At 44.1% G+C, this 139,940-nt stretch overlaps 3 protein-coding genes and 2 long non-coding RNA genes across 6 annotated transcripts; 4 read left to right on the forward strand and 1 right to left on the reverse strand.

Moving 5' to 3' along the window:
- The first annotated feature begins 7,573 nt into the window (after positions 1–7,573).
- Positions 7,574–9,273, forward strand: B3GALT5 (beta-1,3-galactosyltransferase 5). The gene is made up of 2 exons (XM_053935749.1): positions 7,574–7,654; positions 8,162–9,273. Exons 1-2 carry the CDS (start codon positions 7,574–7,576, stop codon positions 9,113–9,115), a joined length of 1,035 nt encoding a protein of 344 aa, XP_053791724.1. The 3' UTR covers positions 9,116–9,273.
- A 15,550-nt stretch (positions 9,274–24,823) lies between these two features.
- Positions 24,824–53,218, forward strand: IGSF5 (immunoglobulin superfamily member 5). 2 transcript variants are annotated; one of them, XM_053934970.1, is made up of 9 exons: positions 24,824–25,015; positions 26,914–27,115; positions 32,457–32,777; positions 33,929–34,237; positions 38,356–38,484; positions 38,976–39,000; positions 42,381–42,493; positions 43,733–43,809; positions 52,196–53,218. In XM_053934970.1, the coding sequence occupies exons 2-9, from the start codon at positions 27,058–27,060 to the stop codon at positions 52,262–52,264; spliced, it is 1,101 nt and encodes a 366-aa protein (XP_053790945.1). In that variant the 5' UTR covers positions 24,824–25,015; positions 26,914–27,057; the 3' UTR covers positions 52,265–53,218. The 2 variants fall into 2 exon arrangements, with proteins under 2 accessions (XP_053790945.1, XP_053790946.1); XM_053934971.1 differs by lacking the exon at positions 38,356–38,484.
- LOC128783843 (uncharacterized) lies at positions 29,035–30,181 on the reverse strand. Its single transcript, XR_008429249.1, has 3 exons — positions 30,120–30,181; positions 29,437–29,965; positions 29,035–29,353 (listed from the first exon to the last, which is right to left on the reverse strand). It is a non-coding gene; the product is annotated as an uncharacterized LOC128783843 (long non-coding RNA).
- Positions 53,219–73,213: 19,995 nt separating the features above from the next.
- PCP4 (Purkinje cell protein 4) lies at positions 73,214–121,661 on the forward strand. The gene is made up of 3 exons (XM_053936512.1): positions 73,214–73,317; positions 91,362–91,413; positions 120,859–121,661. The coding sequence occupies exons 1-3, from the start codon at positions 73,309–73,311 to the stop codon at positions 120,984–120,986; spliced, it is 189 nt and encodes a 62-aa protein (XP_053792487.1). The 5' UTR covers positions 73,214–73,308; the 3' UTR covers positions 120,987–121,661.
- LOC128784691 (uncharacterized) lies at positions 77,029–78,655 on the forward strand. Its single transcript, XR_008429580.1, has 2 exons — positions 77,029–77,876; positions 77,985–78,655. It is a non-coding gene; the product is annotated as an uncharacterized LOC128784691 (long non-coding RNA).
- Positions 121,662–139,940: the final 18,279 nt, after the last annotated feature.

The raw sequence follows: 139,940 nt of genomic DNA on the forward strand, positions 1-139,940 counted from the left end.
TTAGCAGCTTTTGCTAGTCCTTATACCAGGGCATGTGCTGCATTCAGTGATTAGGAAAGGCAAAAGGGAATGACACTGCTGACTTCAACTGTGCAGGACCTGAGCTTGGAGCTCCTGGTCCCACTCTTAAGTCATGCCTCTGATTTTGGGGCTGCAGCTGCTTGAGTCTTGTTACAAAGCAAGGATTTTGCAGGTGTCTCGGGGTCTGGAGATTGAGGTGACCCCGAGAATGTAAAAGTCCTCGCTTGCCAGCCCGCGCAGCCAAAGAAGTCTGAATGCGTAGGGTCGGCTTCTCAAGGCTGTTTATTTTCTCTTATCCATGACATTCTTTCTCTGACCTGCTGAGCTCTGTCTAGCAAGTCAGCCATGGCATTCTGTCTGCCCTCTAGGGCGGTGTTCACATTTTATACCAAAAACTCCGTGTACTGTGTTTACAACAACGTGCCAATATCGATCATTTCTGTTGGACAGTGTGTCTCTACCTTAAACCAATAGAAAAGTGTCACCATCACACCAGGACATGGAGGGCAAGAAGAAGGATAAGAAGGCTAGGATGCATCCAAATTCCTCCATCATGTCCCCTTGGACCCCATTCTAAAAAGCCCCAAAATTTTACTTTTTCACCCTGTGTTAATTCAACCACCACACTACTCAAACCCTTGTGGCAGTTGGCAGTTTTCTCCATGGGCTAAAATGGAAGCCACAGGTGTTTTTGACTTCGTGCCAACGTCTCTGAGCCCTCTGCCAGGGTCTGGATACAGCCAGGGCAGCCAGAGTGATGTCCTGGGCTCCCACACAGGTGGTCCAAAGCACTTTGATCATTTGTGGTTTGGGTTTTTCCCTGGCTGATGTGTGTGTGACCGACCTCGGTGCGAAACATCAGCAACCACCCGCCGAACCTGCCAGCAGCTTTGCCCCAGAAAAGGTAAGGAAAGTTACTTCTTTAAATTGATATTTCCAACCTGCTCCTCAGGGGGACTCCAGACCTACTTCCCTGTCTCTGCCTCAGGCCAGGCTGCTTTCCCTGAACTGTATGGCACACAGCCCTCATCTCTTGGCGCTGTTCAGATAATTCCACTCATTAAAGGAGATGCCAGGTTAATCTTGATGCAGTAATTAGGCTTTGGCACAGGAGTTACCAGGGCTTGATCTCTGGGAAACACAAAGGAGTTCCAGCAGGGTCAGAGGTGTGAACAGAGAGACCCTAAAGCCAGCCCATGGCAGGGTGTAGGAGGGAGTCTGTGCCACTGGTGGAAATAGGGACTTGCAAAGCAGAGAGTGCTGCTGTTTGGGATTTGGATCCCAGACCTCGGCCACCTTCTTCGGAGGGTCCCAATGACAAATAGCATAGAGAACAAACACTTCCACCTCCCCTGAAGCTGCTGAATAGAGCTTAAAGACCAACTGGCAAACAAAAAGATAAAATGATGTCGAGGCATGCCCAGAGGATGCTAAACGTGTCTGGGACCAGTGGAGAAATAGATAAAGAGGCCTCCAGTTTGGCAAATTATGTAAAAATTATCAATTTTGGCAAATTATGTAAAAAGAAGCAACAGAAAGAAAGTTGGAAAAGTTTATTCCCACCAATTTTGGTGCCATTTCTGGTGAACCCACACAGGACAACTGCCTGGTCTCCCCTGAGGCTCGGGGATTTTCCATGCTGGCAAATTTTCCTGGAGAAAATCACAGATTCCCCCAGATTCATCTGGGACACAGGTAGGATCCCTCTGTGACATCGAGGCATTCTCTTGAGTTTGGGAATCCTGCCCACATAAGACACCTGAAAATTTGTATTTTGGAATTGGGTACTTTAGAATTTGGTATCTTGAATATCTTGGGTTACTTTGATATTTTGAAGATTGATATTCTGGCATTTTGAAGCAGAATTATTTTAGTGTTTTGGAACTTGGTATTCTAATATTTTGAAACTGGGTTACTTTGGTATTTTGGAACTTAGTATTTGAATACTTTAAATATGCGCTACTTTGGTATTTTAAAACTCGGCATTCTGGTACTTTAAAACAGAGATTTTGAAACCTGTTTTTCTAATATTTTGGTGGAACAGCTACCAGCATTCAGATTGTCAATGGAAAAAGGAAGTTTAAGACTTAGCTGTAAAGTCCTGTGCATAGAGAACTGAAAAGGCCAGCTGCAGGCATAGATGAGAGAGAAATAAAGATAAGAAAACATTTGGGAGGAAGGTAGAAGTTGCCTGGCTCCTATTTTCATAGGACAATCCTCAGATGATATTAGAATAAAGCTACTGAAAATCCAAGAAATGGCTGGTTTTAATACAGGTAAATTACTTGATGTTGCATGGGCAGTGTAGCAAAATGTGCAAATCAAAAAAAAAAAAAAAAAAGAAAAGAAAAGAAACAACAGGAAAAAACTAAACAGAAAATGATATCAATTATAAAAGAAAACACAAAAAATTCTTACCCCCAGTGAGGAGTCTTGTAACAGGGGAAGGTGTTCAGTTCCACGATCTCCATTAGGAAGATTGGGAAATAATCAATACAAAAATTACAAAATAAATATAAATATTGGAAGCAGGAGTATGCTCAAGTAAAATCCAGGACCCCTCCAAAACTTCTCATGGCAACAGCAGAGTCTCTGGCAACAGCCATACCAAGAAATGAAAACCTGGAATTTTCAGGAGGCAAAGGAAGCAATTATTCCATTTTAAATACCAATTATTCAGTATTAAATGCAAGAGAAGTTTAGGGATGCCTCCATCACAATTGTTGGTGCCACTGGAACTTGTGAACTGTGCCCCTTGTTCAAACCAGTTAAGTTCAAATTAGAAAAATTATAAATAACCCATCAATTTTTGTACCTGCCTAACTCTCCAAAACTGTTATTAAGGAAAAAAAACTTACTGGGAAAATTGAGTGCAAAAATCAAGTTTCAGGAAGGAGACATTCAAATTAAAATCTCTGAGGCTAAATACATGTAAAATTCAATTTTTATATTACACTGACTTCCCAATCTGAACCTATCCTAAAGAGAATTAAGGATGCAGTAATCCCCATTGTGTGGGCCAGGGAGATTCCTGGAAAATCAAAAAGAGCAGAATCTGTGAGAACCAAATTAAATCAGACACAGACCTGGTAAGACAAAACTAATATCCTTTAAAATTAAAACATTGAAAAGGTTCATTACCTAAGATTAAGAAAATTTTAAGGTACAGGTTGTTGTTGAACTCCAATTTTGCCAGACAAAAATATGAACTGTAAAGATTATCAGTTAGTACAAGACTCAAGAGCAATTAATAAAATTGCTAACTAACCCAAAAATTGCTAAGTTACCCAAAACACTCATAACCGCACACAAAAAAAACCAAAAAAACAAAAACAAAAACCACCAACCAAACAAACAAAAAACCAAAACAAAAACCCAAACAAATAAATAATAAATTTGGAAAGGCTCACTGTAACAGATTTTAAGGAATTTTGGATTATTGGTCCACCCTTTGTATGGACTTTAAAATATTTTCTATAGTAATAGCCATATATAGTTTATAGCCATGAATACTTTTAAACACATAAATAGTTTTAAACACAGAAATACTTTATTATATGATGATGATACTCAGGTTGCTTTCAAATGATTTAAAAAGCCTTAATGAGGTCTCCAGCTTTGGGCTTCCTAGATCCTGTGAAATCTTTTGAATTATTCCCTTATGCCAAGGATGACCCAGCTGTTTGTGAGCAGTCACAGCCACGGAGCTGCAGAGTCAGATATTAAACCAGAATATAGCACAAAAATCTGTCAGTTAATCAGAGCATTAAATTCTAAATTTCACCCTGGTGGATGGGCAGTCAGCCCTGCTGGACAAGTAATAGTTTCTGAGAGAATAAAGTAGTGATGGAGGCTGTCAAATGTAGAAACTCTCCTGGAGATTATTGGCAAATTGACTTTACAGAACTTCCATGCAAAGGCAGCTGTAAATTTCTTGTGGTGGATCCCTGTTCTGCGTGGCCTGAAGCATTTCCCTGTTGCACCAACACGGCAAAAGAAGTAGTGAAAATATTTCTGAATCAATTATTTCCATGCTTTGGAGCTCCTCTAGGAATGTCATCAGACAGAGGGCCTGGTTTTACAGCAGGAACAGTGGGACAGGTTTGTAAGGCCTTGGGAATCCAGTGGGATTTACACACTCCATGATGGTCACAAGCCAGTGGAAAGACAGAAAGAATGAATTACAGTATTAAACTAAAATTATTATCCCCAGGCAGAATAAAATGGAGGAAAAAGAATGAATAATGTCACGACTGAAGTATTGCTCGTGTCTGTAAGATGTATCTCAATAGTTCACCAAAATCTTTGCCAAAAACACCTTTGGAGTTTCACGGGGGGATTAGTCATGAAAATTTGTATGAAAATTTCAAGTAGCTAAAATGTATATTATTAATATATATAATTAATATATATAATATAATATAATATATAATATATTAATATAGATTATTAATATATTATATATAATATATTATATATATTATATTATATTATATTATATTATATTATATTATATTATATTATATTATATATTATTTTGCTATTATTATTAATATATATTTATATATATATTAAATTTAACTAATTGCTGGATATGTTCTCAAGGCATGTTGGTAGGAATGAGGCTCCACAGAACCACATGGCCTTAAGGAAAAATTTGCTCTAGGATAAGAATGTTGCACTTACATCAGGGATGAGTTTGAAGCTCAGCAGACAAAAATCGATAGAAAAAGCAACAGAAGAGTGGCAGAAAGAACAAAACTCTTTGATGAGGTTGGCTTAACTCGTGGCTACCAAAATGGGGACTGCTACAAAATGCATTTGTGGCAGTCATTTGTAACCATTGCAGAGTGTTTACTTGTTTGTGTTCAATATCAGAGTTGTTGTGATACTTTGTGCTGAAAAAATGAAGTGTTGTGACTTGCCTAAAAGAGACAGTCTCAAGACAAAGGAGGGATTTGATAAACAACAAAGAGAACAAAACATTTCAGCTCCCCTTAAGCTGCTGGGAGGGAGCAGAGTCTTTTTCTATGTGTTCATTTCAGGTGAGTGTGAGAAGAGGCTGCAGCTCCCACATGGTTTGGTGCCAGGATTCCATGCAAGCCACAGCTGCAGAGACCGATGAAGTGCCAGTCAGTTTAAGAAAAGGCTCTAGGATATGAAACAGGCAATTTTTTGGCAATGCCCTTTATCAAATATTTTGCAGTCAGAACAACAAGAGATGGAAACAGCGTTGAGATAATTAAAAACTGTGATTTCTGACTGAGATCACAGAGAAAAATCAAATATTTCATCATGCAAAAGGACTTTATATAAAACCAGAAATATTTGTTTTGATGCCAAATGGGGATTGGAGGGGGGCTCAGCATCTCAGGGGTAAGGAGACAATACCAGGGTGATTTAATGCCCTGATACAGAAACTTCAGTGCTCCAAGGAACTGCCCTGCCTGCATTAATATAAAACGGTTTTAGTGTTCAGAATTCTCCCTGCTCATCTGAAAACAAGGATTGAATGGATGGTTTTTGAAGAAAAATGGCCTTGGCAAGAGGAAGCAGCTTGTGTGTCTGTCACCCCTTTCCCTTGGAGTTCTCTCAGTGAACTCCAGGTTGGACACTGGGGCTGGAGCAGCCTGGGACAGTGGGAGGTGTCCCTGCCATGGCAGGGGTGGCACTGGATGGGATTTGAGGTCCTTTTCAACCCAAACCATCCCATGGTTCCTCTTCTCAAGGCCACTGCCCACCCCTTGGTCCCTACACAGGGACCTGCTGGGAGAGGATCCATGGACGCGTGTGCCACCTGCAAAACCTCTAAAATGCTGTTTAAAACTTGCATGCATTTGCAAGCATTTGCATTGCCCAGCTGTGTGTGTTTGTGTGTTTGTGTGTGTGTGTACAAGCAGTGCTCCTTCACACATGGGCTGAAAGGAGAAGGAATCTGGTTCTGGAAAGAAAAAAAATGGTAAAGGTGGGAGGCTGCTCACCCAGCTGTCCAAAACAAGGACATTTAAAAGGTTTTTTTTTTTTTTTATATCTGTTACCTATGCTGGAAACAAAAGTAAATAATGGTCACGTTACATTGGTCTGATTCTACAGAAATCTTGTAAAATGGTTGTTGTGTGTTATGGCACCTTGCACTTGGCTATTTGGGGAAAGGTTTTAATGGGTTTTAACAGAATGTTGCTCTCCATTGTTTTCTTAGTTCAGTGTTTGGTTTGTTGGTGTTCTGGAATTTCTGTAACAGAGAAATATCAGACTCTCAAACAGTCTTCTGTGAGCTGGCGACAGGAAAAAACCTCTGTACATCTCCATTGTCAACCTCAAAACACCTTCCTGTCCTGAAAACACAATTCAGGTTATTCGTGTGCTTCCTCCCAGGCCACTGAAGAATGTGAGAACAGATGCAGAGCAGATTTTTGTTTAATATTTTGTGTATACATATAATATAACTGCATAGGTATAATCTCACACAACTTTACATACCTATTTAACTAAAGCAGTTGTAAAGTTAATTACAAGAATACTATGAGCTATAAATACAAGGAAAAATCAGATCTTAGGAATATTCTATTTAAGGATAAAGTGAATTTAAATATAAGTGCCGGAAGAAATGCAAACTTCAGAAATATTTTCAAAATTCACTAGTGAATCATTGCAAAAATGCACTTCACTATGGGAGCAATTCCAGTAAACCAAGACTCCAGTTCTACTTCTTTCATGCTTTTGACAATTCCCACTGAAGTCAGTGGGACTATTCTTGGGAGTAAAATGAGCTGGATTTGGTTCCAGGGACACCTGGCTGGACTTTCAAATGAGCTTAAATCCTGCAATGCAAAACCTCTGATTGCCTGGAAAGGGGAAATTGAGCAGAAGAAGGAAGGCACTAAAGTGATTTGGGGGAGTCTGCACAGAACATTCCTGGTCAGAAGGCAGAGATCAGATTTCCATGAAATCTGCAGCTCTGGGCATGGTTAACTTGGTTTGCTGTGTTGTCAGCTGGGGAGCCAGACACAATTCTTTGTTAAGAAAGGGGAAGGTGGAATGGCTGCCCTTCCCCTGGTAAAAATTGTCCCACCCTAGTGCTGTAAAATAGCAGTAGGAGAGCCTGTGGCTTACTGGAATGAGCAACTCAAGCCTTAAATTCCTCTCACCAGGTTAATTTATGGAGATGTTAATACTTTTGGCACTGTAAAGATTTGGGGTTTGATTTGATAGCTTTTTTCTCACTCAGAGTTTCTATTAGATTTATAACCAGATGCCCAGCTCATTAATCTCTTACGAGGTTAAATGAGTGAGCATTGTTGTTTGGATCTTTCTCACTTAAAAAGGGGAGGGGAATAGGAGAAGCCCCTTCTCGCCTCAGCATGTCCTGGTGAGTCACTCAAACTCTGCACAAGGTGAAACATCCAGATAATGTGACCCACTGCTGTTTTGGTTCTTTTCTTTTTTTCAGAGCAGCTGACCCAACTTCAAAAATGTGACTCATGGCCCCTCCAGCAAAAGGATCAGGAGCAGTTCCTGGGCTGGTGCAAGAGCCCCACAGGACACAAAGGTGATGAAGATGAGAGGAACCTGGCTGGGTGTGCCCCTGGGACACCTGCTGGCTCTGGGACACAGACACAAATGGAGAAACATGGTATTTAAGCAAAAAAACAAAAACAAAAACCACAAACAAACAAAAACCAACCAGCCAACCAAAAACAACCAACCAAAACCAAACAAACAAAAAAAAAACCCAAAAAGATTATAATTGTTATTCTCTGCCCTCTGAAATGGACACATAAATCTGCTCCTTCTCTGGCCCTGGTGGGTCTAAACTTGGTTTGTAGGATGCTGAAAATGGGGAGGAGGCTTGAAGCATCAGCCTGGGTAACGTGGAGTCAGTGGACACGCTTGTGTGGATTTCTGAGGGCACACTGGCTTGGAGGGCAGATTCAATTTAAGCCCAAGAGTGAATCTGCCAGCAGAACATCTCGTGGGGGTGACAGGAGGAGAAATGCACGTGGCTGAGTGCCCTCAAACCGGCAGCTTCCTATTAGAGCTGACCTGGCTTTAAATCCCTGCACAGGGAGTTGGCAGCGGAGCGCTGAGAGGAACCAGGGATTATTTTTATGGATGTGCTGCTCCTTCTTGTTCCTTTCAGATGGATTCCAGAAAGTTCAGGCTGTTTGTCTGCCTGGTGGGGCTCAGCAGTGCCAGCCTCTGGGTTTTCCACACCTGGACCGAATTCTGCATGTTCTGTGAGAGCAGCCAGGGTTACCTATTCCCCACGGAGACTTTCAGGAGGATGGAAGGGAACTTCTCCCAGCTCCCAGACGTTGAGTGCCACAAGAACCCTCCTTTCCTTGTCCTGCTCGTGGCGTGTTCATTCCAGCAGCTGGACGCCAGGATGGCCATCCGGCACACCTGGGGCAAGGAGAGGACAGTGGCTGGGAAGCGCCTGGTGACCTTGTTCCTCCTGGGGAGCCCTGTGGACGCCAGCCAGCAGGCCGACATCGCTGCTGAGAGCCAGAGCTACAGAGACATCATCCAGAAGAACTTTACAGACACCTATTACAACCTGACCCTGAAGACCATGATGGGAATTGAGTGGATTCACAGGTTTTGTTCCCAGTCCAGCTTTGCGATGAAAACCGACACGGACGTGTTTGTCAACGTTTTTTACCTCACTGAGCTGCTCCTGAGGAAAAAGAAGAGCACTGGATTATTCACAGGCTTTTTAAAACTGCACGAGTACCCCATCAGGACAAGAGGGAGTAAGTGGTATGTGAGTAGGGAAGAGTACCCAGGAGCCACCTACCCACCCTTTTGTTCCGGGACTGGATATGTTTTATCCAGCGACGTAGCCAGCCAGATCTATAACATTTCTGAGAGTGTTCCATTCATTAAGCTGGAGGATGTGTTCATAGGGCTGTGCCTCGACAAATTAAAAATTCGGCTGGAGGAGCTTCACTCGGAGCAGACGTTTTTCCCAGAAAGGATCAGGTTCTCTGTTCCTCGCTTTAGGAAAATCGTGACGTGCCATGGAGTAAAACCATCTGAGCAGCTCAGCTACTGGAACCACTTAGTGGCAGCAACTCAAGGAGGAGTGCTCTAGCACCTACCCTGCTCCACTTCACAGACTGAAATTCTCTGCTTTTACAGGGCTGCTCCCCACTCCGGCAAAATCCCAATTAACTCCAGCTCCATCACGTTAAAGACTGTAGAAATGGTTATTTTAATCACAGAATCAGAGAAGTGTTAAGGTTGGAAAAGACCTCCGAGATCATTGAGTCAAACCTTTGTCTAAACACCACCTTGCCAACTAAACCAGAGCACTGAGTGCCACATCCAGTCATTCCTTGAACACCTCCCTGGGCGGCTCCTTCCAGTGCTTAACCACCCTTTCTGTGAAAAAATTCCCTATTTCTGCCCAAGAACATGCAAACTTCCTTCTCTCCCATTCACTCCCACCTCTGTGCATCCCTTCTCTACAAACATTACAATTATTTTTTGGTTTTTTTTTTTTCCTGAAACATCCAGGCCTGCTAACCCACCCTCCCAATCTTGCTGCCAGAGGCCTGGGAACATTTCTACTGTGCCAAACAAAAAAAGTCGAAGCACTTTTGTCCAGAGAATAAAATCTGCACCATCTTCCTGGTCGCCCTTGATAAATTACTGCACCCATCTGTGCAGGCACTTAAGGGATGATGTTTGTAGCTGTCAGGATGCTCCCTCCTGGCATGGGAAGCTGCAGCCCTGCCCTTGCAGCCAGCTCTGAGTGGGCTGAGCTGCAGCCTGGCACAGATCCCTCCTTCAGTCTACACCAATTTTTTTTTTTGGCAGAGATGGTTGAATTTGCCCATGCAATGCTCTCGAGATGACCTTGGGCACTGCAGGTCACCTGGTGGAGGTGTAAAAGCTGCTGCAGCTGTTTCCTTGCGTGTGCTTCCTGCTGAAAATAATCCGTGGTGGAGCCAGTGCAGGGTGTCCTGCTCTTCCTATTAAAACAGACCCTGGAGACATCTTTTACATTTGTGTCTCACTTTGATTGCCTGAGAGCTGCTGTGAATGGTTTGCCAAGGCTAAACTAGAGTCACTTATAGTGATTTAGACATTTTTTTTTTCCAAAGAGAAACTGGGTGTGTGAGGGAGAAGACAGGAGGATTTTTCTCTTTTGAACAAGACCTAATAGGAAAATGTGCTCAAGTAATCATTCAGGCTGGGAGCCCTATTTTTTATTTCATTCCCAAGCAAAGACTCATGAAATCTCTGGGATGATTATAAGTTTCAGAGATAAGGAGAGGGGTCTTTACAGCAGATGCTGAAAAATCCTGCAGGGCTCTGAGGAGGGAGAAAGAAGCTCAGAAATCCTCCCTTGTGCAATGGTCCTGTTTGGTTTTCCTGCAGGCACAGGCAAGGTCAGTGTTATCACCATGGAATGCCTGTAATTTCTGTGTGAAGTGTTTTTTCCAAAAAGCAGTGAAAGTGGAGCTGTTCCCAAGGGGAGCTGAGGGGATCCAACACCCAGCATGGTAATAGCATGGAAGAGAGACAGGAAAACAAATTTTATTGGTGTTATTTATTGTTTCTTTTCTTTTCACTGAAAAGAGGGATTCGTTTTCTTTCTTTCTTTCTTTCTTTCTTTCTTTCTTTCTTTCTTTCTTTCTTTCTTTCTTTCTTTCTTTCTTTCTTTCTTTCTTTCTTTCTTTCTTTCTTTCTTTCTTTCTTTCTTTCTTTCTTTCTTTCTTTCTTTCTTTCTTTCTTTCTTTCTTTCTTTCTTTCTTTCTTTCTTTCTTTCTTTCTTTCTTTCTTTCTTTCTTTCTTTCTTTCTCCCTTCCCTTCCCTTCCCTTCCCTTCCCTTCCCTTCCCTTCCCTTCCCTTCCCTTCCCTTCCCTTCCCTTCCTTCCCTTCCCTTCCCTTCCCTTCCCTTCCCTTCCCTTCCCTTCCCTTCCCTTCCCTTCCCTTCCCTTCCCTTCCTTCCCTTCCCTTCCCTTCCCTTCCCTTCCCTTCCCTTCCCTTCCCTTCCCTTCCCTTCCCTTCCCTTCCCTTCCCTTCCCTTCCCTTCCCTTCCCTTCCCTTCCCTTCCCTTCCCTTCCCTTCCCTTCCCTTCCCTTCCCTTCCCTTCCCTTCCCTTCCCTTCCCTTCCCTTCCCTTCCCTTCCCTTCCCTTCCCTCCCTTCCCTTCCCTTCCCTTCCCTTCCCTTCCCTTCCCTTCCCTTCCCTTCCCCCTTCCCTTCCCTTCCCTTCCCTTCCCTTCCCTTCCCTTCCCTTCCCTTCCCTTCCCTTCCCTTCCCTTTTTTCAAATCCTTCTTGGCAAGGACCTCCCAAGTGTCTCATTTTACTTGCCTGTGTGTGAAAAGCAGGGTAAATATTTTCAGCAGGAAGATCCTGAGAAGTGTTTAATAATGCCCATAATATATTATTTATTTTCCGCTGGTGTAACGTGAGATCATGAACTTTTGACCACTGGTGATGAAAGAAACAATGTTTATTTGTTTGTCAGAAGAACCGTCTTTTTCATTTTAAGCTTCTTTAATAAACTTTTAATATTTTATTTTAAAGAATTAAAATATTTAAACAGCTGAATTTTGCTTAAAATTCAGCTACTTTTGAATACTCTTGCTGCCTTCAGAAGGCATGGTGGGTCAGACTGATAAAGCCAAGCCAACATCTTTTTAATCACTATTCTTTCCATATAATATGCAGAAATACCTTGTGTCTTTCATTGCTGTTGTGCCCAAGGTGCAAGCTGGTTATTCCTTTAATTTATGGAAAAATGGTGAGCAGAAAGGAATGTGTCGTGGTCATTCCTAGCTCCTTGTCTTGAGGGGCAGAACTCTGTGAGCTGGGACAGCATCATCAGAAAAGAGCCTGATGCTCTTTTCTTGTTCTCAGAGGTAATAATACAATCATAAAAAAAATAAAAATAAAGAAATAATCCTGCAGGCAGTTGTAGGTCTCACGTCCACCTCTGTGCCTGGTCCCAGCTTTGGCTTTGCATCAGCATAAAAGAAGTCACCCTTGAGGGTGACCCAAGTCCTGCTGGACCTCTTGGCTGGGGCTTTTATTTGAGTCCAGGAATGCTCCAAATTACTTGAATCCAGCTGCTGACTGTTCTCAGTCAGTCCCTTCTGCAGACTCAACCTCTGTATTTCTGGGGTTAAATTCCAGAGGAAGATGTCCCTGCCTGTGGCAAGGGAGTGGAAATGGATGTTCTTTAAGGCCCCCTCCAACCCAAACCCAACCATTCTGTGGCTCCATGAAACCCATCTCTGCTGGATTGGGAACGGGGACCTGACACAGGGTCCTGAAACCATCCTGGGAGATGGATTTGTCCTTTCTAGTGACCTGTACAAGATGTCTCTGTTGCTGCCTTCAGAATGTTTTGTCCCCACATCAGTCTCCAATGGCCTGACTGCCCATGAGTATTTAATTTGTCACTGCTGAAGCTCTGCTGAGGAGCAGATGAGTTCGGGTTGAAATGTCATGAATTCGGATTTTCAGGGATTGTTCTGCTCCTCTCCTCTCTGCAAAGGGGTTTCCCAAGTGGATGCTTTTAGCTGCTGCACAGAATTTTCCTCGACGTAATGATTTTCTTTGTGTAAATGAGAAACTGATCTTGTATTTCACAGAATCGTAGAATTGTTCAGGTTGGAAAAGAACTGCAAGTTCCCTGAGTCCAACCATTAACCCCAAAAGGTGGTGGAATCACTGTCCCTGAAAGTGTTAAAAAATGTGTAGATGTGGTCCCTAAGCACAAAAAAAATGTGTAAATGTGGTGCTTAGGGACCACATCTACACATTTTTTTAACACTTTCAGGGACAGTGATTCCACCACTTCCTTGGGCTGCCTGTTCCTGTGCTTTACCACCCTTTCTGTGAAAAAATTTTTCATAAATGCAATCTATGATTTCTTAAATGCAATCTAGACCTCCCCTGGTGCAACTTGAAGCCATTTCTTCTTGTCCTGTTGCTTTTCACTTGGGAGAAGGGACCAAGCCCCATCTCACCACACCCTCCTGTCAGGGAGTTTTGGAGGGCAGTGAAATCCCCCCTGAGCCTCTTTTTTCCAGATTAAACCCCTCCCCTGCTCCCTAGGCTGCTTTGAATAAGGATATATTAATTGAGTAATTAATTACTTAAAGCATAAACTTACCCTGCTGGAAAATGTGATTTAAAAAAAAAAAGCAGATGATTGCATGTAAGGCAAATCCATTTGTTTAAACAAAACCACAGTGCTAGTGAGTTTATATGTATCAGCTAAATTATATTAGCTTTTGCAGCTGAGGCCTCAGCTCATGAATTTTAAAACCATCAAAACAGTATTAGTGGCCTTTTGCAAAATTAGATTCATTTTCCTACGAAAGACCATCACAAAACAATCAGAACTAGAACTGCAAACACAATACTGTAGTGTACATATACTTATTTTTAAAATTTTGTATAGGCTAACAAAAGAATTTAGGCAATTTGGGGGCAGTTTGTCTGCAGAAGTTGAGCACTACCCCAATGTTTTTATGCATTCTGGGTTAGAAGTTCATTAAATCTTTTTTTTTTTTTTTTTTAATGAATAGCTTTGAAAAGGTCATCTAGAAGTTATTCCACTGCTTCTAAGTAGGGAGAAGTACAAAAATCAGCAGAGCTGACAGTGTCTTAGAGTTGGTTGCACTTCAGCACACTCTATTTCTTCCAAGATCAGTTTTTAGATGCATAAAAATTAATACTTTTTTTTTTCCCACAACCCTAATTCATCAACTTTTTCAGTTTAAATTAGGATTTTCAAATCTGTGCATGAAGGATTCGGTCTCACAGCTTCTCTGACTCAGACTTATTGAGGAGGCACAACCCTCCCAGGCACTTCTGAAAATACAGAAGTGGATTTTTGCCATGGAAGTTTTGCCTTAGTTCAGAGTGGGACAAAAGGGCCCCTGGTGTGTGCTGGATGTGACAGGAACGCTGCTGCTCGTGGATGTGTGCAGGTGACAATGCAATGTTAATTTAAAAGGCGTGACAATGGTTGTATTATTTATACAGAATGTGAGAGTGTTGAGCCAACAGTTCCATGTTTGATATTTTATTAGTAAAGAATTTTGCTACCACAGTTTTGTGTGCTTGCTTGTCTTTCTGGCTGTGAATGTATCAACATTTTGGGGTGTAGTCATGTCCTTTTCCAGTTAATATCAGTAGAATCACAGAATCATTTAGGAAATGACATTTAAGGTCATCGAGTCCAACCTTTAACCCAGCACTGCTGAGTCCAGCACTGACCCATGTCCCCAAGTGCCACATCTACACAGCTCTCAAATCCCTCCAGGGATGGGGACTCCAGCTCTTCCCTGGGCAGCTGTGCCAGGGTTTGAGCACCTTTCTGGGAGAAATTTTCCCAAATATCCAGTCTAAACCTCCCCTGGCCCAGCCTGACACCGTTCCATCCTGTAACTTGTTACCTGCAGGGAGGGTCTGACCATCTCACCACCCTCCTGGCAGGAGCTGTGCAGAGCCACAAGGTCCCCCCTGGGCCTCCTTTGCTCCAGGCTCAGCCCCTTCCCAGCTCCCTCAGGAATTCTCCAGCCCCTTCCCAGCTCCCTTCCCTGCCCTGGACACGCTCCAGCCCCTCCAGGTCTCTCCTGCAGGACCAGAACTGGGCACAGCCCTCGAGGGGCCTCTCGGAGCCAGCCCAGAGGGACAATCCCTGCCCTGCTCCTGCTGGACACACAATTCCTCACCCAGCCCTGCTGCCAGTGGCCTCTTGCCCCCCTGGGCACCCCTGGGCTCGTGTCCAGCCCCTGGCACCAGCACCCCCAGGGCCTTTCCCAGCTTTCCAGCCCCTCTGTCCAGCCTGGAGCTCCTGGGGTTGTTGTGACCCAGCACTTGGTCTTGTTAAATCTGAATTTGAAACTGTTGAATTTTCTCCCCTTCTCAAAAATGACTTAGGAAATAGTGAGGGAATTGAAAGAAAAAGATAAATGTAACCACAGCTGACAGTTTTGGGAAAAGCAGGAGCCAAACTGAAATGATTTCTGCCCCACTGTGTGTCTGGGGATGGCTGTCATGGTCCTTCTGGAACCTGGAAGTACAAGGCTATTCTCTTCTCTTCTTCAAAGAGAAATGTGAAATAACTGAAGACTGCCAGATTGATTTTCAAACACAAGCAGTTATGAACAAAAAAAAAAAAAAAAAGAAAAGTCTTCCCTTACTGCCTTTATATTTTATTTTATTTTCCTTACATTTTTGATGTACCTTGCTTGAGGTTTTTTTTTTACAGCTGGACTTCAATTCATTAGTTCATGACAGCAATATATTCCCAGGAATACCTACAAATATTGTCACAGGACTTAGACATATGCAGCACATAGGAGATCCAGCCTGAAAAAGCAGACTTGAATTTGCACATGTTCTGGCTGAGCAAATAGAGACTTTTTTCAAAGCTTTGTAATACAGTGGATTTGAGAGAATTTAAGTACATTTAAGTACATTTTCACTGAAAAATGTAATTGGGTGATTTCAATTGCTGAGAAATAATGCTTCACATATTCAAAAATGCATTATTTTTTCAGGAAAAAAGAAATAAATCCACATCCCTTCTTAGAATCTCCCCAAGTGAACCATGTACACAACATTCCTTGCGTTCAGCTACTGACCTGACCCGACCTCGTTTAATTTATGACTTTGGCTGCAGGGACAGAGGCCTGCAATCATCTTCCTGCTCCTCAGGAATCCCAGTTCCATTTCCAATTCCACAATTCCACTCCACAAACTCCCGTGTGGAGCCGGAGGAACGCGGAATGCCATAAATGAGTGACGTGCTGTGATTTGCACCTCCAGCTCGTGGATCTCCGGAGCAGCTCTAATCCCTTCGTGTTTAATTGAATTATTCCTGCTGGAACAGCAGTTGTAAGTAAATGTTTGACTCGGGTACACAAAGGGACCTGCAGATTTTACACATGCTGCTGCTTCTAAAGGTCCAGCGGGGGAATCAGAGAGCAGAGAGAGCTGGGCTGGGAGCAGGGGCAGGACGTGGAGTGGGAGTGATGCTGCTGGGTGCTGCTGGGTGCTGCTGGGTGCTGACAGGGTGAGGAGGGGTGGAGCAGCTCAGGGTGAGGGGCTGTGAGGCACCTTGTCACACTGCGACACGAAATAACCCACAGGAGCAGGCTAGATGTAAAAGGAAAGAAAAAGAACCCCAAAAAGCCAAGTTTATTTTCTGACTCCACTATATTTACAATAGCCAAAGTGACAGTGGATTGGAGGGTGAAACTGCCACCTCTCCAACCACACTGGGCAAACCAACAGTCCATCAATTCTCTCCACCCACAAAGAAGAATGCAAAACAATCATTATTTACATAAGCATGTGTGAGAAAACTCAGTTGAAATATGTAAATATCAGCAGGCATAGGAACTTTTAGAAGAACTTTAAAACTCTCTAAAGAACAGGGCGACAGCACCTCAACCCATTTTGGGGATGTCAGCCCCTTATCCTGAGGGTGGGACTCTGGCAGGAGGTTTCCTGAGCCAAACCACCTTCAGGTGCATGGGAGATGGAAGAGGAAAGGACTGGAAGATTCAGCCTTTAAAATGTCAGTCTTTACTGTATTCTTGAGATCTTCTAGTACTCACCAGTTCACTCAGCTTTTAGGAGATCTCATTTTTGTCTACAAGTGTTTCAAAGGAAATGACCAAACAGAATCATGAAATCAGAGTGGCTGGGTTGAAAGGTCCCATCCAGTCCCACCCCCTCTGCCATGGGCAGTGACATTTTCAACTCATTTTCAACTCACTCATAGCCCTGTCCAGCCTGGCCTTGAAGATTTCCAAGGATTGGGGATCCACCACCTCTCTGGACAACCTGTTGTGGTTTTCCTCACTCTCAGTGTAAAAAAATTCTCTCTCATATCTAGTTCAAGCTGACCCTCCTTCAGTTTAAAGCCATTACCCCTTGTCCTGTCAGTACAAGGCCTTGTAAAAAATCCCTCTCCAGCTCTCTTGTAACCCCTTCAGATAATGGAAAAGTGCAGTAAGGTCTCCCTGGAGATTTCTCTGGTGTGAACAGCCCCAACTCTCTCAGCCTGAATATCAAAATAAATTCACTGCTCCTCTACAGGAGAAAGCCAAAATACAGCAGAGATTGTGGCACACAAGGAGAAATTGAATATCTGAAACCATCTCTCCAGAGCCTTACAGTGTCGTACTGCAAAAGGGCAGCTTTCAGTCACAGACCTGGTACCACAAACAGTGCAGAGGAAACATTGATTTCCAAAAAAAAACCCCAAAAAACCCTGCCATTTCTACTTGGTGATCTTAACTGAATGCCCAAAGGGAGCAGCAAGATGTCTGTCACAGGGATGTACTTTATGAAAATGCAAAAGGAAGACAACTCTCCCAATATCACACCTGCTGTGCTGGTGACACTCTGCTCTCTCATCATGGCAGTGCCACTCTGGATCATGCCTGTGGGGCACTGGGGGAATATTAATATTAATTAATATTCTATTTTCAGAGCTCTGAGTATGAACGTTTCTCATAACTGGCAGCCCTTGCAAAATCAGAAAAATAAGAAAGGTCTTGGGGGTGTTGGACAAGATGAACTTCAGAGGTCCCTTCCAGTCCTAACAATTCTGTGGGATTCTGTGTGAAAAGGGGTTTCATTCCATGGGGCCATGGTAGGTTTCCTGGGAAGTCCTGTGGGATTTGGAGCCCTGGGCTCAGTGTCTGTGTGTGCATTCCTCTGACAAAGCTGCCCATTTGTCCATCTGCTGTGCCCAGAGCTGGACTCACTGTGCTTGCTAGAGAGAGGTGTTGAGCACCAGTTTTAAAGGAGCTCTGGATAGATTTGCACTTTGTTTGAAGAATCTGGTTTTCCATGTAAGCCTCAGGAAGAGTCTAAAAAGCATGACCTTAAGCAATAATGAAAAATGCAATCATGATTATGAGTGTAGAGAATGATGTTTCCCTTTTCTTGGCATGTTACCACGCATTGAAAAGTTCTTTAGAATAAACTGAAGGATAAACCAGAGCAATTAAAGCTGTTTGAACCAGAGACAAAGCATTTCTAAAGCTAAAGGAAATGTTTCCAGGGGAACTGATGTAGTAAAAAATCTTCTTCTCAGATTTACACTGACAGCAGCAAAGCTGCATCTTCTGTCATTGTGTGATAAACTTTCTTACTTCATCTTGCCTGAATTCCACGATAAATGTCTTCATCTACCTGCCCTGAATGATGACATCTTCATCTTTCCAGCTACAACTCACTGGTTTCAGTGCTGGAGAGGAGAAATGCACCTGGCAAAGGGGAAGCATGGAATGTGGTTCCCAAGGAGTGCTGGCAGGAGAGGACTGGAGAACAGCATTCCAGTTGTGCAGATTTATTCAGGCCAAATAAAAAAATGTGAGGATATTTGTGCCAAAAAAAAAGTGTTTAATCCTGAGGCCTCCTGGTTGTGAAAGTCTGGAAGAAGATTATGTCCACAGCTTTTCTCATTTAGGACCCACAGCAATTCTGCAGAGCTGTGGCTTTATTATAGTCAGCAAGGAAAAAAAAAAAAAAAAAAAAAAAAGAAATGAAAGAAAAAAAAAAATCAGATTAGTTAAATTGGTGTTACAAGGTTTTTGAGAATTTATCCTGGCCTAGATTCATGGTAGCATAATTTCATGAATCTTTACATCAAGGCAAAGATTACCTGACTTCCTTGGAAAGAGATAAAGCAGGATTCCTCAGACCAGTGAGAAGCAACCTGGTGGGATTTGTCTCAGCTGGTTTTGCAGTCTAAACCAGAAAGTCCAGTCCAGCCTTTCAGACTCCTCTGGAGTAAAAACAAGGAAAGAGGCAATGGGGGGAAAATGCATCTCAGTGTTTACAAAGGTGACACAAAGAGGAAATGGCCCAGCCCTGTTATTTCCAGAGCTTTTCCTCTAAGCTTCTGATTAAAGAAAAATGTGACTACACTAACAGACTAATGAAAAGATTTAAAAAAACTCATTAGAGACAGAGAGGGATCTGTGTGTCTCACTTAGACTTCTAAAATCTGTTTTGAATGAGAAACACCTTGCAGAGCACCAGATATTTTGGAGAACAGTAGAGGAAAGGAGGAAGAGCATAGAAAGAGAGGAAAAAAACAGAGGCAGAGATGGAAAAGTTATGGCTTAGCATCTCTTTGGCCTGATTTGCTCTAGTGGAGAGCAGCATTCTGTAGGCAGCAAGATAGAGACAACTATTTCAGTCCCATGGGCAGCTTTTTTCCTGCCTTTGTCTTTTCTAGGACTTTCAATTCCCTTGCTCTTTATGATAGAAAACAACATTTATTTCTTTGATGGGGAGGCATTTCTCAAAATCCTTGTAATGGTCCAACCTCCTTTCAAGCCCATTTTCATGAAGAAATGAAGAATCTTATTTTTGTTTCTAGCACTGACCTCAAATGAGCTTTAATCAGAAAGAGTGGCTCTTCTCTGCTGTTTTAGTGCTCACACAATCTGATCATATTTTCTTTGACTCAGCTAAATAAGCCAAAGTACAGCATGGAACTGCAGGGTCTGGTGATTTTACAGATGAAATGCTGTTCATTTTCTATCACAGAATCATAGAATGGTTTGGGCTGGAAGGGACCTTAAAATTCACCAATTTCCACCCCTGCCATGGCAGGGACACCTTCCACTGTCCCAGGCTGCTCCAAGCCCCAGTGTCCAACCTGGCCTTGGGCACTGCCAGGGATCCAGGGGTGTTGGACGAAGTCTTTTTCTGACTTAGAGATTGGGTAACTGAGAGGCATTTTAAAAACTTTTATTTTATTTCCAATCTCATGTGAAGGATGAGACAATACAGAGGTTATAATTTACACTATTACAATCAGAAGTTAACTATTTCCTAATTACAATACACTATAAGCATTTCTTGGCCTATCAGCTTTAGCCACACTATGTTGTAAATGCCTTAAAGCCAAAAATTTAAAATTACCCCTCGTGGGTCCCACCACAATGCATCTTTCATAGTTCTGTTTCTCCAAAGGATCCAGTCTTATTTGTAAGGCTATTCTTTGAAACTTGTTTCTAGTTCTAGTTCTCTCTCAACAATGCCTGTCTTATTCTATGGTATTTTTAAGCCAGTATTTCTTATCTTAGAGTTTGCATACAGATACATACTATGTGAGCCTTCTGTGTTTGAGAATTTTCTACAAATCCATTTCCCACACAGGGGCAGCCACAGCTTCTTTGGGCACCCTGTCCCCACCCTCACAGGGAAGAATTTCTTCCCAATACCCAATCTAAACCAACTCTCTCTCAGTTTGAAGCCATTCCCATCGTGACAATTTGTCCCATTCTCCTGCAGGGGAAGCAGAAATGACACTTGTGGCCCCAGTGGCAGTGACAGAAGGTTTCACTGAGTGAATCCCAGGAAGTTCATTTCCCTCGGAGCTCCTTGCGTGGGATTGCACAGCAAGCTGTGCACACGTATGTTCCAGCCTCACACAGCCCAGAACAAAAAATGTGGGGGGTTGCTTAGGATTTCACAGTGTTCACACCATCCAGAAATGGGTTTGGAAGGGCTGGAGATCGAGGTGACCCCAAGAAAGTAAAAGTCCTCGCTTGCCAGCCCGCACAACCAAAGGAGTCTGAATGCATAGGATCAGCTACTCAAGGCTGTTTATTTTCTCTTATCTATGACATTCTTTCTCTGACCTGCTGAGCTCTGTCCAGCAAGTCAGCCATGGCATTCTGTCTGCCCTCTGAGGCAGTGTTTACCTTTTATACCAAAAACTACATGCGCCATGTTTACAATAACATGCCAATATCTATCATTTATGTTGGACAGTGTGTCTCTACTTTAAACCAATAGAAAAGTGTCACCAGCACAGCAAGACATGGAGGGCAAGAAGAAGGAGAAGAAGGTCAGGACACGCCCAAATCCCTCCATCTTGTCCCCTTGAACCCTTTTCTAAAAACCCCAAAATTCTACTTTTTCACCCTGTGCTAATTCAACCACCACACTACTCAAACCCTTGTGGCTTGTAATTCCTCATACAGAGTTGGCAGTTTTTCCCACGGGCTAAAATGGAAGCCACAGGTGTTTTTGACTTCATGCCAAGGTCTCTGAGCCCCCTGCCAGGGTCTCGAGACAGCCAGGGCAGCCAGAGGGATGTCCTGGGTTCCCACATGGAAGGGCTGGGGGGGAAGGGAAGAAAGGGTGAAAATCCTCCCACTCACCAGCAGAAGAAAAAGGAAAAATTGGAAAGAAGCATCTAAGGGAAGTGGAGTGGGAGGTAGGACTTGCCTGGTGATTCACAAAGTGACCGAGATGCTTCTCCATTTAAATCAAACTTAGGAGCTGGTCTGTTGAACATCGTGGGCGTGGGTGACCTTGTGCATGCACACACTGGGGACTCAGACACTTCACCACATCTTATCCCAGCCATCCTCACCCAAGGTTTCACTCATCCCAACACCGTGGTGTTGGTATTGGACACGAAATGAGTACACAGAAGCTTGGTGAGTTTAAGAGAGAAAAAGAGTTAATTTTATTTTTGACTTTGTAATATATAGAATTTTAAAAGTGACAGTGGATTGGAGGATGAAATTGTTACCTCTCTAACCACACTGGTCAAACCAACAGTTTATTAATTTTCTTTTTTTCACAAAGAAGAATGTAAAACAATTATTGTTTACCTGAACAGTGTGTGAGAACTAGCAGAAATACGTAAACATTATTAGAGGGTTAAAGAAGTTTTATGAGAACTTTAAAACTTTCAAAATAACTAGAAAAGAAAACTTAACACTTTTAAAAATCAGGGCAACACCGTGGCTCATTAGGAAGGCCAAAGGAAGGAAGGAGCTGACCAGGGCAGTAATTAATAATTAATAAAATGTCAATGCACATGCTGGTCTTTTCTAACACAACTGATTTTGGCTCTGTCATCTCTCTAATTGCTCCTCAGGTAGGCTTAAGCTGCTCTGAGGTTCGTGCCCATCCCCTCAGTGTAGAGAGGACAATCTCAGCAGTGCCAAGTGACAGCTTTGTAAAAATTCTAAAAGCAGCAATTATCCTTTCCAAAGCATTTTTATGAAGCGTTATCTTGATTAATTCAAGTTGAAAATTCATTTTAACCTTCTGCACCTCTCCTGCTTGGGCAACCAGAGATGGAATGTGCTCATTAGATGTTGTTTACCCCTTTTCTTGCTCCAGCTTTATTCAGACACACCTGTGTGGAAGGCATTTCAAGAATACTGTCATTGAAGTCAGTGGAACAAGAGTGCAACATTTTAGACTTTAAAAAAGAAGGTCTGTAAAGTCAAGGGAATAGTAACAAAAATTTATAACTGGTCAAAAAAAAACCCTTCCTGCAGCTTTCTTGGCTATTTCTTTTAACAAGTCTGGGCAATACTTTTTCTAATAAAGCAAAGTTTTTAAAATTTATTTTCAGAAATTTCTCACAATTCCCCAAACTGAATGATTCATTCCCCTTTGCTGAACCTTTCCATTTTGAGCCACTGTGGCATTAATTTCTACTTGCTACTGTTACTGTGCTTAGTAGGAAACACAGTTCTGGGAAGTTTTATGTCCCTTTTTTACAATTTAAGCTCATCATAAAAATCCCCTGACGTGTCAGATCAGTTCAACTCACTGACCAGCAATGGCATAAAGTGAGGATGCAGTTCTTGGAGGAAGACAAAGGCTGTAAGAACATCTCACACACACAATCCCCTCAGTCTCCCCGGACCTTCAGGAGGAATTTCATCACTGAAAGGGTGATTAAGCACTGGAAAACACTCCCAGGGAGGTGGCGTTACTGTCCCTGGAGGCGTTTAAGGAAAGACTGGGTGTGGCACTCAGTGCTTGGGTTGGGTTGACAAGGTGATGTTTGGTCAAAGGTTGTACATGATGATCTCAGAGGTCTTTTCCAACCTAATTGATCCTGTGACTCTGTGATGCTCCCCAGTGGTGCCACAGCCTGATCCATCCCTGCCCTCGTCCTTGGATGGGCACCTTGGTTTTACATGCAAAAGATTCACCTGAGAAGTTTCACACCACAGCTCTGACAAAGCCTTACCTCCAGCCCTGCCCCATCTCCTTCAGCTGCAATCTGGGCCCCCTGGATGCTGCCTGGCCCTGGCTCAGCCCCTCACCCCACCGAGGGCTGCTGGTGGACCTCAGCACCCCCAGCTGGGGGTGACAGTGACCACTGGCAGGGCCATGGCTGGCACAGGGACTTCTACTCTCTGCCACGCTGCCTGAGGCACTTTAACAGCGGGATGTGCTCCAGCCTCATCACACTCACCTGTGCCATTGTAACAGGGGACACCAGTGCCCATGGCACTCACCTGTGCCATTGTAACAGGGGACACCAGTGCCAGGCACCATCACACTCACCTGTGCCACTGTAACAGGGGACACCAGTGCCAGGCACCATCACACTCACCTGTGCCACTGTAACAGGGGACACCAGTGCCAGGCACCATCACACTCACCTGTGCCATTGTAACAGGGGACACCAGTGCCCATGGCACTCACCTGTGCCATTGTAACAGGGGACACCAGTGCCAATGGCACTCACCTGTGCCACTGTAACAGGGGACACCAGTGTCAATGGCACTCACCTGTGCCATTGTAACAGGGGACACCAGTGCCCATGGCACTCACCTGTGCCACTGTAACAGGGGACACCAGTGCCAGCCACCATCACACTCACCTGTGCCATTGTAACAGGGGACACCAGTGCCAATGGCACTCACCTGTGCCACTGTAACAGGGGACACCAGTGCCAGGCACCATCACACTCACCTGTGCCACTGTAACAGGGGACACCAGTGCCAGCCACCATCACACTCACCTGTGCCATTGTAACAGGGGACACCAGTGCCAGGCACCATCACACTCACCTGTGCTATTGTAACAGGGGACACCAGTGCCAGGCACCATCGCACTCACCTGTGTTATATAACAGGGGAAATTGGCACCATTGCACTCACCTGTGTCATTGTAAAGGAGGGGCATTGGTGCCAGCACATCACATTCACCTGTGTCATTAAAACAGGGGACGTCCATTCCAGGCACATCACACTCACCTGTGTCAGTGTAACAGAGATATGGCACCACTGCACTCACCTGTGTCATTATAACGGGGGAATTGGCACCATGGCTCTCACCCGTGTCACTGTGATGGGGGAAATTGGAACTATGGCTCTCATTTGTGTCACTGTGACAGGGCACACCCCTCGCAGGCACCATCCCACTCACCTGTGCCACTGTGACAAGGGACACCCATCCCAGGCACCATGGCTCTCACCCGTGTCACTGTGACAGGGCAAATTTGCACCATGGCTCTCACCTGTGCCGCTGTGACGGGGGACACCATTCCCTCTCCCCTGCTGGTTGCACACCTGGCCGCACCGAGCCCGCTCCGCCCGCCGTGCCCGTGTCCCCAGCCCGGCGCTCCGGGGCGCTGCGCTGGCTCCCTGTGTCACCGGCTCCGTGTGTCGCCGGCTCCCTGTGTCACCGGCTCCGTGTGTCACTGGCACCGTGTGTCGCCGGCTCCGTGTGTCACTGGCACCGTGCGGAGCTGGCTCCGTGTGTCACCGGCTCCGTGTGTCGCTGGCTCCCTGTGTCACCGGCTCCGTGTGTCACCGGCACCGTGTGTCACCGGCTCCGTGTGTCGCTGGCTCCCTGTGTCACCGGCTCCGTGTGTCACCGGCACCGTGTGTCACCGGCTCCCTGTGTCACCGGCCGTGCCTCACTTCCTCCGGGCCGGTTAAACATTGACAGGCACAGGGCGGAGGAAGGCAGAGGCCATCCCTGCGTGTCACAGTGCCAGGCACGGCCTGCGGCGGAAGGACAGCTCGGAGCAACCTCCCTTCTCTCAGGGACAGTGTCCCCAACACCTGAGGGACATTTCCTTGCAACAGCAGGTGAGGGCTGGCCCGGGATCCTCGCCTGGATCACCTCCAGCCTCCTGCGTGGGCAGCGTGAGCCGGAGCTGTCGTCAGAGGGAAAGCGGTGGGAGAGATCTCAGCGCCAGGGATGTGATCCAGGTAACCCCCTCGGCAGCCTGGATTTGCCTCCAGCCAGGGGCTGGAAGACAATTCAGCCCTTTTGGCCCTTTTCCCTGCTCCTGCCTCAGCAGGGAGCCTGCCCTGGGCTGGCAGGAGTGGTTTGTGGCTCTGTCTCCTGTTCTGCTTCCTGGCATTTGCGGTCGGTGTCCATCGTGGGGAGCCCAAAGCATCTGAGCCTCTCTCTGGGTCCAGCTGCCATTCCTTGAGTGCCATATTATTGTTGTTATTCCCTGTCTGTGTCGTGGATGAGGGAGGGAGCAGGCTCAGAGCAGCACTGGCAACCTGAGTCCCCCCGTGCACCGGCAGAGGAGGAGAAAAGCAGCCCAAAACAAACCCAGGCATTTAATTCATCATCAGCCAAAATATCCTGTTTCATCTGGGGATCAGAAAATATTTCCCAGCCCTTTGAAAGTCCATTTTGAAACAAAGAAAAACAAAATATTATAGATCCCTCCCTTTCCTGCCTTGATCTACTTCACCCCAGGCTGATTTACTTGTTTACTGATTTTTGTCCTGGATTTGGCACAATGTTCTTGCCAGTTTATTCTTCACCATGTAAAACTTTGCCCAGCTCAGATTGCTTTGGTGCAGCTGGATCTGTCAGGGGAGGTACGAAGGCTGCTGTTCTGGCTGCAAATCCTGCTTGGTGTCACAGCTGCCTGGATAAAGGACCCAGCCCTGTGTTTTGGATTTGTTTCCTGGTGCTTTCCTCGGGCTGTTTCACTTGGTATGACAGATGATACCAGCTCCTGTAGTCCTGACTGGTTTGTGTGTGACAGCCAAGAGCTGTCACAGTGACAGAGCACAGAGAAATCCCTCCAGGCTGTGCACAGTGACCGTCCCTCCCCACTGCCTGCTGGGGACTCCTCCACACATAAAATATGCAGGTAAAAAGACCCAAAACCTTTCAAAATGCGCTAGGAAAACCCAAGCCAGCCTTTGAATGAGCAGGTGAAGAAACCAGCCCACAGGTTTGGCTGAAAACATTGATAAGTTGACAGGGCTGTCGTGTAGGTTCCCAAGGTAAACTGAAAGCTTGAAAAATTGGAAAATGTGGATGAAAATGCCAGCTGAGCCTGCCAGATTCCAGGCGGGGAACAGAGCTCTGGTACCTCCTGGTGCTGCAGCTGAGCAGAAACCCCAGGGTGTCTCTGTGGTGACACTTAATTTTTATGCACTGCACAGTGCTGCCACAAAGAGCAGCCCCGGAGTCAGAAACACTTTCCTGACAAGAAATTTGGTCTGACCACAAAACCACATCCTCTGGCCCGGGTCCCTTTCACAAAGGCAAGCTCCAGTGACCCAGAGGAGGAATTTGTAAACCAAGCACAGTCAAAGCCTCTCCCACATATTTTGAGGGGGAGGAGGATAATTGCTCACAAGTGAATCACAAACACTGAAAAAGCAGAAAATGTGGAAGTAAGGTGGTGCCTCACACCAGGAATCTGTGTATTATTTCTGACCACAGTGGAGAGCTGCTGGTGGTTTATTGTGGGATACAGGAGGCACTCTCAGGTTCTGAGGAATAAATCTGGGGACCTTTTTGCACTATCAGCCTTTCTGGGGGCTCAGTCTGGGCAGCTGGGAGGAGATTTGATGTTTCTCATCCTCACAAGTGCAGCAGCTCAGAGAATTATTTTTCCCTGTTGCTCAGGAGTAACTTGAAGGATGCAGCTGGAGCTGCCCTGGCCCTGTCAGTGCTGAAGCAGGAGGGTTGTAACAGCCAGGAGGGGCTGAGGAATGGGAGATCTGCAGGAGGAGGCTTCTCTGCTGAAAAAAAGTTCCTCTGTGTCTTTTGAAACAGTTATTTGAGGAAAGGTTCTGCTCTGCGTCCAAAGCCTCCCTCATTTAATCCTTTCCCCTTGTTGGTGGTACAGGTCACACAAAGTCACCCTTGTCACAGGACCCAAAGCAGTGGCTCATTCCCGAGTTTCTCCAGAAGTTCTGTCCTTCAGCTTCTTCTCAAGCATGCAGTGACCACTGGTGGCTTCCTGCCTCGGGGACCAGGAGAGAATGCTCCAATGGAGAGCTTCCAGAAATCCATTTTACTTGCCCTCATCCTGACTGCCTCGCTGCCAGGTAGGACACGTTCAGAACCCGTGCAGGGAAGCAGCACGGACAAAATATGGGCTCTCATTTCAGTGTGGTGTAAATGGCCTTTGCTGATGAGCTCAGACTGAGCACTCAGCCACAGAGTGGGATTATTTCAGCTGTTTGAAAGGGGGGATGTTTGTATTTCAAGCCTGCACAATCTGATGATTTCAAGTATGCTCCAGTGGGAAGGACTGAGACTGCTCAGTGTGGGGTGGGGAGGAGGTGGGAGAGCTGCCCTCTTTCAGTTTCTCCCTCTCCTTGTTCTTCTTTTCCTCCGGTTTGGGACTGCTTTTGAGGGTGCATCTGTGGAAAACTCAGTATCAGCAGCTGGCTTTTACTTCCAGAAGTAAATGCAAATTATCACGTTGCTGGTTTACCCCCAATTCACACTTCACATGTCTGAGCCTCAAAGTCAGTTCAGATTAAAAGTGTCTTGGTGGCAAAGCTTTAGAGGAAAAGTGAATATTAAGTGACTAGTTGGGTAATGGAGACAAGGCTGTTTTTTTTTTTTTTTAATTATAGTCTAGCTGGGGTTTTAACAGGCTCTGACAGGAACGAGCTGCAGTGGGATGAGGGGAAAGGTGTTGTCATGGATTAATAGTGAAAGGAAACACAATGCAGGAATAAACACTTGAGTTTTCTGAGCAGTGGAGCTGCACAGGGATGTGTGGTATTCAAGAAGCTCTTAAACAACCTGGTGAAGAGGAGGGAGCTGTGGGGTGGCAGACTTTGCAAGCAGTGCAGAATTACTTAGGGCAGCCAAATCCAAAAAGAGATGAGGAAGATTTGCCAGAAAATGTCGTGATGTCAGATGAGTGAGTAAGAAAGGCACAGAAAGCATTTAATGCAAAGCATCTCTTAAATGCAATGTCTAGTGGAGAAAAGAATAGATGTCTTGGAAAGAGAGAAAATTTCACCATTTAATGTCTTCAGCAAGGCAGATAAAATGAAACCTGGCATGATGTAAATCCACAGAAAGGTTTAATCTCAGATATTGGCTATTTTGTTAGCCCTTCCATGACAGGTTAGATTTGAGAAAGCTACAAAGTGTGACTGAGCTGTTCAAAGGTAGAGAATCAAAGAATCATAGGAGGGTTTGGCTTGGAAAGGACCTTAAAAATCTTCCAGTTCCAACCAAAAATCTTCCAGTTCCAACCTCCCTGCCATGGGCAGGGACACCTTTCACTAGATCAGGTTCCTTAATGCTCCATCCAGCCCTGAACACTTCCAGGATGGGGCATCCAAAGCCCCTCTTGTCTAGGAGGGAAGGATGAGGAGGCTTCATTAGACTGGGATATCTTTTTCCTGCTTGTGGAGAAGAATAAATAGTAAAAGTGTATTAAAATGATTAATTATATGGAAGTGAATGGTGAAATGATTATTCACAATTTCTCATGACCAAAAGAATTCGTGGCAACCACAAAAAGTATCAGATTTAAGGCTAACCAAAGCCTGTTCTTTTCTCAGAGCATGTAATTAAATAGTAAAGCTCATGGTCACTGGCTGTGGGGGATATCAAATTATAAAGAGGCTGAAAAAGCCTAGAAACAAATATCATAAAGGGTAGATCCATAGCTGCAGAAGCAATTTTTGGCTCAGGAAGTCCCTGGATCTCTTTTTTTTTTGGGCACTGGGAAGTTCTACCACGGATTGCTGTCATCAGTGAGTGAGAGGAGAGAGGAAGACATGCCTGGGGGCTGTGGAGATGTTTGTGTGCAGGTGGGAGGAAATTAGAGTTGCTGAGCATCAGGAGTCTGGTATTACTCGACAGAAACATCCTTGTAAGCATTTAAAAATTCTTGTTAACATAAGTGAACAAGCCAGTCCCTCGCTGCAGGCTTTGACAAGCTCTAACCTACTTTGGTTTTCAAAAAGCTCAGCTGCAGGGCTGTTGGGTTCTGAAACAAACTTGAGCTGTTTATTTCTTTCTTTCTTGTTGTGTATTTAACAGTTGGTAGCAGAGCTGTGGCTGGAGCAGTGGGCCGGTGGTGAGGAAGGGGAGGTAGAAGGCAAGGTGGAGTGAGCAGGAGACTGAAGAAAAAATGAAGAGAAAAAGGAATTTCAAAGGGACTGGAAGGAAAAAAAAGACTTAGAAATTCGAACAGAAAGAGCAGAGAGGGAAGGGGGAAAGACAGATACAAAAACTGAAGGATGAAAAGCAGCGTTTGTGGAAGGGCAATATGGGTAGAGAGGGGGAGATTATTTTGAAATACGATAAAGAGGCTGAAAAAAAGAGAGGAATCATTATGGCAAAAGGATAAGCCCATCCTGTCCTTCCCTGTGCTGCATCCAAATAGGTCACTTACAAAAGAGGAAAGAGAGCCAGCAGAGGGCAGGAGGCAAGGAAGAGGAGGTAGCCACGTCTCAATGCCCTTGTTGTTGAAAACTCCAGCGTGGAAGAGCAGTCCTTTGGGGTTCATTCAGGCGTGGAAGAAAAAAACATTTGTTGATGAAGAGCAAGGGTGGTTCTGTGGCAAATGAGGTTCCCTCAGTGCAGGCATCATCCTGCACAAGATGCATTTTCATTCCTTCACAACCTGCAGCAGCGTGGCAGTGAATTTGTGTGGCAGAGGAGGGGAAAGCACCAGCTCATAAAGGAGTTGGTTTGTGCTCTGCGTGCTGCTGGGAGGCACTGAGCACCTGGGACACCATAAACACTTAATTTCAGCAGATTTTCACCCCTGGTGACTGCTCTGTAAACATTTAGTGATGTGCCTCCAAGCAGGTGTCCTCACTCAGCTCTGATTTTCAAAAGCCCAGGGGTGATCAGGGAGCCAGCCCAACATTTCCCTGCTGCAAGGATGGTCTTTGCCTGGGTGGGATGTCTCCCTGCTGCTGTGTGGGGAAGCAGATGTTAAAACAGCTGTTAAGAGCTGAACACGTAATTCTGTAAAGTGCAATGAAAATCTAGCTCGAGGCCTTAATTTGTTTAAAAGCAACCATCTGCAAGGTATTTTTGAAGCAGGATGCAAATGAAAGCAGCACTAACATTTTTGTCCCCAGTGCACGAGGCAAGGTCCAGCAATGGGAGTCCCAGCACTGGTTTGAGGCATTGGTGGCTGGGTTTAGATCCCATTTGTGCCATGAATGTCCTCTGTGACCTCACACAGGTGACTTTGTCAGTGTTTGTGCACGGGTTGGACAATGGAACATGCTGTTGGTTCAGGACTCCACGTGCAGAACAAACAATAAAAGCAAGAAGATAAAGAGGCAAAGGTAAAATCACCAAAACCATTCAGGCCACAGGTGGAGAAAGCTGGTGAAACTCCTTTATTGGTTGTGCTGGGATCTAAATGGGGGAGAGGTTATGTCCCATTCCTCAGTCCTTCTGCCTCCCAGAGGATCCCCATGCAGGGCTCAGGGACCTGTTCCCTGTGGGGCAGCAATCAGGGATAGAACATTTATTGCTCCAGCAGACGTGGTTGGTGGAAGAAGATGTAGATCCTGCCTTACCTATGGACTGATAAAAAATTATTATCATAGATAAATGATTAACTCATACCTACCTGCCTATACTGCCCTGAATGTCTGAAGAAAGCAAAAGCAACATAGCCAATTATTTTTACAGCAAATGATCACTGATTATTCCTGTTTAGGGATAAATTTCATGGATTAATTAACAGCAAGCACTGTCCTGAAAGTTGCATCATTTATTCAGAGCCCTGGCAGACCACAGCTCCTTGAAAAAGTAGAGTGTTTGCACAGGCATGGAAATAAATTCCAAGTGCACAGAGAACAGTTTGCATTAAGAGGGGTAGAGTGGATGCATTTTAATTTTAACAGAATCATGATTTACTTAATCTTATCTGGCTTTATTAATTATCAGAGTAGGTAAAGTTTGCTTTTCATTTAATGTTTTGTTGCTCACACACAGATATACTTTGCAGACTGAGGTGCATGGCAGAGGTAACATAACCCAGGAAGGTGGAACATTTTTGTGAAGGTTTTTGTAAACATGACAGAAGTCAGAGTCAGCCATACACAGAGCCAGGGAGAGCGAGGTTTGCACAATCCTGCAAAACAAAGAAGTCTGTAAATGCTTGCAGCGGGTGGGAGGAAAGAGAGGAGCTATTTATATTAAAGAACAATTCCTGGTTGGATGTACAGTGGTTAAATGTGGGCTGGGAACTGCAGAAGGCTCTGGGCAATGGAGCAATGAGGTTCCAGACCCTAGTCCTGGGAGCAGCTCACTGAGGCATTGGTTGCAACGTCCTCACTGAGACTGGGCTCTGGTTCCATTTATACAGACACCAAACACCCCTGTTTGTGTGAAAAATACAGCGTGTCCTCACATCAGCTGCGGACTGGAAGAAAATTTTTTTTTCAATAATTCATAGCTAATTCATTAATGAATAAACTACCTAAAAAAAAAAAACCAAACTTGGTGTGAACAAAACCCTTAAAAATGACTTCATTGTCCTGAATGCTCTTAGCAAGGGAGTGATGACCATTTCAGGCTTCCTTTCTCCTGGAACATAATTGAACAACTTATTCTCAGGCCAAATTTGCTGGCACGGGGTTTTAATTAGACTGCCATGGACTGCAGGGTCTAATTGCTGTCATGGTGCAGAGCTCAGCTGAAAGCATTGGGGCACCACTGGCAGTCCTGGTGCTCCCTCAGCAGGATTGTTCCCTGGGGAGGGAGGGAACATTCAGGCAGATCCCCCTGGCAGGACTGTTGAGCCTGCAGGGAGGGAAATGTCCATGCTTGGACTCAAAATATTCCTGTGCAATTGGTGGAGCTGGCAGTGGGAGGCCTTGGGTCTACGAGGAGGAAAGGAAAACAAAATGACTTTGTTAGGAGCTTTCAGCTCTGAAAAATACTGGCCAAAATTCACACTGCCTTTCAAGGGTTAAAAGTAATGAGTTACAGCACCTGTGGTTAACAGGAGGCCTGGGGAAGGCTTTAGAAGAAGTACATCACAATGTGTGTGATGGATGATTGAGGAACAGGGGAAAGAGCACTGAAGGATAAATGATGGGGCTGCAAGAAGTCAGAGGCAATCCAAGATACGGAAAAGGGACTGGTTACACGCTCCTCTAATTATTTAAAGTGTAGGCAACTCATGTATTTTCCTACTTAAAAGCGGATTTTTTTCTGCCAGCAAAATGGTAGTCAGTGAATTACTGAAGGTGATTTTGGAGTGGGAGAAGGAGAGACAAAATAATTAAAGGCATTTTTAAAGAAAACGACTTAATCTAAGCAGGATCTGAAAGATTAGATTGCACACCTCCATCTCTGAACCAGTTAAGAGGTTTTACACTATCCAGCCACCTCTGTTAGTGTTGTATATGTATTTCTGGGCTGATTTTGGTTCCCTCACAGGTCTGGGCTTTTGTTACTCCATCACAAAAGGCCCCGAGAACGCCACAGTCCTGGCTGGCTCAGAGGCCAGGTTCAACTGCACGGTGTCTGCAGGATGGAAAGTCCTCATCTGGCTCTTCCAGGGCAGTCCTGTCCTCACTGTCCTCAGCTCCCAGGGCTCTGTGGAAACCACAGAACGCTTCACCTCCAGGAACTACACCAGTGGGGATGAGTTCACCTCGGAGCTGATCATCCACAACACCCAGCTGAGTGACTCTGGCAGGATTGAGTGCAGCATCCAGCAACCCAGCGAGAACAACTTTGCCTTTCTCTCTGTTCAAGGTGTGTATGGCTGATGCCTTGGGAAGGCTGACCTAGAGCAGAGTTCAAGAATAAAGCAGGGATTTATGAAAAGGATCTCCTCCATGGATCCACCTTGGGCAGCACCAGAGCCCAGCCAGGGCTGCAGCCAAGAGGAACCAAAATGGTCCCAAAATGCACGAGCGCTCCCGGGGGCTCTCACTGGGATCAGCTCTGCTCCATTTGCACCTTGCAGTTCATTGTCCCATTCCAGCTTTAGCCCAGGCACTCCCATCCTGCTTGTTTTTCTCTCTCCAGCCCACGCTGTTTGTGGTCTTGGGCCTGAGCTTTGGATCATTTGTCCTTGGTGCCCAGCTGGAGAAGGAATTGTTTTGTCTCCCTTCTCTGTGCAGAGAGCTCACCATCCCCTGATATGAAGCCCAGACCCACACACTAAAGCAGCACAGAATTTTAAACATAGAAAAGCTCAAACCTGAGGCATCATAGCCACCAGCAAAAAGCTGTTTTATTGTGCTGCACTTAAGGGAATCCTCTGAGAAATTTCTCAAGTTATCCCTGTGAAGGAGTACATGCTGCCATTTACCATCCTTTGCCTCCTGCCCTCCTCACCCTAATTTTGCTGTCTGAGAGGATTTTAGAGTCACATGGAGAGTGCCAGTAGCAGAGGTTATAACTGCCCCTGTTTTTTCCTGCTCCATCTCTTATTCTTTATCAGCCTGCAGCCAGGAAAGCAGGATCTCACCAGCAGGCATAATCCATTTGTCAAGGAGGGGCTTGGTGCAGTGATGACATCTCATCACCTACCTGTAGACCTCTTCTTATATGACCTGAGCATATTTAAAAATTAGAGAGAAACACTGTTATTCCATTATGCTGTCCTCCAGCTGGATGTGTGTCAAGATGGCTAAAAAGTGCAATTTCCTGCTTTTTATTGGGAAGGTACTGAAAGTTGAGACTTGTGCTTTAGACATATTGGGTAATGGGCCCATGTAGTTGAAATATCTGCATGTTTCCATCATGCATATGGTCTATCTGTATTAATAATTGTTTTCCACTTCATATCTCAAGGCATAGCTATTTCTGGGTAGCGAGATAAGATTTAAAACTACCAGCAGGAAAGCAATGCAGCGAAACATTCTGAAGGAAAAAAAAACATCTTTTCCCTCCCACAGTTAATGGATCTTTACTCATCAAAAATAGCACCTTAACAGTAAAAGACAACCAAACAATTGAGATTGTTTGCGAAGCCTTAGGATGGGCTCCGGCTCCAGACATTACCTGGATGACAAATGACTCTTTGATTGATAAGTCCAGCTATGTTACCCAGCAAAGCCCAGGATCTCATGGCCTCCACAATGCCCTGAGCACCTTAACTCTGACTCCGAGGGACACTGAGGTTTTGACTTGTTTAGCTGACATAGAAGCACTCCCCAGCCCTCAGAATGCAACTGTAACTCTTATTTTTGACAACTCTGCGGCGGGTAAGTGAATGCTTGTTGTGGTTTTCCCGTCCTGTACCGCCTGTGCTCAGGGCTGTGCGTTTGGTTCTGGTTGATTTTGCTTCCAAAAGTTGTTTATTTGCAAATGAAATCCTCTGGGGTGTGGAATTCAGGGCCAGGAGTCACAGCATGATGTATAGGTAGGGTTAAATGTACTTTTACCAGTCTAATGAACCATGAAACCCAAGGTAGGACTGAGCAAGACAAAGCCTCTGACAAATATCTGCCTTTGACTCCTGTGGATTCGCTGCTAGGAAAACCAGCCTTTGCTCCTTGACCAAGAAAACACCCCAGGAATTTAGATCTTAAATCTCCCTCATCAGAGCATGCCAGCCGTATTAACTTAATTTCTTACAAAGCCAAACCCTGATGTGAAATTGTTTTCTGTAATATCCAATACAAGTTTTACCCCTGATTTGGGAAAAAAAAAAACCTCCTCCCAGTTTCTGCACACAACACATAATAAATTCTGTCCTAACATATATGGAATTTTTTGGGCAGTGCATTAGGTTGCTTTTTACTGGCTTTTACTTAAAGAAATTCAAAATTGCTTTAATCCACACTGGGATGTGGTGCAAATCTCTCCAGAGCAGTTAGCAAGGCCTTTGATAGCTCTAAATATTTTTGCTAAGGTCATAATTATGCTGACAGCTTCTCTTGATGAACTGATTCTTCTTCTGCAGTGGGTGATCAAGGCACACACAAAACATCCTTGCAGGGTATCAATGAGGGGTTTGGTACAGGCATTTTGACACATAAACAGCTTAGAAGATTGAGTAGCTGTGCCCTTTTTTTAAGTTTGAATCATTATTAGCAGGCCTTTTTCAGAAGTGCTTGCTTGGTAATGCAGTTGGAAAAGGTCATTTTACCATCCCTAATATGGCCTTTTGTAGTCACATTGATCTTAATTACTGACTAAGCAAAATAGGACTATCCTGAGGAAGTTAATAAATTCCCCTGCCCACTCATTTGTGATGTTTCCATAGCTACTCCCTGCAAATCAGAAGAGGAGAAAAACAGATGTCATGAAGCACTATTAGTGCATAATTAGTGATTGTATAGGACCATCATTCATTTCTCTTCGGAAATACCATTGTGCAGCGGCAGCAGGCACTCAAAATTTGACAGGATAGGAGAACCTGAAGTGTTTAAATGATCAGAGTGAAATAAAAGCATGGCATTTATGACACAGGAAGGTATATAATGTATATATCACACTCAAAACCTAAGAGCTTGTCCCAGTTTTCATACACAGGCTCAGCCTTAGCTGGCTGTTGGGAAAGAACACAACCAGCTTCAAACATGTAAGAAATCCTTCCCAAAACTACTGAAATAGCAATTTTCTCCTTCACTTAAAAGCTGGGGAAATAAAATTCCTCCTTATTCCTCTCATGCAATACAAGAACTACAGAAAATCTGAGCCCCCTCCAGCCACCAGCCCCTGGTGAGGGAATGTCCCACCTTCCTGCACCTCTGGATCAGTCTTTCCATACAAAGTCATGCATTTTTATGTAATTCACTCTTCCTACAGTGGTGTTTGGCTGTGCCTGAAATTTGAGAACTCCTACAGAGTTATCCCAGGAGATGCATTCACAGAGCTGTTCCTGGGAATGGGATCCATGGTGGAGTTCCTTAGCTGGGTCCAAGCTGTCTTTGGCTTTGGCGTTGAATTCCTGTGGCTTTTGACCCACAGAAGTTGAGGACAGACAGTCTCCCATGAGCCTGGATGTCCTTTGCTGTTGAACTCAACCAGAAAGCTCCAAAGTGTCCAAGAAGCCACGTGCAGGTTTTCCCAGTCTCTCATTCCTCTCTGGTCACCAGCACCTGCCTGGGAAAATCCCCTTTCCTGCAGACACTTTGTCAATGTCTGGACAACTTAGGGAGGAGCCAGAGGTCGGGATGGCAGCAGAGGATGGGCCCTGTGGAATGAGGAAGTGGCTCTGTCCACCCTAAACACTTCATGGAACTTGGTTTGGATTTCCTAAGGGACTCAAAGGGATTTAACTCCTTGACCCCTTCGTGCCCCTCCCTTGCAGCCTGGCTTGTGTGCTCATAAGCTCCTCATTCACACCCAGCTCCAGTTTCTTTCTGCATCCTCCAAAACTGCAGAGACACAAAAATGCTGAAGCTCTGGGAGCGTTTGTGTTGTACCCTGTCCTTCTGGCTTCAGCTCCATAAATTCTGGACACATAACCTGACCCTGGCAGGGAGTGAAACACCTTGGTGTGGCAGCCAGCCTGCAGGAATGGCTGGTGCAGGTGTGTTTAACTCCTCCCTTCTCACTGGGGTTAAGCTTTCCCCTCTAGCTAAATAGATGTCATTCATATTTTAGTCATCTTGAAATCCCCGTGGCATCTCTATGGAACAAAATGTACTAAAAGGTAGATATCTGTTGCAGTACTTCTAGATAAAAATACTATGAACAAGTTTATAATCAACTGATGGCAGCCTACAGGATTTACTGCTAATTTTCAGGTTACTGAGTGCTTGGTTTTTTTCCTAATAGAAGAAATTCCAAACATGCTGGTTGAGGATTAGCATTAGAGAAGACCTGGAACAAATTGCTTAATGATAATGACCCGAGCTTTGGAGAATGCAGGTTCCTGGCAGAGCTTCAAGCTTTGTAGGAGGCTCTGGTACTGTATCTTTTCAGTCTGAAACCTCCAAACCCCAAACACACACCCAGGATAATTCGTAGATTGAAAGGATTTTGTTTATTCCCAGCCACAAGTAAACCTGATTCCCACATCAGGGGAATTGCCCTGACCTTGAGCAGCTCCCAGTCGCCCTCATTCCTGTGGTGCCTTTTCCAGAGGCTGACAGCCAAGTCTGGCCATGGAGTTGTTAATTAGGACCTCAAATGAGGAAAAGGCAATCATAGACCCATGGGACAGAACTGTGCCAAATCTGCACGTGTCTCACACCTGTAATTTGGATGGGAAGGTTGCTTCTAAACAACTGCCAGAAGTGTTTTGGGGCTGCTTTCCAAAGGGAAGCCAAACTGGAGGTGCTTCTGAAATACTTGGTCAAGCCAAGGGGCAGGATGATGTGACAAGCAGAACTGGCACCTTCCTTGTACATCCAGCTGCCTGAGAAGTATTCCCCAGCCCTGGAAGCGTCCAAGGCCAGGGCTTGAATCAACCTGGGATGGTGGAAAGTGTCCCTGCCCGTGGCAGGGGGTGGAACTGAATGATCTTTGAGGTCCCTTCCAACCCAAAGCATTCCATGATTCTGTAATTCTAAATGCAAGATATTTTTAAAATTCTATGCACGTGGGAGCCCTGTTTGGCCATAGCAACCGATTTCAACAAGACATTGAATTATCCTTAAATCCCCTCATTTAACCCTATAGATTACAGCAAAGATGAAGGAATCAGTTACATGTGAGCATGCTGTAGAGGAGATGGGTCAGTAGCCGTGTGCTCTTCACTGGTTTTGCTCTTTGATGCTCTTTAAGTGGGGAACAAGAGTCCCACCAAGCACATCCCAAAATCAACCACTTGTTGAAATCATTGAGAGAAATTCCAAGATGGAATTGATTAGAAAATAATTTTTCCAGGCTAGAGATCACCAATTCTACTAATCACCTACAACTGTTGCTGTGGTTTGTGGGGAGAAATGGACATTTTTTTCAAAGCAATTCACCTTATTAAAAGGGACACATACACATTTGACCAAATTAATCATGACCCAAAATACCTATTTTCTCTCCACGGACAAGAGCAGCCAGGCAAGACATTCAATATCTGCAGTATGGACACCTAAACTGAATCTTAACACCTTTCCCCAAATGTCTCCAAAGGACTCTGGGATGCCCAGCATAATTATAAAATAAAGCTAAGTTTGAAGGTTGCAACACTGTGCCTTTCAGAAGAGAAGTAGCAGTGGGAGAAGCTACAACTGCAATAAAGGATTTGAATTCAGGAATATTTTAAATTCTTGGGCGCCATCCATAAACACAGAGTCTGTCATTTGGAAAACACAGACTCCTTGTTAAATATTCACCAAACACTTAATAGCATCTCACAGAAAAGGTAAACACGCTGAAAAGGATGTTTTGAGGCTTTGACAGTCCAATGTTTCTCCATTTAATTTAACAGAAAATTATTACAGTGAAGACAACAGGAGCACGTGGGTTATTGTACTTGCAATTGTGCTTTCATTTCTTGGCATTGTTCTCCTGGTCGTTATTATTGTGGTTGCTGTGCGCTGCTGCCTGAAGAGGAGAGGTGAGTGGACCCTCACAGCTGGTCTAAACATTAAAATGTGGTTTTTGATTAGACATAAATCTACTGGTGCCAGCTCTGATGCTGCACAAAGACCTGTAAGCAGAAGACTGAGCAGGCAGATCCTGCTCTTAACCATGACCTGTTTAGGATCCTCCTTAATTTCACCATCATGTTTCTCTCATAAATTTATTCCAGTTAGTGTCAGTCCTTCACATTAACTCCCGGGGGTCATGTTTTTGGGGAGTTTTGACTTTTAAAGACATTTAAAGGCTCTTTATTGAAGGATGTTTTCAGTGCTGTGTGCCTAATTCCAGTTTCCATGTAAGATGCTCTGCAAGGCTGCCCAATTTTGCAGACAGGGTGGAGAGATGCTCCTGTGGTAGCTGGGACTCAGGACATGCTCTTAGAGAACTTAACAGAAGTTTTAAATTTTAATTTCCTGCATTTAAAACACCTTTTTTTTTTTTTTTTTTTTTTTTTTTCATTTTTAGAATCTACTTACCAAACTGAAATAAGGTAAGTCAGACCATGGAAAACTTTTTGTGTTCGCTGGACTCCTTGCTGCAGGGCGGCAAGAGGGACGTGCCAGTGTCCTTGTCCTGGCATCCATCATCCCAGAACTCCCGGTGTGTGGGGACAGCAGAGGGATGGGGGACAGCATCCAGGGAAGGGGGCTGACCTTAGGGATGAGAGGCGAGCGCCAGGGCTCGCAGCAGGCTGTGAACTCCGATCCCACAGCGGTGAAAACCCCATGGAAACCCCAAAGCGCCGCCTCGCCGGCTGATGCAGCGCAGAGGGGGCAAACTCAGCGGGCTCTGTAAAAGCTGAAGGACAAAGCCAATCCCTCGGAGCCGGTGTCCCGGGGGAGGAAGGGGAGGATGGCTGGCGACCAGAGCCCGGCGGGCGATTGCCGCGGCCGCCACAGGATGTCACTGCCAGACCGGCAGCGGGCGAGCCCCGGAGCGCGGCGGGCGAATTCCGCCGGATAAACGGGTAAAAAAGGCTTCAGAGGGCAGGTTTGGATTAGATATTGAGAAGTAATTCTTGCCTGGGAGGGTGGTGAGGCACTCGGAGAGGTTGTCCCGGGATGATGTGACTCTCCATCCCTGGGAGCGTTCATTGGAACAGCCTGGGATAGTGGAAGGTGTCCATGCCCACGGCAGGGGTTTGGAGTGAGACGATCTTTGAAGTTTTCTTTCAACCCAAGCTATTCTCTCTCTCTCTCTCTATATATATATAAATCATATAATTATATAATATATAATAATAAAAAAATCTATAAAAATTAATAAAGCTGCCCCGTGGATGGGTATCAGCACCTCATTCGGTGATTTTCGGACGTGTTTCAGTACAAAGCTAATGTTCCATTATTGCACTGAGATGGAAAACTTGAGAAATCAATAACTGGTGGCTCTCAGCATTAAGATGCTTTTTATCAGCACCTGTGACAGCCATGGCAGTGGGGTTATTAATATTATTATTTATATTTAGGCAGCATTGTGAATTCATTCTCTGCCCACGCTTGTGGGGTTTTAAGTCCCCGTCCCTTAATGAGTTTGCAGAACGTTCCACCCCGCTGCCTGGCACATCAGTAATTCCCAGTTTCATTAGCAGCCTCTTGTGGGGAAAGTTTGTGCAGGTCTGTTGACAGATTTCCATTTGTAGAGCACTTTATTGATAGGGAACAAAATAAGGAAATTAGATACCCTCTGTTTTCTCCCAAGGAAATGATGCTTATTATGCTATGCCGTACGTGTAAACTTCCATGTGATTTCTTACTTTGTGGGGCTAAATTCATCATTTTGCCAAGTGCAGCTAAATAAACAGGGCAGGACTAAATCAGCAGGGATTGCTTGGATTCTGACTTGGTTCAGGATCCCAAAAACTTCCACAGGGATCAACCCTACCAAGGCAAAAGCAGTTGAACATGCAGGGAAGGACCTGCCCAGCAGTGGGGTCTGGAACAGTCGGGTCCGTGTCCTTCCCAGACCCTTCCTTGCTCTTGTGGATCTGCAGTGCTTCTTTCAGACATAGGGCATAACTTTCCTTTCCCTCTATGTTTTTTGCATCTAGTCAGAAATGATTCTACCTTCATGGCAGAAGTGTATTTTTAGCTCTCAGTACTGAAAAGTTACTATTTCTCCATTAAAGATGAGTTGTCTCACTGTGTTCACAAACCTTGCTTATACTTTAAAGTTAAAAAAACTGGGATGTTTTAAGTTAAAAAAAAAAAAAAAAAACTGGGATGAGTTCAGACTAAGTTAAAAAAATTGAGATGTTTTAAGTTAAAAAAAAAAAATTAAGTAAAAAACTGGGATAAGTTCAGGCTCTGAGGCTCAGTTTGGACTTGAAGATTCAGTGTTGATTTCAAGGTTTGAGAAACAATGACCCTGAAATCACAAGGATTATTAACAATCACAGATTTTGTAGGCTCAGTGATATTTTCCTTGGGGGGAACTTCCCCTTGTCCAGATTTTGGAAGCTGCATTGCTGTGGTAGCAAAGAAGTAGTGAGACCAAACATAGACTGGTTTTATTTCCCACCTTTATTTTTAACTTGGCAGGCTATCTTCCTGTACCTCCCACACACCTTTTCTTTTTTTATTTTATTTTATTTTTCTTTTTTTTTGGTAGCTGCTTTTTATTTGGCTACTCCACTGAGTTTGCTGAGATCTAAGGCTCAGATAAAAGAGCACAGTGTCATGTAACATGTGGGGGTGTTACAGCCCTAAACAATGCTTTTGTCTTCTAGCAACCATGGCAGGGTTGGTGTCCAACCTGTCCATCTCCCAAAAAAGCCCCATAGCTGAGAGCTGACTCACCAGATTTGTGTGTGCATGAGTAACACCCCTCTGAAGCTCTGGGGGCCTGCAAAGTGATTCCTACTAAATATAAAAGAAGTAGAATTACAGAATCATGGAATCACTGAGGTTGGAAAAGACCTGCAAGGCCATCAAGTCCAACCTGGGACCGATGCCCACCTTGTCCCCAGCCCAGAGCTCTGAGTGCCACCTCCAGGGGACACCTGCAGGGATGGGCACTGCAAAGCTCCCTGGGCAGCCCCTGCCAAGGCCTGAGCAGCCTTTCCATGGGGAAATTCCTGCTGCTGGCCAAGCTGAGCCTGCCCTGGCCCAGCCTGAGGCCGTTCCCTCTCCTCCTGTCCCTGTTCCCTGGCAGCAGAGCCCGACCCTCACTACAACGTTTGTACAAGGACATGCAGCATCACTAACATCCCTTCCCACTAAAAATTCCTGGTTTTCCATAGTGGATTTGTGTTTGCCACACCTCAAACCTAGGCAGAGATGGACCTGGGAGTGTCCTGGAGATGATGATTCTATGGTAGCAACAGATCAATAGTAGCATCTCTTCTAGCATCAGAATTTTGGGTGAAAAAGCACCATTCTCTCCCTGTGCAGCTGTGAGGGCACCATTCTGCAAATTCGGAGATGTGTAACTTTAACCAAGGAATTTCTCTCACGTGTAAAGTTTCAGAGTGAAAGATTAACTCCAGAGTGTACAGATGAATCCCTGACTGTGGGGATGTGAGAGGACATGCAGGTGGGCACCAAAATGATGACCTGGCTGGTATTCCATTACTGGGCACCTAAATATCCTGCAATTCAGAATCAGAGATCGAAATTCATTTTCTGCAAAACCTATGATCTGGCACAGGGTCCACACTTTTTGAAGATTGCCTTATTTTCATGGTTTTTGACATTGCAGCTGATGGAAACTTTCCAAACAGAATTCCAGGGGCAATACTTCCATGCTGATTGCTTGGAATATGTTTTACACCTATTTTTTGGGATGTGAGACATTTACTCTTTTCTCTCTAGTCTGCTACCCAGGAGTTCTCCCACCATGAAGAACTTCTAATGGCACCTTTTTGTTTTCTAGAAAAGTTTCAGCTGAGAAGAAAAAAGAAGGTGATTTGGAAAACAGGCAGAGGAGTGGCAATGAAAATCTGGGATACATTCCAGAGGAATTGTGGAACACAGAGCAAAGCCCAGGTGAGTGTAAACTGGTGAATCACAGGTTGTCAAGTTGCTTCTCAACATGGGCCTTTTGGACAGCAGGTCAAGCAATTAAAATTATGAGGTTTCACAATATTTAGTGAAGGACTTGTGTTTTTCCTGGACCTGTCCGGAAAATTTTTAATTTTTTAGAGGAAGATCCTCCAAAAATATTGTGGAAACACCCAAGTTCTTTGCAATTTAATTTAGATTTAGTCCTGGGTTTGTTTTATTAAATGCCTTTGTTCTTCCAATTGTCTTCTGGGGCCAGATGTGGGAGGACTGGATTTTCATACAAGCAGCAATTTAGGCAATATTTAGCACTTGGCCCGTGAAAACAAAAGGAAATCCACCACTGCCAACACACACACACAAAAAAAAACCCAAAAACAACCCCCAAAAACCCACCAGAAAACCAAAGAGAAGAAGGAAAGAATAAAGGCAGTTAGTGAACTATTATTTTACTGATAAATGACTAAGTTAGCATTATAAATTCTTGTCCTTAAGCACAAAGACTCTTCAAAGGCAAATGTAAATCTCCAGCAAATCGTTACCCGCCACTTGCATTTATAACCACATTATTCTCAAAACATTTAATCAAACACTTAATGGCATAAAATTATTGTGCAGAGCCTATAATCCAGGAACACATCCTTTCCTCTCTGACAAATAAGTGGTGAAGAAATAACTACAGGGGAAAGATTTTGAGAGTATGTGGTATTATAAAATGCAGCAGTTATAAAAAGTAAAATTAAATGAATCTGGACAAATTGATTCCACAGAGTCCTAGACTGGCTTTTTTTCATATTTGTTTGTGTTCTGGGTTGACCTTGGCTGGTCACCTCCCTTCTCCACTGACCTGGGTGTCTCCAGGACTGTTTCCCTCACTCTTTCTCACTCCCCTTTCCCAGGTCCTGCTGTGCTGGTTTTTTTTTTTACCTTTCCTTAAATATGTCATGGCAGAGCTGCCACCAATGTCACAGCTCAGGCAGGACCCACCTGGAGCTGCCTCTGGCTGACACTGGGGGCAGCTCCTGGTGTCACCTCACAGAAGCCACCCCTCCAAACTCCCTCAGTACAAAAATCTGGCCGTGTTAGCCCAAAAAAGTAGCCTTAGTTTTGCTCACAATATTAATAATTAGTATTATTAATTAATAATTAATATCATTAATATTAGCCATTGTGGTTCCTGCCATGGCGGACACTGAGTAACTCATTTTTATATTTTTGTTGCAGGAATTGCCTCTCTTCCCCCAATGATTTCCAGGTTTGCTGGCCCTGATGACAATTTGCACATCAGTTCTGTACCAAAGGTAATGCTGATATCTTGAATATCTCGACCTTTTTTTTTTTTTTTTTTTTTTTTTTTTCTTTTTCACAGAGTGTGTATTGTGCTAGAGCCAAACATAGATTTTGGGGAGGTAGACAATTAGAAGTCAATTACAGCTGTAATTGAAGAAGTGGAATGTCCCTTCAGCATTCTTGACTGTATTTTCCTTCAGACTTGAAGGAGATGTGGGTCTTAGATGGAGGCTCTGTGAAGGTGAAGTTTGAGGTTCCTTTGCAAACAAAATCCAGTGTAGAGAGAGTAAATAAATGTGCATTTCTCTCAATTATTTCTTGACTATGTTTTCCAATATTCTAGAAGTTGCTTCAATCAGGAACTTTACATTGATCTTGAAACCTTTGTTATCTCAGCAGTAAGAGGGAAGCAAACACCCAACACCCAGTGCCCCCAGAGCTTTACCCCTTTTCCTTGTGGATAAAATGTAAAAAGAAGAGCTCAGTATTTGTTCCTCCACTGGTTCCATTCTCAGTGGCCTCGTTCTGAAGGCTGGTGCTGCTCTCTCTTAGCTTCCAGCACAAGAGCAATGTAAATCTTAATTTTTATAAATTTTATAAATTTTTATTAAAAAATTATAAATTAAAAAAAATATTTTTATAAAATCCATTTAGCACCTCCAGGATGGTTTTTGCCAATATTCTCTTGAGAAAGTGGAGGTGATGTGGTACTGAGTTCACTCCTCAACACAGTGATAACTCATTTATTTCTGAAGAGCTGCTTCAACATGTACAATGCAGAAATCTGCCTTGGGGATGACATTGCACATAAATCACAGCAGAGTGTGTGTGTCAACTTCTTTTGGCACACAATGAAATTTAGGAAGCACTCAATCAACAATTAAAACAATGATCACATAATACCAGTACAAAATAACAGCAATGACACTGATGCATTTGTGCCTGGTAGTTATGATGGTTGACATGAATTACTTGTCAAACAAAATACTGTTAAAGCAAAGCTGAAAAGTCTGCAGAAAAAAAAAAAAAAAAGACAAAAACCTGTGGAGGCATCAATGTGGATCTATAAACCCAAGCAACACTTTCAGACAGAGTTTGGGATGCTTGTGAACAGAATTATGGGGCTTTTATCAGCTCCTGAATACACAAGATGGGGCCATCACAATATCCTGAGAAGCCCTGTTCAAACTGACAAATAGTTTGTCTTCACCAAACCATTTTTAGATTGCTAAATATTCCTCTAACACATGGAAAATAGTTATAAATAATTTTCACCTCTCAATTCTCTCTTGGTGTTTTTCAAGAATGTGTGCGCAGCTATTGATGCAGGTAGAAGCCACTGTGAGAGAGTTTTTATATTGTCCAGGGACAACTGGTTTAAAAATCATAAATATTTCAATTCTATGCTGTGTTCCTGTGATGGATTCAAAGTTTCCATTGATCTCCTAGGCCATCTAACCCAGGATTTCATGTGGAGGCTGTACCTTTCCTGTCTCAGATTGAATCAGGGCGGTGAACATAAGCTGTGCTTCCATGCATGTGGCACGTGGTGTCTGCTCTGACACCAGGAAGGGCTGTGCTGAGCACCCTGCACACATTTCAGGGCAGGATAGTGACTCCAAGAGGCGTCTGGATGTGGCACCTGGGGACAAGGTTTAGGGGTGGTGATGGTGGTGGTGGGCTGATGATGGGACTGGATGATCTGAAGGTCTCTGGGATTTGGTGGTTCTGGGATCCATTTGGCGTTTCCCAGTGGCTGGGTGCTCTTTGATAGTTTGTGGGCACTGGTTGGGCACTGTGGTGGCATTAAGGCATCGAATTTGGGTGTTCTCAGGCAGCTCCATCCACTGTGAGAACAATCATGCTGTGAGTGGGGACCATCAGGAGACTGGGTTCACTGTCCTGATTCAATCTGAGACAGGAAAGGTGCAGCTTCCACATGAAATCCTGGGTTAGATGGCCTAGGAGATCAATGGAAACTTTGAATCCATCACAGGAACACAGCATAAAATTGAAATATTTATGATTTTTAAACCAGTTGTCCCTGGACAATATAAAAACTCTGTCACAGTGGCTTCTACCTGCATCAATAGCTGCACACACATTCTTGAAAAACACCAAGAGAGAATTGAGAGGTGAAAATTATTTATAAGTATTTTCCATGTGTTAGAGGAATATTTAACAATCTAAAAATGGTTTGGTGAAGACCAGAACACATATATTTGTCAGTTTGAACAGGGCTTCTCAGGATATTGTGATGGCCCCATCTTGTGTATGCAGGAGCTGATAAAAGGCTGCTGAAGGTTTACCCTAAATTGTGGATTTGCAGTCCGTGATTTAATTTTATCACAACAAATGCAAACAGAGTGAAACATCTCCCACACAAAAAGTGTTTTCCTTTTACATTCATAACCTTCCCTGTTAGGTGCATAGTACAGGTTTTCTCTCAAAAGATGCTCCTGGATATTTTCCAATAAAGTTCAATCAGCACTGATGCCAATGTATTGCCTAATAACCATTCTAGTGCTCTTTCATTATATTTCTTGTCAAGCAAGTGAAATCAGATGTTAACTCATTTAGCTGTTTGCTGGCCAGTCCTGAATCAAACAATTTGTTCAGAAACCACCTGCCTTCCTGCCATCTTCCAAGCACAGAAGTTGTGATTCTCAGGCTTTTCCTGCCTGGAAACATTCCCAAAGACTTTTCATCTTTATTTTCTAGGGCCTTTTAGGGAGATGTAGGGGGTTAAAAAACTCCCAAAAAAACAACAGGAGGAAGAAAAGTTATCCTGAGAATTTTTTCCATAGTGAAGGAGGTCAGGAAGGGTGGACTCCAATAAATTACTTCTCTCTCCCTGGGTAATCCGGAAAAATGAGCAAAAGTCCTTGCAGTGCTTCTTTAGAGGTCAAGAAGAAGGAAGGAAAATCCAAGGCCTCCCTGAGGAGCAGGAAGTCCATCTACTGATGGAAAAATTGCAGACTGAAGATGTAAAACCTTATATAATCCCGTTTCTCTGAGGGTAAGGGCTTCAAATTTGATCCCTTTTGTTCCAAATGTAAAAAATTTACAATTTTAAACAATTTGGGAGATTGAAGGACATTTCATATCACAGATTTTGCTTCCTCAAGATTTCTTACCCATAGGCCCAGCTGGGTACAAACCTGAAGTGCCTGGTGTGTGTCATAAAACGTGACAACAGAAAACCACTGAGCTCAGCTTTTGGCCATTCAAACTCTTTGAATCAGAAACTAATGCAAAATGTCCACAGAAGATAAATGCTGCCCAGTAATTGCACTGATCAATTCACAACCCGAACAACAGGTTTGGCAAAGAACAAGGGAGGAAAATCAAAGGTGTGTGAGATGTTTAAAAAATGACGAGTAACGAAGCACATTATTGAGCTGAGGGAAAAATGACCAGCCACTGGAAGAGGAGGCATCAGTCAGATGTGCTGGAAGGTCAGAGGTGCTGGAAGGTCTTCACTGTGATGATATTAACTGAGAAAAGGTCAAACTGAGAGCAAAGGTGCAGGCTTCTGTTTAATTGCAAATGTACTTCCTGTCAGGGATGGGTGAGTGCTCCCGGTATTGGGGCTGAGCTGCCAAAAAAAAAAAAGGGTTTTAGGGGCCAAAATCCCACTCAGGGAACAGTTCCTCATTCCCTGACCCACAGTGCTCCTTCCAAAACCCAAGAGCAGTGAGGGGGATCCCCTGCCTGGGATTTTGCAGATTTTGGGGCAGCGGCACCTCCAAGGAGCTCTGTTTTCCAAGTTCCCACAGAAGGAGCTCTGAGGACTGAGCAACTTGCAGGATTGGACCATCTCCTGGAGGAGCTTGACAATTAGCTCATTTAATATGCCACGAGGGTCTCTGTGATAAATCAGGAGCCCATTCCATGAGGGTGTGAGTGCTCATTTCCAGTGGGCTGCACTCACCCCTGCTGTGACTTCAGCACAGCTCCAGGAAGCTTCCACAGCCTCACTCCTCCTCCCCAGTCCAGAGTGAGTCATGGCTCCCTTAATGGGGAAGGATCTATTTTTCTTCTTAACTACTCCAAATGACACTCTATAAACTGGAAATATTATTTAGCTGTGCTTGTGGTTTTAGACTGAGAAGGAAATGAATGATGAATTGCAGCTCCATTTATTGCCCCATATAGAACTGCTCCGACTCTGAGGGTTGTTGGAAAGAAAAATTAAGCTATCAAAATTGAATTAAAAGGTCAATAAATAGAAAAATAAATCGATGAAAGCAAACAACCTTATCCCTGCTGATGAAATGGGCTGCAGATATGTCATGTTATGATATCCATTGGTTAGCATATCTTGATTAAGAGAGCAATAAATATTGATGATACAGATAAAGAAATGGCAGGTGCAGTTTACAGGTTTTTTTCCCCAAATATCTGTTGGAGAAGGGGAGGAGTTAAGGCATATGGGTGAGATTAACCCATGAAGAAACAAGGGGGAATTTCCAGGCTGTATTGATGGGCAGGGAAATGTGCTGAGTGTCCAAAAAGCTGACAGGATGGAACTGGTTTGTTACTTGAAGTAATGGTGTATCTGAATTATTTTGTGGGTATCCACAATTTATGGGGGTGAGTGTTTTCCTGTAAAAGAAGTGAATTCAGAATCAAAATTGAAAACTAAGGGCAGGGTGAGAAATAACCTTAAGAACCAGAAAGCTATGGCTTTGCCCCCTGATTTTTTGTTCTGTAATCCACTGTGTGATGCATGCAGATACATTTGGGAGCACTCCTACCACATTAATGCCAGCAGTTTGTTCTAATGCAGTTGGACTTGAATATTTTTTGGCTGGCTAAAAGCAAGCCTTCAGTTTATCTCACACTTCCACAGCATCAGTGTCTGAAGAGCTGCCATCCTTCAGCTCAGTGTTGAGATCAGAGTCCTGTTTCACAGGACTCATCGTTCACATCACTGGTGTCACACGGGGTGCAGAACTGACTGAAACATGCTTGTAAGAGCAAAAATCCTTCTTTCATTGACTGAAGATCAGTATTCAAAACACCGTGGAAGGATTCAAGCCTGAAACCAGCTGATACACACTCAGTTTAACTTCTGAGTCATCCATGTGTTGCTAGCTCCCTTTTTGTCTGGCTGAAGAGCTGGAAGAGATGAAAAGATCTGTGCTGCATCTGTTTCCCCAACCAAACCAACAAACTATGTGAAGCTTTTCCCAGTATTACAATCCTTTTATAGTAATCCCTGTGAAGAGGCACCCAAGGCAGATGATAAATCAACAGGCAGGCTTTGTAGCATGTCAGATATCCATGGTTAACTGGATGCCAAGCTGACAGCACAAAGAGATTTAGAACTATGTAAAATAAATGCTGATGTTAGCACATCCTTCCTGAACTCCCACCTCAGGAACTCACTGCTATGATGTTGTGTTGTGCAGCAAGACACTGGAGATGGGATTTTTTCCCCCTTCAATCTGTAGGGTGTAATGAGTTATGAAGCCATTTTTTCCTCAGACTAGGACTGGCAGGACTTGTTAAGCACTGAATTAATCTAAAGAGGAAACAACTTTGAAATCAAAACCAAGCAGGGGCTCCAGCAGCTCAGGGTATAAATATGAAGTGGTTGTTGTGGTCCTGCTCCTCTGCATTATTATTTTTAATGTGTTGTATGAGATCTTCCATTGCATTCACCAAATGAGTTTTAGGTCAGTGACCAGCAGCCAGCAGCCTCCATTTCAGTGAAGGACAACCTCAGGAAGGCTCTGCTGCTTCAGAGAAAGCTTCCCAGAAAATGGGCCAGCACACAGCATGAGCTGATTGAAATTAATGAAATTATTCATTAATTGATACCAGAGCACAGTAAGGATGAAGTAGAAGTAACTCTAAAGCAAATAACTCTGAGAGATGCATCAGGGCAAGGGTGAACCCTCATGGACATCAGCCCCATCCTGGGAGCAAACTCTGCTCAGCTCCTGCTTTGGTGGTGAGGAGAAGTGTATGGCAGACAGGGGCTGGATGGCTCATTCCTGAAGATGGGATTTTTAAAGAAAAAGAGGTCTGGTGGGGTTATCCTTTCCCCAGTGCTCTCATGGGGCTGCCTGGATCCAGCTGCTGCTCGTCCTCTGGCTCCCTGTTCAGGATCATATACAAACCTAAAACAGAGAATCTCAGAGTGGTTGGGATTGGAAGGGATCTAAAAAATCATCCAATTCCACCCCCTGCCATGGCAGGGACACCTCCCACTGTGCCAGGCTGCTCCAAGCCCCAGTGTCCAACCTGGCCTTGGGCACTGCCAGGGATCCAGGGGCAGCCCCAGCTGCTCTGGGAATTCCATCCCAGCCCCTGCCCACCCTGCCAGGGAACAATTCCTAACTCCAATCTCCCATCCAGCCCTGCCCTCTGGCACTGGGAGCCATTCCCTGTGTCCTGTCCCTGCATCCCCTGGAAATTGTCTCTCTCCAGCTTTCCTGGGGCTCCTCCAGGCCCTGCAAGGCCACCCTGAGCTCAGCCCAAAGCTTCTCCTGTGCAGGTGAACAATGCCAGCTGTGCCAGCCTTTCCTCCCAGCAGAGCTGCTCCAGCCCTCTGCTCATCCTGGAGCCTCCTCTGGGCTCTCTGCAGCAGCTCCAGCTCCTCCCTGGGCTGGGACAGGGCTGGGGCAGCTCTGCAGGTGGGCTCTCACCTCTGGGGGCACAGGGGCACAATCCCCCCCCTAAATCTCCTGTAGCATTGCCCCCAAATCACCCCAAAACTGCCTCTTCCCACAGCACTGCTGGGTGAACTTTCTGATTAATGTCTTTTTTCCTTTAGCAAATCTGGTGCAATAGAATATTTTTCTGCAGCAAGTCCTGGGAAATATTCTCACCTCAGTATTTTGCTGAACATGGGATACAAAACATGACCTGTTTCAGGGAGTTTTAGAGACAGGGTGTTCTTGGGCCCCCTCTGAAAATTTCTGGTTACTCAGTATGCTACTGGTTCAGGATCCTTTATTCTCACAGACCACAATATGTAGGAATATTTCCTTTCCACCAACATAAAACTTGCCTTTGGCATTTTTTTTCAGATTTTTTTTTCCCATTCTATTTGAAAATTTGTTATTTTGGTGGGAGAGGTAGTAGAGAGCTCCTCTGCTTAACACCACTGAGTTCTTTGGGCAAGAAATTAAGTGCAGCAGAGGGATCTTTGAAAAGGTCCTAGAGCAGAGCCAGGCAATGCTGTTACTTCCCAAAGTACCTCTCCTCTCTGCAAAAATAAACAGTAAAGAAGGGTAAATTTAGAAAACAGCAGCATGTTCTAGCAACCAGAAGGGATGGGAGGGTGGGGAAAGAGAGTTGTGTTTAAAACAGAAGGCAGCTGTCTTGTGAAATGCTTCTAAGATGGTTAAATTTATCCCACAGTGGTGCTGGGGCTCATTAAATACCAGAGCCATGTTGTCCACATTTGTTATCTAACATTTGCCTCCATGTGTTATTCAATAATGTATATGTACCAAATGCATTATTGAAGATGTTAAATACTGGAAGAATACCAGAGCAATCAGACTGTACATGATTAATGCTCCAGAAACAAACCTCAGGAAAATTGGTCAATAGTTAGAGAACCAAGTTTGCCTTGATGAAGCATTTAGCTGAGAAAAACAGTGAAATTTCCATTAATTTCCAAGGGCTTGAGACCAGGTGAGGAATTGCAGGAGGAGATGTTGCTACTGCATTTAAAAACCCACAGTTTTTGTTGCTCAGATGCATTTGAGGGTGAATTTTTCCTTGTCTTTTCCTCTCCAGTGATATTTTTTAAAAGCACAGAAGTAATTAGGACTGGAGATGCACCTGCACTGGTTTCAGATGAGGAAAGGCTTTCCAAGGCTGCTGAGCATTTGCCCTGCTCTGATCCCACGGGGGGCAGTGTGAGGGCAGGCTGCAGTCAGTGCTAGTGGAATCCTGGCAGTCTTGGGAAGTTTAAAAAAAGCCTGGCTTGGCTAAACACCGAGATGCTGAGAGTGATCTTCCAGCCACGTGAAATGCTGGTGTGCTGTGATTTCTAATGGATTTGGAAGGCAAATATTCAGATTTTTTTACAGCTAAACAGCTTCCTTTAAGAGAACCAGAGCAGGAACACCCAACATCACCTTTTGCTTAAGAGCACACAAACTGCAGAGGCCACAAGAAGTTCTGAGGCAGTGTAAGATCAGGTCATGAATTCCCACAACTGCCAGCAGCGTGTTGCATGCGAAGCTTTTGTTTCGTTCTGCTTCTCGTGCTTTCCCTCGTGTTTGGATTTTGAGTGGGCTCCTGGTGATAGATTTCGTTTTGCTGTCATGCTCTGGGGTGAGGGGTTGGCAGGTAACCTCCTGAGACCCGTTGTGGGATTGCTTTTCTGGGATTTCTTTAAGTTCTCTAACTGGTTTTGCTCTCGCCTAGGTGCGACCTCAAAGACGTACTGATTATCTGATCAGCCCAAAGAAAATCAGGAATGTGACACTCGTGTAGGATGTACTTCTCCAAGAAGTTGCTTTTTTACATGTTTGGATGCCCTCATGCAACAGGGAAAAGTTAAAACCAGTTCTCTCAGTTTAACTTATAAGTTATTTTTCTTTTTTTTTTTTTTTTCTTTTTCCCTCATGCAATGAAATAAAATTGCAACCTTTGTAATGCAACATGTGATATCAGCAAAATAATGGACATAAATGGCATTAACAGACTGCCCTAATTTCCAAGACAATGAGTTTGATGGGACTGTGGAAGAAGAATCCATGTTTTGGGTCCCAAGGAAATCAGCAAAACTGTCAGACAGGAATGTTATGTTACAGCAAGATCAAGGACTGGAAATGCAAGATATTTATTATTGCAGAAAAACTGGTTAATAATAATGATAATGGTTAATACAATAACTGTGCTTTTAAACATGTTTTATGTACAGCTGATCATCTTGAGCTTTCAGATCAACAACATTTTTTCATTCCTATTCTGTAATAAAATCAAGGGAGGTTTTCACAGGGGCTGCTTCAAAATTTCTAACAAAACTATCTTTGGATCAGAAATGACATTTCTCCATTTCAATACATTATTTTATAAGAAGTATTTGCCTTAAAATTCCATTTCAAAATAAAACCCAATCACCCATGTGCCAAAAAAAAAATCCTTTTTTAAAAAAATTGAAATTCAAATATCTTAAGCTGAAAAATGTAGATTTGAAATTCTTGACTTTGAAGAGTTGTTGCTTGAATGTTTTATGTCTCTGTTCTACTTATGGGCTGGGTTGTGTCACAGCAGTGGAGGTTTCTGGAATTCAGTTTGAACAGTGTTTTTTCCTCAGGGATAGAGCTGATAATGACCATGGGAAATGCACTTTACCAAAGCAACTCCTCAGCAGAGCAGATCCAGCACATGGACCATATCTAAAACTGATGAAATGTTTGGTCTGAAATTTTCTATTGCATAATAAAAAAGTTCAACCTTATTACTTTTTTTTTTTCTTTTACAAAAAGGCAAACTTCTTCCAGAAAAACAAGATATTTTCAGTGTACTCTTCTTTCTTCCCACTCAAAGAATTCTGAATTATTCAGTGTGTCTCACGTTAATCTTTGGTACGAACCGACGCACGTGCTCTTGAAAGAAGCCCTTGCATCAAATCCCTTCCAGTGACACTCTGTGCAGCAAAACTGAGGAATTTGAAACCTGAACTCAGGAAGGAGAAGTTGTTTTGCACGTTTACCATTTGGTATCTCCTTAACTCGGACAGATTTTGTGCTGCTGGTGGCATTTTCAGCCAGTCTGTCAGAACAAGTGCAGGGTCTGCCATGTGTTGTTTGTACACAAAGCTGTTTCAAATTCTGACCATCTACTGCCTTTCTATCTTGTTTGCCTAAGGAGGAGCTTTGAAATTAATTTTATAATGTCACACAGACAAAAATATAAGCAATTTACATTGTGGCATATTGAAATTGTGCTCGAAAATATCCTTATTTTGAATTAACCACTTGTGTTGAAAAAATCTACCTTATTCTGATACAAGGATCCCTATTGCTGACATCTGCTTGTTACCACTGTAGCTGCACGTAACCAAACACAACCTAAACACAACCAAAAATCCACTTTATTAGAGGAATGTCCATTGCATGAGAGAGGGAGGCCCAGGGTAACACCAGCCTCTGACCTGAGTGGGTAAAAACCATGGAGCTTTGGCTCTTGTTAACAAACCCTTCTGGCTGTCAGAAAAGTAAAAATAATCTCTAAACTCTATGGAGACAATGGTTTCTCAGTAGAAAGTGTTGATTCATTGGGATATATTTTGCAAAGGGTTCAAGCTCTACTCCTTTGTTTACCTCCAGGACCTTATTATTTGGTGTCACAGCAAAGCAGCCAACCTAGAACTGAAGAAAACCTTTATTCCACTTAATCTGAATCCTTCCACATTAATCAAACACATTTCTGTGTTGATGCCATGGGCCAGAGGACACAGACTGTGTCAGCAGCAAGGAGATTTCTGTGCTGGGGAGCCCCCACTGAGATTCTCAGGCTGTGCTTCCAGGTGCTCGAGGCTCTTCAGAGGACACCAGCAGTGCTCCCAAAATTGGTTTGCAGGCTGTGGCTGGGCCAAAGGGCTCCCTGGTATGCCTGATGACTGAACAGTCTGAGAAGAGAAGATTGTGATATCTTGAGAAGGCTGAGCTAGAGCAGAGGCTGGGCAGAGCTAAAGAATAAAGCAGGGATTTATGAAAAGAATCTCCTCCTTGGATCCACCTTGGGCAGCACCAGAGCCCAGCCAGGGCTGCACCCAAGAGGAACCAAAATGGTCCCAAAATGCACGAGCGCTCCCGGGGGCTCTCACTGGGATCAGCTCTGCTCCATTTGCACCTTGCAGTTCATTGTCCCATTCCAGCTTTAGCCCATGCACTCCCATCCTGCTTGTTTTTCTCTCTCCAGCCCACGCTGTTTGTGCTCTTGGGCCTGAGCTTTGGATCATTTGTCCTTGGTGCCCAGCTGGAGAAGGAATTGTTTTGTCTCCCTGCTCTGTGAACAGAGCTCACCATCCCATATTATGAAGCCCAGACCCACACACTAAATCAGCACAGAATCTGAAAAATAGAAAAGCTCAAACCTGAGGCATCAGTTGGAGACTTCATAGCAGCCTGCCAGTACCTGAAGAGGGGCTCCAAGGAGTCTGGGAAGGGATACTTCATCAGGAATTGTAGTGACAGGACACAGGGAATGGCTTCAAACTGACAGAGAGCAGGGTTGGATGGGATATTGGGAAGGAATTCTTCCCTGGGAGGGTGGAGAGTCACTTGGAACTGGTTTCTCAGAGAAGCTGTGGCTGCCCCTGGATCCCTGTAAGTGTCCAAGGCCAGGTTGGATGGGGCTTGCAGCAACCTGGGACAGTGGAAGGTATCCCTGCTCATGGCAAGGGGTGGCACTGGATGATCTTTAAGGTCCCTTTCAATCCAAACCATTTCAGGATTCTTAGTGAGGCTCCAAACCTGGGAACCACATGGGAGCCCCTTCCCTGCTGCCAGCTCCAATCTGCCTCAGTCAGACATCAGGGACAGCCCAGACAGGTCACCCTCCAGCTGCTCATCCTGCCTGGCAGCTGGAAAAGTGCTCCACACTCTCCTCAAGAGCCAGCAGGAAAATGCCCCTGAACATCCCAGAGCAGCAGGAGGAATTAACACCCCCTGACTGCACCTCTCAGCCACTCAAGCAAACAAAGCTTTCTGCACAAACATGGACCACAGCTATGGAAACGTGCACATTAACCAGAGTCTGGAGCTCTTTTCCCTCCCTGCCAGCTCAAAGAATGCATCCCACACAGCTCTGGAACACTCCTAACAGTGCTGGCACGAGGTTAAAAAAATTCTCATCGTGTCCTTGGGATTTATGGTTGGGGGCATTTATTTCCTTCCAGATTTGTTTGTTTGGGCATGTTGTACAGCCTGTATATCATCTCCAGTACTAGCTGTTACTTATGTTTGCAAATAGAGCTCCACAAATAACAATACATAAAATACAGAGACAATTTTCAGCTCACAGGGAATATAAAATATACAGGCACTTTCAGAAGGCACAGTAGACTAAAAATATTGAATTTCAGGCACTTTATGGAGACACCAATCTTTTGTATGCATGCATATTGATTTATAATTATGACTTGAGGGACATTTTAGTAATCTAGAAGTATCCAGCTTTTTACAGCTCACAGACTGTGCACAGTTTGATAATATAAAACCCTTCCATGTTTCTTTACAAAATCTTCTAATTTGAATTCTGTGCTTGTATACTTGGGGAACAAATGCATTGAAGATAAACAGTATTTCATGCCACAGTGAGGTTTCCTAAACTTGTCTCACCAGTTTAGTATTTCACAGAAAATTCAGGCTACCTTTAATACAAAGCCACTTAAAAATAACTCTTGGCTTCACAGGGAGGTTTCTTGTTTCAACAGAATGCACCTCAGGTTTGTGTGGGCTGAGTGGAATCAACAGATGAACTCTTACTGAAGAGTACTCACAATATTGACTGAACATTTGGTTTCTTACTGATCTGACTGAACAGAGCCTCTATTTTCAATATTTATTTGGTAGAATGTACGATATATGGTGCTGCTAACCTAAAAGGCAGCATTTTTGAGGATTTGGGCCTCCCAGTGACATAGTTGGGAATAGCTCTTTGGTTGCAGGGCTCACCATGCCTATCCTCAAAAGGATCCTGCATGAGGCAGGAAAAACACAGCTTCCTACCAAATTCCCCAGCAGCAACTCATGGAAAACTGGAATGTGGTCTCCTTAAAGTGTCAGAGATATCTCATTTTCTCATCCCTCATTCTCTACCCAAGCAGATATTCCCCATCCAAAGTGGGGAAATGAGGCCCACCCCCAACTCTCCCTCTCTGTGTTTCTCTAAATCCCACACCCACATTCCAAACAACACCATAAAATTAATCAGTGGCCTCATGGTAACTGTGCAATCAGGATAGACCACAGTGGGCTCATATTTTCAAGCTATAACAGAACCCAGCCAACCTCAGCCGCCAAGGGGAGAGCACAGCTCCCCAAACACCTTTGGCATCTCAGTACTTTTCTTCCCAACAGCCTCCTAAACCCCTCCTAAAGACGAGGCTGAGCATTGAAATTCATAAAGCCACTTGATCTGGAGGAGCATGCACTCGGCAGATGTGACTTTCATGATTACTCTCCTCCCACTCACCACGATTGACTCTTGTTCCCCAGGCTATAAACTACCTGCCTCTTCCTCCCCCCAGGTGACAAGCAGCTTCATTTAACTTTAACTTTCTCTGTCTCTCATTTTCCGCCCTCTTCCCCATCCTTTCTTCTCCACAGCTCCCAAATACATTTCCTTTAAACAAAGGCCTAATTGATACATACCTAATTAACATCTGAGCGCTTGTTCTCGGCTTGTATTTAGCACTGAAAATTGCTGCTTCTATTTCAGACCTGAATAAGGGCTTGCATACCTGAAAGTTTGCCTGATATTTCCAGCAATACCAGTTGATCCAATGAAACACACACTAGTGGCTGTGTATTCCCATCGTCCCATCTACCAGGATTCAGGAGGACACTGTGCACACCTCAGCTGACCTTCCTGAACTGCTGGTGGGGAAAAAAAATAAGAGTCAAACCAGGTTTGCATTAATATGTCTGCACCAAACCTCCTCAGCCAGCAGGAAAGTTCTCCATGTTGTTGTGAAGGTGGAATTTGACAGGAATGTTCGAAATTGCTGCAGTTTGGAGCTCTGTGTGAGTTCAGTTTTCTCTTACTCATCCTCACCCTGATCTCTGTTTTTTGGGAGGTACAGGTTGGTATCAACTCCTTCCCATTCTCCTAGAAATAATAGGAATAATCCCATGGATTATTTATGCTAGATTAGCACAGATAGTTATTTAAATGTTGCATATTTGCAGGCTCAGAGAAATATTGCGACTTCTTTCCAGCTCAGAGAATCAGTGTTTGGGAGTTCCCAGCATCATTTGGCATTAGCTCTGATAGCAGAGCTCGTGTCACACAGATGTTATTTATATTGTTTATTTTCTCCTGTGCTATGATCACTCCCTCAAATGAGGCTTACACCAAGTGCTTTAAAAAAAAAAAAAACAACAACATGTTCCAGCAAAACACTCTGTTTGGTTTTGTTTTGTTTTTGGGGGAAGAATGCCAAAATCGAGGGAAAAAAGTACTGAGAGTTTTGTATCAGAGAAGTCAGCTAGATCCATCTCAGCCCTGCCTCCCACTCATCAGCTCATCAGGGGCCCAGGGACTGCTCCAACCTTGGATCAGCTCATCTGTGCTATTGATTCCCCTAATCCCAGTGCCCTTCCCATCAGGTGCTGATGCTGTGGGCTCAGGTCTTACCTGAGCTGTGTTTTCTGCACCTTGGCTCTCCCCCCTGCAAGCAGCACCCGTTTCTCACCCCCTGTGCAAGGATGAAGGAGCCTCGTGGCTCAGCCCTGCTGCCCCACAGCTGACACTCTTCCAGAGAGGCTGCCAGGATGGATTTTCCTTTCCCAGCAGCACAAGGATTCACGTGGGGCTACAATCTACCAGTTGCTGGGATTGTTCCATGCCATGGGGTTTCTTTAGGTGTCACCCTACTGACACAGCCCCTTGATGAGCACTGCTCCCTTTGGGTTTGCCTCTTGCGTGTTGCAGCACCCATGGAGAAGCCCGATCCACACTGGAATTGCGTTGGGGAAACAATTGCTGCTTGAAAAATAGCATTATTGATGTTTTCCAGTATAAAAGCAGTTAAACACATTCAAACCATGCAAAAACACCGGCACAGATTTCCCAGAGCAGCTGTGGCTGCCCCTGGATCCCTGGAAATCCCCAAGGCCAGGTTGGACACTGGGGCTTGGAGCAGCCTGGGACAGTGGAAGGTGTCCCTGCCATGGCAGGGGATGGAATGGGGTCATCCTTAAGGTCCCTTCTAACCCAAACCATTTTGTGATCTGATGATTCTAAAACAGAGACTGTTCTGTTAAAAAGTCAGCAAATTTAGCCACAATTTTTGTGGAGATCTTAATTTTGGAAATTCGCAAGTCTGTTCCCTGATCCTCTAAAAACATCCTCATGAAGATCTAAAGTTACCAGCCAAGCCCTCTGATGCTGCCTGAGCTCAGAAAACACTTTAAATTTGGTCACTGCTTCCCTGTCTCCATTTGCAAAATGACAACTAAAAGGTAGCAAAGAGGGAAGCAATGCCTGTGCCAGGCTTCAAAATTCACTGGAGAGGCATCTGAGCTGGCAGAGGAACAGTTATTTTCCCCCGCTCCCTTTATCCAGTGCCAGAGCAGGGGACAAACACAGAGTGAGTGGTTTGGGAGTGCTGCTCACCAGGAGTGCTCCCAGTGCTGTGCTGGGTGGAAGGGAGCAAAGCACTTGGGAGAAAAGCTGAAACTGCTGCACAGATTAAAAGAAAATCTACCACATCCCCCTAAAATTAGAGATGATGGCTACATCATGGATTCTGTGATGCTGCTTGCTACTACTAATAATTATTGATTGTTTACCCTTCCCTGTGAGGGTGGGCAACCCTGGCACAGGGTGCCCAGAGCAGCTGTGGCTGCCCCTGGATCCCTGGCAGTGCCCAAGGCCAGGTTGGACACTGGGGCTTGGAGCAGCCTGGGACAGTGGGAGGTGTCCCTGCCATGGCAGGGGGTGGAAAGATGTGATCTTTAAGGTCCATTCCAAACTGTTCTAAGATTTCATGATTACCTTTCCCTAGAGATCCTGAAAAGTACTGTGACATTCTAAACTCTGTTGTGCAACCCAATTTGAAGACACTTTAGAACTTTGTATGAAATGACAAGTCAAAATTCTGTTCCCTTTGCTCATGCAAAACCTTTGCTGATCTCAGTGGGGTTGAGCCTATTTTTAAAACTAAAATACCTCTCTTATGCAACGGGACCATCCAGAATTACAAATAAATGTATTCTTTTCAAGGCTTTCATATTTTACTTATTTTCATAATGTTTAAAGGTTATTGAGTGTATTAAGCGTGTACTGAGTGTATTAAGCGTGTTTACAAGAGGCAGATACTAATGAGGATGGAACATTGAGGAGTCCAAGGCAGGAAAGTACAAGGTAAGGGAGGAAGGGGCTGTGGTACACACACATATTTCCACTGCTCTGAGCTGATACCTGAGAGCTGAGGTCTTGGGGGACCTGCTGAAGTGACTTAGCTGCTGTAAATGCAATTTTGAGAACTTCCAGTGCAGCTCCTCAGGACCCTGGGAAAGCCAGCAGCCTCTGGAGCCACTTTTCCCTGCAATCCTCCTCTGCAGGGAATTCCACCCTGCACATCCAAGGGTTTGCTGCCAGCATTTGAGGTGGTGCTGTGTAACCTCCCCTGACACTGCTGTGAGAACAGCTGAGCTGGGGAAAAAGCAGAGAGAATCCTCAGGCAGGGCTTCTGCTCAGTGCCTGGCTGGGAGCTTGGATTCCCTGCCCACTGCCCAGCCCCTCCTGGGCAGCCTGGACCTTGCACCTGCCTGTCCCTCTGGACATGTCTGTTGCAGTAAGGTAGAAAAATCATAAAGAAAGGCTTCATAAGATCAAGCCTGCTCTCCTGGAATCAGTAGCTGGCCTTGTCAAAGCTAGCTTTTTGCAAGTTCCCGTGTGAAAGCAATCCTGTTGCGAGCAATTTGTTAGTATAACAATCTATTCCTGGGTAAAAAACAACTTCCACCTGTATAAACTGTTTTCACACCATTAGATAGAAAAATTAAAATTATCTTTCACAAACAATTTCTCTGTATGTATACACTGACAGTCTGAGTGACCAATCAATACAGAATAACAACTTCTTACTAACCAATAAAGGTAACTGGCAAAAAACTACTGACCAATTGGAGTCCCACATGAGGTCTGTAAAACTGGAAAAAAAAGGAGTTATGTGAATAAAGAAGGGGCTTTTTCTACCATGAAGAAAATGGAGTCCTGTGTGATTTATTCCCATACCTGTGTGGTCACCTGGGCTTCTGGTGCCTGCCTGCTGGGGCCTGGACCCCGTGTGCTGCTGCCAGACCCTTGGTGAGCTGCAGAAAAGCTCTGTTTCCTGGCAAAGGGCTGTAGGAATTCCTCAGGTTGTAGGAAAGATTATTTTGGGGACAGATTTAAAAGTTATTTTTACAGACAACACAAACTAAGTGGTAAGCACCTTCTGTAGCTTCCACTGGTGGCACATTATGGTGAGTAACCCCCATCCATTCTGGGACAGAATTACTTCCAGATTTAAGTGCAAATCCTTCCACCAGGCAGTGAGGCACAGCAGCACCCTCTACAACTCCCTGACAGGAGGTTGTAGCAATCTGGGGCTGGTCCCTTCTCCCAGACAACAGGAAATGACCTCAGGTTGTGCCAGGAGAGGTTCAGGCTGGACACCAGGAAGAATTTCTTCATGGAAAGGGTGGTCAAGCATTGGAGTGGGCTGCCCAGGGAAGGAAAATCACCATCCCTGGAGGTGTTCTAGAAATGACTGGATGTGGCACTCAGTGCTGTGGTCAGGTTGAGATGATGGTGTTCAGGCAAAAGGCTGGATCTGATCTTAGAGGCTTTGTCCAACCTAAATGATGCTCTGTGGGATTTTGTTTGTGGTCCTTGTGTCCCTGACACGGGGGCTCCTTCTGAAACAGCCACAGCAGGGCACAGGTGGGAACATCCTTTACCCAGAGGGACAGGCTGGGCTTTTTTTTTTTTTTTTTTTTCTTGAGAGGGCAAAGCTCCCTTTGCCACATAACAATGGACCCACTGGTCATACAGGGAAGAGGGAGATGAGCCTTTTGCCTTCATCACTGTGTGTTCACTGAGCCACCTGTGTGTATCAATGCAGAGGCCACTCAGCCTTGTGCTGCTGCCCCTAAGCAGATGCCCAAAGAAAATTGCTTCAGTGTTCAGAAACCTTTTCACTGCAACTCCTTTCCTGCTGTGACAAAACCACTGCTGAACTATGCAGCACTACTTCCAATAATGTTTTATTTCCCTCCAGAAAGTTTCCTTTCTCACCCTTCTTTGCAGATGCTGCTTTTCTCCCCCTCTGCCCTCAATTTGTTGTTGACTCTCAGAGCTTTACTCCTGTTTAATCAGGAACCCAAATGCCTCAGAGCAGGTGCCTTGACTCCTCAGCTGGCTGTCAAGCTCTGTGAGCAGCCACATGCCACTGCAGAAGAAATAAGGAAGGAAATCTATATCCTTTTCCCTCACCGGCCAGGCTGCTGACAAATTCTGCCCTGCATTGCAGAGGCGATTCAATTATTTCAATGAACCCAATCAGAAATAATTAATGAAGCCTTTCTAATGCATTTTGGGAAGACCATCCACTAAAACATGGAGCTTTTCTTTCTTTTGCTGTATTGCTACACTCAGCAGCTTACAGCTAATAAGTTACAAAGCCTTGGTTTACTTGATTCCAACTGCTAATCCCTTTTGGTAGGGCAGAGGTGGATACAATTAATGTCAGAAGATTATGAAGGCACTGATGGTGCTTTGAAATGGAAACTGTAAGAAGAGCCACAAGCTGTGGTTACCCACATTACAACACTTACATCACTCCTTGGCTTGTGCTTGTTAATTTTGCCACGGAGCAGGATTTGCCAAGCAGCACCCCTGTCCTTTGTGCCCTCTTGTAGCTGCTGGATGATCAAAGTTCACCGTGGGCAAGTGAGTGACAGGGCACAGCACCTCTCATGTTCTGTGAGTTTGCCCTCCAGGGACACACTGCCTTCAGCCACACTCGTGGGTCAGCAACCCAGGCAATTAAAACCATCAGCTAAACAGCCTCTAATTGCAACAATTTCCATGGAAGTGCCAGGCTGTGGCTGCTTTTCCTGCTGCAGGTGTGGAGAGCTGAGGGTTCAGCCCACACCGCCTGAGTTGATGCCATGCTGGAGACTCCATGGGTAAGAGTTCACTGAACTCTGCTCCATTTGCTGTTTTCTGCTTCTCAGCCACAGCTGTCAAATGAACAGATTTGATAGCACAGGGTTGTTGCTATTTTTTTTTCCTGTCAGGGAAAAGAAGATTTTATGAAGGCCTAAAGACCTAAGTAAAAGGTCAATTGGCATAATCAGCAATTTAAGTAATAAATCTATTATCATGCTTTCAATTTCATTAGCCAAATAATGATTCCTGCCCCTGGGTTAGAAGTGGCATTTCAGTGTGGAGGGCATGGTGATTCCCAATGGAACCAGAGAATCCCAGAGTGGTTTGGGTTGGAAGGGACCTTAAAACCCATCCAGTGCCACCCCCTGCCATGGCACCCCTGTGCCAGGGCCTCACCAACCTCACAGTAAAGATTTTTTTCCTAATATCCAATCTAAACCTCTCTGTCAGTTTGAAGCCATTTCCCCTTGTCCTGTCACTCCAGGGCCTTGTAAATAATTTCTCTCCTTCTTTCTTGTCAGCTCCCTTCAGGTCCTGGAACAGTACAATTTTAATTTACTTTATGGCAAAGATAATTTATAACACAAAACCTCAAAAGGACACAGCGGTTCCTTTGCTCTCCAGGCATCAGTCACGTCCCCCTTTAAATTAGAAATGTGTGTAATGGAACAGGGGGAATAAACATCTAATATGGAAATGGACTTCTGTTGGGGTGTTTGTGTACGTGCACATTTCTTTGCTTGGCATTAATAGAAAGCAGCAATATTCTGGCAATACTCCTGGTCACAATCTAGAACACTGCAGCAGTGAGGGAGGAAGGAGAACATGGACAGAGAGGGAAGGACACATTTCAGCAGCAGCAAGAGCAGCCTCTCTGCTTTTGTAAACTGTGGGTTTTTTTTTTTTTTTTTTGTTAGTTTGTTTGGGTTACAGTTGGGATTGAAAGTGTTTGAGACAGTATTTTGTATTTATATTTAGATGTTTATTATTTCTTATTTATATTACAGTTTTATAAGCTGTGAGTTTTACAGTATTTTACTAACAAGTTACAAAATGGCACTGTATCTATCTTTATAAGGTTTTTTAAGGAAAAATTATTTAATTAAGAAATGATACTTAAATTAGTTTTATTTTTAATTTAATAGCTAATTACTTTTGTTTTGCAATGTGGATTTTTTTGTCTAATTGTAAAATACTGCTTAAACTTACAAAGAAGAAGGTGAAGAAGGATTAGCTACCGCCCTAAAATTTCTATTTTAGTTTTATATATATTATTATATTTTAAAAGTTTAAAATCTAAGATTTTTGCTACATGATATTACAAACTTTTATTTAAGCTACACACTTATAATCTTAGTTCTATAATTCAATTTTGGAAGCTTTTTCTATGGTTTTAGGTTAAATATTGTGTTTTCTTGACAGTCTGTGTTTTTCAACACAGAAAGTCTAAAATTCTCAGTGTCTAGGGCTCCAACAGTAAACCAAAGATCATTCATTTGAAGCTGTTTTCTTGAAAGACACTGCTTTGAAGAAGACTGAGCCCAGATACTGGCCTGTTCTGCCAACAGCTCTCCTGAGAGTCAAATCCCCCAGTTTTACACTAATCATGAGCCTTTTCCCACTGAACACCACATATTGCATAGGTTAGTGGCAGTACTTGTCACTGCTTTTCATCCTGGATTTAAATGTGGTCTAAGCAGATAAGAAACAAACTGTTTATAGATGCAGCACTGAGAGTATAATTAACCATCCTGCTTAATGAGGTATTAGTGAGGCTGTGGATACAGTGGCCATTCACGTACTTCTCAGTCTTTGTCCTGATCAGTGCTTATCAAACTGAGCTCTCCAGAACAAACAACAACAGAAAATCCCATTAGGAAGTAAAGCTTCAGATTGCATTAAAGATCCTGTGTCACCCATACTGGCTAGAACAGGACTGGCAGAGCTTTCCTCCTGCACCAGGCTAAGACAGGTCCAGCATGGGGCAGCCCTTGCCCTCAGGCCCTGGATTTGAAGGTTTTCTGCCTCCCAAAAATTTGGGCATACTTCATAGAAACTCCAAAGTTCTCAACCAAGGAACAACTCCTGACCAGATGGCAGCAGGAGCCCTGTGAGTTGTGTGTTAGGGCTACTGAAATCTCCTGCTAGAGGTGGGAGCTACACTGAGCTCACACAAAAGCCCTCTTTACCCATCTGAAATTAGTATAAAAATACAGTCACATAGCTACTCGGCACCATAACAATGTGTTATTGACAAAATCAATGCACACACACAAACAAAAATAAAAAATTCAGGTTTAGGTCAGAGTTCTTTGCATACAGTGTCCAGAAATTTATATCAAGTGTTTGAACTGTTTCCTTGCATTCAGTTTTTCATTGCTGTTGCACTGATGACCTCCAGAAATCCCTTTTTGACCTAAATTATTCTTTGATTCTATGAATTGCTTTGAATTCCATTGAATTGCTCTGACAAATGAAAGAAGATAGATACATCTCAGCAAAATGGCAATGTGCTCTGTAAAATAAGCCAGCAGGTTTTTGGTCCTTCCTGGGTAAGAGCTATGTTATTTAACACCCTTGCCTTCCTCAATATCAGGTGGACTCATCTGTTTACAGTTGCATGACATCATTAAAGTTTCAGCTTCTGAAACTTTAAATACAAAGAGATTATAAACTAAATATTTAAGAGAACCTTGGATTAGATTCCTCTGACCTTCACAAACTCCTTTGAGTAATTTATATAAATGAACCTACTTATTATTCATACAAATAAATTGCATGAAAAAAAAGTAAATCCAGGACTAGTCCTATTTTTTATAGCTGAGATCAGATCTAGTTTGTCCATTAGGCTCATGGACAGTCCTCCATCACACTGCCAAGGACTCTGTAGGGCCTGAACTGCTTCTAATTGAGTCAAAATTATTTTATTTCTGGTCATTTGAGGGAGCACTGACTGGACTTGTGTTCTGGCCAGATCCTGGTGTCAATGTCAGACCTCTTTGTGCTGCTTCAGGGCACTTGAGGTGCACAGGGACAAACCAACCACCCAAGAATGCATTAAACCTCACTGTGCTTTTTTCCTAGTCCCAGGTAACAAAGTGCAGCTATTTTTAATTTCTGTGCAGCAGCAAATGTTAAAAAAGCTCCATGTGACCTCACTTGCATTTTAAATAGGTAACATCAGTAGAAAAAAGCTGTAGGAGCAGCACAGTGCCAGACATGCAGCCTGGGAGGTTGGAGTTGGGGGATCCCAGAGTTTGGTCTTGTTCTCACCCTCCTCCAGTGCCATCCATAGAAGACTTTCATCTTTCAGGAGAAAGGTTTCTGTGTCAGCCCTTAGGGGTGACCAAAAAATAGGTTTGGGATCTTTTCTTTCCCTCACCTGAGCAGAAAGTTAAAGGAGAGGGAGGGGGAGGAAGTGGGAGATGCTCTGGCAGGGCACAAATCTGGATGGTCAGTTATGTCCTGAAATTACCTCAGGGGAAACTTCCCTTTCATGGTCTGCAGAAAGATCCCCGAGAGCTGGAACCTTCCAACCTCACCTTCTGATGGTGCTTTGGAAATACCACCATGGAAAACTCTGAATAAAATGGCACCACGGTGAGCCAGGACAGAGAACCTCTTCCCTTTTATGAACGTGAATCTATTTTAGAGTTGTGCTGACCTTTGCAAGAACCTTCACTTAATAATACCTCAGATAAAGAGACTGGCTCAGAAAGAGCACTTTCTAGCAAGGATACAAGGTGGGCAAGGGCCTCAGAAAAGTCATCAGCCATTAAATGTCACCATAAGCCCATGGGAAATAGCTAAATGAGGTGTTATTATTGGTAACACAGACATTGCAGAAGAAAGATGAAGGAAAGGGAACTAAGCATTTATTTCTGTTAAAAGTGAGAGGTCATCCTTTTCCATCAGTCATCAGGGAGTTGCTTTTATTTCCACCTCCATTTTATCATTTTTAACATAAAAAATTACAAAGACTCTCATTAAAATAAGATTCAGCCAAATTAGCTGCACTTATTCATCATCTTAGGTCTTTAGATGCTGAACAGAATCTTTTTTTTTTTGGTAGCATACTTTATGTCTCCTTTCCTTTCCATGCCTCACACTCCTCTCAGCAAACCAACCATGGCTAAAAGGAGAGATTTAACTCAGTGGGACAGAACAGGCTGTGCTAAAGTCCCTGGTTTTGGGTCCCTGACTATGCCCATTGCTAAATGGGTATTTCTACAAGGCAGCCCAATGTGTCTCAGTCTGTTGTTGCACTTCACAGCTCAGAAATTAAAAAGTGCTGAGCTCACCTTTCCCTTGACTGGCTCAGTTTCTGACTGTTGAGTAAATACCTTTACCTTGCTAAGTGGAAGAAACTCCATTTTGTGAATAAACTGAATGTAGAAAATAAACCTAGATAGGGTGTCTTGAAGTATCAAGCCCATTTCATGCTTCCTACCTCCAGCCAATGATGTATGTAACATTAATTCTAACCAGCTCCCTTCAAAAACCAGGCATGCAAGGGAAAAAAGGCCCCAGCAGCTGAGGCTGAGAACTGCCAAACTTCACTTATCAGTCCATAAATAAATTTTAAAGAAGGGATTTAGCAATAGTGACAACTCCTGCTGTTCACTGACCTTCTTATGTGTGAGTCCTTACATTGATAAGGGTTTTCCCTCTCCAGCAAACTGCTCTGTCATGATTCATGCCCTATCCCTGCCCATGCAGCACAGCAGAGGCATTTTTGTGCCCTCTGAGAAAGTGAGGAATCCCAATGTGCATTTGCATGAGGGAAGAGCAGAGATGAAGTGAGTTCATACTTGTTTCCTCTTTTGGCAGCCACTAACTGTGCATCACTTGACCTGGTGACTTTAGCTTCTTTTTACTGGAATGTGTTATGTGTAATTACTGTCAACGCAGCAATAAAAAGGTTTCTGGATGAAGTGGAAAGAAAGGGTTTGGATGTCTCAACTTGATTATTCTTTTTCCTGTAAAATGTCTGGCAAAATTTGGGACTGCTCCGACACAAAGGTGAGAGGTTCTTTTGGGGGCTCTGCTCTGTCTAAAAGATGAAAGACAAATAGGAGAGAAAGTCTTCTGAAACTCAGATTTTTGCTGTTACAGAGACCAAGAAAAATAATAATCCAGCAGCTCCCCCAGTCCCAGAAGCACTGCTGGGTGGTGCTTGGTGGATGGGGTCTCATTTTTGGCCAAACCAGTTCTCTGCAGCTGGGGTAAGAGAAAAGGGTGGGATCCCTGAGGTCCTCCCAGAGGCTGATACTGACAGGGATGTTACCTCAACCCTTTTGAAGCTGGGAACCTTCTAGATCCATTGTCTGAACAAGGATTTAGGGAAGAGACTCCCTGAGAATTTGCCCTTAAGCTCCCCAAACTCACTGAAGTAAGGGAACTAATCTACTTAAAACTTCCCTATCTCTCCACATCACAAGTTATAATTGTGGATCTTCTAAATCACATTAATTCCTTTGCCTGTACGGAGATTGAAAATTGTTAACTGGTAATTATGATGTCTTTTTACCTTCTAATTAAGAGGAGAACTGCCATAGGTAAGCGCCAGGTAACATCTGAATGCTCCACATCTTCACATCCTCTGCAGAGCTGAGCCAGTCAAGGAGTCAAACCCCAGAACATTCTTCAGGCTTTCAAAAGTTTAGGGAGTTTGGCTTAAACTGAGAATGGCTTTCTTAACAAGTCTTTCCAAGTTAAGGACACAGCTCTGAATGAAAACCATTAAAACTCTCTGGCCAGACAGAAGAATTGACACATATATTTGGGTGATTGGTTTTTGGGCTGTATTTTTTTTAGGATGGAAGATGACTCACACTGTACAGTAAGTCGTGTCTTGTAACTCTCCTGGGAAAAGACTCAATTTTTCAAATTATATTTGATATCTTTGTGACAATGACAGCAATAAGATTCTGTTGGAGCCATTGACTCATTCCTCTTGCATGGGAACAAAGGTTAGGCTGTAACAAAGGCCCTCAGGCCCAGATCTTTAAAGGTATTTTGTTGATTAACTACCCACAGCCATTAGCTTCTTAATTAAAAGGTAAGAAGGCATACTAATGGGAGTTCAGCTGTGGAAACTGTCTCTTTAGATTTTTTATTGGGCAAATTAGCTGATATGTCTGAGATGACCAGTCATCCATCATCCAGCATCTGAGGCTATGCTTGTTAAATCTATTGCTACCAAAGCCTATAATCACAGCATATTCTCTGTGATTAAGGCTGTGATCCAGATCCTCTCCTGTTTTCTAGGATTCAAAAGCACACATCCTTCTGGAACAAAAGCTTTCCATTTGAAATCAACATCCTTAATTTCACCTTCAACATGGCCTTTTTTTTTTTTTTTTGCAGAAAGATTGTGTGAAATCGTTCCTTCTCTTTAAAAATTAATAGTGTAAAACCAGCAAGAGGCAGAGGTTTCACTTCACTGTACTGATTTCAAATGCTGGGAAACTTCAGTTTTTGCAGTCACAGTCAAAATTCAAATATATTCTACCAAGCAGAGCAGTTCTGCTCTGATGGAATGTGGAATGCTGTTCAAGGCACAGCCGTATTTTCATTTTGATCTTTTTGGATTTGATTTGAATCAAATTTTGACTGAAAAGTACAGCAGCCTGAGGAGAGATCTTCCCCTGCACTCTGTGGCACCTCCTGCTGAAAGGAGTTTGGAGCCAGGTGAGGGTCAGGCTCTGCTCCCAGGTGACAACTGACAGGAGAAGAGGAAATGGCCTCAAGCTGTGACAGGGGAGGCTCAGGTTGGACATCAGGAGGATTTTCTTCCTGGAAAGGGTGGTCAGATCCTGGAAGAGGCTGCCCAGGGAAGTTTGGAGTTCCCATCCCTGGAGGTGTCCAAGGAAGGCCTGGATGTAGCACTCAGTGCTCCGGGCTGGGTGACAACGTGGGCATTGGACACAGCTGGGACTTGATGGTCTCAGATGTCTTTTCCAGATAAAGGATTCTGTGATTCTGTCTCTCCTGGAGCAATTCTGTGCTTCTGGTCAAACCACTTCACTTTGCAGACACCTTCAGTGGTGGGATTGAAAGCCAAGCAAGACTGTGCAGTTGTGTGTCGCTGTCAGTGACAAAGACTGAGCACACCATCAGCTCTCTCCTTGCACAAATACAGCACCAGAGGGGCACCTCTGAGAAAAGGCTGAGAGAGCTGGGGCTGTTCAGCCTGAAGAAAAGACTTTAGAGTCCCTTCCAGGGGGCTCCAAGAGAGCTGGAGAGGGACTTTTCACATGTAGTGACAGGACAAGGGGCAATGGATTCAAACTGACAGAGGGCAGGGATGGGTGGGATATTGTGAAGAAATTCTTGCCTATGAGGGTGGTGAGGTTGCTCAAGGGGTTGTGGACTCCCCACCCCTGGAACTGAAAGCTCTTTGGGGCTCTGAGCAACCTCATCTAGTGGAAGATTCCCTGCCCACAGCAGGGGTTTGGAACAAGATGATCTTTAAGGTCCTTCCAACCCAAATCATTCCAGGAATTTAATACACACTTCTCCAGTTACAGATTGCTCAGTCTGGCACAGAAGAGCCATTTTCAGTCCTCTTAAACAGGTGAAGCTCCTTGGAAGCTTGAGAGCCTTTCTGTTCCAACACCCAGCTCAGATTCTCTTCTCTCTGCTGAATCTCTCAGGTAAGTGGGAGTAAAAGGCAGTAAAATTGCAGTCATATGCCAGCAGACAAGATTGAACACACACTGAGTGCAGACTTGATGAATAAGAAGGTGGTATTTTAATAGTCAATTTTCAGAATATAATGGCTCTTGAAAATAGATTGCTTAGAATATTTTCTCCACTTAGAAGTGCTACTACTTAGCTGTGCACTTAAGTAAAAGCAGAACTTTGGGACGCCTTTAAACTGAGGGATTGCCATGGGTTGGAAAGGCTGACAGGGAAAGGGGTACTTCAAAACTAAAATAGGATGCCATCAGACAGCAAAAATGGCAGGGTATAAATAAAACAACTACTAGAGTTACCTTTATTGTAAGAACCTTTTGAAAAGCTCAGGTTGCTGCTGCATTCCCAGAACTTGGGATTTGTCCATTTAAGATGCTTAGACCCACGATTTGGAGGCATCTGTGTGTCTGTGTTTGTGAACTGAAGAACAATTAAGTTCAGCAGGTCCACACTGAGAAGTAGGAGAGGCACAGAGCATTTCAGCCCAAAGTTCATGTCTGGATGGCTCTGGCTGGCTATGGAAATTTTCTGCAGTGTATGACATGCAAATCTGGGAGGCAAGGAACAAGATTTAGAGGGAGAGAGAGAACAGATGCATCTCTGCAGGTCAAAGGCTTTCCTTGGGAGAGGGGAGTTCTGTGCTCACTCAAGAACCTGTCTGCAGGCAGATAATGCACCTTTTACTGTGTCTGCATGCCACAAAATGTGCAAGTTGTCCTCAGAGCAGAGTCACTGCTTGGAGGGCACTGTCACCTCAGCATCGTTCCCCTAGAAGAGGCACCAGGCTGGGTACTGTGTTTCCAGAGTGCCAGCTCCCAGAGACAGCTCAGCATGCCCTCCAGGGTGCCTCTCTTGAAACTGTGAACTCCTCCAAACAGATCAGAAAATAAGAATTTTGTATGTTCTCCTGCAGCATTTAGTGCAAAGAGCTTTCTCTGCTAACCTGCTTCTCGGGGCACACAGCCTGAATTATCACCAGGAGATTTTCTGCTTGGATTTGACACATTTATTTTGATGGTGAAGAGCGAGACTGACGTGATTCCTCTCAGAGTCAAAGGGACCAGAAGAGATTTCCTCTCAGCGGTCTGTGTCTCTTCCCATGGGATTGGGAGCCCTTTGATCAGCAATACTCTGTTAATAATTTATGTTAGCATTGTGCCTTGTACCCATAAGCTGACAGACCAGTGGCACTCCTGTCAGAACAGGAATACTAATGCAATACACGCACAATTGCTCTTCACTGGAAAACGATGTCACACGAAACACAGCTTCTTCAGGGGCTAAACTTCATCATCTTTATTCTGGGTCCTCACAGGGCAGCTCCTGAAGCTGCTCATGCAATGAACTCTTACCATGTTTGTTGCCTGCTTGGGCCACTCACAACAAAAACCGGGACAATTCATGTTAATTTTAAAAAATGCCAGATGCTGGTGGAGGTCCTGGGAATAGTGGTATGATGAAAGAGGCAATAATTGTGTTCAGTACCTCAGATTTCCTGTTTTGTTTCCCAGAAGGGTAAATTTTCTTTTCTCCTCCGTTTCTGGCCGACACATTTGTAGAAGCCCTTATTATTTTTCACATCCCGTGCCAAATTCAGCTCCAGCTGTCCCGATCCCATCCCTACATATATGGCCAGCATCCCTAAAATATTCCCAGGATACACACCCCTGGTTCCACTGCCCGTGGAGCCTCCTCATCCTCAGATGAAGGAGCCCAGCCTCTCCTGCCTCTCCAGCTCCAAGGGAAAATGTGGTTTCTCATCAAATTTATTTCCCTGCCTCTATTAATGCTGGCCCTGAAGACAGATGTTGGCGAAGAGATGAGGCTGCTGCAAGGTAGTCCCTGGAAGTGGGAGGGCTTGTCAAGCTTCTTGGGCTCTCCAATATAATACTTTAACTTTTTTATTGATTTGAGAAAAATTTGAGGGAGTTAAGTGCATTCCCAGAGCTAATTGAACCTATATTTCTTCACAGATACGTGAGTCAGACAATCTGAGTGCGTATTGCCAAATATAGCAATTGTGCTCCATCAAAAGACGGATGCTGGAGCACAACAGCACACATCCCAAAGTCCTGCTTTAATTAACCACACAGAGAAATGATAGAAAGGGCTGTTTTCCTTGTATCTGTGGAAGAAATGCTGTATATTTTAACAGGAATGGCAGCAAGACTGATGAGACCGAGAGGAAAGCCAGGGGTGGGCAGAGCAGTGATTCTCTGCCTGGTTTATAGGATTGCAGAACGTTAAGGGGTTAGAAAAGGATCTTAAAGATCATCTGGCCCCAACCCCTCTGCCACGGGACATCTTCCAGCATTCCAGGCTGCTCAAGGCTCCGACCTGGCTTTGAACAGAGCCAGGCTTGAGGCATCCACAACCTCCCCGGCCAACCTGTTCCACTGCCTCACCCCCCTCACCGTAAAAAACCAAAAACGTTCCCCACTTAATTTATTCACCCCATCTGCCGCAATAATTCCCCACTGCCAGGCTGCCTCCAGCACACCTGGAGTTCGTGTCTCTCCCCTGTGGGGATGCCCGAAGCCACCCCAGAGTGGCGCGCAGGGTGCCGAGCACTCGGGGAAGTGCTGGGGGGGAAGGGGGAGGAGGAGGAAGAAAAGGAGGGAGAAAAGGAGGGAAAACAAACAAAAAAAAAAAAAAAAAAAAAAACACAAAAAAAAAAAAAAAAAGAGGATGATGATGAGGAGGAGGACGCGGGGAGCGCTCCCGGCCCGTGAGGGCTCTGAGGGCCGCCAGGGGGCGCCGCGCGCTCTCGGGACGCGGGGAGCGCGGGGATTGGGTGGGGCCCGCGCGCGCGCGCGGCGCTGATTGGCTGGCGCGGGCCGGGCCGGGCGCGCGGCGCCGCTTCTTAACGCGCGTCGCGGGGCGGCGGGAGCGCTGAGCGCCGGCGGGGCCGCTGCCACTGTCACCGTCACTGTCGCGACATGAGCGAGGTGAGCCGGGCTGAACGGGGCGGGGGGCAGCACAGCACGGAGGGTCAACCTCTCCGCGGGCGAGAGGCGCGTCCCGGGAGGGAGGGTCTCAGCATCTCCCCTTACTCGCATCCCCTCAGGTGTGTGCGTGCAGAGCACAAGGCAAGCCCAAGGTTTTGCCCCGTGAAGGACCAGGCGCGCCGGTGGAGATTCCTAGTTACAGGTCCGCGGTAATTTCTCATACCTGCCCTAATTACAGATCCGCGGTAATTTCTCATACCTGCCCTAATTACAGATCCGCGGTAATTTCTCATACCTGCCCTAATTACAGATCCGCGGTAATTTCTCATTTCTCTGCCCACCCGGAGCTTGCCGGTGTGTGAAGGCGGGTTTAGTTAAGTTGTGAGAAAGTTGCCTGCTAGAGCTCATGGAAAAAACCGCTCTGTTTTTTTGGTTGGGTGCTGATGTAAACTTTGTGAGTAGCGTCCTGAGGAGGATTACAATCGAGGCGAAAAAATGTAAATAGTGCCAAACATGTAAGGATCGCTTGTACCCTTGTAAATAAATCAGCTGAAATTTTGTGCTTGTGGAGTTTTTTTGCTTGCTTTTTTTTTTTTTTTTTCTCTGCAGTGGAAAAGCTCAAACTAGAATTTTTTTTAGTTAAATGCATTGTTAGACAGAATGACTAACATTCTTTCTATTCAGCTCATTCTTTGGGAATCAGCAGAGGTACCTGTAACCCAGCACCTATTTTTGGAGGCTGTTTGTTACAAAACACCTGCTACTCCGTTAACAAATGGGATTTTCCTTTTTTAGAAGCAAAATTGGGAATGACACGGGATAAGCTGTGACTGTTCGCTGTGCAGGTGTTACACTCAGCTGTGGTTTTCCACGAGGTGTAAACCAGAGATGGAAAGCAGGAGCAGCCTGTCTGTGGTGCAGGGATTAGTGAGGAGGAGCAGCTCACATTTTGGCTTTCAGGTCATGTCAGGTGGGGAGAGCAGAGGAAATCCTCATCTCTGCTGCCTGCAGGGATCAGGCACAGGGATCCCTTCAAGACCTCTCCTCTGCTGCTGCCTGTATTTCTGTCACCTGGCTGGAGTTCATGCAGTGTTTGTTTGGGGTTTTGTTGCCTTTTTTTTTTGTTTGTTTGTTTGTTTCAGCCACTGTGCCTTTGCTGCCCAGGTTGGCTGAAGTGTGCTGTGAGATGCAGCAGCACTAAAATTGACTTTAAATTTGGGGGAAAATCTTATGGAGAGGAGTGGTGCTGCTGTATCTGCTATAAGTATATGAGGCATTCTTGTCCCAGCTTTGTGCTGGGTTCTATTTGTTCAGTAATTACCTTTCATAATTTAAATTAGACTGATTGCCTTTTGGTTTTAAAGAGACACAGTGAAGCTAAAGATCCTCCCTGCTACCAGCACAGGGGTTCTGTATTCCCAGTGCATTTGTTTGTGCCTGACAGAGCTGTATTCCTGGCAAACCCCTGGAGCTGGGAGATGTTTCCCTGGTGCAGAGCTGCGTCCTGTGCCTGTGACACTGAGCACTGCACTCGGTGTCTTCAGTGCTGCTGTCATTCCCCTGACAAAACTGGGGAGTTAATGACTCTCAGCTCCGCTGAAGAAAAGCCTCCCTGCTGTTCCTTGCTGTCAGCTCTTCCCCGAAAGGCAGAGGAGAGCAACTACACCACCCCAAACCACCTCACTGCAAAAGATTGTTTAAAAAATGAGGCAAAAACCCCTGAGCAGAAGGGAAGCTCTTGGATAATTGTTTGCTGGCTGGGGGGGCAGGTATCAGTGGTTTTAACTTGCAGTGCTGTAATTGAAAGATCTTTTTATTTTTGGCTTAATCTGCTAAAAAAAATTTATTGGACAGAGTGATTGAAAAAAAGGCCCAATTAGAGATTATCCCACATACAACAGTGTTGGGAAAGTGGGAAGTTTTTTTTTTTTGTTGTGTTTTTTTTTTTTTTTTTTTTTTTTTTTTGTTTTTTTGTTTTTTTTTTTGGGTTTTTTTTTCATTATGTTACCAATTGCCTGGATTTGAGCAGTGCTGGAAATGCAGTCACAGAAATCTCTAAAAGGAACTTTCATCTCCCCGAGTTATTTACTGAGACTTTGCATTCATTCTCATTTTACTGCTTCAAGCAAAATTAACTTCTTACCTGTTTATGGGCAGTGATTTAGGTGATTTATGAGTGTGGTGAGGCACTTCAACAGGTTGTGCAGAGCACCTGTGGCTACCCCTGGATCCCTGAAGTGCTCAAGGAGAGGTTGGATGTATCTCTGAACAACCTGGGATAGTGGAAGGTGTGGAAAAAGATGATCTTTAAAGTGGTCCCTCCTAACCCAAACCATTTTGTGATCACCAGTCTCCTGGAAGAAAAAGCTGAAAATGAAGCAGTTATTCATCTGACTGTAGTACTTCTCTATTTTCTAGCAGCTATCTTATATTTTTTTCAGGAAGGATAAAGACCTTTTCTGCAGGAAGGACATTACATTACTTTCTCTGCAGCGCTTGTCTGAAAATGTGTTTAATGAGTTCCTTTTGCTGGGCAGAAGTCTGGTCCTATAAGTAGTTAGTGGGAATGTGAGGTGTAGGAGTTGACCTAGTGGCTTTGCAAATTGTGATTTATGCTTCCTGCTGCTTGCTTTAGTGGCAGGCATGTCCCTTAGCTGTATGGGAATTCCTTGGGAATGTCAGTGTACATTGAAATGCATTTTTAGCTGTGAAAGTCTGTCCTCAAAATAACTGGGGAGCCTTTTCTGTAGGTCTGTGGCTGTTCTCTGTTGTTTTTAATGAGCCTGGAGAGGAGAGCTGTGCTGAAAAGTATCAGCTGCTGTCAATGAGCAGCCGTGAGATGCAGCCTGGCTTCCATTAAAGATTTCCAGTCACACAGGCTGGACTGGGGGAGGAGATCTTGGGTAATGTGCCCACAGACCAATGCCAAATCTTTATTCACAGTCAGCAGTGGTACCAGAGAGCCTCTGGACTCACATCTGCCATAAACTCGGCTCACCACAGGGAATCCTGTCACCTGGTCAGTCATTTAACTGTCCTGACATGTTGCAGATGATGGTGGGTCGTGGTATTCCCCTGCCATGAGGCTTCACAAGAAGCATTCAATCACACAGATGTTTTTATGACGTTCACTCTTGCCTTCTGTGTGGAATGTTCATGGTTGTCATCAGGAATCAGCTCTGGGCTTAGGAAGGAGAGCATTTAAACAATGTGGTCTCACAGCCCTGGGTGCTGCTCCAGTGGCTCAGGGATGAGGAGTCTCCAGCAGAGATTGCCTTGGATGCATCTATTTCCTTTTGATTTTAAAGCATCAGAGTGGTGTTACAGGTGTAGGGGACAAGCTCAGCTTTCATAGGTGTTATTTAGGTGTGTGACTTTAGGAGAGCCATTTGGGAAATCTCTTTTTGATTGCCTGAGGCACCTATGATTGAAGAACGTGCACTGGAAGAGCCTTGTGCTATGTGAGTGAAGTGCAGCACTGATTGCCAAGGTGCTGATGTGCACCCCTTGAGTGGTGTGTACTTTGAGCCAGCAGCCTTTTATATTTGAGAATCAGCCTGGTTACCAGACAGCAGCAAGAATATTCTGGCTTTCCTTTGGAAACAGCTGTCAAGCAACCGGGCACATGAAATTCAGAGAGCTGTTAGGGTCTGACTGTCTTACTTGGGAAGGCGAGGAGCTGGGGACTTGATCTCTGCATAAATGCAGAATTTTTGGTCAGGCTTTGAAAGCAAAGATCACCAGGTCTTGCTTCTTTGAGCTATACCAGGCTCTTTCCTTTTGCCTTAGGTTGGCTTTGAAATCCTGCAGCCCCTGCTGTGCTGTGCCCACCTTCAAAAGGGTCATGGAGGGTGTTTGTGTGTCCTGTAACTGGGAGGTGCAGGGTGCTCCTGGGGGATGAGCTGTCCTGGTGGGTGTGCTCATGCAGACAGCTCTGCTCTGCAGCCTGGAGAGCTGAATCTTTGCTTTGGAGCTCAGGCCACCCTCACTGGGAGGTGTCCAAGCAGCCAGCTCTGCAAAGACATGGGATAACTCTGGGGTCAAAGATGTTCTTCTGAGAAAGGAGCTTCACCAGTGCCTGGGGTGTGTCCGTAAGACAACCACCAGCAAGGCAGCCTCTGCTTTCCAGACAAGTGATACCCCATGGTTTGGGCATGTCCCACAGCAAGCAGGCTTGGAGAGAGTGTCCTTTTCCCCCAGAGTTGAGGGAGAACCTGGAACATGTCCCTGTCCCTCTGGACAGGTGTGTCCAGCAGGAGGCTGTTGGAGAAGGACAGGGATTGTGTGGAATGTTAGGTGTAAGTGGTGGTTTTTGGCTGAAACTGCTTCAGGTGGTTAAAAGGTAAAACTGAGGTTCTTTCCTGGGTTGTTCTCCTGAGTTCCCTTGAAACCATTCCATTGAAATGGTATTTAGCATCTTGGAACCACATAGACACAAGGGAGGATTATACAACCATAATCCTGATGGCACTAAGCCTGAGAACTGCTGTTTGTAAGGGAAGAACACACCGTATTTGTTAGAGGAGCTCCTGTTTACTGCTCTGGTACTTCCAGTCCTGGTGAGTGTCTGAGCCAGCCCCTCACCTTGGGGAGCCCTTCTGGTTGCATTTTTCAGATATTGCCATGACTCTAATTGTTAATTATTTGCTTTATCATACCCACAATAGGTACAAAAACTGCAGCTCTAAAAACCCCAGCAAGAACATGGCAGAGAGGAGGAGGAGGAAATTCTGCAGCTGTTACAGGATGGGGGTGGGATCGATAAGCACATGAACATCAGTTTTTAATTTTAACTCACATCTATTTATTAGCTGAGTGGTAAATTGCAGCTCAAAAGAGGAGGAAGAAGGGAGAACAATAAGTTTTACATCTGTCACTTTGCCTACTCTTTCCATCAGTGTGGTTTCAGTGGGATCAAGCATCTTCTAAAATAGCACTTAGAAGTGATGTTGGAAATTGATCTTAATTTGATGACACTGGCAGAAGCTCACGGGTTTTCTTGCCATGTATAGAATGCCAGCAGATTCAGGCAACACACTAAAAAAGGACATTTAGCTTTAATAGTGTGCTTTGATATCACGTTTCCTTGTAAAAGAGTAACTTACTCCAGCCTTCATGCTGCAGGACTTGACAGTACAATATAATTTCAGATTGCAAAGGAATATTAGTTTCCAGTCCAATATCCCTAAATTTGTAATGAATTGGCAAGCTTATAGGAGTCATCATCCAACAGTTATTACATTATCTAGATCATGCTAGCGATGAAATGTGGTGTGAAGTAGCAGTTAACTTCAGCAGGGACAGCAGTGGCATTTCCATTAAAGCTTTCTGATTTTGATTTTGTTGTTGTTGCATTTTTTTTTTAATTTGAATAAAATATTTTATTTCCAAACTGCCATTTGCTCTTGTCTGTCTCAGTTTTTTGTAGGGATGGCTTGGAAAATGTGTTTGGATGTTTTGCCTCTAACTCAGCTATGGAAGAGCTTGTAACAGAGTGGGCTAAACACTGGGTATGTCAATCCTGAGACACCCTGAAAGAGGATAGGGGAAAGCAATGCCTTCCTTCAGCCTCTCACTGATAACAGAGCCTTCAATTCCCTGAGCCATGTGCCACGTTCTCTGCAAGGCACAGGATCATCTCATGAAGATAAACATACATTCCCCCTCTTTCTAATGAAAGCTCTTCTGCTTCTTCAGTTTTTTGGATATTGGGTTTCTAAATAAATTAAAAAAAAATATGGCAGATACCTATGAACTAGGTCAAATCATAAATAATCCCTTTTAAACTTTGTCCTCTAATTTTAATTCAGAAAACCAATCTCTTGTTCTCTAATAAAAAAGAGGTGGAAGGCAGACTATAAACATTAGTCTTATTAGCAAAATAAATGGCAAGCCAACTGCAGAGGAAATCAGTTGTGAAACATTATAAATGACAGGATTTGGGGGTGCAGTTTATCCCCACTCTCCATGTCTGTTTCCTCACACTAAGTCTACTTAGAGGTAAATTGGGCAAGTGTCTCACAGAGCAGGTCTTTGGCTGGTGCTGTCTCACATCATCAGTTGATACCAAGAGGCATAAAGCCTTATTTATGTACTAGCATGGAATTTGGAGGGAGAAGCACAAGTTTAGTCAGAGAAGAAATGAAAATTGTGTGCCTACATGACTTGAATATTAGTTACAGCTGAACTGTCTTTCCTCTTAAAGAGAAAAGTATTACTTTATAGATACTGAATGTTCTTGCATTATCACCTTAGTCTAGAGTGCATGAAATATGACCTTAACCAGTGGTGTAGCTGACACTGTGAGTGCTGTAACAGTAGACAGAATGATGTTAGAGAGCTCTTTTGTGAGAGATGAAAGTAAGAAACAAAAGGAAAAAGAAGAAAGTAAAAAAACTGGTATCCTTCTCACTGACCTTGGAGACCTCAGAGATCCCTGGGCTGAGACAGGGAGCTGGTGAGAAGGGTGGAAACGCAGACTCTAGCTCTGCCAAGAAGTTTGGAGGTGCGTATTTAATCTCTTTAACATTGAGTCTGAGTGTCCAAATGCCTGCTGAGCTGCTTTGTCACCAGCCTTACCTGGTGTTTCTTGGCTGGCAGTTGGATTCTTGGTGGGTTGCCACAGAAGTGGAAAGCTGCAGCAGTAGAACCAGAGAAACCTGAAGTGTGGTCAGGTTATGATGGTTTAAACTTGGAAGGAGTGAGCAGGGCTTTGGAGGTTCATGTTGGATCACTGCACAACAGGAGTCTCCTAAAATAAAAGGGAGAGATCCCTTTGGGTATTCTGGCTGGCTGCACACACTGGTGTGGATGGATTTGTAGGGATTTTGGGTGCCCCTTTTTTGGGAATGATGGAGCACAGTTCAGACATGCCCAAGCCAGCTCTGACCGGGGCTGACCCTGAAAATGGGACAAATCCATGTCCTGCTACATCAGCTTGACAAGAGTTCACAAGCTCCTCTGGAGTGAATCAGGGCGTGGAAGAGATCTTAAAAGAAGACTTGGGGTCTGCACAGCTTCAAAATCCCTGGGCAGAGTGTTGGGAGGCTGACAGCACCCACTGCTAATACCTGGGGATGGTTTTTGCATCTCTATGTGTCCACTGTGACCAACAAAATCAGCCTTGGTACCCAGCAGGTACCATGATCTGAACAGTCTTTTTCCCAAAATGCAAGTGTGTAACAGCAGGTGAAGCAAAAATTAATAGATCTGAGGACAAAAGTGATTTCTTGAGGATTTTGAGGATATTAGACCTTTTCCTAGTGACACTCAGGACGTTAAGGAACTGAGTCACCAGTGATTTGTGAGAATGGTTTTCACAGACATCATAGCATTTTCCCATGAAATGTTTGCCTCAGCAGGCAGCAGGGTGAGGTTGGTTTGGCCAGGTGAGTATCAGGGTACAATGACTAGGTAAATATGAAAACGCATTTTAAAAGGCTGAAGTCCAAGTTTAGGTGAGAGGGTACAGAGGCAGAAAAATAACCCTTATAAAAATCACAAGTGTGTTCTCCATTTGAATTTTAGTGATTTTCATTCTCTAGCCCTAATGTTTCAAGAAATGGGGTTCTTTTTTCTCTTGGGGATCTTTCTTTTTCTCTTGGAGGGAATAGACTTTTCTTTGCAATAGCCAGCATTAAATTACCCTTGTATTAAAATACTGAATACTCTGCATGTTGACTGTAAAGCACATAATTTTAACATTAATGGAAATGCTCTGAATAATGACTTTTTATTTGAACTTTTTACTGTAGTGTTCCAGGAGGAAATCTGTTTCTTGGAATTCCAAAAGACTACTTACAAAATGTGAGGTCAAGGGAGGCAGAAGATAAACTGCCAGAAATTAGAGGCATTAAGTTGATGGGAAGGAAGGAGGAGGAAGGATGGCTGGGCAGGCAGATGACATGGGGGGGGAAATGAGCCATGTGGCTTCATGGCTGCTTCACACATATCACTGCTGCAGTCAGAGCTGACAGATACACACCCCTGGAAGAGAGCAAACATATTGTTGGCTTGGCACATTTGAGAGTGCATGTGCCAGCACACATGTGCTGCAGTTTAAGCAGGGCAGCCAAATGCCTAAGGCAGGCCAGCTTGATGCCAATTTTAATTTGCCAGTCAGACTTGGCTAGTTATCACTTCTTTCCTTCAGCATATTTTGCAAGCTACTGAAGAGCACTAACACCCAAAGCAAGCTGAATGAACCTCTCAGGATAGATTACAGGAGCTCCTCTCTTTCTCACAGGGCTTTTATTCTTTATTCTGAGCATTGCTTTGTATTCCTTCTGTGGATCAAAAGCTTTGTGCGCTTCCATCCTGGAACTGGACTTAGGGGATGGATCTGCAGGTGTGGGAACATTGGTAGCAAAGCTTCCACCTTAATATTGTGAATTGCAGAGAACCCAAATTGCAAATTACCTGAATTCTAGCAATAGCTTTTGCAGTCATGCCATGTAAGTCTTTAATAGATGTTTTTGTCTGACTGCAGTGTGTCAGGCAGCACAGCTGGATCTAAATCTGCTTTCTGCATGGAACTTCTAAGGAACCTATTTTCTCTCAAGTCACAGGATAAGTATGGGAGACTATTACCAAAATTCATGACTTTCCTTGTAGGAGCACTGATGTTTTGCCATGTTCATGTGTGAATGAGGTGTAAATGTTTTTTCTTCTATTTCACATGCAAGGCACAAAGTGCAGAATGGAGCCTGGTTCATAATGTGAGACTGAAGACAGAGGGAATGATAGAGGATTACATGGAGAAACTTGCAAGTTTTCATTGAACTTGAATTGGAAAACACATTTTATAGAATCACACAATGGTTTGGGTTGGAAAGGACCTTAAAGATCTTGTCATTCCAACCCTGCCTTGGGCAGGGACAGCTTTCACTATCCCAGGTTGCTCCAAACCCTGTCCCACTTGTCCTTAGACACTTCCAGGGATGGGGCATCCACAGATTCTCTGGTCAGCCAGTGCCAGGGCCTCCCCACCCTCACAGGGCAGATTTAGTCTTAGGGCAGGTAACCTGGTCTGTCTCTGCTGGGGCTAGGGAACCTGGGAACTCTTACAGCTTTTCTGTGAAAATTACTTTCTTATCTTCTCTGCTGCTGTTAGCAATGAAATGGATCACAGCAACAATTTCCCTGAGCAGCTGTAGGGTCCTCAGAGTTTCTGATTTGTGGAAATCTCAATTTTCTGTCTTATCTCTTGGACAGAGGCAGTGACCTGACTTGTCTGCTGCTTGCTACATATGAGCTTATTTGATTGCTGTCCCTGATTTGTGGCCATCAAGGTGACCTTGTGCCTCACCCTGCCCGTTTTCCTTTCACTGTGGCAGGGTTGTTCCTAATCCCTTGGCCATGGTTTTTCCTCCCAGTGCCAAGAACTCTGCTCTGAACCACATCCCCCCCTTAACAAAGCAGCTCCTCTAAAGCTCTCAGCGTGTCATTCCCGATCCAGATTGGAACAATGCTGGGCAAATCCTCTGTTGAGCGATGCCCCATGTCAAGGGCAGCTCCAGCAGCCCATCCTGGCTCCCCCTGGCAGGGATGTGCCCATGGCACGGAGCCAGGGGTGCCAGCTTTGCTTCACCCCCCTGGGCAGGAGGGACCCTGGTGCTGGAGTGACCCTGGAGAAGTCCCTGCCATCCCAGCAGATGCCTGGGGGCTGCTCCCAGTTGCTCCCTGTGACCAGACTGGCTTCCAGGGGTTGGTGGAGCAGTGGAGTAAGTGATGCAGAAATATCCCTGCCACTTGGTCTTGCTCTTGTCTTGCAAATCAAAGGCTTTGCCCGAGGCTGAAGGCAGAAAGTTCCTTTGCATGGTGGCTTGAAACTGCCATAATGAATATTTTTGGAAAATCCTGGCTGGCCCAGTTACTAGAGCAGTCTAACTGACTGTGATAATACCTGTTTACCTCTGAAATATGTAGGGAGACAGCAGGGAAGTAAGAACTTTTTTTTTTTTTAATTGTACAACTGGAAATAAAAACATGCTAACAGAAAAAAACAAGTGCCAGAATTTTTACAGTCTGAGAAGGTCTGGGAAGAAGCAGCTTGTTTTAATAAAGACAGCCAATATGATCACAGATGAAGCAATTTGTCAGCGCCGATTTTCGCTGTGAATAATCCAAGCTGGCCCTTGAAGACTAACTCAATTACAGCTGGGTTTAGAGCTCAGCAAATTGCATTACCCAAAACTTCAGAAGGGCTCGGAGGAATAAAATATAAAGTAAATTTTTTGCTACAAAACCACTATCCATAATCAGTTATATTATGCCTAGGCAGGGACTCTGACCTCTTAATTGGCTTAGGACACTCTTCCTGTCTGGAGATCCTGATATGAAAGGATACCCAGGATATTGTCTGTATCCCAAAGCTGTTTCCAGATCCCCAAGGTTCTCTTGTTCCTAATCAGGTGCCCTGCCTGTATTTCTCACACAGGGGACCAAGGCTGATAGTTTAGGTTGCCCTGGTACAATTGTTTGTCGATCAGAGACATAAACTACACGACTGAAATGATCAACAGAAACAGCTGAAATATGTATTTCTTTTTTTAGCTGGATCATTTCAATGATTGTTTTCAACACAGCTCTGCTGAAGGGTTATTTTTGACTTGAATAATTTCAGTACTCCTATTTTCTGTGTAACCTTGCAAACAATTGTTTCCAAAGAAATGAGGCCTTGGGGATGGGAAGGTGTGGCTGGATTGGGCTCTGATGGGAAGTAGGAGTTCTTAAGGCAGGTTTCCTGCCCAAAAATGCCCTTTTTGGAACTGTAATGCCAGGTCTGATGCTACCAGTAGATAAGAAATAATAGGAGGAAAAAAAGAGGAAGAAACCACCTTAAGATAAATATAAATAAAATAGAGATAAATAAAAACAGTCAGGTTTTATTTATGCCATCTAGCTTAATCAATTTTTATGTAATTGAAATATATCTCTTGGGTCACCTTGGAAATGGATAAAGAGGAGACCTCAGTGTAATTGGGATATGGGCTGTATCACCCATGTCCAAGTGAGAAATGAGGTCACTTTTTGGCAGGTGATGTGAGAAGGTTTTTTTGTAGTTGATTTTACTCTCTTTGCCCTTTGCTAAACAAAGCCCAACATGCAACTCAGGGAAATTCTACAGTACCACACTGAGGTTCCAGTTCCACTCATAAAAGTAATTCTGCTGAGTTGAAGACAACTCCTTGTGTACATTTGAGTTAGCCCTGTAAATAAACCATGCTGGATCAAATTTTCCATTTCCTTCAGGGAAAAAAAAAAAAAAAAAGGGGGATTACTTCTCATGGCTGGCATGGTAATTAACAGGATTTGGGAAATGCATTCTTGCAGCTGCTTTCAAAATTAACTTCAAAGATTCCATTAATCCCTGCCTCTGAAAAAAAATAAAAAATTGTGATTACAATGTCTTTGGAGAAATAATGTTTTAATTCAAAATATGCTAATAACCTAAATATTAAGCAAGCTACTGTTTGTGCTAATTATGTTGATTACATTTGGTGTTGGTGTAAATATTCAGTTTACAACATTATATGGAATCTGAATACAAAATCAGCAGGTTCTCACTGTGCTGATTTATAAATTACAGCCCAGCATCGGCAAAAGTGGGGCACAGCTAAAGTTCTTTTCTGTGCTGTTAGAATATTTAAAGCCAGCACTCTAAGTAGGTTCCTCTATCCCAGGCAGTGATTCCTTCAGCCCATTTCATCAGATGCCTCCTAATTTATCCTGGGATCTGCCCCAGCCCTGTCCCAGCCCAGGGAGGAGCTGGAGCTGCTGCAGAGAGCCCAGAGGAGGCTCCAGGATGAGCAGAGGGCTGGAGCAGCTCTGCTGGGAGGAAAGGCTGGCACAGCTGGCATTGTTCACCTGCACAGGAGAAGCTTTGGGCTGAGCTCAGGGTGGCCTTGCAGGGCCTGGAGGAGCCCCAGGAAAGCTGGAGAGAGACAATTTCCAGGGGATGCAGGGACAGGAGCCAGGGAATGGCTCCCAGTGCCAGAGGGCAGGGCTGGATGGGAGATTGGGAATTGGGAATTGTTCCCTGTGATGGTGGGCAGGGGCTGGGATGGAATTCCCAGAGCAGCTGTGGCTGCCCCTGGATCCCTGGCAGTGCCCAAGGCCAGGTTGGACACTGGGGCTTGGAGCAGCCTGGGACAGTGGGAGGTGTCCCTGCCATGGCAGGGGTGGCACTGGATGAGCTTTAAGGTCCCTTCCAGCCCATCTCATTCCATGGTTCTAAGTGTGCTCAGTGCTGAATGATTTCCTGCTGTCTGTGTACACTCTGAGCATTTACCTCAAGCCAGAAGTTCTGTCTGGACAAAAATGAACAAATCACGCCTGCTAAATTGAAGGAAATGCCCGAAGCCTATGGGCAATCATGTGATTAAGCACTCTTTGTGCATTTTTTGTAGCCATGTAAATAAAAATGTGTGTTCCACATGGGCAATGGCTACACTGGAAACAACACCATTTGTAGTTATCAGAGACTGGTTGATTTTGGACAGATAATACTGTGCTTTTCAGGTAATAACAGTGTGCATTCATGTGCATAACCATGTCCCTTCAGTGACTAAAAGAGTCACAAAAAACCACTGTCCCTCTGTCCCTCTGCCAGCTTGAAGCCACTGCAGTTAGAATCCCATCGGCTCATCTCAGCCCACCTGCGTAGTTTTAATTTATTAAAATAGCTGTAGGAAAGCCTTAATAAAATCAGGGACAATCAGGAGCCCAGTCAAGTAGAAAACTGTCTGACCCATGAGGATAATTACAGGAGTTGTCAGAGTGCCAGGGATCATTTAGCTTTGACAGCCAGGATGGAAAGATGGATTTTGGTGCTCTTGCTCTGGCAACATTGTGCTGCCCTGGCAAAACAAAACAGAAAACTGGCTGTGGAAAACTCCCTTGGAGTAGAGAAGCGTGCAAGGAGGAGGGGATACATAGGTGAGGAGGTATAAGTTGATAAATATTTTTTTTTTTTTTTTTTCTGTCAGGCTGCTCAGGAAGTGTGGTCTGTGATTTCTCACAGTGATGTGTAAGACAGAAGTAACAGACACATTATCAGATTTATCCATCATTCCAACAAACTCTTGGCTAGGTGTTCTCTACCTGCTGCAATTCCCTTAAATGTGGCCTTTGAAGGACACTTCCATCTCATCAATATTCAGCAGCACATCTATAAAAATGTGTGGAAGAGTGGAGGAGCTTGTAAAGGAGGCACAAGTAGATGAGTGAGGAAGGTTTATTTGTGCAATTTTTATTGCTTTATCCAAACTCCTGTCAGGGGTTCTTCAGCTCTGTCTGCAGATGTTCTTTAGGTGACTGATGTAAGTGAACCTGGACGTCACAGAGTTGGTTTGGGATTTGCCATCTGTCTGTGCTGCAGACCAGTTTGGAGAAGAAATAATTAGAAGGAAATGAGTGAAATAATAGAAGTTGTGCCTGGCTCTCCAGCAGTGCATTTTATCTCTCCCAGCTGTTCATTTCCATGCTTTCTGACATATAATTCCAAAAAATACAGTAGTGCTAAAATTCCAGTCCCATTACTTAGAGGCTAGGAATCCCTTCCAGCTTCAGCAACCAAAATCTTTTTGTCACAGTAACATTTCCTGTTCTTAATTTTTATTTTTAAGCATTATGATTTATTTTGTCCATTTCTAAACCAAATTATTCCTGTGTTGTGGCTAAGAGTGATGTTTTTCACACTTCAGGGTGTGAAATGCTGAGTGCCACAGTTTCAGGTTGGCACATGACGTTAAAAAGAGGAAGTGACACAAAAATCTCCAGTAAAGGAGAACTTAACCTAAATAATCGTATTGAAGTCCCAAATTCTGCAGAGTGTAGCCACTCATCTGAGGTCATACTGCTTGCTTCTTACCCCTACTTAAATTCTGGATTTTCATTTAGATTCTGATATATCTCTTGATCATTCTGCTGTGATTGGGAACTCTCCTTGCTTGGAAAACACAAGTCCCTAAGCAGATATTTTCAGTGACATTTTTATTTGCAGAAAGATCATAAACTCCATAAATCTTTGAAATATATTTTTTTCAGTAATTTTTTTTTCACATTAAGGCTGAAACAGCTGAGTTTTTTTTTTAATTAAAGCAGAATGCTATAAAAAAATAAGGTCCTTATGAAATAGTTTAGTTGGATTCACTTTATGTTTCTTGAAGAGAAATCTTTGTGTGGAGAAGGAGTGGTGATGCAGAGGGAAGGCTTGCTTGGCAAAGCCACAGCTTTTTTGTGTTGCTTAGTACCAACGTGTATTTCCTTTTGTCACACCTTAGGGTATCAAAACAAAGCTTAGGAAAAGCTTAGGGTAAGCTTAGGATATGCACAAATTTCCATGCTGCTCTCATTGCCAATACAGAACATCCTAAATAACTTTTCGTGTGTGTCACCCTGTCAGTCTGTGCTGACTTTTTCTGCTGTCCACTTTACCAAAACTTTCCACCTGTTTCTATTCTTTTAATTCCACTCTTGGATCTTTTTTCCCCATTCTTTTATGTAGAAACACATCCTGTTGAAAATCTGCAGGCACTGCTTTCCTGGGATTCAGCCCTTTGTACCTTGTTGACCCCCTGCACTGAGGTGAAGCATCAGCATGATGTTATTATCTGGAAGAGCCCATTTGTCAGAGCATTCTGGCAGTTTCATGTCCCTGATCTTGGACTTTTTCTGGCTCACCATAAAACAAACAACCCTTCTGCCCCCAAAAATTCTCTAATCAACACCTGGCTGCAATCCCTAACACTGAGGTGCTAATTAAAAGCATCGCTGAAAAGGTCAGGCTATTTCAAGACAAGAACAGAATGTAAGATTAAAGGCAAAAATTAAGCTTGGGGGTGCAGCAGGGGCTAGAAGAACGAGTCAAAAAAGCTGCTGCAGTAATTTAACATTCTTCTTGAAATGTCCTCGTGGCTGCAAGTTCACTTTTGACCTTAGTTTGCTCGCCTTGGGGACTAATTTAGTACAGATTTTCATAGCACATTAACTGGCCTCTGCGTATAGCTGTGAGAGTTTAACAGGAAAGCAAACCTGTTCTTTTCTTACTGGGATTTTGAGCATATGGCAGAAGTCTTTTTAACTTCCTCTGCTGACAAATTGGGAGTCACTTTGATTTTTGGAGACATTTTTAATTACGTGTTTTGTAAAACCACTGAGTTAAAAATTAATATAGCCCGAAGCAGTCATAAACTCTGTTTCCTCCTACGCAACATAGCAACAAAACTGTTTATCATGTTTTACTGTATAATCGTTACAGGTCTGCTCGTGTTCATTTTAGCTCTGATGTTTCTTTGATGCCTGGTGGAAAGTTTATTCAATGTTTCCGTCCTGGTGCTTGCCTTAAAAGATGCTGTAGAATTCCAGAGTCTCTGAAGGAAGGGAGCTGGCTGCAAGTTATAGGGGATGGGAATCCTCTCTTGGGACGAAAACCTGAGGGAGCTGGGGCTCTTCAGCCTATCAGATGCCAGAAATTAATATTGCTTTGCTTCTATTTAAAAGATGCTGTGGAATTCCAGAGTCTCTGAAGGAAGGGAGCTGGCTGCAAGTTATAGGGGATGGGAATCCTCTCTTGGGACGAAAACCTGAGGGAGCTGGGGCTCTTCAGCCTATCAGATGCCAGAAATTAATATTGCTTTGCTTCTATTTCAGTGATTTTAATCTCATCTATTTTATCTATGGACAATATCTGCTATACCAACATTTCATCCATTGCTTCTTGAAAATACCCCCAGTAACTCCTCCTCGTGTTTAATCCCTTTTGCTCTGAACCACATTAAAAAGCTCAGCTTTGTTCTGAAACCCGCAGTAGCATCATGAAAGGTGATGAAAGAAGAAAGAAACTCCAGCTGCTAATAATACCAACACCTTGAAAATGTTTTGAAAAGTAGGTCCACTGAATGTATTGAAATGAAAGACTAAAGGCTTTTTGCAGGAGGATGATCCCATTGTATCTGGCTTTTTCCTGAGTTTCAGTGCCTTGTTAATGAGCACCTGATTCTGACTTTCAAATCCATTGCAGTCACTTGGAAGACAGCACAGGGCTCATAGATCAAAATACGTCTATAACTAAAGGAAAAGCTCTCAGAAGCTGGCTTGGCAGACTTTCAGGTTTTTTTCTGTACAAGTCCAGTGGTCACCAATCAAACAAATGGCTGCAGAATATTGCAACTGATTTCAGACTTGAAGAAAACTACCGTGACCTCATGAATAGAAAAACCTTAATTTACCAAACCCAAGTTTTTATTCTTTTTCTTTGACAACATTCTGCTCTCCCCGAGGGGAAATCTCGAGACACGAAATAAATGTGTGAATCCATATTCCAGCACTCCATCATAAGCAGACTGAACCTGACAGGTATAGCCTAGGGAGGAAAGAGAAGCTTTCATAAAGCTTAAGTAGCACAGCCTGAAATGCTCAGGAAATAAGACAACTTGGAAAAGCATTTAAAAATATACAGGGGAAGAAAAAGGAATATAGGTATCTTTTTATTGATAGGAAAAGTAAAGTATTTTGTAAATGAACACGAAAATCTTCTTTAAAGTGCTGTTTAGAGTTGAAACATGGAATTATTAGCCAGACTTCATATAAAGGCACAAAGCAAAACTGGTTGTTGGGTGGATGTATTGATTTCTGGCTGCTGGTAACTTAGGCTTTTGTCAAAGGTGTTTATTCCTTTAGAATCCCATTCTCTGTTATTGGCCAAGTTTTTGTCTTGGCTCTGAGGCTCCAGGGAGAAAACAAATGTATTTCCATTTTCCATGTCAGAGCTAAGAGCACATGTGAAGGTCTTGTACTTACCTCATAATTAAGTCTGTATGCAAAAAATACCTTGGAAATACCACTTCTCGGAAAGGCAAAAGACAGAAACCAAAGCAGAGGAGGTTTTAACCAGAAATTTTAGAGAAAATGCCTTCAGATAAGTATGGCTGTATGAATTTTCATGGGAGAATCCACATGACGATCCAGTTGTTGGTAAAAACCATTTGGTTTGCAGTGCTCCTGTACCTGTTCACTTCCCTGCTGCTTGAGGATGTGCTGCCTCTGATGGCTGAGTGCAGCTGGATTTATTCTCTGAGTTTAATATTCCCAGATTTTTACATGTGCAGCCCTAAAGGACTATTTCTTTAGTTCTATTTCAGTAACACACAAAAGCATGAATAATTTTGTATAAGAAATGTTAGTCTTGCCCTACCCTTTAAATACCTTAATCCACCTTGAGATGCTTTCTCTGGAGGATGCAGAATATTTTTCATAGAGTGACCATTCCTAAGCTAAGAAGTTCCCTACTATTGTAACCACTCTGGTATTTTGCCATTGTATTTCTACTGCCCTGGTGTTTGCCACCTGTCACCTGGCAGAGCGATCTAAATCAGTTATTTTTCATGGAAATTCACGAGGCTGTTCTTTGGACAAAGTGAATTATAGTGGGAAATTCCATCATCTCTTGTGGCCAAAGCAGAAAATGAATCTTCCAGCCAAAAAGGTATCTGGAAATTCTCCTTAGCCCTCCTTCTCTTGCTAATGTATTTCTAGGGAATATTGTTATTGTGTCTTTTTTGTGGCATTGTCCAAATTAACTGCAGGCTGGCTTTGACCCTTGTCATTTTGTCCCTGCAAAACCTCACGACTTGCCTGTAAGTCCTCCTGAGTCATGGAAGGGGAGGCACAGCAGGGAGCTGAAGAAATGAAATGCTGCAGAGTATTTCCTACCCTGGTACTGCTGGGAACCTGATTGCACACACACATATCACTCATGGTGAAAATTACATCCAGGGGCACAAGCAGTGATGCAGCTGGACCTAAACCTGGGTCTTTTGTATTGGAAAAAACTCCCGGATCACAGAGTCCAACCTTGAAATGGAACTAAGCATTCCTGGTTCAGTGGCAGTGTCTCAAAGCAGCGTTGCTTGAGGGTGAATGGATTATCCAATGTATTGAGGAGAAATCAGGCTGTAATTACCAGGAATTTCCAAGGGGAAAATGCGTGTTCAGGTGTGTTCTAACCTCTTGTTTTGTGGTTTTTTTGTCCCCCCTAACAGAGACAAGGAACCGGGGCTGCAAATGGGAAAGACAAGACGTCTGGTGAGAATGGTAAGGGTTGCCTTTATTTCTGGATGGAGAATACTGAGTCAAATGGAGCCAAAATACTTTTTACTGTAATGACAGATGTCTGTAGTGAAGGCTTTGGTGTTGCAACTTAGATTTGATTGTATTTGAGAAACTGGAAGGGCTTCAGGGGATTTGTTTTCTTTTTATTTGCGTGTTTAAACCACTTTGCTGAAGTAGAGTCTCTTTCCTGAGTGCGTACTGTGGTAAACCAAAGGACTTCACAGAAATCAGAGCAGACACAAATGGGGTTAAAACAAGATTAGATATGTGTGAAACACCAAAAAACAAGCTGCTCCATGAATGAGAAAAGTGAAGAGAAATAAAGTTTCAAAGGATTTCCTTGTAGAGTTTCTGTAGTCTGATCAATCCTACCTAACTTTAGGCCCAGCACTAAGATACCAAAGTTAAAATCCACTTGTTTAGAGCTCATTTGAGTGTTTCTAGAGAGAAGCTATGCATGGAGCAACTCTTGTGGAAGGACCAGATGGCAAAGAGGCTCTGAATTTCATCACTGGAGTGAGTCTGGACTCATCTCCACTCCTCCAAGGGGTGACTCATGGGGCTCTTTCAGACCTTAACAACAGGGCTGGCAGAGACTAATGTCAGCTCTTTAAGTGGCACAAACAATTCTAATTTAAAATGTTGGTTTTTTTCCCCCCCAGAAGAATGCAAAATGGAATTTTCAGGAAAACCATAATTGTTTGGGATTTTATCAGCTGAAATCTCATTTTATTTCTTATAGAAGCAGAAATATTTTACACACAAGTGATAATTGATTAAAAGAATGTTACCATCAGAAACGTTTTTCAAATGAAAATATTTTAAAATATTTTATTTTTTTAAAACACCCAGCTGAAAAAGAAGCAGCATCAGAAAGAGGATTGAACTATAAAATGTGCTCTTTGCTTCTGTTTGCTCATCCAGTTCTAATCAAAAGAATGTGTTCCATGTCCATCCCATCCCCTGAAAAGCAGGAAAGATCCCAGTAGTCCCTTCTCTGAAAAGGCTTTTCCAATGGGTCATTTGAGCAGTTATCTTGGATATGTTTTGGCCTTTTAAGTGTTGGTCAGAGTAGAATTTTTGGGCCCTTGAGGCAACACATCCTAAAGCATTAAGAGCTTCTTTATGGATAGTTTTCCTATTACAGGGAGGTGACTTTCCCATGAGGGCTGTTTGCATAATGTTTCAGTAAATGAAATCCATAGATGATGCTCCCATTATGATAAAACAGAAATTGGGGTGGAAAAAAAAAAACCAAAAACAAATAAATATTTTGGCTTGTTATAGTGTCTTGAATTAGTGGGAACAAATGTACCCTGACAGCAAAGCAATTTGCATTTTCAAGTTAACAGGGAAGGAAAGCAAGCAAAATTATGTCAGCCATTCGGGCAGCATAGGGAGCATGTTTTTCTCTTTTCTGTTTGAGCACATTATGAACTGAGCTCATTTGCCTTGAATTTCTTTCCCAAATAAAAATTTCTTCCCAAATAAAATCATCCTGTTGTCAAGTTTAGCTTAGATTTACTGATCCTGCAGCCTTTTTAAAAGCAATTTTTTTTTTCTTAGTGGGGATGTTGAGTGAGCAAGGGCTGCATCCTTAATTCAAAAATATATATGGTTCTAGTTGTAGCATAATTTTATGTATAACATACACAGACAGATGCACAGTTAATCTTGGGTAAATAGATACCAATTATTTTTTGTAATGAAATTATAGCAGAAAAGCTGTCACCTACATAAACACAGGAGCAGCAGGGGAGATGGAATAGAGTCCTCTGATCTCCCCAGCCTACATGCTTGCATAAAAATAAAGCAGCATCAGAACTTTGAACCTGAGATTAAATGCTAAATCAAAGAAGCAGAAATGTGTAACTCTTTGTCCTTATTAGCTCTGTGTGGTTAAAACTCAAGCAGTGATTTATTGCTCTGAAAATTGGGGTGTGCTGGAAACCTACATACACAATATAAATCCTCTGTTCCATGTTTTTCTGGCCAGAACTCTACAATATGTCCATGTCTTAAATGTTATTAGCCTCTTCTTCAGGTGTTTGTTTCCCTGTCAAAAGGAAACTTTCCCTTTTGTTTCCCTCTTGTTGAAAAGGAGGGAGGGTGGAGAAACAAAAAACTCTTTCATCCTATAAAAAGAAGGGGAAAAAAAAAGAAAAGTCATGCTCTGACAATGTTTGCAAAGGCAAACTGGTCTGGTTGCTGTCTGTGCTCTTGTTTACAGATCAGGAAAAGCTGCTGAAAACTGGCTCAGACAACAAGCAACGATGCTTGGCTTTTCTCAGGGTTTGGTTCACGCAGTGAGACACTCTGGGGTCAAACTTTGTTTGTGCATTGCAGTAGAAAATGAATTTTGGGCTGGCCTCTAGGTTAGGTTGAAACTGAAGAAAATGAAATAATGACCATGGCAATCAGCAGTGTCCCTCGGTGAAGACATGTATGGCCTTGCTGTCACCGTGCAGCACTCAGGGAAATTCAGTCTCTGAGGATTCCTTTTATAGCAGGGGTGGTTTGGGTAGGCACAAATGCATGTTCTTGTTTGACCTTCCTTGGACAGGAACAATCTGTCCTTAATTGTGTTTAGTTCCTACCCCCACAGCAGCAGTGGCAGCTCTTAGCAAATCTCCCTTCAGCAGCAGGGACTGCGCTGCACACACAGGGTGGGTGAGGATGGCAGGGACCACAGGGGACAGCTGGTGCCACCTCCCTGCTCCAGGAGCCCAGGGCACAGGGCTGTGTCCAGATGGCTCTGGAATATCCCAGGGAGGAGAGCCCAGAGCCTCTCTGGGCTCTGCTCAGGGCTGGGCACTGCCCAGGGCAGAAGTTGTGCCTCCTGTGCAGGGAATTGCTGGGCTCAGCCCCTGCCCGTGGCTCTGGGGCCATTGCTGGGCCTGGAGCAGAGCCTGGGGCTGCTCTGCCCTCCTGCACACAGGGACAGACTGGGACAGACTGGGACAGACTGGGACACACAGGGACAGCCAGGGATAGACTGGGACACAAAGGGACACACAGGGACACAGAGGGACACACAGGGACAGCCAGGAACAGCCAGGGCTGAGGCCCCTCTCACTGGGGCTCCTCTCCAGGCTGAGCAGCCCCAGCTCCCTCAGCCTTTCCTGGGCACGGAGATGCTCCAGGCCCTTGCTCAGCTCCAGGAGCTCCTGTCCCTGCTGTGCTGAGGAGCCAGAGCTGGACACAGCACCCAGAGGTGCCTCCAGGGCTGGGCACAGGGGCAGGGTCACCCCTGACCTGCTGGCAGAGCCCATCCCGATGTCCCCCAGGATCCCATTGGCCTTCCAGCCCCCAGGACACTCTGCTGGCTCAGGGACAGCTCGGTGTCCCTCAGGACTCCCACATCCTTCTCCAGCAGGTCACCCCCAGCCTGTGCTGGTGCCTGGAGTTATTTATTCCCAGGTGCAGGACCCTGTATTTGCCCTGGTTGAATTTCAGACAGTTCCTCTCTGCCCATCTCTCCAGCCTGTCATGGTCCCTCTGAAGGGCTGCACAGCCCTCGGGGTACCAGCTGCTCCTCCAAGCTCTGTGTCATCATCAAACTTGCTGAGGAGGCTTCTGCCCCTTCATCCAAGTCATTGGTGAACAAGTTAAAGAATCTGGGTCCAGTATTGAACCCATAATCTCGCTGGGGCCTTGAAGGACCTCAGTCTCCCTGAAACCCAGGAGATGCTTACTTGTGAAACTGCAAATGTAACTTGAAAACCTGTTCCATAATGCTGTTCTCTGTGGAAGAAAATCCAAAGGGGAGACAGCACTACTATTCCCACACAGCTCAGTGTGGGATAAGAAGCTGTAATTTCTTTTATGCTCACCTGGTTTGATTAGTTGGGACAGTCATATTTGCAGATGTAAATATGAAACCAGAATGTTCCCCCCGACTATTCTCAGTGAATAATTGATTCTTCTCTGTGACCTTGGCAATGTCATGAAGTTCCTTTGTAGGTTAACACTTGTCACTTCTTGTTCTGTTTCACATTGCTCTGTGTTGTTTTTTTTTCTTGTGGTGTAATTTGCAATCTGCTCTCATGCAATCTACTCTTTAATAGCCCAGCACAACTGCCAGGGAAACAATTGCATCAGAAGCAATTATTTCTGTCTTCAAATTTAGAATCACTCTTTTTCCTATTAATAGATCTCGCCTTTTCTTCTCAAACTACATAAAGCATGTGATTATTAATGGGTATTAATATTTTTTCTTGGAAGATGAGATTTATCATTCAGTAACATGAATATTTATGATAACAAAGTGAGTGTTTTCATGGAACGAATTCTGTGCCTTCCTGGCTCTGAGTGAAATGAAAATGAGTAGGTTTTGCATGAACTGAGATGTCATGGTGGATTAATCCAATCACAGCAACATGGTCAGTTGTATTTTCAGTTTCTTCTCATTCCCAAACACTTGTCAGTGTATGAGCTCTGCTTTGGGGCATTCAGAAAATTATACATGAATAAATACTCTTATGTTTCATCCTGTCCATGTGATGCTTCTATGTAAAAGATGAAGCTACAGTAGATTTAGTAAAGTAAATTCTTATATTTTACATCTAAAGTGGAGTCGCTTCAGTCTGAATGCTTCTAGAAAACATTAAGGGTAAGGGTAAATAATTGCAAAGCAATTCTGTGAGGGAGAATAGAGATCTCTCTCTAATAAGCTTTCCTGGTGTAGGGACAGGCATCTTGCAGTGTTATCAACAGTCCATTCACCCACTCCCTCCACTCAAGAAATTTGGGAAATTCTGGTCACTGCACTCAGGAATAAAAAAAAAAAAAATCTTCCAGATCTGACAGTGAATAGTAATCTTCAGTTATTTATGTAGAGTGCTTAGCTTAACAGAGCTTCAATTCCTGGCTAGAGGCCAGGATCATTATTGTAGTATGGGCTAATATAAATATCTCTTTAAGAACTCAAAATTAATTTTCCACTAATATTCTCCAATGACTGCGTAAAAAATGTGCTGTTTTTGGGAACAGCCTTACAAATAAACTTACTGGTGGAAAAAACGATTCTGAGGAGGGAGAGGAACACATGAGGGTTATTTGTGTAAATATTCAAAGGACCTCATGGAACATGGTTTGCTGTATCTTCCCGGGCCTAGAGGTCACATTTTTTAGTCCAAGGAAAGGACAGAGCCTGAACTGCTGCATTGCAATGCCCCTGTATTTTCTTTCCCACAAAGCATCGCTTGTGTGGCAAGAGATGAATCTTCATTATTGCAAGCAACTGCTGAATCAATGTAAAAAAACCCCACCCAACCCTTTCAAACTGCTGCTCTCTGATATTTCACCCCCACAGCACTCATCAGAAGTTAGGATGAGGAGTATTGGATGAAGGTAATTAATATTGAGTTTTCCTGGGTGATAGGTTGAGAGCTGGCAGGGAAATTAGCTTGCCTTGTTGTCTCTTTTCACTGCGGTGTTCTAAAATTCTCTCATCCCTTTTAAGTGATGCTTCAAGGGATATGATCTCACTGTAATGCACTCTCTTATTCTACTTTCAGCCTATATCCAAAGCCAAATTCTGCCCTATTTCATCCAATCTAGCCAGTACTAGTGGGGATTTGGGAAGTGGAATGAGAATGATTTGTTGTACCTCATCCCACATCTCTTAAAATAAAAAGTCTGTGCCTCAGCAACATTCCCAGACATGTCTGCAACCACCAAATACCATAACACCTTCACAGAGCCTAAATCCAAAAGTGTCTGAGCCCTCAGCATGGTTATGTAAGCTCGGTCATGTACAGATCACTGAGGCTCAGAGAGAGGTGTAAAAATCCTGTGAGAACTCAACACTGTGATCTTTAGCTGAGGGTGGATGAGATGAGATGAGAAAAAGTCCCAAGTGAACAGTTCTAGATGAATCCTATCTCGAGGCATGGCAAAAACACTGCAGGAAAGTGCTGAGTTTCAGTTTAGGTGTTTGCCTGGGGACAGCTGCGCATAAAGTTTGCCCAGAACCAAACCAAAGATGTCTCAGGTCCTCTCCTGGCCTGGTTCTCTTCCTTTGCCCATCCTGGTGTGTTTGTCAAAGAATGTGCCCATCCCTGCAGCAGGCAGCAGGACTCAGCTAAAGGCAGATTGAGCCTTTAGTAACAAGGCTCTGGGATTGTTCACAGATCTTCCCTGGAGAGGATGCTGAGAGGAAGAGAAGGGAATTACCCATGAATTTTATTTCCTCTCCTAGGTGAACTTCCATTTCTGGAGGCCAGGGATGAGCATGAGTCCTCCCCAGAGGGATGCTGTGTGCTTATTTATTTGGGGTGATGAAGGCAATGAAGGATTGTTCACAAAAATTCTCCAATCAGCAATTTTTCGTGTTTATCCAGCAACAAAACTTCTAAAGTGATGATTTTTATGTGTGTTTGAGATAATGTGGGCACCTTCTGAAACTTCACCTACACCCACGTGTGCCTGTCCATGTGCAGTGACCATCTGGTTTCATGGAGAGGAGCCTCTGAGGGAGTTTAATCAATGTCTGATCCAAACTGAAGTAATACTTCTGAAAGAGTAGATATTGTTCTTATTTTTCTGTTACCTTTCAAGTTGCCTTTGTCCATTACACAATGCATCCTTGTTACCTCGTCTGGTAATGAGGAGCTTTCATTTTTTAAAAGTTTAGGCAGAAGCATCTTTAAAAAAAAAAATTGTGTTAAAAATGTCATCAATTAACAGCAGTGCTCTTGTAGTCTGGCTTATGCCCTGGCTCTGGAATTCCCCACAAGTTTTCATTTTGTGTATCATTTATAACCACTCTTGTGACTCCCAAATAAGTCCATCTTCCCAAACAAAGAAAATAACACTATCCACAGAAAGGATATCTGTCAGTATGATGCTATATAATGTTAATTGTGCAGCTATTTCTTGCATGTTTTGGGTTTCTTTTTTTTTTTTTCTTTTTGTCTTTTTTTAATGCAGGAGTCCCACAAGGAAAAAAAAATATGGAGCAGAACAGCACAAGCATAGAATAAAAATTTCAGCTTTTTAAACCTGCTTTTTTAGGGACTTAAAAAAAGGGAAATTATTTCAAAATATAAAGCTTCTATTAACTGGTTCCTTTGAAATGGAGAATCTGCACACAATACTTGTGCTACCAATGAATCTGTCTAGGTACTTATATGGTCCTCACCACCATAGTAACTGTGAGTCTTCCAAGTATTTAAAAATAGAGATAACAATAACAATTCTTGCCCTGGTCCACCTCTTTCTTTCCAGCTTGCCAGGAGAACAACTTGATTAATTTATGGGATCTTTGTTTTGCACACAGTGCCTGCACACAGCTTGGGAACCTTGTGTGCCTGCGTGGATGCAATGTTCTCAAAGCCAGTGCATCCAAAAATCCGGCTGCATTTCTAAAAATGTGAGAGATGAACACATGTATAGGAGTTATATATATTTCTATATGGTCCCTCACAGTCTGCTCCTTTGCAGGAGGTAGAAGTCAGTAGAACTGCAGCATTCCTGCAGTATTGAGATCAGGAGAAGTCCAAGGAAATCATCATGAGGTGCCTCATTCAAGTGGGCATTTGAACACCTGAAAGGTGGTGGTAGCCCAGCTCCTTTCTGAGAAACTGTCTGGAAAATCAGCCAAGGTCATTAGGGGGAAAAAAGTCAGTGATTAGAAATGAAGAAAAAATGAAATTAAGCAAAAGAAAATAAAGCTGGTGATGCTTTGGTGGGTTTTACCTTTTGGATGAGTCATAAATATGCTGGAGTTCCCATCAAGTGTTAACGAGGAAAGACAGGATTGAAATGATGCCTTTGACAAGTGCCATGTTTCTTCTGGAAACCAGTCTGTAATTATCAGTGAGCTGCCTGACTGTGCACCAGGGAGAAGGAGCCTTCTTTCTCTGACTGGCACGTAACTGGCTGCCTTCCACAAATGTGCACTGCTTGGAAAATGTGTTTTTTTGGGAGCAGGAGCCTTTAATTCTGCTTTGATGCTGGTGCTGATCCAAAGAGAGGACACAGCTCAAGCCAGCCCCTCAATAATCTTGCTAACACCTCTGACGTTACCTCTGAAATGAATCTGCTCCTGCATCACCAGGGGTGGTTTGGGGTGTGTCAGGACTGGAGTCAGTGGGATGTGAGAGCTGGAATATTTACATTGGGAATCCATGGAGCTGGGATGACTGGCACAACTTGGAGATTCATCTCTCCACGTTCCCCGACACTAACAACACATAATTAAAAGGCTACAAGAGCTGCATGTAGCTGAGCAGCAAGTTTTTTTTTAATTTAGTGGAAGTGAAAAATGAAAGAGGAGCACAATCAATGCCCAACAGTGGTTACTAGGATTTACTGTTGTGGAAACATCACTTTTCTTTTTGACTTTACACACATGACCTGCTTTACTTCACACCACAGGCTTTTGTTTTCTTCTGACTTGGGTTTGAAAATGGAATGAAAATACTTTCCTACTTAAGAGCTCCTCCGTTAGCAATCGGTAAATGATTAATCATATTTTTTTTTCTGAAGGTTTTTAAGATTTTAATTTGTAGCACACAGCTGTCTTCAGGCACTTAGCTCGATGCTCCAAAATTAGCTTGTAATTTGGTGTTATCAGGCTCCCTTGTGTAAGCAGGCACCAGAATTTAGAACAGCAGGAGTGTTACAGACATGATGAAAATGTGGTCCTTTGCTGAACTGATGGCCAGAACAAAAAGCAGGAAGGAAGTAGATGCTGCATCAGGAACCAGCACAACACCTCCCTGTGCTCAGAGTATTTCAGGACCTTCTATAAAATGCTTAGGTTGCTTGTCCAAGGGAAGAGAGGGGTGTCTCAAAGCCCGACATGTGTCTTGGGTTCCTGTGCCTCTCTCTGTAAGTTTGGGGTGAAATTCTTCATGTCTGGCTCTTCGGGTGCACATCCGTGGGAGAGACCTAAAGCTCTGTCTATTCTCAACAGAGAAAAATGTATTTTTTGTGACATTTTTTTATGTTTACCAGAATGACCTTCTCTGGAGAGCCTGGTGTTCATAGATCTTAATTTGATTTAGGCTTCTAATTGGCTTAGCTCTCTCAAGGCTGAGGAATTTGTGGGTAACACTAACATTACAAAATAATAAAAATAATGTAATAAAATAAATCATAAATGTAAGAGTTTTTTGTCTGTTGCTGGAGTTAAGTGGAAGCTCATTTCCAGATGTCTGGTTTGTACTTGGACATTTAACTTCTCCTTAAATTCATCTCAAGCCACTCCATCCTTACTCAGATTTGACTTATCCTGACCACCTTGTGCCAGCTCTCACAGCCATTTTATCTGTAGAAATATGGATCCAAATATTTTCTGGCTTGAGGATTTTGTTAGCCAGGATACTGGATTTGATGGAAGCATTTGCTTTAGCTAAACACTCTTAGTATTGGTTCATTTTTCCCCCAGCCCACAGTGGGTTATGAATAGGAAAAACTGAGAAAAATACATATTTTCCAAGGAGGAATTTCCAAGAACAGAAAAAAGTTGGATAGCACCGGATATGGAAAAGGCATTTTGAAAGTCACAGTGGAAAAAAAAAAATAGGGCAGGGTGCTCTGGCAGCTCCTGGGACATGGTGTGGGTATTCCAGAGCTGGAAATCAGCTCTCAGCACTTCTCCAGGGTCTCACAGTGACATTATTTAATCACTGCTGATGAATGAGTTCTCTAACTGTATTTTGAGTATCTCATCTTTCATTCTAATTTATACCTAAAACCCCCTGAGACTGCTGGTTGACTCTAGGTGGAGAAAGCATTAATTATTCCTTAGGTTTTAGTGAAACACTGGCACTCCACAGTGACCAATTTAATACTCCTGTAAAAGCTGCCAATAAAAGATGGACATGTACAAATATATTCATTAGCACAAACTAATTAAAACCTAGGCTAATAGCCAGGAGCACAACACGTTACTGCAGGATTTTGGAATTCATTATGTGCCTGTGCTAATCCAGCAGTAACTATCACTGCAGCCAGCTCCTGATCTAAGATCTCATACTGATAGACACCTAAAATTTAGTTTATAGTGCCCACAGACACTGCAGAGAATTTCTGACCCTGGTGTCTGATAGGAAACGGGGATTGGCCATGGGGAAAATTCTGGACTAGAGGAATTAGCCATGGAGCAAATTCTGAGCTACAGGAATTAGCTGTGAAGGAAATTCTGAGCTACATCCTTTGTTGTGTGGTGATGGAGTCCAGGACATCCCTCTGGCTGCCCTGGCTGTCTCCAGACCCTGGCAGGGGCCTCAGGGACCTTGGCAAGAAGACAAATACACCTGTGGCTTCCATTTTAGCCCGTGGGAGAGGCTGCCAACTCTGTATGAGAGGAATTACAAGCCAAAAGGGTTTGAGCAGTGTAATAGTTGAATTGACACAGGGTGGAAAAGTAGAATTTTGGGGTTTTTAGAATGTGATTCAGGGATACAAGATGGAGGAATCTGGGCGTGTCCTGGCCTTCTTCTCCTTCTTCTTGTCCTCCATGTCCTGCTGTGATGGTGACACTTTTCTGTTGGTTTAAGGTAGAGATCCGCTGTCTAACATAGGTGGTGGGCATTGGCACAAATCTGTAAACATGAAACACGTAATTTTGAGTATATAACGTGGGAGCCGCCCAAGGCTCAAGAGAGACTGCTGTGGCTTCTGTACTAGATGGAGCTTGGCAGGTCAGAGAGAGAAAGTTTTAGATAAGAAAAAATAACCAACCTTGAAAACTCGACTTCACACATTCCAGACTTCTTTGGCTGCCAGCTTAGGGGAACAAGGACTTTTACGATTTCGGGGTCATTCCAAGCAAGCAGACCCCGACAGTGTGGTAGAACCAAACAGAAGGGTGGCAGACGTGAGATTAATTAAGCCTGAAGAATTTTTTATTCTTCTGGCCTTTGATTTCAGAGCTGAATGTAGGTTATCAGGTGTGGTACCTTTGGGGGAAGGTGTGGATACAGCTGTGTGTATTCCAGACCTCCAGCTGCATTTGGGTCCCATTCTGAGGAATGATGGGAGCACATAAACCCCATCCTGGCTTATCTAGGCTCATAGAGCACAGGTGAGGATCAGACAACCTTCTTCTTTCCACCTCTTGGGACAGAACCCATCAAGGAAAGGACTTTGAGACAGAGCTGAGCTGGATCCAAGGCTGTTTGGTGTCCTGAAGCAGCCAGCAGAATAATTGCCAGCAGAAAACGTGTATTTTAATCTCACCTAATGGTTGTATTCATCAAGCATTCACCTGTATTTGTCACTGGCAGAAGTTTCTTGGTGACCTTTCCAATTAATCTGTTCACAACAAATCTCTGTGTCTCTGGTGAGAGATCTGTGTCTCTCATGTGAGCTCTGCCTCTGGCAGGCAAAGATGTGGAGAAACTGGGGAAAAAAGCATTTGCTGGCTTATTTTAGCCAGGAAGGTAAGAAGACAAATGGAAGATGTGGAGGTTTGGACTTTTTCTGTCAAAGGGTGATGGATGCTGTCAGCAGAGAGCAAGACATTGGCTTTGCCAATCAGTCATTCTCTCCATCAGCACCACTTGGTCTCATCTCAGACAAACTTCTTTGGCTTAAATTCCTTCCTCTGTCAAATTACAGGAAAAGAAATAGCTTTCCTAGGCCCCAGTGGGAAGGAATTTGGAGATTAATGATCCATAAACAATAGTGTATATAATCCTGTGCCATTTGCCCAGCGGGACCAGGTGTGGGAGGGTTGGTGGATGTTGTCTGCTCTCACTGCTGGACCTCTTTGAAGCTTTTCCACAGCTATGCCAGAGAAAAGTGTCACAATTCTCATGTAAGTATTCATGGTTTTCACAGGAGGGACCACAGAAATAAAAAGCAAAAGCTTTAAGTCATGAGATGGAATCCTCCGGAGGTTCCTCAGCTCAGAACCATTCCATTGTGGAAGAGCATCAAAAAGAAAATGTAATTTTTGGCAATCCCCCCCATTCCTCCCCATGCCACGGGCAAACCTTGGGGATGACACAGTCCAGAAGCTGTTCTCAGATGCAGCAGAGTTGTGTAGATTTTTGGTCTCTATTCATCATCTTAAGAAGATTACTGCAGCTAACATTAGCATTTTTGCTATTACATGGTGGACTGGCTGAGGTCCAGACTGAGTTGGAATTAGAATACTTATTTTTTTCCTTTTATTAGTTCTTTTTCTTCTTGCACTAGGAGGTGATGAACACAAAAAAAGCCACTGAAGAAAGCTGCATCAAGGGATACCAGTGCTTTGTAGTTTCTCCCCATACAACTGTTTATGTGAGCTTTTAATTCCAGCTCAGTTTGGTTCTAAGTTTCAAGTTTAAATGAAATTAAATATAAGCACATCCACAACTGACATTATTTTTGAGTGGGCACTATGTGAGACCACTAAGAAGTTACTGTTTTCCTCTCCAAACTATAAATATATCCAAATTTACTTGAAACTTGGCATGAAAAGATTTTATAACTACCATAAATTTGACCTTGTTTTGAGTCTCCTACAACTCTTTGGACATCACAGTGATTTTCTGTGGCTGTAAGTACTTTTCTGCAGGATTCTGTAGTACTATAGTGCATATTTGGGGCTGAATTTCTTGACTGAACTTGCAGAGTAGAAACCAACAATTAACCTGAGCTGAGTTAGAGAGCAGCTGCTTCTATTGTGCTGTGAATTTCTGGGGGTTCTGGCCTGGCAGAGTTAATTTTTTCTGGCAAAAGGCTGAGTTTATTTTATTTTTTATTTCAGTGTAATTGCTGAGATAGGGAGTGATGCAGCCCAGAGCTGCCAGCCTCATTTACTGGTGTCAGGGATACCTTTTGTTTTTGTAAGTGATGCTGTCTGAATGTGACAAAACACTTGATGAGCTTGGCCAAGCGTGCCAGAAAACAAAACAAAAACCAAAAAGCAATGTGGATTTTCAGTCCAGGCAGTTTAAAAAACCTCCAGGGTGTTCTGCCCCCACCACCAGTGAGTTGTTTCAGGAGAAAATCTGATTGATTAGGTTAAAAAAAAAGAAGAAAATTTTGCTTTTTGCTAGTCAGGAGAGGTTGCACAGATTGAAGTGAAACTCAGATCCATGGTGGACATTGCCACAGCTCTCCTGGCAGTGGTTTCTGCTGGTTTTTGCAAGGCCCAAGAGACATTTACTCACAATATTGAAGCTTTTAACCAGTCACTTGCTTGTGTAAGTAGATATTTTCCTGCCACTGAGACCCCTTGTTACAGGCAACAAGTGGATGTGCCATGGGAGTGGGATGAAGGCCGTGGTGCAGTGGGATGCTCCAGGATGAATCCAAACTCCTGGTTCTTCCTGCCAGGCAGGCCAGGCTGCAGTGATCAAGTCAGTTATTCCTTACTTTGCTCATAAAACCTGAGGCTTGCCTTTCATCTTTTCCACAAGAAGGGTCTTCTCTGTCTGCCCCTCTTCCTGTCTCCCTCATTTCTTCTGTCTCACCTCTCATTCCTTCTCCTACCCCAGAGAATTTTGTGTCTTCCCAGCACAGCCAGATCAAGTGCTACTTCTCTCTCTGTGTAACTTCCCCTCCTATTTTCCCAGGCAAATTTGCAGTCTGGATCATTAGTAAAGAAAATTCATTTGCCAAAAAGAAGGTTCCTGACTAATGCTCTAATTTGGGGTCATAGTGACCCTCACCTGAAGCTTCTCATTCCTCTACAGTCTTACAAAGAATTTCCCAGACTAGGTTTAAGGAAGGGCCAGGTGAGGAGTCACCTGGAAGGAGAGAAACACATGTAAGAGACAAAGCAATTTTAAAGGTAGCAGAATTAGAAGAGGAAGGAGAAAAGGGAAGGGGAGGGAAGGGAAGGGGAGGGAAGGGGAGGGGAGGGGAGGGGAGGGAAGGGAAGGGAAGGGAAGGGAAGGGAAGGGAAGGGAAGGGAAGGGAAGGGAAGGGAAGGGAAGGGAAGGGAAGGGAAGGGAAGGGAAGGGAAGGGAAGGGAAGGGAAGGGAAGGGAAGGGAAGGGAAGGGAAGGGAAGGGAAGGGAAGGAGGAAGGAGAAAGGAGGAAAGGGAAAGGAAAATAATTTGATTTCCTGAGCAAGAGAGGAGAAAAAAAATTAATTGGTTCTGTTTACATTCAGATCTAAAATTTGAGCAGTGAAGACAATTAGTTGGGTTTTAGTGGAACAGGGACTGGGGTGTGCTGTATCCTGTGCATTCTGCCCCCGCCAACACTTTGGAGGCAGTGAGGGATGTGAGTCCCACCTTAAGTCCTTCCTTGCACCAACCCAGCATGTGTTTTCTGAAGCAGAACAGATGCATGAAAGGTTTAGTCCTTCTTCCAGATGCTTGTAAGCTTTGTCCTTGTAATCCTCAGAAACAGGGGGAGGAAGAATGGATCTCTCTAGATCAGAAAACACGGGCTGCAGAGATGATCTGAGGTTGGCCAGCCACGTGTGTCAGCTCAGATGCTCTTTCTGATCAGCTTTATTGACAATCTGACATGTCTGTAAATCCTGACAGACCTTAAAAAGTGCCCATCAGGGTTTAAATTCACACAGGGGAAAATGTTTTCTAGAGAATTTTTAAATGACTAGCAGAGATAAGTCGAGAGAAATCCTCAATATAGAATGTGTAAAGCACTACTCAGATTAATTTTTGTCTTCCATGTAATCATTTTAAGTGATTCAACTGTTTTCATTTTTTTCCCCATGCTTAAATCTTCAAGAAATCATTGGCAACTCTCAAAACACCAGCAGAGTAACATTCACACTCTGATTTTGATCCCTTTTAAAGATTTTCCAGCTATCTGTAACTTTTATTTCATTCAGTTTACATTCCTTCACTGTTATTACTTGCACTTATTTTGTTTATTGCAATCTGGACTGGTGGCAAGGCCGATTAACAGCTGCTGAACTCTGCTGGTTAAAAGCTCCCTTTTCAGTTGCACACAACCTTGCCAAAATCCAATTGCTCAGGCTGAAATTTGTCATTTTGATTGCTTGCCTCAAGCAGAATTATTTTGGAAGGGTTCAGCAAAGTCATTCCAGTAGTTTCCAAAAATGAGGCTTGAGCAAAATGTTAGCACATGAAGAAATTAAAAACAATTTCTGGTGGCCTTTTGTCTGACTGCTTTGAGCCTTTAATTTTGAACAGAAATGTAAGATTTGTCATCTGGGATGTGACTTTTCTATCTGTTATAAAAGTCCTACATTTGTGTAAGTTCAGTGAAGCAGTTAATTATTTTTTTCTTTTTCTGTGAAAACTCAACATCACTGAGACAAACAGTAAACACTAAAGCAATTAAACCAACACTGTCTTTTAAAGGCTTAAGGAAATCATAGTTTTCCTTAATTGCTGCTACATTCAGCGATGCTTTGGCCAGGAGCTGAAGCCAAAGGCAGGATTGTGCCCTTTCTGTGCTCCCAAAACACCACAATTGCTTAGGACAAAATGTGCCTCCTTGCTTGGGAGCAGAGGGTCCCAGAAGCTGGAGCAGGGAGGACAAAGGATGGGATGACAAAGGAATTCAGTAGGGCTCCTCAGGAAGCTGGAAGCACAAGGATTTGATACTTTTGGGATGGAAAGTGGGACCGGGAGGGAGGAATATGGACTGGCTGGGCTGGAATTTAGAGGTTAGGGAATGTCCTGCAGCGGTTCTGGGGAGCAGGAGTAGCCAGATAAAGACACAGCATTGTTGAGGTCTGCTGGGAGCCGTGGTGACCATGGGGGCTGGGGCAAAGCTGGGGCTGGCCCCGAGCTGGGATGGACGAGGTGGAGCAGGAGCAGCCACCACATGTGAGGGCATCAGAGTCTTCTCATTGTTCCTTTCCCGTCAGCTTCATGAATCCCACCCAAAAAATAGTCAAGTTCATTCCCTTTCCTGCTGACTCAGGAGCAGGACAGCAGCCTCCCACCCACTGCCAGTTACTCCATTAAAACTGGTGTTGATTTAACAGTTCCAAGCAGCAGTGCTGAGGAGCCATGTGGGTGTCCATATGTTGCATCAAAATATATATTTTTTTGCTTTAAATCTAGGAAACACTGTGCTCCTAAGACCATGAAAGTTTCAATGTCAAAAATTCAAGTTGCCCACTCAGTGATACAGTTAATTTTGCCTAATGGTATCAGTTCATTTTGTCATTTATTAACTTTCTCATGTTCAACTTTGTAACCTGAATGTTCTTGATTGCACACATAGCTTTATGTGTGCAATAAACTTACAGCTGAAGCAGGAGGGAAACCTTTTTCCCCTGGCCTCAGTCAGATTTTCATGTCATAGTCTGTCTGGCACAGGGTTTAATAACTTTCTAATTGCAATTGCAGCATTTAGCTAAATCAATGGCCATCCATCCTGATAAAATTGATTTTAAATAGCTGTTGTTAAAAGGCACCAGGTGAAAACTTACTGAGGTGAAAACCAAGATAAGATGAATAGGAAGCCTCCTTTTCTTCTAGACAGCTCATATTAATAAAACTTGCATTTTGCTTTGTTTTGCCTTAACATGTTTTTGCATTGAAAAGAAAAAAAAAAAAACCCTTGAAGTTAGAGAGGAATCTTTCTGCGCTTCCTTTGAGATGTTGCAGGATGGGAGGATTAAAAGGGGGGACAGTCCTTTCTGGAGAAGGAGGCAGGGGATGACAAAAGGGATTTGTTCCAGCTCTGAGGACTGGAAAGCAGCAAGGCTGGAGGGCCAGTGTGGTACCTCACACACCACTTCGCTGGCAGCTGAAAACGCACCACACTTCCAGCACGTACAACCTTCCTCTGTGTCCCCAGTGTTCTGTGTGGGTTTGTAAAGTGCACCATCTGTCAGGATAATGAGACCATTTTCACTTCCCTGCTCCATAACCTCCTGATGTAGATAAAGAGCTCGGAATATGGACCTGCTTTCTCCTTCTGCAGGGGCTTTATTGGAAAAACATGCTTGCTTTTACCTACATGAAAAAAAAAAATAAAATAAAAAGATGTGTGGGTGTGATTAATCAATACACAGGCTATAAAAAGGTAGATACTCCTCCTTGCTACACTCCTGAGAATAAGCCCACTGCAAGGCAGCCTTAATGATCTACACTTTAGTCAGATGCTTGTCAGAGCACAGAACTGCACTCTTAGGGGAGAACAGCCCCTCCACCCTTTTCTGAAATAGCATCAAGTTCAAAAGAGGATGTTGCTGAGTCAGTGCCTAGGACCTAGAAGGTTTGGAATTCTGTTTTTTTATGAGGTGGGGGAAAGGCAAAAAAAATGCAGAAGCTGGATTTGAAGTACTGTCTAGTGGCTTTGGAGCCCGACCTTGCTCATTATCTTTGCTGCTTTGGAAAGGCTTGGAAAATTACATTACCCTACAACCATCAGTCCTCGCTCAATAAATACAGAGGCTAAAGGCAGGGACAAGAAATCCCACAGAGCTCTGGTATTGACTCGTTACAATTCCAGGCTTTAGCCTCCCAGTACAGTAACTGCCTTTAGGTAATGAAAAGGCTGCTCAGAAGGACACCTTGCCCTTCTGGATTCATTCCCCCCTCTTTTATAGGATCTGTTCACTGCCATTTTTTACTCCCTTTTGCTAAACAGTACATTGTCCTGTGTGACAATTGGGTCTTTTTTATTACTCTGGGACAGGAAATGAGTGGAAGAGCAGAGCTGTGCTCCAGTTCTGCATCAGAGCCAAGAGTCGTGTGCCCCTAAGCATCAGTTTCCACAGTAGGGGAGGGGAAAGAAAAAAGCATGGCAAGGATGTGTGCTGGGGCTGTATTTCTTCCATTGAGGAATGATGAAGCAGTAAGTTGTGTGCTTTGGCACGTAAGGAACATGTGAGTGCAACTGTGCTGTGAAATCTGAATTCTCTATTGAGTGCACCATGTTGGGGAGCTGCACTAGGAGGTGGTCACTGTGGTTTTTTGAGCTCTGCATGCAGATCCCAGTCTGATGTCAGCGATGCTTGGCTTGGATCAGCCATGAGAATCATGGCAATACCTTTTGAAGTGTTCTTGTCTTCTACAGGTGACCACCCAGCACATCTGACACCCACGTTTTATTCCTCCTGCATTCTCAGCCCTGTTTTGGCTGCCTTTGCCACATGCTGGGTGCAGCAAGGTTCCTTGGTTCAGCAAGGTTCCTTGGAGCACCTCCACCCTTCAGGATGGCAGCAGCCATCACCTGGCTCATTCTTAGCTAAGTAGCAGAGCAGAGGTTTGGTGTTTGCTGTAGCTGGTGAATTCAATTACAGCTCTCACAGAAAATGTCATTTGGCTGCTTGTTCACATGAAGCATTTGATATTGCTTGTCTTGGTGTTAGCTGTAATCCCTTATTAGAGGTATAGAAGGAGTCTTATTGATGTACACATAAAGGCACACAGTGTACACAAAAATTCACTATCTGAATTAAATCGAAAGGAGAGCACGAGGTGCTGATAGAGGTTTTTTTTGTCTGTTCAACTATAATTCTATAAAAAGAAAAGTGTATGCACACTGTTCAGTCAGCTCCTGAGGGAGCATGAGAGGATCCAGATCAGCTGCACAACTGGCAGCTTCCCTGGCCATCTCAGCAGAGGGAACAAATGTTCATTCTGACCCTCTACTGAAGGTGAGCTGTTCTCTTCTCCATCCCATGGGATCAGAGCACAAGGATGGAGTTGGGGGAGAAGGTGTGCCTACCTTTATTTTATTTTCTTCCTTCCTGGAGCAAACAAGATTTCTTAGCTGCTGCAGTTTCAGTGCAGTACCTTTCATAAGGGCTAAATAATTCATTTGGTGAGAAGGAATTTATCATGAAATAGCAGATAAGTGTGTTCATCTGAAATTCTACAGTGTGTAGTTCAGGCATCACTCAGGCTCAGGCAATGTAACTCATTTAAAGAACAATACCTACATCTGAACCTCTGAGCTGCCTTTACAACTAATGGAGAATTAAAATTAACCAGTGTAGGAAGGGGATTCAAGGGTGAGATTCATGCTGTCCAAAAAATGTTGGAATTGCACCCTTGGAATCCTTGCTTTTCTCCATTTCTAAACACGTGCAAGTTTGGTTTCCTTTATAGCTGGACTTGATGATCTCAAAGATCTTCTCCGACCTAAATGATTCTATGATTCTAAAGTAGATGAAGGATTTTTCCCCCCTCCTAGAAATTTTCCAGACCTTTTTACCTAGAATCTGGTTTTGAAATATTTGGCTTAACGAGCTTCTGCAGAACATGTAACATGGCTTTCCAAGTGGCTCTTGGGCAAGACAGCCTGGAACACACTCAGAGTACCCTCCAGCATTTAATTCCTTCTCATCCTCTTTCAGAGCCACATTGCCACTGGATCTTAATTTATCTGCTGCTGTTTCAGTGTAATCCTACATTCTCCTGGGGAGCCCCTCCTCTCTTCCTAAGAAAGTTAAGCAAGCCAGCCTGCAGGGGAAATAAACAGAGAATGGGGCTTTTTGCGTTCAGCGGAGGCATGTAAACTCAAATTAATGATTCTGTTCGGGTAACAGCCCAAGCAAAAGAAAACAGTGGAAATTTCCTAGAACCAAGCCTCCTGCAACAGGGTTTCTTTGCTTTACGGTGGAAAACTACAGCTGGGTGTCTGCTTTCAGGAGTCAGAGATGTTAAAATTCTGTACCTTTTGTGAGAAAATTTCATCCTGTGGCGCATTCAGTAAAACTTCTGGTCAGACTGAGTCTGTCCTGCACTCTGGCTGAACTTGTGGATGCTGGAGCAGAAGTGACAAAGCCAACTGAGGCAGGAGCATCTGAGACCCAGTGGCAGGCCAAGTTTCATGGTAAATCGATGTCCATCAGAGTTTCCTGGCCTTTGCTCAGGTTGAACTACCTTGGAGCTGCTCCAGAAGCCTGGGTTTTATATCCATCATATCTCTGGGGCTCTCCTGAAGAGATGAGTTTGGTTTTATGGAGGGGTGACAAACTTCCTTTTGCCAAATGCGCTCCTAAAGGAATGTCTTAGAGCAGGTTTGTTCATCCCAGCCCGTTTTTACCCTCTGACAATTCCGTTCTGTCACTAAAGGACTCCAGGTACTTCCTTGGACATTTTAACCTCACAAGCTCCATTTCTACACAGTTATGGACTAATTGCCTCCACAAGTATCCCCAAACTGGCAGGTAGTGCAAGATGTTAAAAAAACATGGTACATGTATTCAAGCAGTGGCTTTTTTCTGTGGTGTGATTGTGCTAAATTAATTTGTCCTATTGCATCATGAGCAATGCCCACGTTTGTGCAAATAAAAGCTGCACTGTTTGGCCATTATTAAAGTTTGTCTCTTGCACTTAATCAGTGCAGCAAAGTGAGTGCTTCTTACTGATAATATTTACAAAGCTTAGAAGATACTGAAATGGAATCATAGAATGGTTTGGATTGGAAGGGTTCTTCCAGCTCATCTTGTTCCAACCACCTCTTCCATAGGAAGGGAACATCCACTGTCCCAGGCTGCTCCAAGCCCCAATGTCCAACCTGGGCTTGGGCATTTCCAGGGATCCAGGGGCAGCCCCAGCTGCTCTGGGCACCCTGTGCCAGGGCCTGCCCACCCTCACCGGGAGGAATCTCTCTGCAATATCTCCTTTGCTTAAGAATGTGATTTTGAATGGCAAAGCTCCGTTCCTGTGCCTTCCCTCTGAGTGTGGGATTAAGTAATTTGTAATTAAAAGCTGTGATAGATTTTACGAGAGGAGAGTGTTTTCTCACTGTGACTTTCCAAGTGCTGATAAAGTAGTTTTTATTAAAACAACCCTGTAAACTTAAAATAGCCTCTCATTAGTTGCTACCAGATATGCTGCTATCCAGTGACTCCAAGAAAATGCCTTTATTTTCCACTTTGAAGATGAGCAGGGCAAAGTCTCACTCTTCTTTGTGTGTGGAAAAAACCATCTTCTGACTCCATACCACGGTGCTTTTGACTGATTCCTCTCCTTTGTGTGACTGACAGGTTTTGCTCTGTAACTCGTGCCACCTTCCCCAGCTCCTGTCACTTTGGCAGGCACGGGATTGATCCCCCTTTCCTGCCACTCCTGTGTGGCATGTTGTGATCACTGCCACTTCTCCGAGCTTCTTCCCCAGCTGCTCTTGAGGGAGCATCCCTGGAAAGCACAGCCGAGGGAGGCAGTGCCACACTGGAAGATAAAATCCTCACAAAATGTTTTGTGCTTTCCGGGCGACTGCTCTCAGGTATCATCGGTCATCCTGCAATTAGCAGCGAGTGCCAACTCATTTTGAGGCAGTTCCTTTGCAATCTGGAGCAGGGAAGTTTTTGGACGTGCTGGGGGCAACATCCCTCTTAGAAAACAAAATGAATTTAGAGCCTTTTATATGGTTTTGTTGGAAAGTGATGCAGCATGGCTCGAATCAAAAGGGCTGAACTCTCTTTGCCTCAACACCCCAGGGGTCCCTGCCTGTGCCACCACAGTCCCTTGGCAGAGTCTGTCTGGAAGAATCCCAGCCATGCCCGTGGCTGCACCAGCTCTCAGATGTTTAGGGAAGCTGTGGATGATGCCTGAGCTGTGCTGGGGCCTTGGATAATGTGCTGCTGTCGAGGTAGCCCTGAGGAAGTTCTCCTGTTGTTATTTTAAACGTTACTGCTGAAGACACTTTTGCAAAGGTCAGAGCACTGAGGGGTGGCGGAGGGGAAAGAATTTATTGTTCTGCATTTGTAACCACATTAGGGCTCCCAGCTCAGGCTGGGAGCGCCTGCATGCTACCATAATAGGGAAATAACTGATCATATATTAATCAAGCAGTCGAGGAGCCAGTCAGGAGGGCAGCTTGCTTCGTGCACTGCTGAAATGCAGCTCCCTCCACAGCAAGACTGGTTAGAGGCACAGTGTTTAACTGGGAAATGAGACCTGGAAATGGCAGAGGAAATTAAAACTGCCTTGTAACAATTCCCATTCCAAACTTGGCCAGGGCCTTGGGCATCACGGGCAGCTGCAGAACGAGACTCCCACAACTCTGGGCTGAATTTGGGAGGAGGATCTTGGCATCCTGACCTGCAGGAGAGGCTGAGTTAGGGCTGGGTGTGTTATCCCTGCTGGTGGGGCATCGTTCTGCAGGGACACAGGGGCCTGACAGGAGCTGGACTCCACGGTCCTTGGGGGTCCCTTCCAGCTCAGGAAATTCTCTGATTCTGTGTCGGTGCCAGCAGCTGATCCCCAGCACCACTTCCCTTCAGATCCCAGATGCTCCCACTGAATTTGCCAGTTTAGCATCCCTCAGACACAGCTTTAGCCGGTAAGAGATGAGATTATAGAGCTGAAAGCAGGCTGGTTTTATTTGCTAGGTTCCCAGCTAAACTTGCACAAAGTTTGATCTCCACGTGGGAATGTGAATTAGGGCCTCTGGTTTCATTCCCAGAATGCCTCCCATGAATTATGTACCTATCTGTGCATCAGTTATGTGTTTGTAAACCATTTTAAAAGGCTGGCAGTGATCCATTAATTACTTTGAAGATGAGGAATAATTGCTTACATAATATTAGCATTTAAGGAAAAACAATATTTGTCTTTATATTAATTGTTGAGCAAAATCAATTCATCTGTAGTTGGCTACAATCTACTTGAGAATGCAATTTTTGTAAACTGAATTTTATTGCTATTCCTTTCTGTTCCATTATAATACCCCAATGTACATATTTTTTGTGCTACTTCGTTTATCTTATGTCAGAAATAATATTCCTGTTCTCCAACATTATTACAGCTAGGAAAAAAGAAAGATTAATCAGACAATTCAAAAGCCTCATGCTGAAATAACATTTTTAAAATTATAGAAGAACAACCATTATTTTCTACAGCAAAACTAATTTTTCAAGTTCGAGATAGCAACACCATATTCTGAAAGTAAAGGTCAATTTGAAAAATAAAAGATTCTGGTTGCCTAATAAGGTCATGTTCTTTATACCAAATTGTAATTTACAGTTGAATCAAATGATACTAATTATTTCTGTCTTGCTTTGAGTGATATTCTGGGGCCAGTTGGTGTAGTTCAGATAAAAATAGCTGTTACATTTAGTCTTATCATTAATGATAACCTTTATATTTTTTCACATGGAACCTTTGAAGTCTAAGGAGACTGCTGAGCTCCAGGGGTTGCTTTTTAGTTTCAGAGATGGTTCCTTTGTGGACTTTACATTTCCCCAGCATCTTCCACCTTCAAAAACCAGAAAACAAAAACTCCTTATGTAAAGCTGTAATTCCACCTTCAAAAACCCCTTGTGTAAAGCTGTAATTCCCCACCATCGAGTGCCTCTCTCCTGACAAACACAACAGGGAGCCCTGCACTCTGGAAAGTGGCCCTGGAATGCCTGGGTTCCTTTTGGAGTGACAAAACAAGGACAGCTTTAGGGATGGAGTCCTTGTCACAAAACGAGCGTCTCACCCTGCAGCACTTCTAATGAGCAGGAAGGAAAATTATTGTTGTTCCTTATCTAATTAGAGAAAAAATGTGTACTTATTAACGAAGAAGCTGAATGTTTGTGGCCAAGAAGGCCACTGGCAGCAGGGCTGGGTGAGGAATTGTGTGTCCAGCAGGAGCAGGGCAGGGATTGTCCCTCTGGGCTGGCTCTGAGAGGCCCCTCGAGGGCTGTGTCCAGTTCTGGTCCTGCAGGAGAGACCTGGAGGGGCTGGAGCGTGTCCAGGGCAGGGAAGGGAGCTGGGAAGGGGCTGGAGAATTCCTGAGGGAGCTGGGAAGGAGCTGAGCCTGGAGCAAAGGAGGCTCAGGGGGGACCTTGTGGCTCTGCACAGCTCCTGCCAGGAGGGTGGTGAGGTTCTGCTGCCCCAGCCCTGTCCCAGCCCAGGGAGGAGCTGGAGCTGCTGCAGAGAGCCCAGAGGAGGCTCCAGGATGAGCAGAGGGCTGGAGCAGCTCTGCTGGGAGGAAAGGCTGGCACAGCTGGCATTGTTCACCTGCACAGGAGAAGCTTTGGGCTGAGCTCAGGGTGGCCTTGCAGGGCCTGGAGGAGCTGGGAATAGAGAGAGAATTTACAAGTACAAGGGGGAATGGCTTCAAACTGACAGAGAGTTTAGGTTTAGATTAGATGTTAGAAGAAATTCTTTACTGTGACCTTAGTGAGGAGCTGTAACAGTTTGCCCAGAAATTTTATGGATGCTCCATCCCTGGAAGTGTTCAAAGCCACATTGGACACTGGGGCTGGAGCAGCCTGGCACAGTGGAAGGTGTCCCTGCCCATGGCAGGGGTGGCACTGGGTGATCTCTAAGGTCCCTTCCAACCCAAACCATTCCATGATTCTGTAGTCTCCTAAAAAATGAGTCTTTTACTTCCTCACCCTCAAGTAGATACAGAGGGGAAAGAATGGCCAACATCACCTCTTGGCTTTTAAAAGTGTTGCTTGTGAGGAGTTAAAGTGTGGCCTCCACACCTCTGAGCATCCATGTGCTGGCTGCTTGCTCTGTGGATTCTGGGCAGACAAAATGACTCTTCCCATCACATAAAGATAATGCTGCACATGGATGTCGACATCCATGTGATTCCTGCCCATTCTGGTCCTCTTTAATTAGGGGCTGTTCTGCCTCATTGGACAGGCTGGTGTAGTAGCTTGAGATAAAGATTGTCACAGCTTGAAAAATCTTTGGAGCAGTGGGAGGTAATGATCCTGCCTGAGGCAAAGCACTGCTTCTGGCCCTGTGATTCTGTCCCACACTCCATTGAATCTTTTTTCCCAAACGCTGCAGTTTAGCCCCTGAAAAATGCAGTATTTTTATGAGTGTATTCCATCTTCGGTCTGCTCCCATAATTCCTGTTGGATGTGAGCAGGGTGAGCAGGGGCAGAGGATGGCACCTGAGACATGAAATGCCAGTTAGAGGCTTCAGCCCGTGCGATTTTTCATGCTGAATGGTTTTCCAGAATGTGACGAGCAATTTCTGTTTCATCTGCAAGATGGGAATTTCTGAGAATAAAGACCCGAGTCCCCTTTTCCACCCCACTAACCTTTTCCCTTCCCTGAGCAGTTTTAGGAAGGACTGGTCTGTTTAGGATGTTTTCAAATGTCACAAAAGACTGCTTTAAACTTTTGGCCCATGTGGAATAAGCAATGTTTCCTTTTCCCAGCGTTATCACAATTCATTTCACAATTCATAGCTGAAAAGTAAATGAAAGAAATAGCTGGAGGCACATTTGTGAATAATTATATTTGCACCACATTTCTTCAGAGTTTGATGGGTAGATTTATGTGTAAGATTTTATTGTTTTCCTTCAGCTTCATTATCCATCCAGTGTTTGCCATGGATCACAAGGCTCTGTAGCTGATCATGGAGGCAGCATTCTAATGCTGTTTCATCTGGAAAGGGAAAACACAGATCTTTTTTTTCAGCTGCAGTGGTGCAAGATGATGGGAGACATGGAAAGCAGCTCGTTAGTTGCTGCTTCAGGCTCTCCTGCTGGGATGAGTGCTGCCTGTGGTGAGGGAAAACCTGTGCCCTATAAATTGTCCCTGACTTCAGCCCTGCAGTGTGATGGTGCTGGGGCGTGGGGTGCTCCTTTTCAGCAGGCAGTTGATGACGTGCCCCAAGGAGTTTTGCCTCAGATCAGATCAGTTTTGATCAGATTTGCCTCAATTGGCACAGAGGCAGTTCGTGGTTAAACGTGATTTTGGGACATTCATTGGGTAACAATCTTTTGTTATGGCAAACAACTGCTGGCGTGGCATTGTTCACCTCCCCTGCTGGCAGTGATCAGAGCCCAGCAGGGACATGCACTGGCTGCCCTGCTTTGTCAGGCTGTGTTCAGAAGAGTCCAGCAAAGTATGAAGGAATCTTTCAGGGAAAGCCTTGAAATAGCTGAGTTCAGTGGGAAGGGTTAGGGGGATTTATTTATTATGGTGCTAATGAAAACAGATCCCCCCTCAGAAAGCAGAAAATGCAGTCCAGGGCTTATCAACCATCTCTGAACCCTGTAAAAATCACAAGAAGCTTGTGGGTTTAAGTCTGCTGACAAGAATTTTGTTTTTCCCGGTTTTCTCCTGGGGGTGGGTGTGGTCCAGGGATCCTCAGATATCCATTTGGAAGGAATCATCGTGTAATTTAGAAAGTGAAGATACCAACAAAAGGTGTGTGGCAGAGGGTGGGGAGGGAATCCTGATCCACCTTGACTGCCACACCAAGGTAGCTTGGGAGAAGGTGGTTTGTTATCAGAATGGTTGGCCCCCACCAGCCGGAATGAAAACAATCAGATCCAGGAGTAAAACCTGTGCCAGTGCTTACCTGTGCTCTGGCCTGCTGAGAGTGAGAATTTCCTGGGTTTTCAGACCATTTCCAAGCTAATTATCCCTTGTGAAAGGAAAACCAGGAGTGCATGAAAGAGGAGCATTTCTACCGGCTTGCTTTCAACTCTCTGCAGAAATTTAATGATTTGAGGACTCAAATCCAACAGCCTGCAGGCTTGAGATATGGGAACATCTACTGACAGGTAAAAGTTACTGTGGCATGGGTGGATATGGAGTAGGAAGGGTGCAAAAGGGCTTTAATCTTTTTATCAGTGCAGTGAAGTGATTTCTAGTCTGTGCAGGTCCTGAGCCCAGGCTGGGTTTTCATTGTAATTAATTGGTTAATTCTTAATTTGTAGAATCACAGAATGGTGTGGGTTGGAAGGGACCTTAAAGATCACCTGGTTCCAGCTCCCCTGTCACGAGGGAGTTGGAACTCCTGCTCCTAACCAGTAAAACCATGTCGTTTGCAGGGTGTGATGCTTTTTAAATCACAAGGCTGCTTTTAGGGAAGCAGCTCAAGGTAAAAGCTAAAATTTTATTCCCTTAGACAAAGCCCAAGCTGGCACCCCACTGAATTTTCTCTCCAGATTTATAGTCCATCTGGTAAAGTATCTGTGCTGTGACAGGTATCAATAGGAAATGGTTTGGGGAGAACTCCAAGAAAATCCACTCCCAAAATGTGGGAAATACCTAATCCAGCTCTTTTCAGTTTAACATAGGACTTAAACTCTTTAAGCAAATATGTCAGTGCAATTATATATTAATATGTATTCTCTGTGTATGCAAATGTGGATGGACCATACATGTGTAAAAAAGTGAAATATGGGCATAGGGAGAAAGAAAATTATACATATATGTTTATTACATTACATTGCATATATAGATAATGCACATGTTGTTTTATAATGTATATTATGCACATATGTGTAATCATTATATTTCCCTACCATCTGCTAATTGTGAGTTTTTTATTTACTCATATAAATATCTTGGCCCATTTGAACGCTTCTAATTTCTTAATTACAAGTCTAAATCATGGCTGAAAACTTCTTGTCCTAGAATTTCTCAGTGGTGATAGGAAAATAGAAATATAGGAAGAGCTCATATGGAATTTTGGTTTTGATGTCAACAACTGTAGGTCAAAAGAAATAAAAGAAAGTGAAACCTTAAGATATTGTAAATTATTGTATTACAGTTGATTTTAAGTCAGTGAGGATGGTACACATCAAGCAAAGATTTAAGTGTCCTGGAAATTTTAGAGACAAATTACATTAAATGCTGCATTTTCTTAAGTCTTAACGTGAGATTGCTGAGTCACTGTTGCAAGTGAAGATAGTGCTAAAACTTAGCTGTAATAGGAAATGAGCTGTACAAGCCAGATTTCATCAAGAGGTACAGACCCAATTGTGTCTATTCATCCACCCATCTGGTTTTCCCAACTGGCATTTCCAAAGGAAAGTAATTACTACGCTGAAAGGCTAAAATCGATGGATAGACTCCACTTCTACTCTTAGGTTGCCTTTAACCCATAAATACCAAATCAAAATCAGTTCCAATTTCTCCTTGGCTGTGTCACTTCTGACCTTCTCGTGCCTTTCCCCACCGAAGATAAAGTATAATTGTATTTCTGTACTTAGGGTGGTTGCATTGCTTGAATAGTTACACAAACCATGCAGATTCTCGGATTTAATGACATGATTCTGTGATTTAATGACATAAAGTTAATGGATTGATTCTGTTCCACAAAAATCTTTGTTTTGATAGCTTAGCTTTTCATTAGCCTGTGTAATAAAATTTGGTGAGCTCTCAAGCTGTTCTTTTTTATCCAGATTTTCTCTTTCTTCATCCATTTTCATCTTTCTTAAATGTTTTCTAAATAAAACAAAATACTAAGTGAACATTTCTCTTACATTAGCATAGCTGCATTTATTTGGTTGTTGTAGTTAAAATAAAATCAATATGGGATATTGCAAAACCTTCTCTTTAAATATTTCCTCAGTTTAGAATGCTCCATAGAAAATGGACACAAAAACTGAGTTCTGAGTAAGAATGGGAAGTAAAGGCAAGAAATCCTGCAGGACTCATGCTAAAACCATGGAATGGCATCCCTGTTTTCTAGTGTGCAGGACAGAGACAATGATAGGATAGGTTTATTTTCATTTTAATAATACATTGGACGTGTTGCCTTTATTTGCATTAACAGTACTTGGGGATGAGCATCCTGGAGGTATTAATGTCAAGAATTAAAAGCAAAGTGGATCAAAATAGGTGAATTCCCCCAAGCAGAGCTCCCTGCAGCCTCCTGGTGTGATGTGCACTGCAGGCTGGCACCCAACAGTTACATCAGTGAGTTTAACAAACCAATTTATGGTGAAAAACTCAGTGCTGTGATGAGGTTAGTGGGGCGAATGTGTGCTCCCACCAACTCAGCCCAGGAAGTTTGGGGTTATCTTTGCAACCAGGGCAGGAATTTTACCAGGGCTGCACTTTAAATTTGGGGGTGGGTGAAGGAAAATTCAGCAGAGTCAGCTGGGTTGTCCACATGGAGGTTGAATGCAGCTGAAGGGAAGGCTGAGGCCTGGGAATAAAGGAAGGCAAAGAGCCAAGGATTGAGGATGAAAGACAAGAGCAGAGCCTGGAGAGAAGTGAGGGAAGCAGCACAGTGGTGGAGAGATTGGACATAAATGATTCAGAGGGGAAGAGCTGTGCATGTTGGAAGGGATGAGGCAGGAAATGAGTGGAAAGAATGGAAATTAGCCTTAAGGAAGTATTACCTCTTCCTCTCATGTTGGAGGTGTGATAAAAACAGGGTCTTAATGCCTCTACTTTAAAATATTTGAATCCATCTCTTTTTTTAGAGTAAACATAGAATAATTTAGGTTGGAAAAGACCTTTAAATTCTCCCTGCTGGGTGGCACAGAGGAGTCCCTCTGTCCCTCACCGTTGGCTGGGGGGACTTGCCCAGGTGCTGGATGAGTGCTGAGCACCCTTTGGATGTTGCTCCTCAGTGCCCAGCTCCCCACGGGATGTCACTGGGAGGGGTTTGATGTAACTTGTGCAGGCTTTTTCCCTGAATCTGCTCCCCATTGCCATGGCTGTGTCTACTGATGCCTTTTCCTTGGTCTGAAAATTGAGAGCCAGATACGGTTAAAGGAAAAAGGGCTTTTACCTCGGTATTTAATAAGGATCTTTAGGAAGAAGGAGAAAGCAGCAGAATTCTCCACCTGTGCTGTTCACTGATTATCCCTTTCTGAAAAAGCTGTTGATGTTTTTGTTCTGTTTCCTTTGAGCAGATGGGCAAAAGAAGGTCCAAGAGGAGTTTGACATAGACATGGACGCGCCAGAGACAGAGCGGGCGGCCGTGGCGATACAGTCCCAGTTCAGAAAATTCCAGAAGAAAAAGGCGGGGTCCCAGTCCTAGTAGCTACCTCACAGCTCAAAACAAAGTAATCCTGAGATGATTTATCAAGAAGATCAGAAATAACACAAAGATGCATGTACAGAAATTATCAATATTTAAAACCCCATTGGCAGACAACAACCCATGAGCTTGTGTGCGACTTCATCCCCCAGATGTTTCACGCCCATTATCCTCTGTAACTCACCATTTTACTTGATGTTGTAATAAAAAGTTAGGGTGAAGTAATTAAAGTGTCTGCCTTCATCTGTCTTTCCATATTAATCCAGCAAGTGCAGCGTTACAAATGAACCCAGCCCAGATGCCTGTTTCCCTCTCCACCTAAAGCTCAGAGTCATAACAGCACCGTATGTTGCAGGGATTTTTGCTGAGGGATGAGATAGATGCATCTCAGCCCTGCTTCCCTCATTTGGAGAATTCCAGCTGCCAGCAAAATGTGAAAATAAAATGGCTTTATTGTAATGAGCTGAAAGTTAAAAAGAAAAGTTGGAATGAAGAAGAAGCTGGCATGAGGGGTGTAGGAAGCAGGGAGCAGTTTATTTTTGTCTTGCAAGTGTGTCAATGAAGTGGTTTGAGTGGGGAAATTGTGCCTGTCCTTCCTCTTTGCATGATAACATTCAGAGATCTTGGACCGCATTGACTGTTATGGAAAGAAAATAATAAACCAGACACAAAATACCTTTGGAAGTTTGGGATTGATTTTCGTCCGTAAAAATAGAAACTGACCCTCTAAACTCTATTTCTTGATGCAGTTTTTCAGTCTCTACATAATCAACGACTGTTTCTGTGCCATCTCTCTGTTTCCATATTATTTTTCAGTGTTTGAGGAGTAAATCATAACAGGCTTCCTGTGTCCATTTGCACGATTCTGTATTCAGCTCTGAGCCCCTTTATTGCTGTGTTAGCCCAAATTTGGGTCAACAAAAAGCAGCTACAACGTGTCTGAAATGGGGAAGTGAGTGGTGACAGCCTGCCAGCCTTTCACTCCTTCAGGGGGCACAGATCCAGGTGTCATTCCCAGCTCTGCCCAGGGGGGATTCTTTTCTTCCTCTCCCACCTTCCACAGGAGTGTTTGGTCACCAGGGCAAGGGACAAATGCAGTCACCTTCAAACAGAAGGCCAGGTCAGGGGGCAGGAATAGAGGGAGAGGAGGGATCTCATGGCCTTCCCACAGGAGCCCAGCAGTGCTGGAGAGGTGCAGAGCTGTGGGATTACAAAGGAAAAGGGAAAAACCTTCTGCAGGTTAAGGCACTTGTGCTGGGCATCATTTTAGAGGTGGTGCCAAGAGCTCTGGCCCCGTGCTGGCTACAGGGAGACCTCAGGGATGCTGAGCAGGAGAAATCCTGTGGGCAGAGAAGAAAGCATGGGCAAACATGATTTGTGAGCTGCTTGAGACTGGGTGGGAAATCACAGGGTTTTTTAGAAGTCATTTTGGAGGGGAACACCCAGACCCTGCTGTGGCATCTCTTTCTGTGTGTCAGGTCCTAGGCATGACTTTCCCACTCATCACCTGCAAAGTCAGTGTCCTCCAAGCTGCAGCTCAGTGCTTTCATTATTTTTTTTTTTCATCAGCACTCTGCATTTACGAATTTCACAAATAAACCTCAAATAACAGTGCTGCTGTGCTCAAAGTGTGGTTCGTGGAGGCCCCAGTTCCCCCACTTGTCTTTCACAGCAACTGCTCACCATATAATGATAGCCTAAGCATAATAATCTAAAAATTGTAATGGCTTTGGATTGTTTTGGTGCCATTTTGTTTAGATGAACATATATTTGTAATAAAAGACTGCATTTGTGTTCTGCATTATGTCATTTGAAACAGCATGAGCTCTGTAATGGCTACTTAATTGAATAAAAACTATGGGTAAGCACTAGGCTTTTATATTTGATCTGACATTCCTTGGACTTAAATTTCCTACACAACAGGAATAATCATATGGTCGGGACACAGAGAAAATGGTTGCATTATTGAAGCACAGCAACAGGGGCTGTTAGTAAATGAATTACAGCTCTTTCAGCAGCAGGGCTTTTCTTCAATGTGCAGTTCAGAGTGCATCTTACAGACACAGCCCTAATGTACAGAGAAACATAATGAGGGAACGGTGATCTGGCATGAAATTTGGAATAATTGTGGCTGCCCCTGCCAGACAATTTCCTTTTTATGTAAATGTGTTTGCACACAGGTTGATGTTCCAGGAGAGCTTTCTTGCTCCTGAGTCTTGCTCTTCACTCATCTTTTGCCCATATCCAAGGTGACAGCTGTTAATTTCTTTTCTTACCACTAACTCACGCTTTTCAAAGACCTCTCTGGGTTTGGCTGAGGTGAGAAAAGGAGTTGGATCCAACCAGGATGGGTGAAGGAGGACAGTTAAATATTCCAGGGATAATGTGGGTCTTTTAACTTCCCGACAACTTCCCAACACTCACTGAGCTCTGCCTAACTCTGAGTAATGCAGTAATGGAAAGGAAGATTTAAATTAGAGGGATACCTCTGCTGATAACCCCAAAGTTCTCATAGGTATTCTGAAGAATATTCAGAGCAGTAGATTTTGCAGGAAATGGGGTTATGGCTCCCACCACTGACACCCACACCCTCCCCAGACACATCCATGCTGCCTCTGCTCCAAATTGCTGCCAGATTTTCCCAAAAGAGAAAAACCTACAGCTGAGTGATCAGAACAATTGCCTGAGCCTGTGAAATCCTTAGTTCACATCGTTGCCTGGGCCGTAAGATAACCTGTGGAAGTAAACACAGAGGAGACCAAGAGAAGGAACCAAAAGCCCTGAAAAAGCACAGGAATGCCCACACGAGGGAAACAGCAAAGAATGTGGAGTCTGTCAAGTTAAGGAGAGAAAAGCCACAGCCAAACCTGTGGGGGAAGTGGAAGTTTTACAGTTTTACTTTTCTAGAAAGTAGAAATGAGTTCTGGATTACTGCCCAGAGCAGAGGCTCCCACAACTCAGTCAGAGTTTGGAGCAACCTGGGAAAATCACAGAATCATAGAATCAAGCATGGAATGGGTTGGGTTGGAATGGTTCTTAAAGCTCAACTCTTTCTGACCTTCTTTTCCATAAGAAGGGAACATCCACTGTCCCAGGCTGCTCCAAGCCCCAGTGTCCAAGCTGGCCTGGGACACTGCCAGGGATCCAGGGGCAGCCACAGCTGCTCTGGGCACCCTGTGCCAGGGCCTCACCACCCTCCCAGAGAGGAATTCCTTTCCAATATCCCATCTGAACTGACCCTCTTAGTATCAACAAATTAATACCAACAAATCACCAGGAGTGCACGAGGTTCACCCTTGGCTGGTGGAGGAGCTCAGATGCACAACATCCGCCTTGCTCAAACCATTGCTCCCACTGGCCTCAGCTCCAGGGAAAATTAACAACATATTTTAGAAATGTCATTTAGAAAGGGCTCTAGCAGAATTCAGGGATTTCCAAAGAGCAACTTCATTAGGAGTCTTGAGAGAGAACCAAAGCTGTGATGTGATCCAGCCATGATACATCACCACCTGGCAGCTGTGATTCCCAAAGCTGCTGCTGGTGGAGATGACAGGTGGGAATTGGGAACCCAGGGACACCTGGATTTTTCCAGAAGTTTTAACTGGACTGCCTTGAGTGCCTCTCAGAGGAGCTGAGGTGTGGGAACAAAGGGTCCCACAGAAAAACAAGTAAGATGACAATTTGTTGTACAGGCTCCCCAGGGCAGTGGGCACAGCCCCAAGGCTGCCAGAACTCAAGGAGTGTTGGGACAATGCTCCCAGGCACAGGGGGGGATTTTGGGATGTCTGTGCAGGGCCAGGAGTTGGGCTTGGATGATCTCTTTGGGTCCTTTCCCACTCAGGATGTTCCATGATTCTATAATTCTTTTCTCAATATTAGCTCTATACAAGTGTTCAAAGCCTGATGGGGAAAAAAGCAGAGTGTACTATCACTATGATGAAATTAATATTTAGACATCTATCTCCTGGATGCATTTAAATGCAAATATCCTTCTCAATCTGAAAACAGCAGAAATCCCTTGTATTGGTTTATATGATCAAGACAATCTTCAGAGGGGGAAGATCCAGGAACCTCCCCTCAAAAGAGAAGCTCTGCCATTTCTAATCCATTAAAGTCTAGTCACGAATGGGTTATTTAGCTCAATTCTTAAATTAAGGCAGTGCTTTTTTTTTTTTTTTTTTTTTTTTTAATCCCTAAACTCTCCCTGACAGATGGTCTCCTGCCTTTTAGTATCTCCAGTGATGGTAAGGCTAAAACCTTCCTTGGCAGCTTGTTCCATGGCTGAACTTTTCTTAAAGCTATAAAGGTTGGTTTGTACTTAAAACCTAAATCCTCCCTCCTGCCATTTAGATTAATTTGTTCCAGTCCAGCTATACCCAGTTTCCCTAATCTTATCTTGTGGGTCTCCTTTTCAACCCCTTTTTGTTATTTTCTGTTATTCTCCTTTGAACTCTGCCCGTTTATCTGTGCCTGGAATGAAATGCAGCCATCCAGTTGAAATGTACCCAGTGCCAGGCACAGCAGCACAATTATCTCCACTATTTTACAAGTGATGAGCCCCTCACCACAAATTTACACGGCTTTTGGCATTTTTTTTGTGGCAGCATTATTTTGCTGGCTTGTAGTCAGAACATAATTTCCCAAGAATATAGAGCTGCTCTGTGATCTCTCTGGCTGGTCAGGATTTCATTTCACCTTTTTTTTTTTTTTTTTTTTTTTTCTGCAAAAGACTACTCTGGCTGTAAAACATCTTTATTTTTTTAATTTTATAACTCCCCCTGCACCTCTGCAATACTGGGATGACACAGAAATCTGGGTAAATGTCTTCATATATAGCATTTTTTCCTTCAAATAAGGCAGGAATTGTAATAGTTTCAATTTTTTTTGTGCTTTCCCATTTTATGTTACTAAATAATGACAGTCAGGTGCAGAGGCTTCAATGATCTCTAAATCAACCTTTTTTGGAAACTCAGAAAAGGTTTCAATGACTTCCTATTTTATTCCGAAAAGTTAACTTGCCTTTACTGGTGATGACTAATTATTTGATAAGAAAAGTCTTCATATCCACAGCTAAAAATAGCTTTTGAAATAAGCCTGAGGACTCTTGTCCCTTCTCAGTGCTTTGTGATTTAATGATCTTTTCACAAAGGCCAAACTTATACTATTACTCACGTTCAGTGGTAGTTTCCAGCAGGAATATTCCTGCAGAAATCTTCAGGACTAATGTGACAAAGGGAGGGGGTGTGAGCACATGATCTGTTGGCCTCATCAAGTACACAAAGTACAGTGACTTTCTGTGCTTGGTTTGCAGATCTTGGCGAAATTATATCCCTGGATTCCTTGAGCCATTGCAATTTCTTGTTGGGAGCCAAGCCTGTATTTAATAGAGTGAATTATTGAAAAAATAAAATAACCAGCAGATGATGGCAATGATTAATAACAGATACAATAATTACTACAGCAAGGGGAAAACTGACAAGTTTCCAAAAGACTGGAAGCAACTGGTGACAGGACAAGGGGGAAAGAAGTGGGCTTAGATTGGGTATTAGGAAAAAATTCCCCCCTGTGAGGGTGGGCAGGCCCTGGCACAGAGTGCCCAGAGCAGCTGTGGCTGCCCCTGGATCCCTGGCAGTGCCCAAGGCCAGGCTGGATGGAGTTTGGAGCAGCCTGGGATGGTGGAAGGTGTCCCTGCCCATGGCAGGGTGGAATTCCATGATCTGTAAGGACCCTCCCAACCCCAACCATTCCACGACTCCATGATCTCTCCAAGCACGTTTAGTTCAGATCACACACACAAGCCACGGTGAGACTTTCCTTTGTGTGGCACGGGCAGAGCTGTCACCCTCCCCCTGCTGTGACCAAACCCAGCTGCAGTGGCAGCAAATTGTCTCTCCTTGGCACCAGGGACATTTCTGGCCACGTCCCTGCCGTGCTGTGCCCCTGCCCAGGGCTGGCACCATCCCACTTCCCCCACCTCTGCACAGGGGCTGCAGGGTCTGCTCCCCACTTCAGGATCAATGGGGATAGAGCAGTGCCCTTTAGGCACTCTGTGTTTGTGTCACATCCCTCATTATCAGGTGTTTTGACAAAACTCACCCCGACCCTGCAAACCTTGAGGTGGAGCCTTTTAGGGGCTGATGGGGGCACATACCTGCCTGCCTGGCTGGGTGAGCTGAACAGGCAAATCCCATTGCCAAAAAAAAGGCCAAAAGAGGCATCAGCATGAGAGCTTTGAGCTGATCAGCCACGGGGCTGTGGAGTCACCACCCTGCCCTAAAAGCCCAGAGCAGCATCGGGTACCACTTGGCAGGGCAGGGCACGGAGCAGGGGGAGATGGCAGCAGAGCCTGGGAGCAGGGAAGGGGATTTCTGCAGTGGGAAAGGGTTTGGAAAAGGTGAAGGGGACAGGTGTAACAACAGCTCTTTGAGGGGAGGCACAGGGTGTGGGCAGAGAGCCTGGCAGGAAGGGTGGGCAGGGATGGGAGGGAGGTGATTGCCTGGTGCCGGGGAGCTGCAGCTCTTCATTTCCCACTCACTCTCGTGCTGAATGGGTGGGGAACGGCTTCAGAGATTTCCCCTTTGGTTCTGTAAAACGGGACACGTGGTGGTGCCTTCAGGGGTACCTGGGAGCAGCGCTGAGGCGTCAGCAGCGTGCCCAGGTTATGCAAGGCAGCTGGCAGGCAGCGAGGAGCACAGCTGTGCACTGCAAATTCTGGCAGAGTTAAAAATAAAAGCCTCACCGTTTGATCAGCCAGCCTGGAGTTTGCACTCTAGACTTCCCCCTGACATATGGTGCCTACAGCCTCTGGAGAGCACCCAAACCACCTCTTGCATCCAGGGCTTAAAAGAATTGGGAGACATCATCTGTGGAGAAATTAAAATCACTGTTTGCGGGCAGAGCAATTTTATTCCGCTAGAATTCTTGTGCCATCAGTGTTCCCCTGTTCACAAAGGCCTTTTCTTTACAAAGGATAAGCCGAGGCAATCAATTGTTTTTATCTGGTAAATGAAAATGAATAAAATGCAATTTGGGTGTAGGTAAACAGAGAAGTCATTCTCCACTCAGCATTAGCTCACATCTCAATGGACATTAGCCCTGTGTTTATTGAAGGACAGGTTATTGCCTGGGACATTGGGATTTTAGTGGAATGGAACACAAACTCCAGTTTATTGACATCTGCTGCATAGCAAGAAGATGGATGACTAGCTCCTCTGTTTCTGTTCTTTTTCAGAACTGCTGTGTGGATGCCCACAAGGGGAAAGCTTGGATTATGCATCATATTCTTCATACTTTTATACAGAAGAAGTTAATGGCCCTTTCATAGAAGCACTTTCCATTAATACAAGTTTTCTTGGCATCAGAGAGCTACCTGCTTTTGCTTCATTCTCACAGATGTACATGACTTAGTGCCTGTCATCTGAATTAAAAGTCCATTATCTTGATTCTGTGCTGCACATTGAAATTTTAATCCTGCACACTTTGTAATCAATAGTACTAATTTTCAATAGTATTTTCAGTTTAGAGCTTCCAAAGCTTCAAGGACTAGCAACAAAGCAAAAAAGTAAAAAGAATAAAGGAAATCCTGAAAGTATCCAGCAAGGAGGGGAAATTCTCTCGATGACAGGTGGTTGTATTTTTTTGCCTGCACAGAAACAGATAATTCTCCTTTGAGGAAAAAAAAAAGAACCCAAATAATAAACATCCCTTTCTCATCTGCACAGTCAGAGCTCGGGCTGGCGTGCACAGCAGCCACGAGCAGCTGCTTCCCTGGGTGCACCAGCACGACATAAACCTCATTCCTGCCCTTGATTTTGATTTTCCTCAGGTGCCACCTCACTGCAGGGCTGCAGCACGAGGGAGGATGTGCTCCATAAAGGTGAGATACAACTCCTGGAGCTGCTGCCTGGCTCCTGCTGCTGGAAGTTATCACCTCAGAATTTATCACCCCGTGGCTGAGAGCCCGCTGGAGCTCAGCCTCCCTTGCTGGGGAGGGCAGGGGGCTTCAGGATGGGCCAGGGGAGGTTCAGGCTGGGCATCAGGAGGAATTTCCTCTGAAATTCAGGTCTTCCATATGGAGGGATTGTTAAACATTGGGACAGATGTTCAGGGTGGCAGCGGGGTCCCCGTGCCTGGAGGTGTCCAAGGACGTGGCACTCAGTGCTCTGAGCTGCTGGCAGGGTGGGGATGGGTGACAGGTTGGACACTCTTGGAGGGGTTTTCCAGCCTCAGTGATTCTGGGATTTGTGACTCTGCAGGCACAGGGGGGCAGCCCTTGGGCTGCTCTGGTGCCTTCCCACCCTACCAGACCCCAGTGAAATTGTAATATGTGGTACAAACCAGGTCACCCTCTGTGTGTGTGTGGAAGCCACTGCTTCATCCAGAAGGATAATTCAGCAGAAAACCTTGAAGACATCCCCACCTGCTTGCCACTTCTGGAGTGTCCTTCTCCCTCTCTGCCCTGGAAAGAGCTGACAATAAGCAGGTGATGGATCTGGGACTTGCAAAACGCCACTGAGAAATGTTTTGCAGCTCAGGAATATCAAACCACACGGCCAAGGAGGACTCATGCACACAGAAAGTTTGGTTTCTCAGCTCTTCCAGGCTTTCAGGGCATGCCTTAGTTATCATGGCATGAGCATGGGTTGCTTGTTCTTTGTCTTAGCAACTGAATTTCACTCTCAATTTTCCTGCTGCTCCTTGCTAAAGCATTCCCAGCTGAAAAGCTTTTCTCCTGATACACTGCATAAGGCTTGATTGGGTTGCTGGAGTCAACATTAGTATTTTTAGACAATGGTCCACAGCCTCTGATGCAAATCAGCTTTAAAAGGTTACTTTTGTTTGTGTGCTTTAGGCTATTCTGTTCCCTCTTGTAACTCCTTTTTCCTGTGCTCTGTCAGCAGTGATATTCTTTAGGTGAGATGATTAGTCAAGGCCACTTAATTCCTTTTGCCTGTCTCTTCTCTGACATAAAACCTGTTGATTCCCACTGAAAAAAAAAATCTGATCTGTTGGCTGTTAGGAACTTTTGTATTTGTCAGCCTTGGAGTTAAGCATTGTTAAAAGATCTATTTTCCAGTCTGATCATTTCATAAAAAAACCCAGAAAACCCAGTCATTTTTGTCTCCCCCTTAAAATATCAATCAAACTAAAACAAAAGCAAGACTTGCCCAACTTATGTAAAGCTGGATCGCACTTCAGACAGTATTTTTGTGCATTATTAAGTTTACTGAAGTCTCAGGGGATGAAATTTGCAAAAGCAAGTACCATTTAAAGTCATTGGCACTCGTGCACTTTAATCCCCTGGGTGCTTTTGCAAATCTTTCACAGACTGTGTAAATGTGCCATACTCAACTGCAGCAATTCCGTGATGGATGAGGCTTCTGCCAAGCAGGGAGATTTAGCAGAGCCTCTCTTCCTCATGTATTTCACTGTTATTAACAAGCTCTCACCTAGAGCGAAATAAATCTGACTTAATTTGCACCAGCTTCCAGTTATTAGCCATCCATTTGTAAATATAGCTGCAGTGACATCTGATTGTTTTTTGATATGTCTGTTGCATCAGAAACAAAGCCAAACAAATTCTGTCTGGTTACATATCAGCATTTATTATCAGCTGTGAAGGAATTGCCTGCAGAGAGAGTTTGGAGGAACTCTGGAGGAACAGGACCTTTTCCTGGTGCTGAAATTCCTTTTTTTTAGACAGCAAACCAAGCTGACTCGCTGCATATTTAAACCTTTCCTCAGGCTTTAGTCTGACGTCCAACCCTTGAAAGTGTCCAGCCTCATTCTGCAGCAAAATCACCTGAGTTTGGTGAGACAGAGAGGAGTTTATCCCATTTCCAGATGGAGCTGATCCAATCCACTGCTCCTTTCTTATTTATAACGAGCATCCACGTTCACTGCAGCAGGGTTTATGTTAGAAATGCTCATGTGATACCAGAGGTAAATAGTTAATAGACTGGAAAGTCACAGTTAATGGAGGCTTGGAAGCTCATCCAAAAAAACCCTCAAGGACAGGGGCCAAGTGTTGGAGGTGGGCTCCTTGCAAGGCAGTTTTCACCAAAGTTGGGAAAAAAGGAGGAATTAGTAAATGATGCTGAAGACATCACTTTTAATGAGGATGTGAGGCTGGGTTATATAACCCAGGGTATTTATGACTTCACGGCAATTTAGGGATTTTCATTCTGCAGTCAAAAATTGGTTGGGAATCATAATTGAGAAAATTGACAATTTTTACAGGATCCCTCTTCCTCTAACCTGAAAAGAAAGGAAAAGAGCTCACTGCTACAGCCTGACACTGACACAGCCTGATCAATTCTCTGATTAACTAAGGCCAAATATTTCAGAGAAATTTGTTTCTCGCCTACATACAGTCAACCAAGTTAATTGATCTAAGAGAGATTTCTTTCTAAATACCCTGTTCAGCAGAATAACTGTGTTATTCTCCCACTTAGTGCAACATGAGAGATTCTGGATTCAGCTGAAGTTTTAGAAATGTGCACTGCACCTCTGCTACCTTACCTTGATAAGAGCTGCAATACTAAAATAAGAAGCCTCAGTCTCTGGGGTTAAAAGGTCTTTTTCTCCCTTTTTTTTCCCCTGCTGTTTGTGGGTTTTTCTAATTTTTTTTTGTTTACTAGAGTAGTTTCAAGAGTCACGTAATTTCTCCTAGGAAAAAAAAAAAAAAGAGAAGCCACATTTTAAAACTTGGTTGAGATGTTGGTGGAAGTTGGCTGTCCTTGTTCCTCATTAACAAAACAACTGAAGTAGCTGGGATTTTTTTCTGGGCACTGGGCTGTGCCCCTTGTCTTTTGTCTTGGATCTGTGCACTGGGAAAAGTCAGAGTGAGGAGAAAAGCAGGGGTATTGCCTTTCCTTAGCTGTGGTATTTATCTTCAGACCTCGCAGGATTATCCAGTTAAGCTCATTAACTGAACTGTCAGTCAAAGCACAGGATATTTCCAGCTCTTTTTTTCCGGACAATCAATCAATTAAAGATTATAGCAGCCCTGAGATATGAAGATATGAGGTGAGTTCTTGGCCAGGGCATCCAATTGTTGTGTTAATCCAGATATTGCCCATGTGGGCACAAACACATGGACATTTAAAGAATTCTGGGAGATAAAAGCACTTTGATTTGGTATTTTGATTCAGCTCAAGTTTTAGGGAAACTAAGAGAGCTTCTGCCTTTCTTGGATGAAAAATAGGGGATCTGGTGGAGTATGTTGCCCTTAGCATCCCAAGATGATCTTTTTTCCTGAATTTTCCTGTGGCAGTGACATCTAAAAGTCAGTTATTAGAACTTAACTTTCTTGTCTAAGTTATTATGTAAGTTCAGTGTAGCTGTGATGCGTATTTGTATTTCATAATCATTTCTTGAAACTTCTTTGCATGTGTGAGCGAAGCCTAAGCCTTAAGGGATTTAATGTTTAGCATATTTCTGCAATCTGGCAAGGTCATCTTTCTGCTGATATTTGAGTTAGGAATTTACACAGCAAATGCCATAACTATTAAGTGTGAGAGAAAGCCAGAGTCCTGAAAAATTAAGATGTTTGAAAATAGAACCTCACCTTCTCTAATACAGGATTCCTGATGCCCTCCCCACACCCTTTGCTTAATATTTCAGTTCCCATCACACATGGTACAAACAAACATAAATCAATCAGGAGTTTTCCCCAGTTTGCAGACATCAACAGTTTTCAAAGTGACCTTATTCCTTCCTTCAAAAACTACTTCGAACAGGGAATGAAAATTTCCCTCCCAGAAATCAGAGTGTGAATCCAGCTACTGGAGAACAAATGTGTGGCAGTGAATTAAATAATTTTATGGTTTTTTTTTTAAAGAAGTTTTACTCTTCTGAACTTTCCAGCTGTACTTTGTTTAACCTTAGCTAATGCACTGTGTCAAACTTCAGCACGTACAAGATGAGATTGTTCTAATTATAAGATTGTCATAGTTTTTAGTATTAAAAAAATCTGCATTTGCCCATCTGCATCTTCACCATCTTTAAGAGGCTTAAGAGTCACAACTTAGCAAATATAAATTAACATTAAAGAGTCATGTGCTGTATCTGCAGAACGTGCAGAGCTGAGCCCTCTGTGCCTCAAAGTTTCCCCTTTGTCAAGGCTGACAGGAGCAATCTGCTGGCAGGAGGGAAACGTGACAGAAACCTCCTGTCCTGCCTTCTTTAGAAGCTGAACTCCTGTCTTAGAGAGAGCGAGGCTGCTGTTCCTGCAGTGCCTGAGCTAAACAAGCACTCAGTAATTCCCTTTTCCATTTGAAGATGCAGGGATCTCTTCAAAAGTTGATTTTAGTGCTACCAGCTGCACAACCAAAAGAGTTTTATGGTGCCACAGTGTTTGTGTTTGCAAACAGTGCTGACCATCCACTCCAGTCTTGGAAACATTCATGCAAACCTGTGCCCCTTTGAAATAATTGTACACCAGACTCTGGGAACATTTTGACAGGGATTTAACTCAAGTCAGCAGTGACCACACCAAACCAAGCTCCCCTCTCTTCAACAACTCTTTGCCACCTTCCTCAGCTGATACAATGCAAGGAATGCACTTCTTATTATATAAATTTCAAGGTTTTAATTTCTTAAGGTGTGTAAAGTCTTGGAAAACAACCTTTTGTCGTTGTCCAGCTAAAAGATGAGATCAAGCCTGGACAACACCAGGCTGTATTTTTTATGGTGCAGCACTCACCTTGCCTGCTGTATTCCCACATTTCTAGGCAACAGAAGTGGGTTTTGAATTGTTGCTCTCCCAAGCTCTGCTGCTGAGCCCCACGCCAGGAGCTGCCAATGCCTTCAGCTGGAGCTGAGCTAAACCTCAGGGCTCTTCCCTGCTCTGCCATGCAAACCTGTCCTGTGCTGGCTGCAGGAACTGCAGGAACCCTTTCTCCTTCCTTTCTGTGCTGCTTGCCTCCCTGATGGGCCATTTCTGCTTTTAAAAGTCACCCACCACGACTGTAAAAGTTACTTTTACAGTCACAGTACAGGAAAGGATGTAGCTTGACCAGCTGACATAAATAAATAAATTCTAGCTTCAAAATTAGACAGTGGCTGTGCTGACTGCTCTGCATCCCTTGTGTGCTGGACTAACAAGTGGCTCCAGATGCTTTGCCACACACAGTGAGTATTTATTGCCTGAAAAATAAAATTAAAAAAAAATATGGGATAAATTGATCATCAAACAGCAAGCCACAGTAAAATGCCAGAGCAATCCTAGCCTGGCCTGCCAGGATAAAGCTGGCAGGTGCTTGAGCAAACTGCAATCTTCTGGAACACGATTAAAATGTTTGCTCTTTGGAGTTGCAGTCCTCATGGTGGCTGAAGGCGTATTTATATAAATTAATGGAAATACTGACGATCCTTTGGTGGCAATATGTACATTTTTTGTGATAACATCCTAGAATTGGTTCTCAAGCAATGACCTCATTTGGGGGAAAAAAAGCAGCATGTGGTGGCCAGCTCAGACACTCAGGAGGTGGAGAGAAACATTTTGCAAGGACATTTGGTGACAGGACAAGGGCACATTTCTTTAGACTGAAAGAGGGCAGGTTTAGATGGGATATTAGGAAGAAATTCTTTTCTGTGAGGGTGGGGAGGGGCTGGGATGGAATTCCCAGAGCAGCTGGGGCTGCCCCTGGATCCCTGGCAGTGACCAAGGCCAGGTTGGACATTGGGAGCAGCCTGGGACAGTGGGAGGTGTCCCTGCCATGGCAGGGGTGGCACTGGGTGATCTTTAAGGTCCCTTCCAGCCCAAACCATTCCATGATTCGAGGGGAGCTGGGGAAGCTCTCACCATCACTCTCTGGCTCATCCCAGGTCCCTGCCCCTCTCTGGAGTTGTTCCAGGGCTCCATCAGCCCCAGGCTCAGCAGCAGGGCATGGCAGGGGCCCCAGGGGCCACAAACCCCCCCTGTCCCTGCTCCTCTGAGGGTTCCTTCTCGGAGCCCAACTTCATTCCTGTTCATCTGAAGTTAAACCTGGGGCAGGAAATCTGCTTCAAGCATGGCAGAAAGCAGCTCTCCTTCTTTTCCCCAGTCTGGGGCTCCAGCACACAATTCCTGGGGAAGCATAGGGCTCACCTATTTAAATAACTCCATTCTGAGCTTTTCCTTTGCTGCAGTACTTCTTTAGTCCCAATACTTGAGGTAGTCCATGTTCCTCAGGGAGGAAAAAGAAAAAGGGGCAATTTGATATAAAATGACAGCAATTCCACACAGTTTGGACTTTCAGAAAGGTGAGATTTTTCCTTTTCTCCTTCTCTCCTCATCTAATTTCCATCTGTGCTCAGCTTTTGGCACCATTTTGTCCTGCCAGAAGAGCTCCTCCATCCCTTTTGTGCCTTCTGCCAGCTCTGCACTGTCCCTTCCTTTCCTGTACCACAATTTGATAAAGTCATGACATTAATTACTGAGCAAAATCATGTTTCTCTCGATGGTGGGTAATTTCTAGGAAAACCACTTTCTATCAGTAGCAAGTACTCTGCCACATATGTCCCTGCCTGTTTGAGACTCCAGGAAACCAGCCCAAGGCAGTGTTTAAAATCCCAATTCAGCTATAATTTATATCTGCAGCTCCAGGTACTTCAAAGCAATTTTTGCTTCCATCAGCTGTGGAAGGAGGAGGATGATATGAGGAAACACAGATGCCTCTTCTGAATTTCACCAGAAATCCTGACAGAGGTCCTCTCCCTCTCCCTGCAGCGCGTGTCTCACACGAGCTGTTTGCTGAAGGACAACCAGAGGGAAGAACCCTTAATTGCAATCCACCCTGGCTGGTTTCTGTCAGCAAACCTCCATCACTGCAGGCAGCACCCGGGGAGGGGAACCTGCTGCATCCCCAGCTGCTGAGCTGCTCATCCATCAGCTTATTAGCAGGGCTCCTTTGACATCCACCCCCCATTTTGCCTCCCTTTGTTCTATTTTATGGAATGAGGGATCCACAGAATGGGTTGGGTTGGAAGGAAACTTAAAAGATCACCTTGTCCTAACATTCCTCCCATGAGCAGAGGCACCTTCCTTTATCCAAGGTGGCTCCAAGCCCCATCCAGCCTGGTCTTGGGCACTGCCAGGGATCTGGGAGCAGCCATAAAATCTCTGGGCAACCCAATCCAGTGTTTTGCCACCACCACAGGGAAGAATTTCTACCTAATATCCCATCCATCCCATTCCCTCTGGCAGTGGGAGCCATTCCCTGGCTCCTGTCCCTGCATGCCCTGGAAATTGTCTCTCTCCAGCTTTCCTGGGGCTCCTCCAGGCCCTGCAAGGCCACCCTGAGCTCAGCCCAAAGCTTCTCCTGTGCAGGTGAACAATGCCAGCTGTGCCAGCCTTTCCTCCCAGCAGAGCTGCTCCAGCCCTCTGCTCATCCTGGAGCCTCCTCTGGGCTCTCTGCAGCAGCTCCAGCTCCTCCCTGGGCTGGGACAGGGCTGGGGCAGCTCTGCAGGTGGGCTCTCACCTGAGCACAGGGACACAGGGACAGAATCCCCCTTCACTTGCTGCCTACACTGGGATGAGCCCGGAGGTTTCTGGGCTGCCAAGCTGGGACATGTCCACCCTCTCACCCTCCAGCACCTCCAAGTCCTTCCTGCCAGGGCTGCTCTCAATTTTGTCCTCCCCAGCTTTGTTTTTACCAGGTCCAGCTGCAGCACCTTACACCAGGTCTTGAAACCACGTGAAATTCCCGTGGATCCACTGATTTCCCACCTCGAGCCCTCTCTTAGAGGGTGAAACCCTCTCTGAGCGTGCTGAGGGCTCTCAGGAGCCCTGCCAGGAGAGGGGAGTGCCAGCAGGGCCCCACGAGGAGCAGCACTCAGCCCTCAGCCATCAGACACCCTTCTGTCCACATAAGCAGGAAACTTTTCACAATCCGGGTTTGTTTATTGCCTGAGCTAGCTAAAGGCCACGAAATGCTAATGTTAACGCTACGAGCACATTACTGCCTCTTTAATTTATTTCAGCTCACTCCCGTGGATGGCATTTGGATAAGCTAAACTGCCAGTTGAACTGAATTTGTTGTGCAGTTCGACGTAAAAACCAAGCTGGAAATAGATCTGTATTCAGAGGCATCTAATTAGGAAAGCATCATGATAGTCAATGCAAATGTTTTCCAAGGCTCTGCATCTGTGCACCGTGCATCAGTTGGGCACTGAGATGGCAACATCCATTTTCCAAGCCTTAAAAGCCATCTAAAGAGGAAAACATGCACTTCCAGCCTGCCTTGGTGAAGGAAAGAGCAAACCTCTTGTTTTAGTGCTTCAGCATCCGTGGGTGAACTTCCTTGGCAAAATCAGGAGGAAAAGAAGGAGGAAATAGGAAGGGAAATTTGCAGGGTGTACCAGGAGTCTGTGTAGTGTTTATTATCTGAGAGCTGTGGTTTACAAATGCAATGTTTATTATCTGAGAGCTGTGGTTTACAAATGCCCAGAGCCTTAGGCTGCACACACACACTGGTGGATATGCAAGGGTACAACTCAAATTTATCATTTTTGGAGACCAAAATACTTCGAAGTAGTCTGAGGATGCTGACCTGTGCTCCTCTCTTTTTCCCCCCCTTGTTTTAACAACGTTTTTTTTTTTTGTATTGCAGTACACATGGACACATGAATAAAAATACTCATATATGTATATACAGATATATAGAACACTGGAATGTCTTGGGTTGGAAAAGACCTTAAACATCATCCAATTCCATGGGCAGGGACACCTTCCACTATCCCAGGGTCTTCCAAGCCCTGTCCAGCCTGGCCTTGGACACTTCCAGGGATGTGGCAGCCACATTTTTGTGCCAGGGCCTCACCACCCTCACAGGGAACAATTTTTTCCCAATATCCCACCTAACCCCACTTTCTCTCAGTGTGAAGCCATTCCCCTTGTCCAGTCACTCCATCCCTTGTAAATAAACTCTCTCCACCTTTCTTGCATATTTCTTGTTTCTTGGCAAGATTTTGTAAAGTTTTTCATGAAAGCATTTTTAAATACTTTGAAAGCATCATAAGTGCAGTAGAATGCTTTTCTCTGTGCTTCTAAAGTGTTATAAAAATCCTTAAGGATCTGTGCAAACTCTCTAAAAAAACCTGAATTTGCTTCTAGCATCTAAACCTGACTAAAAATAACCAGTCCATCAAACTCAAAAGAACACAGAATTTTATTCAAGTTCACCTAGGGACTTGATTATCCTGTTGAAAATGGCAAAACCCAGCAATTATGAAAACCTAGGCAGAAAAACAGATTGATCTCCTAGGTCTGTTTAGTTACTCTCTTTCAAAACAACAGATACCTCCCCCTTTTCTGTGAGTAAGTAAATAATTTCTGGCCTCTCACATCTATAGAAAATTGCTTTTCTCGAGGAATTTATTCAAAGAGCCACTGCAGCTCTATTTGTAGAACAAATGGGTCTTTAATGATTCGAAGTCTTATTTGAATATTCGTGTTAATGTGCATTTTTTTTTCCATTTAGGAAATAACCATAACCAAGGACTCCCATTAGCTGAAAAATGCAGTTCTTTAGGAAACTAATTTCCATTGATTCTTGAAGAGATTGAGGGAACTACCAGGATCAGTAGGGAAATTAAAAGCACCATATGCCTTCTTCTACCTGTCCTAGGTTTAGTGTGGTGCTAAAGCATTCCTGTGGTGCTTCCCAAGGATCTCCCTGCCTGTGGATGTTAAAAATCCTGACTGCCCATCCTGCTTTAGAAAGGAGCATATGAGAATGGAATCATGGAATGGTTTGGGTTAGAAGGAACCTTAAAGATGGTTTTGTTCAAACCCCCTGCCATGGCAGGGACACCTCCCACTGTCCCAGGCTGCTCCAGCCCCAGTGTCCAACCTGGCCTTGGGCACTGCCAGGGATCCAGGGGCAGCCACAGCTGCTCTGGCAATTCCATCCCAGCCCCTGCCCACCCTGCCAGGGAACAATTCCCAATTCCCAATCTCCCATCCAGCCCTGCCCTCTGGCACTGGGAGCCATTCCCTGGCTCCTGTCCCTGCATGCCCTGGAAATTGTCTCTCTCCAGCTTTCCTGGGGCTCCTCCAGGCCCTGCAAGGCCACCCTGAGCTCAGCCCAAAGCTTCTCCTGTGCAGGTGAACAATGCCAGCTGTGCCAGCCTTTCCTCCCAGCAGAGCTGCTCCAGCCCTCTGCTCATCCTGGAGCCTCCTCTGGGCTCTCTGCAGCAGCTCCAGCTCCTCCCTGGGCTGGGACAGGGCTGGGGCAGCTCTGCAGGTGGGCTCTCACCTGTGGGAGCACAGGGACAGACCCCTCAGTACAGATGCCACTGCTCAGTGCTGTACAAAATGCTAATAAAATATGAGGGAAAATGAGGAAGGAAAGAAATGAAAATGAAGAATTCCAGCAGCTGTTCTCACTCAGCTGGGAGAAAGCATCAAGATTTCTACACATCAGAGCCTTTTCCATGGTTAGAACTTACTGAAGACAACAATTCATGTTGAAGATGTCAGTTTTCAGAGACATTTTTTGGACTGTCCTGCTGGAAATCAGAAGGAAACAAAAATTCAACAAATGTTTGTGGTAATAGTTTTTGACAGAGCCCTTTAAATCTCTAGTCAGATACAAACTGACTCTGGTTCTCTGCATATTTTACTTATTTCCTGGTAGTAGCAGCAATGCAAGACATATTGGAACTGTCTTCAGGGATTGTGTATTTAAATTTTCTTTATTTAACAGCTCAGTTGGTAATGTGTATTTACAGGGTTCTTTTTTCCTTCTAATTAATTGTTTTAGAGATAGTTATTATTTTCTGTCATATATTAAAGAACAGAAAAAGGGAAGGAGAGAAACGAAGAGCCCTAAAGCCTTTCTGCATCATTATCCATTTATTAAAGCACTTAGGAACGTGAGTTACCCTCACATTTTTATTGTGAGATCCATTACAAGAAGTTCTGGCCATCCTGAATTAACAGGAGCTTTGCCTTGGAGGTTGAACTTC

Source organism: Vidua chalybeata, chromosome 2 (assembly GCF_026979565.1).
Source record: "Vidua chalybeata isolate OUT-0048 chromosome 2, bVidCha1 merged haplotype, whole genome shotgun sequence".
NCBI lineage: Eukaryota > Metazoa > Chordata > Aves > Passeriformes > Viduidae > Vidua > Vidua chalybeata.

Excerpts from the sequence above, each read along its gene's own strand:
- B3GALT5 (XM_053935749.1), top strand. The coding sequence starts at position 7,574 with ATGAAGATGAGAGGAACCTGGCTGGGTGTGCCCCTGGGACACCTGCTG. Across the intron at positions 7,655-8,161 it reads GACACAAATGGAGAAACATG|ATGGATTCCAGAAAGTTCAG; the intron begins GTATTTAAGCAA and ends TGTTCCTTTCAG.
- IGSF5 (XM_053934970.1), top strand. The coding sequence starts at position 27,058 with ATGGAGAGCTTCCAGAAATCCATTTTACTTGCCCTCATCCTGACTGCC. Across the intron at positions 34,238-38,355 it reads TTTTGACAACTCTGCGGCGG|AAAATTATTACAGTGAAGAC; the intron begins GTAAGTGAATGC and ends TTAATTTAACAG. Across the intron at positions 43,810-52,195 it reads ACATCAGTTCTGTACCAAAG|GTGCGACCTCAAAGACGTAC; the intron begins GTAATGCTGATA and ends GCTCTCGCCTAG.
- PCP4 (XM_053936512.1), top strand. Across the intron at positions 91,414-120,858 it reads CAAGACGTCTGGTGAGAATG|ATGGGCAAAAGAAGGTCCAA; the intron begins GTAAGGGTTGCC and ends TCCTTTGAGCAG.